General features: G+C 46.2%; 1 protein-coding gene across 1 annotated transcript; it reads right to left on the reverse strand.

The window, feature by feature from the left end:
• Positions 1-20533: 20533 nt before the first annotated feature.
• Positions 20534-113453, reverse strand: LOC141107394 (sodium/hydrogen exchanger 2-like). The gene is made up of 12 exons (XM_073598097.1): positions 113005-113453; positions 97939-98399; positions 92495-92745; positions 86849-87066; positions 79040-79236; positions 54235-54324; positions 47288-47358; positions 44224-44385; positions 34551-34653; positions 33570-33698; positions 27707-27773; positions 20534-20954 (listed from the first exon to the last, which is right to left on the reverse strand). The coding sequence occupies exons 1-12, from the start codon at positions 113237-113239 to the stop codon at positions 20848-20850; spliced, it is 2091 nt and encodes a 696-aa protein (XP_073454198.1). The 5' UTR covers positions 113240-113453; the 3' UTR covers positions 20534-20847.
• Between the last annotated feature and the right edge of the window lie 30339 nt (positions 113454-143792).

The raw sequence follows: 143792 nt of genomic DNA on the forward strand, positions 1-143792 counted from the left end.
GAGAGACAGGGGGGAGAGAGAGAGAGATGGGAGACAGAGAGACGGGGAGAGAGAGAGAGACGGGAGAGAGAGAGACGGGGAGAGAGAGAGAGATGGGAGAGAGAGAGACGGGGAGAGAGAGAGAGAGAGACGGGGAGAGAGAGAGACAGGAGAGAGAGACGGGGGAGAGACAGGGGGGAGAGAGAGAGAGACGGCAGAGAGAGAGACGGGGAGAGAGAGACAGGGGAGAGAGAGAGAGAGAAAGAGACGGGAGAGAGACAGGGAGAGAGAGAGAGAGATGGGAGAGAGAGAGAGACGGGGAGAGAGAGAGAGACGGGGAGAGAGAGACGGGAGAGAGAGAGAGACAGGGAGAGAGAGAGAGAGAGAGACGGGGAGAGAGAGACGGGGGAGAGAGAGAGAGAGATGGGGAGAGAGAGAGACAGGAGAGAGAGACGGGGGAGAGAGAGACAAGGAGAGACAGGGAGGGAGAGAGATGGGGAGAGAGAGAGACGGGGAGAGAGAGAGACGGGGAGAGAGAGACGGGGGAGAGAGAGAGATGGGGAGAGAGACGGGGAGAGAGAGACAGGGGAGAGATAGAGGAGACGGGGGAAGAAGAGAGACGGGAGAGAGAGACGAGGAGAGAGAGAGAGACAGGGAGAGATACAGGGAGAGATGGGGAGAGAGAGAGACGGGGAGAGAGAGACGGGGGAGAGAGAGACGGGGGAGAGAGAGATGGGGAAGAGATATGGGGGAGAGACAGGGGAGAGAGAGAGACAAGGAGAGACGGGGGAGAGAGAGAGACGGGGGGAGAGAGAGACAAGGAGAGACGGGGGAGAGAGAGAGATGGGGGGGAGAGAGAGGGACGGGGGAGAGAGAGATGGGGAAGAGATATGGGGAGAGACGGGGAGAGAGAGACGAGGAGAGACGAGGGAGAGAGAGAGAGACGGGGGAGAGAGAGACGGGGAGAGAGGGAGACGGGGAGAGAGAGAGGGACGGGGGAGAGAGAGATGGGGGAGAAATGTGGAGGAGAGATGGGGGAGAGAGAAAGACGGGGAGAGAGACGGGGAGAGATACAGGGGAGAGACGGGGAGAGAGAGAGAGAGACGGGGGAGAGACATGGAGAGAGAGAGACGGAGGAGAGAGAGAGAGAAGGGGGAGAGACGGAGGAGACGGGGAGAGAGAGACGGGGAGAAAGAGAGACCGGGAGAGAGACGGGAAGAGAGAGAGATGGGGGAGAGACAGGGGAAAGAGACGGGGGAGAGAGAGAGGGACGGGGGAGAGAGAGATGGGGCAGAGATGTGGGGGAGAGATGGGGGAGAGAGAGAGACGAGGAGAGACGGAGGAGACGGGGAGAGAGAGACAGGAGAGAGAGAGACGGAGAGAGAGAGAAAGACGGGGAGAGAGACGGGGAGAGAGAGAGACGGGGAGAGATACAGGGGAGAGACGGGGAGAGAGAGAGACGGGGAGAGAGAGAGACGGGGAGAGAGAGAGAGACGGGGGAGAGATATGGAGAGAGAGAGACGGAGGAGAGAGAGAGAGACGGGGGAGAGACGGAGGAGACGGGGAGAGAGAGACGGGGAGAAAAAGAGACCGGGAGAGAGATGGGAAGAGAGAGAGATGGGGGAGAGACAGGGGAGAGAGAGAGACGGGGGAGAGACGGGGAGAGAGAGAGACGGGGAGAGACGGGGAGACGGGGGAGAGAGAGATGGGAGAGAGAGAGACAAGGAGAGGGAGAGACGGGGAGAGAGAGAGATGGGGAGAGACGGGGAGAGAGAGAGATGGGGAGAGAGAGATGGGGGAGAGAGAGAGATGGTTAGAGAGACGGAGGAGAGAGAGATAAGGGAAAGATACGGGGGAGAGAGAGAGAGAGACGGAGGAGACGGGGAGAGAGACACGGGAGAGATACGGGGGAGAGATGGGGAGAGAGAGAGATGGGGAGAGAGAGAGATGGGGAGAGATACGGAGGAGAGACAGAGGAGAGAGAGACGGGGAGAAAGAGAGATGGGGAGAGAGACGGGGAGAGATGGGAAGAGAGCGGGACGGAGAGAGACGGGGAGAGAGAGATGGGGAGAGGGAGAGACGGAGAGAGACGGGAAGAGAGAGAGACGGGAAGAGAGAGAGACGGGGAGAGAGAGATGGGGAGAGATATGGGGAGAGACGGGGAGAGACGAGGGAGAGATGGGGGAGAGAGAGGGAGACGGGGAGAGAGACAGGAGAGAGATGCGGGGGGAGACGGGGAGAGACAGGGGAGAGACAGGGAGAGAGAGAGACGGGGGAGAGAGAGACGGGGAGAGACACGGGGGAGAGACACGGGGAGAGAGAGAGACACGGGGAGAGAGAGACGGGGGAGAGAGACGGGGAGAGATACGGGGGGGAGACGGGGAGAGAGAGATGGGGAGAGATGGGGAGAGAGAGACGGGGGAGACGAGGAGAGACGGGGGAGAGACGGGGATAAAGAGAGACAGGGAGAGAGACGGGAAGAGAGAGAGATGGGGGAGAGACGGGGGAGAGAGAGGGAGACGGGGAGAGAGAGAGACGAGGAGAGATGGGGGAGACGGGAAAGAGAGAGAGACAGGGGAGAGAGAGAGACGGGGAGAGAAAGACAGGGGAGAGAGACACGGGGGAGAGAGACACGGGGGAGAGAGACGAGGAGAGAGAGACGGGGGAGACGAGGAAAGACGGGGGAGAGATGGGGAGAGAGAGAGACGGGGGAGAGAGAGACGGGGAGAGAAAGACGGGGGAGAGAGAGGGAGACGGGGAGAGAAAGGCGGGGGAGAGAGAGAGAGAGACGGGGAGAGACGGGAAGAGAGAGAGAGAGAGACGGGGGACAGATGGGGGAGAGAGACGGGGAGATAGATGGGGGAGACAGGGAGAGAGACGGGGAGAGAGAGACGGGGAGAGGGACAGAGAACGGAGAGGGAGAGATGAAGAGAGGGAGAGATGGGGAGAAGGAGAGAGATGGGGAGAGGGAAAGAGATGGGGAGAGAGAGAGAGATGGGGAGAGGGAAAGAGATGGGGAGAGGGAGAGAGATGGGGAGAGGGAGAGAGATGGGGAGAGGGAAAGAGATGGGGAGAGGGAGAGAGATGGGGAGAGGGAAAGAGATGGGGAGAGGGAGAGAGATGGGGAGAGGGAAAGAGATGGGGAGAGGGAGAGAGACGAAGAGAGGGAGAGAGAGAGAAAGAGAATGTGAGTTTCGGCTCTCAGGCTGGACTTCAATTTTAAGAAGAAAAGAGGAAACTCCGAGGGGAGAATAAATGACGGTGTGTCACATACTGAGAAGGACTGTGTGTATACGGAGGGAGTGATCGATGTCTTCTATCATCTCTCTGTATACAGAGATCACATTTCCTGCATCTCTCTATTATTATTGGAGGAGATTTCTTTACAAACGTTTGTACTATTTTTTAAGGCTCGGTTCACACGTGCGTTTTTATTGCGTTTTTATTGCTTTTTGCAGAAACGCACTACAGTCCATTCATCATGGTTTCCTATGGGGCGCGCTCACATCTTTGCTTTTCTCAGCTGCCGCGTTTTTGGAAGGGGTCGGGGACTTTTTTTAAAGTATAATGTGTGTTTTTGGTTCAATAGACTTCAGTGGAGAAACTGCAGAAAAGCATGCAGTGCATTTTTTCCATGATTTTGCCATTGATTTTGCCGTGATTCGCAGTTTGCGTATTTGAATCCACCCAACAACAAGTTGGCCAAAAAAAAAGCATAATGTCGCGTACACACGGTCGGACTTTACGGCAGACTTTGCCCGGCGGACTTTTCGATGGACTTTACGACGGACTTTGCGAATGAACGGACTTGCCTACACACGATCAACCAAAGTCCGACGGATTCGTACGTGATGACGTACACCGGACTAAAGTAAGGAAGTTCATAGCCAGTAGCCAATAGCTGCCCTAGCCTCGGTTTTTGTCCGTCTAACTAGCATACAGATGAGCAGACTTTTCGATCGGACTCGAGTCCACCGGATAGATTTGAAACATGTTTCAAATCTAAGTCCGTCAAACTTTTGATAAAACAAAGTCCGCTGGAGCCCACACACGATCGAATTGTCCGACGAAATCCGGTACGCCGGACCAAGTCTGCCGTAAAGTCCGGTCGTGTGTACGCGGCATAAGGCTCCGTTCACACCTGTGTCTTATAGACCCCCCGATCCCGCCATAAAGAGGACCTGTCACTGCCTATTGCTGTCACATGGGATGTTTACATTTCTTGTGACAGCAATAAAAGTGATAAAAAAAATAAATACATAAAGCAACAGTGTAAAAATATAAAACATAAAATAATTAATAATTAAAATAAATAAATAAAGCAACAGTATGAAAATATAAAAAATAAAAATAAATAGTCATTAAAATAAATAAATAAAGCAACAGTGTAAAAATATAAAAAATAAAATAAATAGTAATTAAAATAAATAAATAAAGCAACAGTGTAAAAATATAAAACATAAAATAAATACTAATTAAAATAAATAAATAAAGCAACAGTGTAAAAATAGAAAAAAATAAAATAAATAATAATGAAAATACATAAATAAATAAAGCAACAGTGTAAAAATAGAAAAAAAAATAAAATAAATAATAATTTAAATAATTTAAAAAATAAAGCAACAGTGTAAAAATTCAACTCAGCACAGGGATGGTGGGAACCTCTCATAATGGGCACAGCGGGTGTACAGACCTGAGAACTCAGCACAGGGATGGTGGGAACCCCTCATAATGGGCACAGCGGGTGTACAGACCCGGGAACTCAGCACAGGGATGGTGGGAACCCCTCATAATGGGCACAGCGGGTGTACAGACCCGGGAACTCAGCACAGGGATGGTGGGAACCCCTCATAATGGGCACAGCGGGTGTACAGACCCGGGAACTCAGCACAGGGATGGTGGGAACCCCTCATAATGGGCACAGCGGGTGTACAGACCCGGGAACTCAGCACAGGGATGGTGGGAACCCCTCATAATGGGCACAGCGGGTGTACAGACCCGGGAACTCAGCACAGGGATGGTGGGAACCCCTCATAATGGGCACAGCGGGTGTACAGACCCGGGAACTCAGCACAGGGATGGTGGGAACCCCTCATAATGGGCACAGCGGGTGTACAGACCCGGGAACTCAGCACAGGGATGGTGGGAACCTCTCATAATGGGCACAGCGGGTGTACAGACCCGGGAACTCAGCACAGGGATGGTGGGAACCCCTCATAATGGGCACAGCGGGTGTACAGACCCGGGAACTCAGCACAGGGATGGTGGGAACCCCTCATAATGGGCACAGCGGGTGTACAGACCCGGGAACTCAGCACAGGGATGGTGGGAACCCTCATAATGGGCACAGTGGGTGAACTCAGAGCAGAGATCTCACCGATAGTGTCCCTGGGAAATAACAGAGACTGACGGCCACACACCTTGCAATCTCATTGTACAATCTACTATCGACTGGTCTGCATACAGATTGTAGTGATTGTTTTAGGTAAAGTTTCTATGTAATTTTGGTATATCTAGACAAGCAGTCCTTAACTTGGGTCAGATCTGGTCTCCCTCCCCTGGCCATCCAATCACGATGTCCCTGTTGCTTGTCCATTTCATCTGATTTCCCTCTGATCTTCAGGCCTATCTCCCGATGTTCCGGGCTCCTCCACTTTCCAGTCTTCATCCTTCTTTTTATGGCTCTCAGAATTTGTTGTTCTCTGAAGTCTGGGGACGGTACAGATAAAGGAAATAAATAAAGTCCCGTTGGACCTGTAGGGGCCGGAGCATTAAATATAGGAGGGTGAACGCTCATTAATTGGGCCCCTGGTGGACCGTTCGGAGCCCAGTTGCGGTGAGTTATGTTCTCATTAAACTCGTACTTGTCCCGGGATGGAAGTCTTCCCCCAGAAAACATTTCTCCCCATAAAATTTATAGCAAAAATCATCGGCATTGTGCGCCCGACACACTGCCAGCCGCGGTCACCTCTCCACCATGTAGAGACGGATGTCACACGAGGGGGGAGAGTTGTTTATTCCCCGGACAGCGAATGACCCGGAATGTTCTCTGGAATCATCTCCTATCGGTTTTCAGATCCTTATTGTCTCTGTGTGTCCAATTCTTCTAGATTATAAATTGTTTCCGAAGACTCTGAAATGAATATTTTGTTGGAGACTTTCTTTATATCTAAATTCAGTCAGTGACTTACCAATACATTCCAGTAAATACTGCAGCTGTGCTAAAATCAGAAACTCCGCTCAGTCCGATTTCTCTGTAATCTCCTGGAATGTATGTGACGGAGGCACTGGAACTCAGCAGTGAGCCATAACTGGACAAAAGCAAGCAAGTTCATATGGGGCACAGAGGTTCCAGTGAGGTTCCTTGTCAGGATGCCATCCAGAACAGAGGTGAGTGTTGCCCAATATGCAGCCTAGGAACGTCTGCTAGTATCCTGCGTGGGCACACTCGTTTGCACAAAGACACGTACAGGCATGTTGTGTGGATATCTGAATATACAGGCACACATATGAGCAACCAATCCCAGAACTGGAAGGAGAAAGAGTAGTGGCAGATGGTTGCCAGGTGACCTTCAGCTAGTCCGTGATCCATGCTCCTGTGTATCCTGATCTTGTGTTTATTCTGATTTTCTGGCCTGCCCCTGGATTTCTCTGATCTCTGATTCCTGGTTGTGACCTCAGCTCAGTTAATGACTTTGTTTCTACTGATCAATCATATATGACTCTAGGTTTGGCTCCTGATGACTGCGTTATCAGCCAACCTATAGTCCACCCCCCTACGACCTTGGCTTGGCACCAGGCCTCACCTCTCTCATCTACATCCTACAGACCACCCCTCTACAACCTTGGCTTGGCGCCAGGCCTTGACTCTCTCATCTACATCCTATGGACCACCCCTCTACGACCTTGGCTTGGCGCCAAGCCTCGACCCTCTCATCTACATCTTACGGACCACCCCTCTACAACCTTGGCTTGGCTCCAGACCTCGACTCTCTCATCTGCATCCTACTGACCACTCCTCTATGACCTTGGCTTGGCTCCGGGCCTCGACTCTCTCATCTACATCCTACTGACCACCCATCTATGACCTTGGCTTGGCTCCAGGCCTCGACTCTTTCATTTACATTCTACTGACCACCCCTCTACAACCTTGGCTTGGCTCCAGGCTTTGACTCTTTCATCTACATCCCACTGACCACCCATCTATGATCTTGACTTGGCTCCAGGCCTCAACTCCTACTGACCATTCCTCTATGACTTTGACTTGGCTCCAGACCTCGACTCTCTCATCTACATCCTACTGACCACCTCTCTAGGACCTTGACTTGGCTCCAGGCCTCAACTCCCTCATCAACAACCTACTGACCACCCGTCTACAACCTTGGCTTGGCTCCTGGCCTCGACTATTTCATTTACATTCTACTGTGCACCCCTCTACAACCTTGGCTTGGCTCTAGGCCTTGACTCTTTCATCTACATCCTACTGACTACCCATCTATGATCTTGGCTTGGCTCCAGGCCTCGACTCCTACTGACCATTCCTCTATGACCTTGACATGGCTCCAGACCTCGACTCTCTCATCTACATCCTACTGATCACCCCTCTAGGACCTTGACTTGGCTCCAGGCCTCAACTCTCTCATCAACATCCTACTGACCACCTGTCTACGACCTTGGCTTGGCTCCAGGCCTCGACTCTTTTATTTACATTCTACTGAGCACCCCTCTACAACCTTGGCTTGGCTCCAGGCCTCGACTCCCACTGACCACCCCTCTATGACCTTGGCTTGGCCCCAGGCCTCGACTTTCTCATCTAAATTCTACTGACCACCCCTCTACGACCTTGGCTTGGCTCCAGGCCTCCACTCTCCTTATCTACTGACCAACCCATCTACAATCTTGGCTTGGCTCCAGGCTTTGACTTTCTCATCTACACATACCTCCCAACTTTTTGAGATGGGAACATGGGACACCTTTTATCAAAACTATGTAGGTATAGAAAATACCCCTGTCATGCCCCCTTAAAGGAGAATTATACAAAAAAATTATTAGTTAAGTCCACAAGTGCTTTATTTTACCACTACTAGTGCTTTATGCTGGCTTTTGAAATTTACAAATACAGCAATTTAGAAATTAGATCAAAGGTTTAGCACCGGGAAATCCTACGGACCACCCCTCTACGACCTTGGCTTGGCGCCAGGGCTCGACTCTCTCATCTACACCCTACAGACCACCCCTCTACATTCTTGGCTTGGCTCCAGACCTCGACTCCTTCATCTACATCCTACTGACCACCTCTCTATGACCTTGGCTTGGCTCTGGGCCTCGACTCTCTCATCTACATCCTACTGACCACCCATCTACGACCTTGGCTTGGCTCCAGGCCTCGACTCTTTCATCTACATTCTACTGACCACCCTTCTATGATCTTGGCTTGGCTCCAGGCCTCAACTCCTACTGACCATTCCTCTATGACTTTGACTTGGCATCCACCACCTCACAACCAATGACCCCTTCTCATGGGTCTACATCCAGAGCCTCACAACCAATGACTCCTTGACATGGGACTACATCCACCACCTCACAACCAATGACTCCTTCTCCTGTGTCTACATCTACCGCCTCACAACCAATGACCCTTTCTCATGGGTCTGCATCCACCAGCTCACAACCAATGACCCCTTATCATGGGTCTACATCCAGCTCCTCACAACCAATGATTCCTTGTCATGGGTCTATGTCCACCACCTCACTCCTTGTCACAAGTTTGCATCCACCACCTCACCTCATCTTTTCTCAATAATCCTTAATACAAAACGGTCTCTTCTTTTACAATCTCAGAAGATCAGGAAGTGTACAAATATATCCTGAATCTTATTTATTTGTTTCCAAGTGGAATTATCCCTATAAATGTATATATAACATATTATGGGTTTGGGAGCCGAACGGACATGAAACGGTTGGCGTCCTCCTCTGCTCTTCGCCGCATCCTGCTGTACACATGTACTTCATCATCAGTGGAAAAATCCTCCATACCAGCCAATCAGCTGAGGAATTTCACACGTTGTCCCCATCCGTATGTAGCTGGGAAGTGAGCGCTCCTCTTTGCGTGATTCATTTCCTCCCCGGCTGATCCTACGCCAGCTCCGTGTCTTCGCCACTTGTGACCTCACATCATGATCCAATTTCCCCAACATCTCAGGCCTGAGAATCTTACATACTTCGCATATTTCCTTCCATCATTCGCCTTCGCTGCCATGATGGTGCTGAACACGCCCTGCCGGATGCGTCGCACACGTGCAGACGGTCTATTTTCAGAACAGATTCACCAAAACTTTCACTGGCAGAGGACAGAAAATAAAATAAGACTTGTAAGCCTATCAACATTTCAGATGAATGGAAAATTCTTCTCCAGATGAAAGGCCGGAGGAATGTCAGCGCCCTTTGTGTCTGCTTCACGAATCCCGCGCCTTGTCGGCAAAGCCAAGTGTGGTGCACCATGGGAGCCAATGGCATTTATTTCCTGTGCTTTAAGCAGTCTGTGATAATACAGATCCATTAAAGGGGTCCTCTGCTTTAATTCTTACTAATTGTAAGCTGCAGACAAACAATTTTGCCACCATATTAGCACTGCCACTTTATATACTCACATTTTATAGTTTCATCCCTCGTTTTTTTCCTGTAAAAAAAAAAATAGCAAAATCCAAAAACTTTTTACTAGATGTAGAACCCTCCTAGTGTAGAGTAGACTGTTAGGTAGATCTAGTTTAGCTCCTCTGTAATTAATGGAGCAGGGGTTGATTGTTTAGGCCTGCTCAGTGTCCCACAGGCTGCTGCTCTGATTACTTCCCCCTGTCTTGTAGAGGGTTCTAGAATTATAGTGGGTGGGAGACCAGAGAAAGCAGCCTAAATATTTATGGATCTCAAGCCAACCCCTGGGGAGTTGTGCCCAGGAGGTGGTGGAAGAGACTATAAATAGATTGGGGCCTGAGGCAGAGCAGCAGAGTTCCTCTGGCCAGTCCTGCTGGAGGGAGGAGACACCCCTGCAGTGGCACTGCCCCAGGGGGCGGGACTTCTGAAGGTGCCATCTAGAAGACATCGAGGTCCCAGCTGAGATTTCAGCTGGGGAGGGGGGGGGGTACCTAATCGCAATTGCTTAGTCCACAAGTTCATTTGGGTCTGGACATAGGTGTGCGCACAGGGTGTGGGGGTATCACCGCTCCAGGTAGATCAGATTGGAATGAACCTCTCCTCTAAATTAGAAGCCACAGGTGCTGGCAATGCATATAGCAATGAGGATGAGACTGATGCGTGTCACACTATCAAACAGTGCTCAATCATAGCTTTGCTTAAGCACTGTTTGATAGTGTGAAACGCGTCAGTTCTTCTGTCCGTTCTGCTGTGGCATGTATTTTTGATCATATTTTCTACGAATAAAGGCAAATTTTTGGAGTGCGGCTGTCCAGAATCTTTTCTCATCCTCAGTGCACACAGTTTGTGCCGGAGGTGTCTGGGCACACCCTAATCACCCTGTGCGACGCAGATTGCCCCTGTTAAACGCCCCTACCCCCGTGGCAGCTGAGGTAACAGAGAAAGGGACTAGGGAATCTCTGTCCTCAGTCCCTTTCTCTGCAATTTTACCAATTTTACCTCAATGGGGCTCCTAACATTGTAAAAAAAAAATAATAATAATAATAATAATAATAATAATAATAATAATAATTAAAAAATAATATTAAAAAAAAAATTGGACAAAATAACAAAATGAAATAATTTTTTTAAAAACTACTGACACCAATCTCTTCCCTACTGACACTGTCTACTGCGCATTTGTGTGTTTGAGCTTTGGGGTGCACGCCCTAATGCAATAATACACCTATGGGTCTGGAGAAGCTCACTGGAGAGTGTCCCAGGAGGAAGCTGGAGGAGACATGTCCAGCTGTCCTATGGTTCTGTGAGTTTGTGTCTCCTTCACTGGAGAGTGCCCGGTGGATATCGGAAGGAGGCCACTGATGATCCTGTGGCCGTGTGAGTAAAAGACCCTGGCGCTGGAAGTTAGTGACTGTTTGCAGCCCTGTCCATTGGGAAAAAGTCGTAGTCTCCTGCCAGAAATAGGTTCTGTGGGACATTTTAGCATAGCTCAGCAAGTTTGAGAAGGGTCCTCAAAGCATTCAGTTCTGGGGTGTCCCAAGCTCCCTCAATGCAAACCAAGTACTGACCAAACAAGTACCAAGTTTCAAAAAAACCTAAAATAAAGATACCCTCAGACTGTTTCTTTGAACCATTGAAAAAAATGCTATGTGCCTGTGTGTCTCCTAACTAGGGCAATAAGGCCAACTTCACCAGCAGCTCTTTCATGTTGACTGATTGGTTGATTTGATACACATCCATGTCCAATTCACAGTTCTGGTACAAGTGGAGCACCAAAGAAGAAACCACAAAGTACTTCAGCCCAGTCGACTCCACCAGTAAATGAAGTACCCCTTTATGGTGGTCGGACCCCCTTTTAGTGAGTATTGATATCATAAATGATTGGTTGGTTGCTGTGGGTTGATGCACTCTTCCCATTGCCGTTTTCTTGTCTGTTTGGTCTTTGTACCAAGCTGCTTCTCCGATAGGCTGCTGAGCTCTTCCGACATTAAGCCTAGGTTCACATTGCTGTGGCCGAACTCGCACGATTTTAACCCAGCAATGCAGTCCGACTTCGGGGGGGGGGGTGGTACGGAGGATTTGACAGACATCTGTGCGGGTTCCTGTCTATACAAATCGCCTCCTAAAGTCACCAAAAGTAGTACAGGGACTACTTTTGGAAATCGGTGCGGTGCCGCTTCAGACGGTGCCATTGCCGGTAATAGCCGCCGATTTGGTTTGCGATGACATGTCAAATCGTACCAATGTGAACCTAGGCTGAGTGTCAGCAACATCTTCCCGTCATCATTAGTACCCTCAGGATAGACTCCACTCTCTCTAAAGTAGAACATACACTCACCGGCCACCTTATTATGTACACCTGTTCAGTTGCTTGGTAACACAGATTGTTAATCAGCCAATTACATGGCAGCAACTCAATGCATTTAGGCATCTAGAAGTAGTGAAGACGACTTGCTGAAGTTTACACTGAGCATCAGAATGTTGAAGAAAGGGGACTGAAGGGACTTTGAATGTGGCGTTGTTGGTGCCAGACGAGCTGGTCTGAGTATTTCTGGGATTTTCACACACAGCCATCTCTCGGGATTACAGAGAATGGTGGGAAAAAGAGAAAATATCCAGTGAGCGGCAGTTGTGTGGAGGAAAACGCCTTGTTGAGGTCAGAGGAGAATGGGCAGACTGGTTCCAGATGATAGAAAGACTACAGTAACTCAAATAACCTCTCGTTACACCCAAGGTATAGAATATCATCTCTGAACGCACAACACACCCAACCTTGAAGCAGATGGGCTACAGCAGCCTTCTCATCCAACATCAGTGCCTGACCTCACAAATGCTCTTCTGGAAGAATGGTCAAACATTCCCATAGACACCCTCCTAAACCTTGTGGACGGCCTTCCCAGAAGAGTTGAAGCTGTTATAGCTGCAAAGGGCGGAGCCAACTCAATATTGAACCCTCCGGACTAAGACTGGGATACCATTAAAGTTCATGTGTGTGTAAAGGCAGGCGTCCCAATACTTTTGGTAGCATAGTGTGTATAATTGTCACATCGGGGGGTCTGGACGATATTCGTTGGTCGAGCCAGCCAGACCGGTAAACCTGCAACCAGATCCGTGTCCCGGCTCGGCTTTGCCCTTTCCTCAGAACTCGGCGGAGAAACCGCAAGGAAATGATCAGATTTGTCGCCGCTCGCTGCAGATTAACGATAAAATAAATCAGACTTATAGGCCGTCTTTCCGCTGCGTCCGCTTCCCTCATAAACAAAACAAACGAGGCTTCTGCTAATTAGGTGTTAATAAGCAATACGCTTTATTTTACAGTCTTGCTGTGTTTACAGTTCGCTCGGATCTTCCTGACGCTCGTTACTCTCTGATCATTTATGGCGTTGTTAGAGAGATACGCCATTAACAAGCCCGCCGCGGCGGCTGACATCACAGACGCAACGCGCCGATGAGTCATTTTTATTTATTTCACATTTGCTGGTGATGTCGCCCGTATTTCATTAATGACGGCGGGAAGTGTATTCTGTGAGCGAGCGATTCGCGGGGCGAGTCCTGAGATAGAAGTTTACAGAACTTTTCATGACTGCGGCAGTCTTCAGCTGGGTGCGTCCACCAATCACTGGAGGAGATCTGTACTGAAAGGGAAGGAGGCGGCCATGTTGACCTCACTCTGACTGATGGCCTGGCTATTGAGTTAAAGTGTACCTGTCATCATATATATCAGGGCTCAAAAGTTCAAGTCCTGAGCTACTAGTCAGGCCTTAAGAGTTACCGCCAGTTGCCCCACCCAACCCCTACCCTGCCCCGCCCCTAATTCCATCCCTATACACACCCTCGTAAATGATCTCATAAAATTACATTGTTAAATGTTTTATGCAGAATTAAGTTACCCGTTAAGTTACCCAGTGCCCATCAATGCAGCCACATCAGTGCCCGTCAGTGCTGCCTCATCAGTACCCGTCAGTGCCGCCTTATCAATGCAGCCTCCTCGGTGCCCATCAGTGCGGCATATCAGTGCAGCCTCATCAGTGCCCATCAATGCAGCCTCATCAGTGCTGCCCCATTAGTGCCCATCAGTGCTGAACAATACAGCCTCATCAGTGCCCATCAGCGCAGCCTATCAATGCCGCCTCATCAGTACCCATCAACGCAGCCTCATCAGTGCAGCATATCAATGCAGCCTCATCAGTGCCTGTCAGTGCTGCCTCATCAGTACCCGTCAGTGCTGCCTCATCAGTGCAGCCTCATCAGTTCCCATCAGTGCAGCCTCATCAGTGCCCATCAATGCAGCCTCATCAGTGCCGCCACATTAGTGCCCATCAGTGCTGAACAATACAGCCTCATCAGTGCCCATCAATGAAGCCTATTAGTGCCCATCAGCACAGACTATCAGTGCCCATTAGTGCAGCCTCATCAGTGTCCATCAATGCAACCTATTAGTGCCCATCAGTGCAGCCTCATCAGTGTCCATCAATGCAGCCTATCAGTGCCCACCAATGCAGCCTCATCAGTGCCCATCAATGAAGCCTATCAATGCCACCTCATCAGTACCCATCAATGCAGCCTCATCAATGCAGCATATCAGTGCCCATCAATGCAGCCTATCAGTGCCCATCAATGAAGCCTATCAATGCCACCTCATCAGTACCCATCAATGCAGCCTCATCAATGCAGCATATCAGTGCCCATCAATGCAGCCTATCAGTGCCCATCAATGAAGCCTATCAATGCCACCTCATCAGTACCCATCAGTGCAGCCTCATCAGTGCACCATATCAGTGCCCATCAATGCAGCCTATCAGTGCCCATCAGTGCAGCCTCAGCAGTGCCCATCAATGCAGCCTATCAATGCCAACTCATCAGTACCCATCAGTGCAGCCTCATCAGTGCACCATATCAGTGCCCATCAATTCAGCCTAACAGTGCCCATCGATGCAGCCTCATCAGTGCCCATCAGCGCAGCCTATCAGGGTCATTGGAGACACAGGAGCCAGTGGGGGCCACTAGAGATGTAGGAGTCACTGAGACACAGGGTCACTGGTGCAGCTGGAACACAGGAGTCAGCAGGGTCACTAGAGACACAGAAGTACATAGGATAAGAGTCACTGGAAGCACAGGAGTCACTGGGGTAGCTAGAGACACAGGAGTCATTGGAGGTACAGGAACACACAGGAGTCACCAGGGTAGACGGACACACAGATATCACTGGAGATACAAGAGTCAAAGGGGTCACTAGAGACAAGAGAGTCACTGGAGGCACAGAGGTGCACGAGGCTCCCCAAAGACAAAGGAGCCACTGAGGCACGAGGGTACTGGGGTAGCTGAAGACACAGATGTCACTGGAAATACAGGAGTCACTGGGGTTACTACAGACAAAGAAGTCATGGTCAACGGGTACATTAGAGACACAGAAGCACACAAGGGTCACCAAAGACACAGGAATCACAGATGCTTAGGGGGGGATTATAGTCAATAGGGTCACTAGACACGCAGGAGTCAGTGAGGCACAGCACCACACAGGGTCACTGGGGTAGCTAGAGACACAGGAGTCAGCAGGGTCACTAGAGACACAGGAGTCACTGGAAACACAGGGGTCACAGGCAGCTGGAGACACAGGAGTCAGTGGGGTCACCAGAGACACAGGAGTCACTGGAAACACAGGGGTCACTGGGGTAGCTTGAGACACAGAAGTCAGTGGGGTCACCAGAGACACAGGAGGACACAGAAGTCACTGGAAACACAGGGGTCACTGGGGTAGCTGGAGACACAGAAGTCACTGGAAACACAGGGGTCACTGGGGTAGCTGGAGACACAGAAGTCACTGGAAACACAGGGGTCACTGGGGTAGCTGGAGACACAGAAGTCACTGGAAACACAGGGGTCACTGGGGTAGCTGGAGACACAGAAGTCACTGGAAACACAGGGGTCACTGGGGTAGCTGGAGACACAGAAGTCACTGGAAACACAGGGGTCACTGGGGTAGCTGGAGACACAGAAGTCACTGGAGATACAAGAGTCAAAGGGGTCACTAGAGACAAGAGAGTCACTGGAGGCACAGAAGTGCACGAGGCTCCCCAAAGACAAAGGAGCCACTGAGGCACGAGGGTACTGGGGTAGCTGGAGACTCAGATGTCACTGGAAACCCAGGAGTCACTGGGGTTACTACAGACAAAGAATATGTCTGTATGGTAATATACTGTATATACTATGCTCAAAACTTGGACAGTTTGGTCTAGAACCCAAAGATAGGATGCAGAACTAACCCCCTCCCCCACCCCTCCGTACTAACTCAACATGTGGAATTGGTGTCCTGCCCTGCACCTGTTCTTCTCCGAGTTGCTCTGACTGCTAATGATTGGCATTTAGTGTACACTGCACATGTGTGGCCAATCGCTTTCCTTCTAACAGCTGGGAGATGGTTGTGCAAGCGCGGTGTGTGGAGAGTGGGCGTGTTGGAGCGCAGTGTTAATGGCAGTAGTTGTCTGAGCAGGTTGTGCTGTTTTGACATGTGCATGTGGTGAGCACAGCACAGCTTGCTGCATGGTGCCCCCTTCCAGTGTGATGGTGCCCAGGGCGACTGCCCCTCCTACCCCCCCCCAGTCCCAACCTTGGCTATGCTGTACACAGCAGGCTATAGCTAGGAGTACTGAGGCAGGGTGCTGTGACTGGGTGTCCCATAAGCCGCACATCAAGTCCTGCTCTATGATACTGAATGGCAGTCACAGCCTGAACCCCAGCCAGGCCACGCCCCCGACCGACGCGTTTCACTTTGCCCACCAGAGCTTACTCGTGGACACTTACTTTCTAACATTGCCTGGAACATAGACGAGCTCCCTTCCCGGCCAGCACTCACATCAGTTGATACGGGACTTGATTCCCATACAGCCTGAGCGGCTCACACACATTTCCTTGGTTCACATGTTTTCATGAAGCTATGTACAGCCCCTCCCACCAGCCATGATCCCCCTGCATTGCTCAGAGAAGCACAGAGACACGGTTATGACATCACTAAAACAAGGGATGTAATGTAAATGGGAAAAGCTTTATTAAAAAAAATTCCATTAGCATGTTGGTTGGGGGGATCAGGGAAGGCGAAATATAAGCAAATAAAATTTCAGCAATAACGGATCAAATCGATAGTAAGGATCCTTAAAGGAGCAAATCACAAGCAATGGGGGAGATTTACTGAAACTACAGCTGTGCATGGGAGCCAATCAGCTTCTAACTTCAGTTTGTTCAATTAAGCCTTGACAATAAAACCTGGAAGCTGATTGGCTCCCACGCACAGCTGCACCAGAGCCTATGTGCTCCAATTTTAGTAAATCTCCCCCCAATGTGACTCTGATTTCTGTTGGGGTTAAGTATCAGTAAGCTGAAATCGAGTTGTTCTGGTACTTTGCGGGCAATCGTTGCTCTTCTGCCCCTCAATACGACCCCGGCCTCCCACCTGCCGGGTCATGTTAGAAATAATATCATCACAAAAACGACCAGTCCACCCAATCCTCGCCTCGGTGTTCACACACGGGTCCAGCGCCCAGACTCAGCCACAAATGAGGTGTTCACTTTTATTCCTGAGATCAGAGCTGCTCTAAAAGCATTATGGGAGTTTCCTTTACGGACTTGTTTTTAAAAAGGTGCTGGTTCCGGGGCTGTCATCTTCATCCTCAGATATACAGTGCCTGGAAAAAGTATTCATACCCCTTGAAATCTCCCACATTTTTGTCATGTTACAACCAAAAAACGTAAATGTATTTTATTGGGATTTTCTGTGATAGACCAACACAAAGTGTCACATAATTGTGAAGTGGAAGGAAAATGATAAATGATACAAATAAATATGTGAAAAGTGTGGGGGGGGGGAGGGGCATTTGTATTCAGCCCCCTTTTACTCTGATACCCCTAACTAAAATCTAGAGGAACCAATTGCCTTCAAAAGTCAACTAATTAGTAAATAGAGTCCACCTGTGTGTAATGTAATCTCAGTATAAATACAGCTGTTCTGTGAAGCCCTCAGAGGTTTGTTAGAGAACCTTAGTGAACAAACAGCATCATGAAGGCCAAGGAACACACCAGACAGGTCAGGGATAAAGTTGTGGAGAAGTATAAAGCAGGGTTAGGTTATAAATAAATCTCCCAAGCTTTGAACATCTCACGGAGCTCTGTTCAATCCATCATCGGAAAATGGAAAGAGTATGGCACAACTGCAAACCTACCAAGACATGGCCGTCCACCTAAACTGACCGGCCGGGCAAGGAGAGCATTCATCAGAGAAGAGCCAAGCGGTCCATGGTAACTCTGGAGGAGCTGCAGAGATCCACAGCTCAGGTGGGAGAATCTGTCCACAGGACAACTATTAGTCGTGTTCTCCACAAATCTGCCCTTTATGGAAGAGTGACAAGAAGAAAGACATTGGTGAAAGAAAGTCATAAGAAGTCCTGTTTGTAGTTTGTGAGAAGCCATGTGGAGGACACAGCAAACATGTGGAAGAAGGTGATCTGGTCAGAGGAGACCAAAATTTAACTTTGTGGCCTAAAAGTAAAACTCGATGTGTGGGGAAAACTAACACTGCACATCACCCTGAACACACCATCCCCACCGTGAAACATGGTGGTGGCAGCATCATGTGGTGGGGATGGTTTTCTTCAGCAGGGACAGGGAAGCTGGTCAGAGTTGATGGGAAGATGGATGGAGACAAATACAGGACAATCTTAGAAGAAAACCTGTTAGAGTCTACAAAAGACTTGAGACTGGGGCGGAGGTTCACCTTCCAGCAGGACAACGACCCGAAACATCCAGCCAGAGCTACAATGGAATGGTTTAGATCAAAGCATATTCATGTGTTAGAATGGCCCAGTCACAGTCCAGACCTAAATCACATTGAGAATCTGTGACAAGACTTGAAAATTGCTGTTCACAGACGCTCTCCATCCAATCTGACAGAGCTTGAGATATTTTACAAAGAAGAATGGGCAGAAATGTCCCTCTCTAGATGTGCAAAGCTGGTAGAGACACCCCCAAAAAGACTTGTAGAGAAAGGGGGTTCTACAAAGTATTGACTCCGGGGGGCGCCATACAAATGCCCCTCCCCCCACACTTTTCACATATTTATTTGTATCATTTATCATTTTCCTTCCACTTCACAATTATGTGACACTTTGTGTTGGTCTATCACATAAAATCCCAATAAAATACATTTACGTTTTTGGTTGTAACATGACAAAATGTGGGGAATTTCAAGGGGTATGAATACTTTTTCAAGGCACTGCACTACTGGAGCGAGTCACTGGGAAGCACATGCAAATTAAATGTCTTTACATTTCACTGGCTGCATGCTTGTCCGAAGCCCCTAACTCACCAAGGAATAAGGATGACAGCCGGGACTCCTCCACCTGTAAAACCAAGTTGATAATGACAGCTTCTTTCAGGCTACATGCACACAGGTGTTCTGCCACGGTGAAAATGGCAGCGGGAGAAATCTGCTGATTCCAGCTGATGTTTTTGACAGGTGTGAGTGGCTAGCTGCGGCCTCTGAGCCCAGACACTTCAATGACAGGCTGGCGGTGGACGCAGCTATTTGTGGCTGTTTGTAGAGCCAGCGATTATCTGCACTTTTCTGTGTGTCCAGCAGTGATGACCACATGTAATCACCGGATGTGCGAACTGCCACAAATAACTGCAGGTGCCAGCAACCTGTCATTGAAGTGGACGGGCTCAGTGGTCATGGCTAGCCGCTCCCACCTGTACAGCCAGCCTGTACATTAAAGAGGACAGGTCTGAGTGTGTATAGGACAGACCCTCTTTACAGGATGAGTGTGTATAGGACAGGTCCTCTTTAATGGACAGGATGAGTGTGTATAGGACAGGTCCTCTTTAATGGACAGGATGAGTGTGTATAGGACCGGTCCTCTTTAATGTACAGGATGAGTGTGGATAGGACAGGTCCTCTTTAATGGACAGGATGAGTGTGTATAGGACAGGTCCTCTTTACAGGATGAGTGTGTATAGGACAGGTCCTCTTTAATGGACAGGATGAGTGTGTATAGGACAGGTCCTCTTTAATGGACAGGATGAGTGTGTATAGGACCGGTCCTCTTTAATGTACAGGATGAGTGTGGATAGGACAGGTCCTCTTTAATGGACAGGATGAGTGTGTATAGGACAGGTCCTCTTTAATGTACAGGATGAGTGTGTATAGGACAGGTCCTCTTTAATGTACAGGCTAAGTTTGTATAGGACAGGTCCTCTTTACAGGATGAGTGTGTATAGGACAGGTCCTCTTTACAGGCTGAGTGTGTATAGGACAGGTCCTCTTTACAGGCTGAGTGTGTATAGGACAGGTCCTCTTTAATGGACAGGATGAGTGTGGATAGGACAGGTCCTCTTTACAGGATGAGTGTGTATAGGACAGGTCCTCTTTAATGAACAGGCTGAGTGTTTACAGGACAGGTCCTCTTTAATGTACAGGCTAAGTTTGTATAGGACAGGTCCTCTTTACAAGCTGAGTGTGTATAGGACAGGTCCTCTTTACAGGCTGAGTGTGTATAGGACAGGTCCTCTTAAATGTACAGGCTGAGTGTGTATAGGACAGGTCCTCTTAAATGTACAGGATGAGTGTGGATAGGACAGGTCCTCTTTAATGTACAGGATGAGTGTGTATAGGACAGGTCCTCTTTAATGTACAGGCTAAGTTTGTATAGGACAGGTCCTCTTTACAGGCTGAGTGTGTATAGGACAGGTCCTCTTTACAGGCTGAGTGTGTATAGGACAGGTCCTCTTTAATGTACAGGCTGAGTGTGTATAGGACAGGTCCTCTTTACAGGCTGAGTGTGTATAGGACAGGTCCTCTTTAATGTACAGGATGAGTGTGTATAGGACAGGTCCTCTTTAATGAACAGGCTGAGTGTTTACAGGACAGGTCCTCTTTAATGTACAGGCTAAGTTTGTATAGGACAGGTCCTCTTTACAGGCTGAGTTTGTACAGGACAGGTCCTCTTTCATGTACATGCTGTGATTGCGCTCTTCAGGTTGGGGGATGGGTGGAGGGTCTCCTAAGGTCCCTGGGGCCCCTGCAGGGGATATCCCTCCATGTGGCAGACGTTGTGCTGTGATTATCCACCATTTGGACTTCGGCATCTACAAGCCTCTCTACAGGTCTGGGAGTCGGCGGCTAAGCTTCAGGATATTGCTGGGATTTCTGCAGATGATCTGCCAGGAGCTTCAATCCTCCTCCTCGATCGTCTCCTCCGACTTCTCACAAGGCAAAGTCACACCGCCACCGTCTAGGTTCCTTCTGGAGTATTTCACCGGAGTGTCCGGAGCGCCAACTGCCAATCAGAAGATACAATGTCAGCTCCTCTATGATCTGATCCTCCCTTCATACACCTCTATGATCTGATCCTCCCGTCATCCTCCTCTATGATCTGATCCTCCCGTCATCCTCCTCTATGATCTGATCCTCCCTTCATACACCTCTGTGATCTGATCCTCCCGTCATCCTCCTCTATGATCTGATCCTCCCGTCATCCTTCTCTATGATCTGATCCTCCCGTCATACACCTCTATGATCTGATCCTCCCGTCATACACCTCTATGATCTGATCCTCCCTTCATACACCTCTGTGATCTGATCCTCCCGTCATCCTCCTCTATGATCTGATCCTCCCGTCATCCTCCTCTATGATCTGATCCTCCCGTCATCCTCCTCTATGATCTGATCCTCCCGTCATCCTCTATGATCTGATCCTCCCGTCATCCTCCTCTATGATCTGATCCTCCCGTCATCCTCTATGATCTGATCCTCCCGTCATTCTCCTCTATGATCTGATCCTCCGGTCATCCTCCTCTATGATCTGATCCTCCCTTCATACACCTCTATGATCTGATCCTCCCGTCATCCTCCTCTATGATCTGATCCTCCCGTCATCCTCTATGATCTGATCCTCCCGTCATCCTCCTCTATGATCTGATCCTCCCGTCATCCTCCTCTATGATCTGATCCTCCGGTCATCCTCCTCTATGATCTGATCCTCCCTTCATACACCTCTGTGATCTGATCCTCCCGTCATCCTCCTCTATGATCTGATCCTCCCGTCATCCTTCTCTATGATCTGATCCTCCCGTCATACACCTCTATGATCTGATCCTCCCGTCACACACCTCTATGATCTGATCCTCCCGTCATCCTCCTCTATGATCTGATCCTCCCGTCATCCTCCTCTATGATCTGATCCTCCCGTCATACACCTCTATGATCTGATCCTCCCGTCATCCTCCTCTATGATCTGATCCTCCCGTCATACACCTCTATGATCTGATCCTCCCGTCATCCTCCTCTATGATCTGATCCTCCCTTCATACACCTCTGTGATCTGATCCTCCCGTCATCCTCCTCCATGATATGATCCTCCCGTCATCCTCTATGATCTGATCCTCCCGTCATCCTCCTCTATGATCTGATCCTCCCGTCATCCTCTATGATCTGATCCTCCCGTCATTCTCCTCTATGATCTGATCCTCCGGTCATCCTCCTCTATGATCTGATCCTCCCTTCATACACCTCTATGATCTGATCCTCCCGTCATCCTCCTCTATGATCTGATCCTCCCGTCATCCTCTATGATCTGATCCTCCCGTCATCCTCCTCTATGATCTGATCCTCCCGTCATCCTCCTCTATGATCTGATCCTCCGGTCATCCTCCTCTATGATCTGATCCTCCCTTCATACACCTCTGTGATCTGATCCTCCCGTCATCCTCCTCTATGATCTGATCCTCCCGTCATCCTTCTCTATGATCTGATCCTCCCGTCATACACCTCTATGATCTGATCCTCCCGTCACACACCTCTATGATCTGATCCTCCCGTCATCCTCCTCTATGATCTGATCCTCCCGTCATCCTCCTCTATGATCTGATCCTCCCGTCATACACCTCTATGATCTGATCCTCCCGTCATCCTCCTCTATGATCTGATCCTCCCGTCATACACCTCTATGATCTGATCCTCCCGTCATCCTCCTCTATGATCTGATCCTCCCTTCATACACCTCTGTGATCTGATCCTCCCGTCATCCTCCTCCATGATATGATCCTCCCGTCATCCTCTATGATCTGATCCTCCCGTCATCCTCCTCTATGATCTGATCCTCCCGTCATCCTCTATGATCTGATCCTCCCGTCATTCTCCTCTATGATCTGATCCTCCGGTCATCCTCCTCTATGATCTGATCCTCCCTTCATACACCTCTATGATCTGATCCTCCCGTCATCCTCCTCTATGATCTGATCCTCCCGTCATCCTCTATGATCTGATCCTCCCGTCATCCTCCTCTATGATCTGATCCTCCCGTCATCCTCCTCTATGATCTGATCCTCCGGTCATCCTCCTCTATGATCTGATCCTCCCTTCATACACCTCTGTGATCTGATCCTCCCGTCATCCTCCTCTATGATCTGATCCTCCCGTCATCCTTCTCTATGATCTGATCCTCCCGTCATACACCTCTATGATCTGATCCTCCCGTCACACACCTCTATGATCTGATCCTCCCGTCATCCTCCTCTATGATCTGATCCTCCCGTCATACACCTCTATGATCTGATCCTCCCGTCATCCTCCTCTATGATCTGATCCTCCCGTCATACACCTCTATGATCTGATCCTCCCGTCATCCTCCTCTATGATCTGATCCTCTCGTCATCCTCCTCTATGATCTGATCCTCCCGTCATACACCTCTATGATCTGATCCTCCCGTCATACACCTCTATGATCTTATCCTCCCGTCATACACCTCTATGATCTTATCCTCCCATCATACACCTCTATGATCTTATCCTCCCGTCATACACCTCTGTGATATGATCCTCCCTTCATACACCTCTGTGATCTGATCCTCCCATCATACACCTCTATGATCTGTTCCTCCTTTCATACACCTATATGATCTGATCCTCCCGTCATCCTCCTCTATGATCTGATCCTCCCGTCATCCTCCTCTATGATCTGATCCTCCCGTCATACATCTCTATGATCTGATCCTCCCTTCATACACCTCTATTATCTGATCCTCCCGACATCCTCCTCTATGATCTGATCCTCCCATCATCCTCCTCTATGATCTGATCCTCCCATCATCCTCCTCTATGATCTGATCCTCCTGTCATACACCTCTATGATCTGATCCTCCCATCATCCTCCTCTATGATCTGATCCTCCCATCATCCTCCTCTATGATCTGATCCTCCCATCATACACCTCTACGATCTGATCCTCCCGTCATCCTCCTCTATGATATGATCCTCCTGTGTCCTCCTCTATGATCTGATCATCCCGTCATCCTCCTCTACGATCTGATCCTCCTGTCATACACCTCTATGATCTGATCCTCCCATCATACACCTCTATGATCTGATCCTCCTGTCATGCACCTCTATGATCTGATCCTCCCGTCATCCTCCTCTATGATCTGATCCTCCCGTCATCCTCCTCTATGCTCTGATCCTCCCATCATACACCTCTATTATCTGATCCTCCCGTCATCCTCCTCTATGATCTGATCCTCCCGTCATTCTCCTCTATGATCTGATCCTCCTGTGTCCTCCTCTATGATCTGATCCTCCCGTCATACATCTCTATGATCTGATCCTCCCGTCATCCTCCTCTATGATCTGATCCTCCGGTCATCCTCCTCTATGATCTGATCCTCCCTTCATACACCTCTGTGATCTGATCCTCCCGTCATCCTCCTCTATGATCTGATCCTCCCGTCATCCTTCTCTATGATCTGATCCTCCCGTCATACACCTCTATGATCTGATCCTCCCGTCACACACCTCTATGATCTGATCCTCCCGTCATCCTCCTCTATGATCTGATCCTCCCGTCATACACCTCTATGATCTGATCCTCCCGTCATCCTCCTCTATGATCTGATCCTCCCGTCATACACCTCTATGATCTGATCCTCCCGTCATCCTCCTCTATGATCTGATCCTCCCTTCATACACCTCTGTGATCTGATCCTCCCATCATCCTCCTCTATGATCTGATCCTCCCGTCATCCTCTATGATCTGATCCTCCCGTCATCCTCCTCTATGATCTGATCCTCCCGTCATCCTCTATGATCTGATCCTCCCGTCATTCTCCTCTATGATCTGATCCTCCGGTCATCCTCCTCTATGATCTGATCCTCCCTTCATACACCTCTATGATCTGATCCTCCCGTCATCCTCCTCTATGATCTGATCCTCCCGTCATCCTCCTCTATGATCTGATCCTCCGGTCATCCTCCTCTATGATCTGATCCTCCCTTCATACACCTCTGTGATCTGATCCTCCCGTCATCCTCCTCTATGATCTGATCCTCCCGTCATCCTTCTCTATGATCTGATCCTCCCGTCATACACCTCTATGATCTGATCCTCCCGTCACACACCTCTATGATCTGATCCTCCCGTCATCCTCCTCTATGATCTGATCCTCCCGTCATACACCTCTATGATCTGATCCTCCCGTCATCCTCCTCTATGATCTGATCCTCCCGTCATACACCTATATGATCTGATCCTCCCGTCATCCTCCTCTATGATCTGATCCTCTCGTCATCCTCCTCTATGATCTGATCCTCCCGTCATACACCTCTATGATCTGATCCTCCCGTCATACACCTCTATGATCTTATCCTCCCGTCATACACCTCTATGATCTTATCCTCCCATCATACACCTCTATGATCTTATCCTCCCGTCATACACCTCTGTGATATGATCCTCCCTTCATACACCTCTGTGATCTGATCCTCCCATCATACACCTCTATGATCTGTTCCTCCTTTCATACACCTATATGATCTGATCCTCCCGTCATCCTCCTCTATGATCTGATCCTCCCGTCATCCTCCTCTATGATCTGATCCTCCCGTCATACATCTCTATGATCTGATCTTCCCTTCATACACCTCTATTATCTGATCCTCCCGACATCCTCCTCTATGATCTGATCCTCCCATCATCCTCCTCTATGATCTGATCCTCCCATCATCCTCCTCTATGATCTGATCCTCCTGTCATACACCTCTATGATCTGATCCTCCCATCATCCTCCTCTATGATCTGATCCTCCCATCATCCTCCTCTATGATCTGATCCTCCCATCATACACCTCTACGATCTGATCCTCCCGTCATCCTCCTCTATGATCTGATCCTCCTGTGTCCTCCTCTATGATCTGATCATCCCGTCATCCTCCTCTACGATTTGATCCTCCTGTCATACACCTCTATGATCTGATCCTCCCATCATACACCTCTATGATCTGATCCTCCTGTCATGCACCTCTATGATCTGATCCTCCCGTCATCCTCCTCTATGATCTGATCCTCCCGTCATCCTCCTCTATGATCTGATCCTCCCGTCATACATCTCTATGATCTGATCCTCCCTTCATACACCTCTATTATCTGATCCTCCCGACATCCTCCTCTATGATCTGATCCTCCCATCATCCTCCTCTATGATCTGATCCTCCTGTCATACACCTCTATGATCTGATCCTCCCATCATCCTCCTCTATGATCTGATCCTCCCATCATCCTCCTCTATGATCTGATCCTCCCATCATACACCTCTACGATCTGATCCTCCTGTCATACACCTCTATGATCTGATCCTCCCATCATACACCTCTATGATCTGATCCTCCTGTCATGCACCTCTATGATCTGATCCTCCCGTCATCCTCCTCTATGATCTGATCCTCCCGTCATCCTCCTCTATGCTCTGATCCTCCCATCATACACCTCTATTATCTGATCCTCCCGTCATCCTCCTCTATGATCTGATCCTCCCGTCATTCTCCTCTATGATCTGATCCTCCTGTGTCCTCCTCTATGATCTGATCCTCCCGTCATACATCTCTATGATCTGATCCTCCCGTCATCCTCCTCTATGATCTGATCCTCCCGTCATCCTCCTCTACGATCTGATCCTCCTGTCATACACCTCTATGATCTGATCCTCCCGTCATTCTCCTCTATGATCTGATCCTCCTGTGTCTTCCTCTATGATCTGATCCTCCCGTCATCCTCCTCTATGATCTGATCCTCCCGTCATCCTCCTCTACGATCTGATCCTCCTGTCATACACCTCTATGATCTGATCCTCCTGTCATGCACCTCTATGATCTGATCCTCCCGTCATCCTCCTCTATGATCTGATCCTCCCGTCATCCTCCTCTATGCTCTGATCCTCCCATCATACACCTCTATTATCTGATCCTCCCGTCATCCTCCTCTATGATCTGATCCTCCCGTCATTCTCCTCTATGATCTGATCCTCCTGTGTCCTCCTCTATGATCTGATCCTCCCGTCATACATCTCTATTATCTGATCCTCCCGTCATCCTCCTCTATGATCTGATCCTCCCGTCATCCTCCTCTACGATCTGATCCTCCTGTCATACACCTCTATGATCTGATCCTCCCGTCACACACCTCTATGATCTGATCCTCCCGTCATACATCTCTATGATCTGATCCTCCTGTGTCCTCCTCTATGATCTGATCCTCCCGTCACACACCTCTATGATCTGATCCTCCCATCATCCTCCTCTATGATCTGATCCTCCTGTGTCCTCCTCTATGATCTGATCCTCCTGTCATGCACCTCTATGATCTGATCCTCCCATCATACACCTCTATGATCTGATCCTCCCGTCACACACCTCTATGATCTGATCCTCCCGTCATACATCTCTATGATCTGATCCTCCTGTGTCCTCCTCTATGATCTGATCCTCCTGTCATGCACCTCTATGATCTGATCCTCCTGTGTCCTCCTCTATGATCTGAACCTCCTGTGTCCTCCTCTATGATCTGATCCTCCTGTGTCCTCCTCTATGATCTGAACCTCCTGTGTCCTCCTCTATGATCTGATCCTCCTGTGTCCTCCTCTATGATCTGATCCTCCTGTGTCCTCCTCTATGATCTGATCCTCCTGTGTCCTCCTAGCTACTTCTCACTGATTTCATTAAAAAGGAACTCCACTGCTTGCAGCCCTCTGCAGATCTCTGGACTCACCAGATAATGAACGGAATAGTTTTGTTTTTTTCCGTGGCACACCGAGCAGCAAAGCCGAGTCAACACTCTAAAAATTACAAAAAAAAGAACAAAAAAAAAAAAAAAAACTTGTATTAAATAAAAAAGCAGAAAGAGTTCTTCTTGGTGATCACATTGCCACAAACATCGAGGTGTAATTAAAAAAAAAATAATAATAATAATTAGCAAAGCAATTCGGCCAGTGATAGTGAATGAGCAATCGTTCTGCATAAATGGGCAAAAAAACGAATGTTATTAGGTGATTTCCTTTGATGTTCGAGTATTTTTTATTGATTTAAAATGGAAAATAACGCATTTGGCCACAGCATGGCGGTCAGTATCACGGGTTTTAGTGCCACCTGGTGGCCAAAAAGTATTTTGCATTTTAAATCAATGGGAGGCATTCAACCGTCACAGCACACGGCCTAATAACTTTCACTGGGCCAATTGCTATGCAGTTATTTTTTAAATTACACCCCGATGGGTCTGATTTACAAAAAGACGAGATCCCGGATAGGTGGTACTTTTGGATCCTGGGATGGCAATCACTGGAACTTTGTATTCAGATGGTGGATGATGTGGACAGCGCGGTCACAGTCTGCCATGTGCTACAAATATCCAAATAATACAACTTGTGTGTCTTTTCTTCCTCTAGGGGGCACTAAGAAGCAGGAATGTCAGTATCTTCCTGCAAAATAAACCTCACGCTCTGCAGTTGGATATCACATGTCTAATATTTATCATCCGGACCTCAACTCCGAGGACCGTGTGTGGGCGCGGCTCGAACCCGGCCATACTCACACACCAACATCTGCACATGCTCAGTATACCCCGCCCCCACCCCCAGGTTACAGGTCACACTAAGGCTGTTTTTGCATTCTTATTTTATGAAAGAGAAGAACATTTAATTCACTTTTCTTCCTACATGGGCGGGGCATTTAAAAAGACCTTTAAAAGCCCTCAGATCTCTGCTGCCTAAGCTGAAGTCAGGGGGACCTTAACCCCCTTTTCTCCTGTACTATGTCTGCAGTCTCTGATCATCTCCTGTACTATGTCTGCAGTCTCTGACCCTCTCCTGTACTATGTCTGCAGTCTCTGACCATCTCCTGTACTATGTCTGCAGTCTCTGATCATCTCCTGTACTATGTCTGCAGTCTCTGACCATCTCCTGTACTATGTCTGCAGTCTCTGAACATCTCCTGTACTATGTCTGCAGTCTCTGACCATCTCCTGTACTATGTCTGCAGTCTCTGATCATCTCCTGTACTATGTCTGCAGTCTCTGACCATCTCCTGTACTATGTCTGCAGTCTCTGATCATCTCCTGTACAATGTCTGCAGTCTCTGACCATCTCCTGTACTATGTCTGCAGTCTCTGATCATCTCCTGTACTATGTCTGCAGTCTCTGACCATCTCCTGTACTATGTCTGCAGTCTCTGACCATCTCCTGTACTATGTCTGCAGTCCCTGATCATCTCCTGTACTATGTCTGCAGTCTCTGATCATCTCCTGTATTATGTCTGCAGTCTCTGATCATCTCCTGTACTATGTCTGCAGTCTCTGATCATCTCCTGTACTATGTCTGCAGTCTCTGATCATCTCCTGTATTATGTCTGCAGTCTCTGACCCTCTCCTGTATTATGTCTGCAGTCTCTGATCATCTCCTGTACTATGTCTGCAGTCTCTGATCATCTCCTGTACTATGTCTGCAGTCTCTGATCATCTCCTGTACTATGTCTGCAGTCTCTGATCATCTCCTGTACTATGTCTGCAGTCTCTGATCATCTCCTGTATTATGTCTGCAGTCTCTGATCATCTTCTGTACTATGTCTGCAGTCTCTGATCATCTCCTGTATTATGTCTGCAGTCTCTGATCATCTCCTGTACTAAGTCTGCAGTCTCTGATCATCTCCTGTACTATGTCTGCAGTCTCTGATCATCTCCTGTACTATGTCTGCAGTCTCTGATCATCTCCTGTATCATGTCTGCAGTCTCTGATCATCTCCTGTACTATGTCTGCAGTCTCTGACCATCTGTACTATGTCTGCAGTCTCTGATCATCTCCTGTATTATGTCTGCAGTCTCTGATCATCTCCTGTACTATGTCTGCAGTCTCCGATCATCTCCTGCATTATGACTGCAGTCTCTGACCATCTGTACTTTGTCTGTAGTCTCTGATCATCTCCTGTACTATGTGTGCAGTCTCTGATCATCTCCTGTATCATGTCTGCAGTCTCTGATCATCTTCTGTAATATGTCTGCAGTCTCTGATCATCTCCTGTATTATGTCTGCAGTCTCTGATCATCTCCTGTACTAAGTCTGCAGTCTCTGATCATCTCCTGTATTATGTCTGCAGTCTCTGATCATCTCCTGTACTATGTCTGCAGTCTCCGATCATCTCCTGCATTATGACTGCAGTCTCTGACCATCTGTACTTTGTCTGTAGTCTCTGATCATCTCCTGTACTATGTGTGCAGTCTCTGATCATCTCCTGTATCATGTCTGCAGTCTCTGATCATCTTCTGTAATATGTCTGCAGTCTCTGATCATCTCCTGTATTATGTCTGCAGTCTCTGATCATCTCCTGTACTAAGTCTGCAGTCTCTGATCATCTCCTGTATCATGTCTGCAGTCTCTGATCATCTTCTGTAATATGTCTGCAGTCTCTGATCATCTCCTGTATTATGTCTGCAGTCTCTGACCATCTCCTGTACTATGTCTGCAGTCTCTGACCATCTCCTGTACTATGTCTGCAGTCTCTGACCATCTCCTGTACTATGTCTGCAGTCTCTGACCATCTCCTGTATTATGTCTGCAGTCTCTGATCATCTGGCGTGTTAACTGACTTCTAACCAAAGTGCCCCATCCAGTGCCTGGATTACATTGATGGTGACAGGGGATGTGTGAGGTCCTTGGTGCACCGGCACTGGTGGAAGCTGTACTCTGTAGGATCCGTACCTCCAATAGGTAGATGAAAAATAAAAATAAAAGAACGTTCATATAAATATATAAACCCAAATCTGCGCCATGTGAACACAAAATCAAATGAAATTGGAAAGACTGCAGCACCCTTCCACCAATCCGGGCATCAGGTGTGTTTTAAAAAAGTAAAAAGCAATTAATTGCACTCCTAATTACTTTTTTACATTCGTAGAAATATGGTGTTGTGTCACCATCTAGTGGAGAAAAGATAAAACACATGTGAGAAAACATTCTTTTTATTATTCATTTGTTACTAATAGCTGAAGTGTACAATGTAATGTCCAATCTCCCCTAAACACCCTCCCCCCTCACGTCATTTTGTAAATTTTCTGTCCCCTCAAAATAACTCAACACACAGCCATTAATGTCTAAACCGCTGGCAACAAAAGTCAGTACACCCCTAAGTGAAAATCTCCAAATTGGGCCCAATTAACCATTTTCCCTCCCCGGTGTCATGTGATTAGTTAGTGTTACAAGGTCTCAGGTGTGAATGTGGAGCAGGTGTGTTAAATGTGGTGTTATCACTCTCACTCTCTCATACTGGTCACTGGAAGTACAACATGGCACCTCATGGCAAAGAACTCTCTGAGGATCTGAAAAAAAGAATTGTTGCTCTACATAAAGATGGTCTAGGCTATAAGAAGATTGCCAAGACCCTGAAACTGATCTGCAGCACGGTGGCCAAGACCATACAGCGGTTTAACAGGACAGGTTTACCTCAGAACAGGCCTCGCCATGGTCCACCAAAGAAGTTGAGGTCACGTGCTCAGCGTCATATCCAGAGGTTGTCTTTGGGAAATAGACGTATGAGTGCTGCCAGCATTGCTGCAGAGGTTGTACGGGTGGGGGGTCAGCCTGTCAGTGATCAGACCATACGCCGCACACTGCATCAAATTGGTCTGCATGGCTGTCATCCCAGAAGGAAGCCTCTTCTAAAGATGATACACAAGAAAGTCCACAAACAGTTTGCTGAAGACAAGCAGACTAAGGACATGGATTACTGGAACCATGTCCTGTGGTCTGATGAGACCAAGATAAACGTATTTGGTTCAGATGGTGACAAGCGTGTGTGGGGGCAACCAGGTGAGGAGGACAAAGACAAGTGTGTCTTGTCTACAGTCAAGCATGGTGGTGGGAGTGTCATGGTCTGGGGCTGCATGAGTGCTGCCGGCACTGGGGGGCTACAGATCATTGAGGGGACCATGAATGCCAACATGTACTGTGACATACTGAAGAAGAGCATGATCCCCTGCCTTCAGAGACTGGACCGCAGGGCAGTATTCCAACATGATAACCACCCCAAACACACCTCCAAGATGACCACTGCCTTGCTAAAGAAGCTGAGGGTAAAGGTGATGGACTGGCCAAGCATGTCTCCAGACCTAAACCCTATTGATCATCTGTGGGACATCCTCAAACGGAAGGTGGAGGAGCGCAAGGTCTCTAACATCCACCAGCTCTGTGATGTCATCATGGAGGAGGGGAAGAGGACTCCAGTGACAACCTGTGAAGCTCTGGTGACCTCCATGCCCAAGAGGGTTAAAGCAGTGCTGGAAAATAATGGTGGCCACACAAAATATTGACACTTTGGGCCCAATTTGGAGATTTTCACTTAGGGGTGTACTGACTTTTGTTGCCAGCGGTTTAGACATTGATGGCTGTGTGTTGAGTTATTTTGAGGGGACAGTAAATTTACACTGTTATACAAGCTGTACACTCACTACTTTACATTGTAGACAAGTGTCATTTCTTCAGTGTTGTCACATGAAAAGATAGAAGAAAAGATTTACACAAATGTGACTGAGGGGTGTACTTACTTTTGTCAGATACTGTATGTGGCGGAGGGATTGGTATATAAGTGGGGGTGGGATTGGTATAAGTGGGGGTGGGATTGGTATATAAGAAGGGGGAGGGATTGGTATATATGTGGGTGTGGGATTCCTTTAGAATGTAAGCTCTACGAGCCGGGCCCTCCTGTACCTTTTGTATTGAACTGTAATTGTGTTGTCCCCCTTATACATTGTAAAGCGCTGCGTAAACTGTTGGCTCTATATAAATCTCGTATAATAATAATAATAAAAGTGTGGGGTTGGTATATATGTGGAGGTGGGATTGGTATATAAGTAGGGGGAGGGATTGGTATATAAGTAGGGGGAGGGATTGGTATATATGTGGTGGTGGGATTGGTATATATGTGGGGGGAGGGATTGGTATATATGTGGAGGTGGGGTTGGTATATATTTGGGGATGGGATTGGTATATAAGTAGGGGGGGATTGGTATATAAGTAGGGGGAGGGATTGGTATATATGTGGGGGTCGGATTGGTATATAAGTAAGGGGGATTGGTATATATTTGGGGGTGGGATTGGTATATAAGTAGGGAGGGATTGGTATATATGTGGAGGTGGGGTTGGTATATATTTGGGGGTGGAATTGGTATATAAGTAGGGGGAGGGATTGGTATATATGTGGGGGTTGGATTGGTATATAAATAGGGGGAGGGATTGGTATATATGTGGGGGTGGAATTGGTATATATGTGGAGGTGGGATTGGTATATAAATAGGGGGAGGGATTGGTATATAAGTAGGGGGAGGGATTGGTATATATGTGGAGGTGAGGTTGGTATATATTTGGGGGTGGGATTGGTATATAAGTAGGGGGAGGGATTGGTATATAAGTAGGGGGAGGGATTGGTATATATGTGGGGTTGGGGGTGGTATATAAGTAGGGGGTGGGATTGGTATATATGTGGGGTTGGGGTTGGTATATATTTGGGGGTGGGTTTAGTGAGTTTGAAGGGACCCTCCCCTGAGGTCCTGTTTCTGATTGGTAGAGATACAGTAAGCGGGGGCGGAGTACCTGCTTCCTGTACGTTTGCTCGTACTTGCTGAGAGTGACTCGCAGGCTCTGATGTCTCCGGATCAGGATCTCTTTAGCTTGTTGGGCCCCGGGGTCCGCAGTCAGAGTGTGTCTGCTGTACGATGGAGTCTGTTCAGAGGATAAATGACAGGAGAAGATAAAACTTCAAGAAATGATGTTATAAAACTCCACCCAAACCTTTGATTTCAGTCACATACAATATGGTGTTATCACAAACTTGAGTCTTGTACTTATCTCCCTGCAGGAATTCCCAGCTTTGGGCAACCACTGGGGGAAATCTCCCCATTGTGGGAGGGGCAGAGACACAAACTACAGGGGGAAATCTCCCCATTGTGGGAGGGGCAGAGACACAAACTACAGGGGGGAAATCTCCCCATTTTGGGAGGGGCAGAGACACAATATACTGCAGGAAAATCTCACCATTGTGGGAGGGGCAGAGACACAAACTACTGGGGGAAATCTCTCCATTGTGGGAGGGGCAGAGACACAAACTACTGCAGGAAATCTCACCATTGTGGGAGGGGCAGAGACACAAACTACTACAGGGAAATCTCTCCATTGTGGGAGGGGCAGAGACACAAACTACTGCAGGAAATCTCTCCATTGTGGGAGGGGCTGAGACACAAACTACTACAAGGAACAAAAAAGCCCAGGATGTCCACAAAGCCTCCTCAATGTTACAAGCAGTGTTTAATTCCATGTGAAGTAACACAAATGCTTCTCTTAAATGCAAACATGTACAATCCATTCACTGATTACTGTAACATCTTTTAAAGCGCCCATGTAGATGGGCTTGGGATTGAAAAACCTGCTTGGCGCCAGTCAAATGCTCCTGTCATTGAATTCTGAATGATCTCCACACCGGGACCAACATCCCCCCCGGGAACAGTGTGATCCGGGCTTGTTACCTTCAGGTAAGTTTTCTTCTCCCTGAAGATAATGACATTCAGACTCGCTCACCGTTTTCCTGATCCGGTACAAGTTCCTGGATAATATTTCCTTGATGTTCTCCAGTTGCTGGGCAGACAGGTTCTCTTTTCCGGATGATGACTTCTGATATTTACTGAAAAAGTACAGAAACAAAATAAATACCGGCTCTATGAGAAGAATACAGATTGTGTTTGTTGCCATGAAGTCTGCAGATCTTTATACCTGTCTATGAAACATTCATAGAGACTCGGCATTCCATGTACCAGGGCTGTACTAAAAGTAATGCAGAAGTGGGTGTAACTTTTTTTTTTTTAACTCCCATAGGTCATACAAATGTCACATGTTGGTGGAGTACCCCCTCCCTATAGTGACTCTTCCCCTATAGCAGTGATGGCGAACCTTGGCACCCCAGATGTTTTGGAACTACATTTCCCATGAAGCTCATGCACTCTGCAGTGTAGTTGAGCATTATGGGTAGTTCCAAAACATCTGGGGTGCCAAGGTTCACCATCACTGCCCTATAGTAACTCTTCCCCTATAGTAACTCTTCCTCTATAGTAACTCATCCCCTATAGTAACCCTTCCTCTATAGTAACCCTTCCCCCATAGTAATCCTTCCCCTATAGTAACTCTTCCTCCATAGTAATCCTTCCCCTATAGTAACTCTTCCTCTATAGTAACCCTTCCCCCATAGTAACCCTTCCTCTATGGTAACTCTTCCTCTATAGTGACCCTTCCTTTATAGTAACTCAAAAAAAAAAAAAAAAAAAAAGAGGCCAAGTGTCACCAGTAACACACCAGTAACACACCTCCATCCCTAATACAATAGAAACATGGATGTCGCCCTTGGGACTTTGAATGAGGTGTGAGGTACAATTGGCCGATAAAATTGACAAATGTAAATACAGTAAAGTATTTATTACAGAAATAGTCCCACATAAAAAAGTAACATACAAAAAGCAAAGCCGATACAATATTGCACATAGTTAAAGAATGCATTCAAATTACATGAGTAATTTGAGTATCCATGCCTCTATAGTGACTCTTCATCTATAGTGACTCTTCCTCTATAGTAACTCTTCCTCTATAGTGACTCTTCCTCTATAGTAACTCTTCTTCTATAGTAACCCTTCCTCTATAGTAACTCTTCCTCTATAGTAACCCTTCCTCTATAGTGACTCTTTCTCTATAGTGACTCTTCCTCTATAGTGACTCTTCCTCTATAGTAACTCTTCTTCTATAGTAACCCTTCCTCTATAGTAACCCTTCCTCTATAGTAACTCTTCCTCTATAGTAACCCTTCCTCTATAGTAACCCTTCCTCTATAGTAACTCTTCCTCTATAGTAACCCTTCCTCTATAGTAACCCTTCCTCTATAGTAACTCTTCCTCTGTAGTAACCCTTCCTCTGTAGTAACCCTTCCTCTGTAGTAACTCTTCCTCTAGAGTGACTCTTCCTCTATAGTAACCCTTCCTCTATAGTGACTCTTTCTCTATAGTAACCCTTCCTCTATAGTGACTCTTTCTCTATAGTAACCCTTCCTCTATAGTAACCCTTCCTCTATAGTAACCCTTCCTCTATAGTAACCCTTCCTCTATAGTAACTCTTCCTCTATAGTAACTCTTCCTCTATAGTAACCCTTCCTCTATAGTAACCCTTCCTCTATAGTAACTCCTCCCTTAGAGTAACTCTTCTTCTATAGTGACTCTTCCTCTATAGTGACCCTTCCTCTATAGTAACCCTTCCTCTATAGTGACTCTTTCTCTATAGTAACCCTTCCTCTATAGTGACTCTTCCTCTATAGTGACTCTTCTTCTATAGTAACCCTTCTTCTATAGTAACCCTTCCTCTATAGTAACTCCTCCCTTATAGTAACTCTTCCTCTATAGTAACCCTTCCTCTATAGTAACCCTTCCTCTATAGTAACTCTTCCTCTATAGTGACTCTTCCTCTACAGTGACCCTTCCTCTACAGTAACCCTTCCTCTACAGTAACCCTTCCTCTACAGTAACCCTTCCTCTATAGTAACTCTTCCTCTATAGTGACTCTTCTTCTATAGTAACCCTTCCTCTATAGTAACTCCTCCCTAATAGTAACTCTTCCTCTATAGTGACTCTTTCTCTATAGTAACCCTTCCTCTATAGTGACTCTTTCTCTATAGTAATCCTTCCTCTATAGTAACCCTTCCTCTATAGTAACCCTTCCTCTATAGTAACTCTTCCTCTATAGTAACCCTTCCTCTATAGTGACTCTTCCTCTATAGTAACCCTTCCTCTATAGTAACCCTTCCTCTATAGTAACTCTTCCTCTATAGTAACCCTTCCTCTATAGTGACTCTTTCTCTATAGTAACCCTTCCTCTATAGTAACTCTTCCTCTATAGTGACTCTTCCTCTATAGTGACCCTTCCTCTATAGTAACTCTTCCTCTATAGTAACCCTTCCTCTATAGTAACCCTTCCTCTATAGTGACTCTTTCTCTATAGTAACCCTTCCTCTATAGTAACTCTTCCTCTATAGTGACTCTTCCTCTACAGTGACCCTTCCTCTATAGTAACCCTTCCTCTATAGTAACTCTTCCTCTATAGTAATTCTTCCTCTATAGTAACCCTTCCTCTATAGTAACCCTTCCTCTATAGTAACTCCTCCCTTATAGTAACTCTTCCTCTATAGTAACCCTTCCTCTATAGTAACCCTTCCTCTATAGTGACTCTTTCTCTATAATAACCCTTCCTCTATAGTAACTCTTCCTCTATAGTGACTCTTCCTCTATAGTGACTCTTCCTCTACAGTGACCCTTCCTCTATAGTAACCCTTCCTCTATAGTAACCCTTCCTCTATAGTAACTCTTCCTCTATAGTAACCCTTCCTCTATAGTAACCCTTCCTCTATAGTGACTCTTCCTCTATAGCAACCCTTCCTCTATAGTGACTCTTCCTCTATAGCAACCCTTCCTCTATAGTGACTCTTCCTCTATAGTGACTCTTCCTCTATAGTAACCCTTCCTCTATAGTAAGTCTTATTATTATTATTTTTCATTGCAGGTAAATAATGGATTCCACACAGAAGCAATGTGCCGTCATTGAGTTCTTGATGAAGGAGGGGTGCAGGATGTCCGACATCCACAGAAGGCTACAAAATGTTTATGGAGATGACACCATTGATAAGAGTCACCAATAACAAGACATTGCTTTTGTCAATGTTGTTATCTCCGTAAACAAGGTGTAGTCATGTCCAATATATATGGATAGCGTACGGGAGGGAGGGTCTTGTCATCTCCGTAAACATTCTGTATCCTTCTGTGGATGTCGGACATCCTGCACCCCTCCTTCATCAAGAACTCAATGACAGCATGATGCTTCTGCTTGGAATCCATTATTCACCTGCAAAGGAAAAAGCCGAAGAGTTACTATAGAGGAAGAGTTACTCTACCAAGCAGAAGCATTGTCCGGTCATTGGTGACTCTTATCAATGGTGTCTTCTCTATTAACATTTTGTAGCCTTCTATGGATGTCAGACAGCCTGCACCCCTCCTTCATCAAGAACTTAATGACAGCACATTGCTTCTGCTTGGAATCCATTGTTTCCTGCAAAGAAAAAGAATAAGAGATACTATAGAGCACATGTGTCAAACACAAGGCCTGCGCGCCGAATCCAGCCCACCAGCCCATTTCATGTGACCCTCGCATTTCTCATGCAACTGTGACACCCCCCCCCCCCAACCCCATCTTCGCCACTTTCTCATCTCTGCCTCCCCTAGTCTCAGCATTCAACAGACATTAGCAGATGACTAAAGTCCTCCTCTAGACCCTGCACTTTTGGATTCCCAGCTCTGCCCCCAGCTCTTCTGCCCGGCAGCAGCACAAGTTGAGGCAGGTGGACTGTGATGTAAGGGAAGGTAGGGGGCTCTTGACTAGGGATGAGCTTGATGTTCGGGTCGAACATCGGGTGTTCATCCGTTCGCCCAAGAGCGAACATTATGGGGCAATCGCAGCAAATCGGAGCGTTGCGGAACGCCCCATAATGCACTGCGAGATGGCAGTGCATTGCTGTATGATGATTGGCCAAAGCATGCACCTGACCTGCATGCTTTGGCCAATCCCAGCACCCTCTGCTAAGAGAGCCATAATTGGCCAAAGGCAGGGTGCCATTGGCCAATCATGGCTCAGGGGGACTAAGTCCATGCCCCACACTATATAAGAGGTTGCCTACACGGCGGCCCTGTGTAGTGTTGTTGGCGTGGATGGAGAGAGAGTGTGATTTAGATTAAGCAGGCAGGATATTCAGTTAGTGGCAGTGTATTTGTTATATATATATATACAGTCAGTCTAGTATATATATATATATATATATATATATATATATATATATATATATATATATATATATACTCTGCATCCAGTGTAGCCTATATATACCTACAGTGCAACCGTAGTTCAGTTGCTAATACAGTGCAGGCGGTGTGCACAGTATCTAATACAGTGCGTACAGCTTCTAATACACTTCTGGTGGTGTACATAGTACACAATACAGTGTAGTGTGGTGTTACAAAACAAAATATACATCATGTCTGGAAGGCCACCAAGGAGAGGCAGACGCTCACAGGCCAATAAAAGAGGGCAAGCTGCCTCTGTGTCTACAGTCAACAGTGCTGGTCATGGACATGGTGCATCCTCTGCAGGTGGCCGCGGGGCACGCTTGTCCTTTTTTTCTGCTGCTGACCGTGTTATTGAGCCACAACATGCAGAAGAGTTGGTGGAGTGGATAACAAAGCCATCCTCATCCTCCTCATCCTCTGTATCCTCTGTCACCAAGGCTCAGAGTAGTTTTCCTTCCAACGCAGCTGCCAAAGTGGCCTATTCCACTGGCTCCTTGTCCACAGTCACTCCTTCCGTAGCCCCACCATCATGCACGGAGGAGTCCCCCGAATTATTCGACCACAGTGTCGGGTACATGCTGCTGGAAGATGCGCAGCGATTTGAAGGCTCCGATGATGGTACCCAGGTTGAGGAAGGGAGTAACGTGAGCCGTGAGTAACGTGAGCCTAGAGAGAGGGAGTGCCCAAGAAGGACAATAAACTGGCAGTCATGTTCCCCCAGCTGCAGCATACTGCCAGGTTTGCTCCAGTGACGAGGAGGGAGGGGATGATGAGGTCACTGACTGTACTTGGGTGCCTGATAGAAGAGAGGAGGAGGAGAAGGCACATCTCCAATGAGGCAGGATGTCCTCTGGGGGGCAGCTTAAGGGCAGCCACCCTATTGCATCACACAGCAGAGCTCTGTAGGTGCAGGGCGCTGCTGACTCCCCGCTGACTTTTAAAATGTCCTTGGTGTGGGCCTTTTTCAACACGTGTGGAGCAGATCGCACCATTGCTGTTTGCAACCTATGTCTGAAGCGGATCAAGCGTGGCCAGAACAGCAGCCGCTTGGGCACCACATGCTTGACCAGACACATGACAACCTCCCATGCAGTCCGTTGGCAACACTTGAAAAACCCACATCAAAGAAAAAGGCGGACTTCTCCTTGCTCCTCACCTGGGATCTCCAACCCTACTATACCTCAAGTCCTCTCAAAGTCCTGCACTGAGAAGAATGAAGATATAGCAATATGTGTCCCAAGTATTTGCAGCCAATCTGCTAGCAGTACACCACCATCTGATTTTAGCAGGCAAATTTCCCTACCCCAGTTGCTGAACCATAAAAAGAAATTTGGTCCCAGCCATCCACATGCTCAGCGTCTAAATGCTAGCTTGGCCAAATTGTTAGCACTGCAACTGCTGCCTTTTCAACTGTAGACTCTGCCCCCTTTTGTGAATTTGTGGAATGTGCGGTACCTCAGTGGCAGGTTCCCAAACGCCATTTCTTTTCACGGAAAGCCATTCTGGCTCTCTACCGGCACGTGGAAGGCAATGTTTTGGCCTCGTTGGACAGGGCGGTCAGCATTATTACCGTTGACTCATGGTTCAGCAGGCATGAGCAGGGACATAACCCTTCACAGGAAAGTTCCTCCACCCCAAACTCGCTCATCAATGTCGGGAGCGTGCCCGCAGGTCCCAGGAACTCGCTGTTCGCCAGCGGCCCGCGATTGCGGTGAGGAGAGGAAGAACGGGGAGATGCCTTTGTAAACAAGACATTTCCCTGTTCTGCCTAGTGACATGACAGAGATCCACTGCTCCCTGTCATCGGAAGCAGTGATCGCTGTCATGTCAGTGGTAGCCCATCCCCCACAGTTAGAATCACTCCCTAGGACACACTTAACCCCTTGATCGCCCCCTAGTGTTTAACCGCTTCCCTGCCAGTGTCATTTACACAGTAATCAGTGCATTTTTATAGCACTGATCGCTGTATAAATGACAATGGCCCCAAAATAGTGTCAAAAGTGTCCAATGTGTCCGCCATATAGTTGCAGTCCGGATTAAAAAAAAAATCGCAGATCGCCACCATTACTAACAAAAAAATTAATAAGAAGAATGTCATAAATCTATCCCCTATTTTGTAGACGCTTTAAATTTTGCGCAAACCAATCAATATACGCTTATTTATTTATATATTACCAAAAATATGTAGAAGAATACGTATCGGCCTAAACTGAGAAAGAAATTTGTTTTTCATATATATTTTGTTGTATATAACATATATATATTTTGTTATTGTAGATCTTCACTCAGCTGACCTCCCAGTCTATCACTTAGACTTACTGATCCACTGCCATTGGATCCCCTGAGCTCCTTCAATCTTCTCACTCAGTATCTTCCTCAAGCGTCACCCCCACCTCTCTGCTGGGTCCCGAGCTTGGCACTCACAGATACTTCTCAAGCTTCACCCCACTGGCATGCTCCACCCCTGGATTGGCACACAAGGCTGCTCTGCAAGCGTCACCTCCGTTGGTTGGGTCCCTGGCTTGGCACCGCCTGAAGAGTCCCAATTCTTCACCGTCCCTGGTTGGTGAGAATGTTGCTCCGGTACTTGCTTCAGCTACTCACAGTGGTCTCCGCTAATAAGGTGGATGGTCCCTTAGTGGGGACAGCTTCCCCTCTACCTCCAACCACAGCAGGTTCTCCGGCCAGCAGAACCATCACTTCTGGTTGGACTGCAAGCCGCAATCCCAACCCTACGCTGCTCTCTTGCTTCTGGATAGGCCTTCAGACAGCCTAGCAGCCAGATGTCCCCAGGATAGGCCTCAGGCTCTGGCCTAGCAGCCCGGGGAAATACAACACACGTCCACTCAGGCAGCCGTCCAGGTGGCACAGAACCCCGATCACCTGACCTCACCCAAACATATAGGCTCTCCCAGCAGGCCAAGGGACCCAAGAAAATCCCTGCCCATTGGCGGAGACACCCCATCCATTCATAATCTGTCCTTGCAATGCCCTTGTCTTATCTATTGTCACCAGATACCCGGCCATCTAGTGACAGATAAGAGAAGTGCAGCAATTCCAGAATTAGAACGAAGTCAATTGACCTCCTAACAATTGGCCAAGGCAACTATCGCTTCGCAAATAAATTTAATAGCCACCCTGCCTGAACATCCGGGTGCTACATTACTTTTTCTAAATGCTGTTTTTTTGTTTTTTTTTTTGTTTTGTTTTATTTTTAACATGTGACTAGAAGCTCCTCCTGCTTTTTTTTCCTGCAGACAGGCTGGGAGAGAGCCAGGTCATGTGACAGATGGATATCCAATAGGAAAAAAGGTACTTCGATTTTTTGTTTTAAATTAAAATAATTACAGCGCCGTCACCCCCATAGACAGAAATAAAAGGGAGAATGTACATTATACAGCGTGTGTTTAGTATCACTTTAAGCGCAATGACCTTAAGCCGGCATTATACTGCTCAGAACTATGGGTAGACATGTGCACTGACAAAAAATGTGTTTGTTTTCGTTTCATTCGTTTTTTTTGCTTTTTTCGGAAATTTGAAAATTCGGATTTTTGAATTTCCGAATTTTCAAATTTCCGAATTTCAAATTTCCGAATTTTCAAATTCCGAATTTTCAAATTCCGAATTTCCAAATTTTCAGAATTTGAAAATTCGGAAATTCGAAAATCCGAAAATTTGAAAAAAAAGAAAATCAGTAAAATTCGAAATAATAACTAACTAATAATAACTAACTATTAAATTACAGGTATTGGAATTTCCTTTCAAATTTGGCTGTTAGTGAACGTAACGAATACGAATTTATCCGAAATAACGAATGCCGCATCTAAAGAAATGGAATGGAACAAATTAATAATAAAAAAGGTTTTATTATTATTATTATTATTGTTGTTTATTATTATTAGATCGGTACATTCCATTCCTTTAGATGCGGCATTCATTATTTCAGATAATTCGTGACTTTGGATAAATTTGCACTCATTGCATTCACTAACAGCCAAACTTGAAGGGGAATTCCAATGCCTATAATTTAATAGTTATTATTAGTTAGTTATTTCAGATTTTCGAGTTGTCAAAGTTTTGGATTTTCATTCTTTTGAATTTTCAGATTTACTTCTTATTTTCGGATTTTCAAATTTTCAAATTTCCGAAATTCCGAATTTCCAAATTTTTGAATTTCCTCATTTCGAATTTTCGAAATTTCGAACCTCCGAACTCCCGAATTTCTGAATTTGAATTTTTGAATTCCTGAATTTCCGAAATGTTCAAATTTTCCAATTTCCGAAATTCCGAATTTTCAAAGTTCCGAAATTTTGAATTTCCGGATTTCCGAAATTTCTAATTTTCGTAAATTTGGAAATTTCGGAATTAACTAATTTGTCAAAATTTGTTAAAAAACAAATCTGGAACTAAACGAATTGCACATGTCTAACTATGGGTAAGATACTTATGGCGAGCCCTGAATGTATTGATAATGTGTCCTTCAGCCCGGCACCAAAATATCATATGTGATGAATTATACTGGGGGAGGGGATGATGGGAGATGCGGGGACTGGCAGTGCGGGGGGAGGGCGGCTCACCTCTGGGGACAGACAGCAGACAATGTCACATTGGAGGTAGGTGGCCGATGGACAGACAGCAGACAATGTCACATTGGGGGTAGGTGGCCGATGGACAGACAGCAGACAATCTCACATTGGAGGTAGGTGGCCGATGGACAGACAGCAGACAATGTCACATTGGGGGTAGGTGGCCGATGGACAGACAGCAGACAATGTCACATTGGAGGTAGGTGGCCGATGGACAGACAGCAGACAATGTCACATTGGAGGTAGGTGGCCGATGGACAGACAGCAGACAATGTCACATTGGGGGTAGGTGGCCGATGGACAGACAGCAGACAATGTCACATTGGAGGTAGGTGGCCGATGGACAGACAGCAGACAATGTCACATTGGGGGTAGGTGGCCGATGGACAGACAGCAGACAATGTCACATTGGAGGTAGGTGGCCGATGGACAGACAGCAGACAATGTCACATTGGAGGTAGGTGGCCGATGGACGGACAGCAGACAATGTCACATTGGAGGTAGGTGGCCGATGGACAGACAGCAGACAATGTCACATTGGGGGTAGGTGGCCGATGGACAGACAGCAGACAATGTCACATTGGAGGTAGGTGGCCGATGGACAGACAGCAGACAATGTCACATTGGAGGTAGGTGGCCGATGGACAGACAGCAGACAATGTCACATTGGAGGTAGGTGGCCGATGGACGGACAGCAGACTATGTCACATTGGAGGTAGGTGGCCGATGGACGGTACTCACCGCTGGGCAGAGAGGGCGGAGAGTTCCGCCAGTTGTCCGGCTTCGGCCAGCTCGATGGCGTGCTTCTTCTCCAGCTTCTCGTAGAGGAGGACGATGCTGGACTTGGGCTGGTTCTCTCGCAGCAGAATCCTCCCCAGATATTTATTGTTGAAATATTCGAACCTGGGCGGAGCATAAGACAGAGCGTTAGGGGGGGAGGGGTCACATAGCCGGGAACACCACCTGGGGCACAAACTGTACCCGACATCGCAAGTAATGGAGGGGGATGGTGTCAATGGGTGGGATTCACACCTTTGGGCATGTTTTGTGCTGCACTTTGGCATCCCCTGAAACATTCCCTAATGCATGATTAAACTGACCAGTTAGACTCAATGCACATCTTCAGGTCATCCAAATCCACCCCCTTTTCTATTTTTCTTTCTCTCTTTCCCTCCTGAGGCGCACTAGTCTGCCCCATTCCCAGAATCCCAACAGTGACCGCAGTCCAATCACTTTGCTGGGATGTCGCCAGGCTCCCAATCACCAGATGCCGTTGTTCTGCAAACTGGAATTCCTGAGACTGGGGGAGGAGAAGGGGTGGAGCTAAGAATGGTGCACCAAGCATTGGGTGTGGACCAATTGGGAGGGGCTTAAAAGACAGGTCTGCAGAGTCTACACACCATTCCAGTGATATATACAGTGCACCTGGCTCCCACCCATCTACCATTCCAGTGATATATACAGTGCACCTGGCTCCCACCTACAGGTAACAATATTAGTGTCACTGAATTGAGCTGGATAGGTGCACAGTGTGTACATCATTCCAGTGACACCTACAGGGCACCTGACTGACATCAACCTACCCCCCACCATGTTGGATTTTGGTAACATTTCTGGTGTATCTGGCTGTCACCATTTCTCTGGGTCCCTTGTTGGCTGCTCCAGATAAACAACGTCACACACATTGCCTGTCCATATACTACCATAGCCCACCCCTATACTGCCCTAGCCCAACCCCATACTGTCCTAGCCTGTCTATATACTGCCCTAGCCCACCCCTATACTGCCCTAGCCTGTCTATATACTGCCCTAGCCTGTCTATATACTACCCTAGCATGTCCATATACTGCCCTAGCCCACTCCTATACTGCCCTAGTCCAACCTCATAATGTCCTAGTCTGTCCATATACTACCCTAGCCTGTCCATATACTACACTAGCCTATCCGTATACTACCCTAGCCTGTCCATATACTACACTAGCCTATCCGTATACTACCCTAGCCTGTCTATGTACTAGACATGTGCATTCGTTTTCGTCCGAATGCATTTTCGTCCAAATTTCAGGTATTTTCGTTATTGTTTTAACAAACGATAACGAAATTGCAGAATCCGAAAAACGAAAGATCCAACATAAACAAATGCTTTATTTTCCTTTTCGTTGCTACAACAGTTGGATATAAATAGGAGATTCGACATGATGATGACAATAACAATCTGTGTCCATCAAACCTGTGGTCGAATGTGCCTAACCTTAACTCTATTAGTCCAAGATTATTATACATAGAGAGAAAAGATTTGACATAGAGAGAAAAGATTCGACGTAGGGGAGAAAAGATAAATAAAAATAATGATGATGATGAATGTTATTGGCTGATTGTAACCAAAGAGGAGGAGCAGTAAAATAGCTAGAACTAAGTACACACGTACTTTGGCTTATGTTGTGTGTTGAAAGTTCTAAGAAGATTCGACGGAGCAGGTAAACTATACGGCGTCGTACAGTTTAGCTGCTCCGTCGAATCTTTGAACATTCGGCAGAAACCATAAGCCTTCAATGACAGATTCGACCTTAATTTGGATTTTCGGACGAATGCAATTTTTAACGAAAAACTAAATAAATAAAAACGAATTTCGGTAGTAACTAAATAAATTTATTTTTCGGATGAAAACGAAATTCCGAAACGAAATATTTCAGTGTGCACATGTCTACTATATACTACCCTAGCCTGTCTAAATACCGCCCTAGTCCGTCCCTATACTGCCCTAGCCTTTCCATATACTACCCTAGCCTGTCTATATACTGCCCTAGTCTGTCCATATACTACCCTAGCCTACCCCTATACTGTCCTAGCCCAACCCCATACTGTCCTAGCCTGTCTATATACTGCCCTAACCTGTCTATATACTGCCCTAGCCTGTCTATATACTGCCCTAACCTGTCTATATACTGCCCTAGCCTGTCTATATACTGCCCTAACCTGTCTATATACTGCCCTAGCCTGTCTATATACTGCCCTAGCCTGTCTATAAACTACCCTAGCCTGTCTATATACTGCCCTAACCTGTCCATATACTACCCTAGCCTGTCTATATACTGCCCTAGCCTGTCTATATACTGCCCTAACCTGTCTATATACTGTCCTAGCCTGTCTATATACTGCCCTAACCTGTCTATATACTGCCCTAGCCTGTCTATATACTGCCCTAGCCTGTCTATAAACTACCCTAGCCTGTCTATATACTGCCCTAGCCTGTCTATATACTGCCCTAGCCTGTCTATATACTGCCCTAGCCTGTCCATATACTACCCCAGCCTGTCCATATACTGCCCTAGCCTGTCCCTATACTGCCCTAGCCTGTCCATATACTGCCCTAGCCTGTCCATATACTGCCCTAGCCTGTCTATATACTACCCTAGCCTGTCCCTATACTACCCCAGCCTGTCTATATACTGCCCTAGCCTGTCCCTATACTGCCCTAGCCCACCCCTTAGAATTGAACATAATGGTTTGTCATATAATTTTGCATGTAGACAGGGTGCTGTTGCATGTAAATCAGACCTCCTGATAAATGTAATTTTAGTTTTATTTATCATGATATAAAATAATGGATGTGGGGGCCTTTTGGTGGGCGTGATTTTTTTTTTTTTTTTGGGGGGGCACTTTATTCTTGGACCCGGCAGCACAGTGTCTTAGGTCAGAACTGCAGACACACTGAGCATTTCTTACATGAATACATAAAAAAATTAGTCTTGATGGACTTTTCATGGACAAATGTTAGACATTTATTCTAAAAGTGGATAAATACTTGTCCTTCCAGTAGAACTGTCCCCAGTGCCCACAAACGTCCTCCATCCCGGCCACCACATGGTCCAGAAGCTGAAGTACAAATATAAAGGAGAAGAGGAATCATCAGTCAGAGCAGAGAATTATTTGAGATGATTGCTCTCAGCTAACACCAGCATCAGAGTCTCTTCTTAAATAAAATCTTATTTAGTTTGTTCTCAGGTCTGTACACCCGCTGTGCCCATTATGAGGGGTTCCCACCATCCCTGTGCTGAGTTCCCGGGTCTGTACACCCGCTGTGCCCATTATGAGGGGTTCCCATCATCCCTGTGCTGAGTTCCCGGGTCTGTACACCCGCTGTGCCCATTATGAGGGGTTCCCATCATCCCTGTGCTGAGTTCCCGGGTCTGTACACCCGCTGTGCCCATTATGAGGGGTTCCCACCATCCCTGTGCTGAGTTCCCGGGTCTGTACACCTGCTGTGCCCATTATGAGGGGTTCTCACCATCCCTGTGCTGAGTTCCTGGGTCTGTACACCCGCTGTGCCCATTATGAGGGGTTCCCACCATCCCTGTGCTGAATTCCCGGGTCTGTACACCCGCTGTGCCCATTAGGAGGGGTTCCCACCATCCCTGTGCTGAGTTCCCGGGTCTGTACTCCCGCTGTGCCCATTATGAGGGGTTCCCACCATCCCTGTACTGAGTTCCCGGGTCTGTACACCCGCTGTGCCCATTATGAGGGGTTCCCACCATCCCTGTGCTGAGTTCCCGGGTCTGTACACCCGCTGTGCCCATTATGAGGGGTTCCCACCATCCCTGTGCTGAGTTCCCGGGTCTGTACTCCCGCTGTGCCCATTATGAGGGGTTCCCACCATCCCTGTGCTGAGTTCCCGGGTCTGTACACCCGCTGTGCCCATTATGAGGGGTTCCCACCATCCCTGTGCTGAGTTCCCGGGTCTGTACACCCGCTGTGCCCATTATGAGGGGTTCCCACCATCCCTGTGCTGAGTTCCCGGGTCTGTACACCCGCTGTGCCCATTATGAGGGGTTCCCATCATCCCTGTGCTGAGTTCCCGGGTCTGTACACCCGCTGTGCCCATTAGGAGGGGTTCCCACCATCCCTGTGCTGAGTTCCCGGGTCTGTACACCCGCTGTGCCCATTATGAGGGGTTCCCACCATCCCTGTGCTGAGTTCCCGGGTCTGTACACCCGCTGTGCCCATTATGAGGGGTTCCCACCATCCCTGTGCTGAGTTCCCGGGTCTGTACACCCGCTGTGCCCATTATGAGGGGTTCCCATCATCCCTGTGCTGAGTTCCCGGGTCTGTACACCCGCTGTGCCCATTATGAAAGGTTCCCACCATCCCTGTGCTGAGTTCCCGGGTCTGTACACCCGCTGTGCCCATTATGAGGGGTTCCCACCATCCCTGTGCTGAGTTCCCGGGTCTGTACACCCGCTGTGCCCATTATGAGGGGTTCCCACCATCCCTGTGCTGAGTTCCCGGGTCTGTACACCCGCTGTGCCCATTATGAGGGGTTCCCACCATCCCTGTGCTGAGTTCCCGGGTCTGTACACCCGCTGTGCCCATTATGAGGGGTTCCCACCATCCCTGTGCTGAGTTCCTGGGTCTGTACACCCGCTGTGCCCATTATGAGGGGTTCTCACCATCCCTGTGCTGAGTTCCCGGGTCTGTACTCCCGCTGTGCCCATTATGAGGGGTTCCCACCATCTCTGTGCTGAGTTCCCGGGTCTGTACACCCGCTGTGCCCATTATGAGGGGTTCCCACCATCCCTGTGCTGAGTTCCCGGGTCTGTACACCCGCTGTGCCCATTATGAGGGGTTCCCACCATCCCTGTGCTGAGTTCCCGGGTCTGTACACCCGCTGTGCCCATTATGAGGGGTTCCCATCATCCCTGTGCTGAGTTCCCGGGTCTGTACACCCGCTGTGCCCATTATGAGGGGTTCCCACCATCCCTGTGCTGAGTTCCCGGGTCTGTACACCCGCTGTGCCCATTATGAGGGGTTCCCATCATCCCTGTGCTGAGTTCCCGGGTCTGTACACCCGCTGTGCCCATTATGAAAGGTTCCCACCATCCCTGTGCTGAGTTCCTGGGTCTGTACACCCACTGTGCCCATTATGAGGGGTTCCCACCATCCCTGTGCTGAGTTCCCGGGTCTGTACACCTGCTGTGCCCATTATGAGGGGTTCCCACCATCCCTGTGCTGAGTTCTCGGGTCTGTACACCCGCTGTGCCCATTATGAGGGGTTCTCACCATCCCTGTGCTGAGTTCCCGGGTCTGTACACCTTTCAAATTAGGGGGATAGTTTTTTATCCATAGCTCTGTTCCATCAGGAAGAACAGGACTGAAGTTGGGGGGACACTACATACTATGGGGGTGATCAGAAAAGGATGAGGAGGCGTCACTGCTGCAGAGACATAAGAAGTATCTGGACTCCGGACTCCACCTAAAACTGGAGCACCCCATGCTGGGTGGAGCTCTTCCTATATAGATTTGTGTGGGATCCAGAGGTGGGTTCCTTCCTATATACAGATCGGGATCAGGGTTCCCATGGCCGGTATTTGCGTCATAACCGATTAGTTACTAAACACACCCCGGCGAGGCTCTGGAGTGGTTCCCCGCGGCCGTTGATGACACGATATATATAATGCCCCCTCATCCTGATTGATTATTTTGATCTCCCTCATTGGATTTTCTCATTCTGGGAGGGAGGTGACCAGAGTCCGGGGAAGTTATGGGTCGGCCATTTAATAGCGTAAATTCCATTTCGCTTCGATAAGAATGAAGATTTAATCCGCTCGCCCAGACAGAGAGAAATGATTCCCTGCCGGGTGGATTGCGATACGGAATGAGAAACTCCCTGAAACGTAGTGCTGGCCTCTCTCTGCAGATGAGCAGATATTGGGAGGGGGAAGGGTGGTGATCGGCTACAAAAAAAACATGAAATGGAGGCTTTATTTGGTGATGAATTTTAAAATTAAAAGTTCACACTGGTGGTGGAGGGGCAGTAAAAGCAGGCGGCTGATCCTCATTTTTGCAAATATGGTGGCCAGAGGGGTGAGTTCACATAGCCGCAGATGTCTTCATGAGGTGTTTGACAGGCAGCACCTTCCTTCAAATTGACCCACTGAAATAAATGGACCACGCCACAACCGCGTGCCAGGGGTGTTCAATACGTGAATACAGGTGTGTGGGCGCGTCCACCTTCTCACATCCCAGCTCCGCCCGGCGCTCAGACCTGCAGGCTGCCGAAGCCTCAGATAACACGGATCACAAGAGGAGAGGCCGGCACTTGGAATGTCATCTAACAATAGTTATCCTTTATTGTGAAGACATGTACAGTATCTCACAAAAGTAAGTACACCCCTCAGTCACATTTGTGTAAATCTTTTCTTCTATCTTTTCATGTGACAACACTGAAGAAATGACACTTGTCTACAATGTAAAGTAGTGAGTGTACAGCTTGTATAACAGTGTAAATTTGCTGTCCCCTCAAAATAACTCAACACACAGCCATTAATGTCTAAACCGCTGGCAACAAAAGTCAGTACACCCCTAAGTGAAAATCTCCAAATTTGCCCCAATCAGCCATTTTCCCTCCCCCGGTGTCATGTGACTCGTTAGTGTTACAAGGTCTCAGGTGTGAATGGGGAGCAGGTGTGTTAAATTTGGTGTTATCGCTCTCACTCTCTCATACTGGTCACTGGAAGTACAACATGGCACCTCATGGCAAAGAACTCTCTGAGGATCTGGAAAAAAGAATTGTTGCTCTACATAAAGATGGCCTAGGATATAAGAAGATTGCCAAGACCCTGAGACTGAGCTGCAGCACGGTGGCCAAGACCATACAGCGGTATAACAGGACAGGTTCCACTCAGAACAGGCCTCGCCATGGTCCACCACAGAAGTTGAGGTCACGTGATCAGCGTCATATCCAGAGGTTGTCTTTGGGAAATAGACGTATGAGTGCTGCCAGCATTGCTGCAGAGGTTGTAGGGGTGGGGGGGGTCAGCCTGTCAGTGCTCAGACCATACGCCGCACACTGCATCAAATTGGTCTGCATGGCTGTCAGCCCAGAAGGAAGCCTCTTCTAAAGATGATACACAAGAAAGTCCACAAACAGTTTGCTGAAGACAAGCAACAAGTTTTCTCCCTATTGTAGGGTCACCAGTACGGTATTTGAAATCATATCCCCTCTCAAGCGTCTCTTCTCCAGAGAGAATAAGTTCAGAGCTCACAACCTTTCCTCATAACTAAGATCCTCCAGACCCTTTATTAGCTTGTTGCCCTTCTTTGTACTCGCTCCATTTCCAGTACATCCTTCCTGAGGACTGGTGCCCAGAACTGGACAGCATACTCCAGGTGCGGCCGGACCAGAGTCTTGTAGAGCGGGAGAATTATCGTTTTATCTCTGGAGTTGATCCCCTTTTAATGCCAATATTCTGTTTGCTTTGTTAGCAGTAGCTTGGCATTGCATGCCATTGCTGAGCCTATCATCTACTAGGACCCCCAGGTCCTTTTCCATCCTAGATTCCCCCAGAGGTTCTCCCCCCAGTCTATAGATTGCATTCATATTTTTGCCACCCAAATGCATTATTTTACATTTTTCTACATTGAACCTCATTTGCCATGTAGTCGCCCCTCCCCCATTCATTTGTTCAGATCTTTTTGCAAGATTTCCACATCCTGCGGAGAAGTTATTGCCCTGCTTAGCTTAGTATCATCTGCAAATACAGAGATTGAACTGTTTATCCCATCCTCCAGGTCGTTTATGAACAAATTAAATAGGATTGGTCCCAGCACAGAACCCTGGGGGACCCCACTACCCACCCCTGACCATTCCGAGTACTGCCCATTTATCACCACCCTCTGAACTCGCCCTTGTAGCCAGTTTTCAATCCATGCACTCACCCTATGGTCCATGCCAACGGAACTTATTTTGTACAGTAAACGTTTATGGGGAACTGTGTCAAATGCTTTTGTAAAATCCAGATACACCACGTCTACGGGCCTTCCTTTATCTAGATGGCAACTCAACTCCTCATAGAAGGTTAATAGATTGGTTTGGCAAGAGCGATTCTTCATGAATCCATGCTGATTACTGCTAATGATATCATTCTTATTACTAAAATCTTGTATATAGTCCCTTATCATCCCCTCCAAGAGTTTACATACTATTGATGTTAGGCTAACTGATCTGTAATTCCCAGGGATGTATTTTGGGCCCTTTTTAAATATTGGTGCTACATTGGCTTTTCTCCAATCAGCTGGTACCGCATCTTTTTGATGTGACTGAACTGATGAAATGAATGTGTGAAAGGGGCCTAATGCTTTTTTCCTGGCACACCTCCCATGCAGGGGAAATTGGTGCAATCTCTTTCTGACTGTAAATGTGGGCACTTTTACCTCAACTGTTACCTGAACACCCAGCAATTAAATATTGCTTGGAGATGTCTTTTAGCATCAGATGGTCAACTCTTGGGCTGAAATTGCTGGGCTGGCCAGTACTGGACAGAGTAGCAGTTGTTTGAAATCTACACCACTTGTAGATTACTTTTCCTACAATGGAATGAATCATTTAAAATCATTAGGTGGTGTTTTTAAGTCCCTGGCCGGACTCATAGGTGTCTACAACTATCTTTCTGGGGCCTTAGAGAGTTGCGTTGATCTTGGTATGATGACCCCACACGTCATTAGCAAGGACACCAGACTGTACTGTACATATCTGAGATATGAATGTGTTCTACCTGTATACTCCCCAAGGAGGTTCTAATCATTGGCTCCTAATCTAGAACACCAGATTCTGATTCCATGGATAGGAATTGGTGGCAAATGTCCCTACATTTGCCACCAATTAACCATTTGCTAACTGCCCTAACCATTTGTTTTACTGCAACAGGGCGGCAGCTGTGCATTGGATCACATATACAGTACCTCACATAAGTGAGTACACCCCTCAGTGACATTTGTGTAAATCTTTTCTTCTATCTTTTCATGTGACAACACTGAAGAAATGACACTTGTCTACAATGTAAAGTAGTGAGTGTACAGCTTGTATAACAGTGTAAATTTGCTGTCCCCTCAAAATAACTCAACACACAGCCATTAATGTCTAAACCGCTGGCAACAAAAGTGAGTACACCCCTAAGTGAAAATGTCCAAATTGGGCTCAAAGTGTTAATATTCTGCGTGGCCACCATTATTTTCCAGCACTGCCTTAACCCTCTTGGGCATGGAGGTCACCAGAGCTTCACAGGTTGTCACTGGAGTCCTCTTCCCCTCCTCCATGATGACATCACGGATGTTAGAGACCTTGCGCTCCTCCACCTTCCGTTTGAGGATGTCCCACAGATGATCAATAGGGTTTAGGTCTGGAGACATGCTTCAGTGGGGAGCAGCTCTTTGAGAAAGCTTAAAATTGTCCCATTCAAAATATAAAATCCCTTTAAATAAACTGCTTGAAGGTGTTTTCATTCTGTGTCGGGGGGCCCAGATCTGAACCTGCGACTTCTGCTGTCTCTTCTTGATGAGCTCCCTGGACGGTCCCTTTAATGATCCTACCTTGAACCTTTTTTCTGGTGAGCCTTGTACCCTTTTCTCCTCCCATGAACTTCCTATTTAAGCCATGCCTTTGCACTTCCCATTTTGTAGATGATTGTACTCTCTCTCTCTCCAGCCAATGCCTCGCTCTTGTCACTGTTGCTGCCATCTGTATCTTCGCTACCACTTGTTACCGACCTTTCACTTGTTTCTCTACTACGCTTCTGCTTGATCCCAATCTGCTGTATCTGCTATTGGACCCAGGCTTGCTCACCTCCTGGTTGGGGGGGGGGGGTTCCTGAGGACCATGATCTGGTACTAATATGCAGCAAAACCCGTCCCCAGCATATTAAATTAAAAAATACAAACATTACAGAAACAAGTGTTAGAAATGTCCGCATTCCTTACCCGAATGTTCACCTGTTCACTGACGGTGGAGAGGTGTTCGTTCTTCCTCTTCACATCCAGTAACTCCACCAGAGGTCGGATGGTCATTCCCTACACAAGGCACAGAAAGAGAAGATGTTGGAGATGGAGTCAAGATCTCTGTTACACTATAGACACATTGCTCCATCCCACAGAGTCATTGCTTTTAAACTCCCCATTTCTGCACCAGCTTCATGGAACCCGAGGCACAATGATGAGGGGCCCATAGACTCTTGTGAGTATGCAAAGGTGTCCAGAGGTTTAAAGCCTTTTAGCCATGGAGATAGAGGCCCATATATCTGTGTTCCTCAAAAAATACTTGTCTGCTCAAATATATAATCTCTCTCTCTCTTCTCTCTCTCTATATATATGTAATATATATATATATAGTCAGGTCCATAAATATTGGGACATGGTCAAAATTCTAATTCTTTTTGGCTCTATACACCCTCACAATAGATTTGAAATGAAACAAACACGATGTGCTTTTACTGCAGACTTTCAGCTTTAATTTGAGGATATTTACATCCAAATCAGGTGAACGGTGTAGGAATTACAACAGTTTGTATATGTGCCTCCCACTTTTTAAGGGACCAAAAGTAATGGGACAATTGGCTGCTCAGCTGTTCCATGGCAAGCTGTGTGTTATTCCCTCATTATCCCATTTACAAGGAGCAGATAAAAGGTCCAGAGTTCATTTCAAGTGTGCTATTGGCATTTGGAATCTGTGGCTGTCAGCTCTCAATATGAGATCCAAAGAGTTGTCACTATCAGTGAAGCAAGCCATCATTAGGCTGAAAAAACAAAACAAACCCATCAGAGAGATAGCAAAAACATTAGGTGTGGCCAAATCAACTGTTTGGAACATCCTTAAAAAGAAAGAACGCACCGGTGAGCTCAGCAACACCAAAAGACCCGGAAGACCACGGAAAAGAACTGTGGTGGATGACCGAAGAATTCTTTCCCTGGTGAAGAAAACACCCTTCACAACAGTTGTCCAGATCAAGAACACTCTCCAGGAGGTAGGTGTATGTGTGTCAAAGTCAACAATCAAGAGAAGACTTCACCAGAGTGAATACAGAGGGTTCACCACAAGATGTAAACCATTGGTGAGCCTCAAAAACAGGAAGGCCAGATTAGAGTTTGCCAAACAACATCTAAAAAAGCCTTCACAGTTCTGGAACAACATCCTATGGACAGATGAGACCAAGATCAACTTGTACCAGAGTGATGGGAAGAGAAGAGTATGGAGAAGGAAAGGAACTGCTCATGATTCAAAGCCTACCACCTCATCAGTGAAGCATGGTGGTGGTAGTGTCATGGCGTGGGCATGTATGGCTGCCAATGGAACTGGTTCTCTTGTATTTATTGATGATGTGACTGATGATAAAAGCAGCAGGATGAATTCTGAAGTGTTTCGGGCAATATTATCTGCTCATATTCAGCAAAATGCTTCAGAACTCATTGGACGGAGCTTCACAGTGCAGATGGACAATGACCTGAAGCATACTGCGAAAGCAACCAAAGAGTTTTTTAAGGGAAAGAAGTGGAATGTTATGCAATGGCCAAGTCAATCACCTGACCTGAATCCGATTGAGCATGCATTTCACTTGCTGAAGACAAAACTGAAGGGAAAATGCCCCAAGAACAAGCAGGAACTGAAGACAGTTGCAGTAGAGGCCTGGCAGAGCATCACCAGGGATGAAACCCAACGTCTGGTGAGGTCTATGTGATTTGCAACCAAGTATTAAAAAGTATTGTTTGTTTCATTTCAAATCCATTGTGGTGGTGTATAGAGCCAAAAAGATTAGAATTGTGTCGATGTCCCAATATTTATGGACCTGACTGTGTATTTATATATATATATATTTATATTCTCTCTGGACTGAACTTATTCTCTCTGGAGAAGAGACGCTTGAGAGGGGATATGATTTCAATTTACAAATACCGTACTGGTGACCCCACAATAGGGGTAGAACTTTTTTACGGAAGGGAATTTAACAAGACTCGTGGCCACTCATTACAATTAGAAGAAAAGAGGTTTAACCTTAAACTATGTAGACAGTTCTTTACTATAAGAGCAGTTAGGATGTGGAATTCCCTTCCACAGGCGGTGGTCTCAGCGGGGGGCATCGATAGTTTCAAGAAACTATTAGATAATCACCTGAATGACCGCAACATACAGGGATATACAATGTAATACTGACATATAATCACACACATAGGGTGGACTTGATGGACTTGTGTCTTTTTTCAACCTCACCTACTACATACAGTATCTCACAAAAGTGAGTACACTCCTTACATTTGTGTAAATCTTTTCTTCTATCTTTTCATGTGACAACACTGAAGAAATGACACTTGTCTACAATGTAAAGTAGTGAGTGTACAGCTTGTATAACAGTGTAAATTTGCTGTCCCCTCAAAATAACTCAACACACAGCCATTAATGTCTAAACCGCTGGCAACAAAAGTCAGTACACCCCTAAGTGAAAATCTCCAAATTGGGCCCAATTAGCCCCCGTGTCATGTGACTCTTTAGTGTTACAATCTCTCAGGTGTGAATGGGGAGCAGGTGTGTTAAATTTGGTGTTATCGCTCTCACTCTCTCATACTGGTCACTGGAAGTCCAACATGGCACCTCATGGCAAAGAACTCTCTGAGGATCTGAAAAAAAGAATTGTTGCTCTACATAAAGATGGCCTAGGTTATAATAAGATTGCCAAGACCCTGAAGTTGAGCAGCAGGTGATGGACTGGCCAAGCATGTCTCCAGACCTAAACCCTATTGAGCATCTGTGGGGCATCCTCAAACGGAAGGTGGAGGAGCACAAGGTCTCTAACATCCACCAGCTCCGTGATGTCATCATGGAGGAGGGGAAGAGGACTCCAGTGACAACCTGTGAAGCTCTGGTGAACTCCATGCCCGAGAAGGTTAAGGAGTGCTGGAAAATAATGGTGGCCATTTAGCTAGCACTGAAATGCAGGCCTGACACTAGCTCAGCCAGGCCCAAAGCAATTTCCCTTTACAGGCAGGGACGGCGGCCCCTATGGTGTAGCAAAAGAATGAAGGTAGTCCCAAAGCTAGCTGTCCCATGTGGCTACTGATCCCAGCACCACCTCTTCAGGCCCTGCCAGCCCTCCTGGCTGCAGCTGCCTCTCTCCACTTGCTGTGCCACCACAGTCCACTCCACTGGCTCTGCATCCATCCCAGACTGCAATCTCCCAGTCCTCTCAGGTGTACCTCCCAGTCCTCCTGACTGTGTATCACTTACCAGCCCTCCTGGCTGCGACCTGTTGTCCTTCCTGTAGACTTTGCCTGTGCTCTCCTTCTATCCTCTCCTTGCTCCCGTGCCTCCTGTCCAGGATGCCTTCACGTGTTCTCAGAGGGCCCTGTCCGCACCCGAGCCCATGCCCAAGGTCACCCCCCCCACAATGGGGAGCTCCCTCAAAGGCCACGACAGCCTAGCACTCCATCTCCAGCTTCCACCCCAAACAACTCCTCCCCAGCTGGGCTGACCGTGAGTATTTGAGGAGGCCTGCCTCCTGCCAACCCATCTGTTGGGGATTGGTGAGGGCTCCTCAGGATACTCCCGGCAGCTCTACCTCTCCTATTCTCCTTTCTTTCCAGAAGATTCCAGCATGTTCTGCAAAGCAGTGGGAGGTCTCAGAGATGCTGCCTGTGAGTCACCCAGCTCTGCCTGAGTCACTCCCAACCCAGATCAAAACAAACAGGCTTGGCCTGAAATTTACCTACACCACAGAAAACCTAAATGCTGTAGCAACCTAGCAACACTAGAGGGCGCTACAATACACCGTTGGTATAATGTGCATATAACATTGGTGCATGGGCAGGCGAGGGAGTTGAATTTGACAAAGGTTTACCTCCAGGATACATAGAGGTGGCTCCAATCTAGCAAGGATCAACATACAAATGTTCAGGCCTGGTCTGCGTATACAAATTCAGGTGTGGTCTGCACAGTCGGAGTTCGCAAAAAGGATACATCTGAGAAGCATTACAGTTCCCCTCACCTGGTGTGATAATTTAGGGCCAGACAGTACTATCATGAAAACCTGGTTTAAGACTACACTCCAAGATATCAATTTATTTTCGAATATCTAATTTTAAACCAGAGCCTATGATGCAGCTGGTTCTAACAGGCGAAACCGGTCAGGCTTTCTTTCTTTGAAAGCCCGCTCCCCTCTTGGACATGGACGACCCAGACCTAGGACTATTAAGTATATATTTATCAGATTTCGGATGCCGGTTCTTTATTGCCGTTGCTTGGACATGCGTAATGGACTTGGCTATTGTACATCACCCAAGCTTTCTTCTACATAGGACTCCTGCACCATTTCTTACTAACGCCTAATGAGAGTGTGAGAGAGAATTGAATGATTCCACCATTTGGTTATTTGAATTTCTACAAGCCTTGTTTGGATGAAGATCCAAGATTAACCTTGGTGATGTTTGGCGGCACCTAAATTCCTCCTCCTTTGGACACACTTGTCTGTTATGATACCCGACAGTCTAAATGGCGGTGTTGTCAGTATATATCATTCATCTAATAATGAATCTTATACAAGTGTGGTTGAGATCATTTGATTTATTGTGTCGTCTTTCTTCAATGTATCAACTACAGAACACTTGGAGTTATCACAATATAAATCCATATCCTATATGGGATTATGAGGGAGTTCCTCCATTTTACTTAATGGGGTTTGGTCTGAGGTCTACACTGAGGTCCATTCATATACTACTTGTTTACTGTGCTTCAAATGTAGAGGTTTATAGTACATATACACAAAATAAGAAGGAGAAATTGAGAGAGTGAGGAGGGCTTGTCATCATTGTTTTTTTTTTTTTATACAGCGTGTATAGAAAAGAATCCCCCCACATTCCCCGCCTCCTCCTCCAACCACTGTGTGCTCATTGGTGGACATTCCACACCTTCTCCTCCAACCACTCTGTACTCATTAATGGACATTCCCCGCCTTCTCCTCAAACCACTGTGTGCTCATTGGTGGACATTTCCCGCCTTCTCCTACAACCACTGTGTGCTCATTGGTGGACATTCCCCGCCTTCTCCTCCAACCACTTTTGTGCTCATTGGTGGACATTCCCCGCCTTCTCCTCCAACCACTTTTGTGCTCATTAGTGGACATTCCCCGCCTTCTCCTCCAACCACTTTGGTGCTCATTGGTGGACATTCCCTGCCTTCTCCTCCAACCACTTTTGTGTTCATTGTTGGACATTCCCCTCCTTCTCCTCCCACCACTGTGTGCTCATTGGTGGAGATTCCCTTCCTCCTCCTCCTACCACTGTGTGCTCATTGGTGGAGATTCCCCGCCTCCTCCTCCAATCACTGTGTGTTCATTGGTGGACATTCCCTGCCTTCTCCTCCAACCACTTTTGTGCTCATTGTTGGACATTCCCCAACTTCTCCTCCAACCACTGTGTGCTCATTGGTGGACATTCCCCGCCTCCTCCTCCAACCACTGTATCCTCATAGGTGGACATTCCCTGCCTTCTCCTCCAACCACTGTGTGCTCATTGGTGGACATTCCCCGCCTTCTCCTCCAACCACTGTGTGCTCATTGTTGCTGTGTGCTTTGGAAGGGAAACCTTCTTCCCATTGAAAACTTTCTGCCAGCAGAGGGCAGCAGATTTTTCTCAAGAATTTGACGGTATTTTGTCCCATCCATTTTTCCATCTTTCCTGACAAGTGCTCCAGTCCCAGCTGCAGAGAAACACCCCCCTAACAGGATATTACCCCCCCCCCATAACAGGATATTACCAACCCCCCTAACAGGATATTTCCCCCCCTATAACAGGATATTACCACCCCCATAACAGGATATTACCGCCCCCATACCAGGATATTACCATCCCCATAACAGGATATTATCCCCTCCATACCAGGATATTACAACCCCCTAAATATGTAGTAGAATACATACATTATAAAGACATTAGATTTTTAAAAAACATTTTTATTGGATATATTTTATAGCAGAAACTAAAAAATATATATATATATATTTTTTTAATTTCAGTCTTTTCGTTTATAGCACAAAATATAAAAACTGCTGTGGTGAAAAATACTACCAAAAGAAAGCTCTATTTGTGGGGAAAAAAAATTGCACAAATTTCACTAGAGTACACCGTTGCATGACAATTCACTTTGGTATGAAAAACTTGGAGTCCCAGTCATGTCAGAGCCTGAAGCTGGAGATTTATGCAATTATTGGGATCCATTGTGGGGAGACTGGCTGGAAGATGGTGCTGAAGAAGATTTAAAAGGAGCTGGAGGTCAAGCTCCTTAAAACAAGCATGGAGGTCTTCAGATGTTTGAAACTGGAAATCTTTGCCATTATCTGATAACTGAAGCTTGATGAGGTCCCTCAGAAGTACATTGTCCCTGCAGATCATAAGATTAGTTGGCATTTCTGCAATGTTGATTAAAGGAGATCTGTGCACAGGCTGTAAGTGTGGTCTTTGGACTGTAAGGTAGATACGTTTTAGGGCCTCCTGTAGAAAAGATGGTCTTGGTGTGGAAAGAATATAGTGTCATGATAACGTCCCACAGCAGACCTCTTGTTGCTTTGGGAGCAAGGGCCCTATGGACCCTGTGTATTTTTAAGACACTCCACTTGAAGTTCACGAGCTAGTTCCAAAAATATGGTCAAAACTGAGCCCTGAAGATCTTCAATGCCAGGCTCTGTTCTCTAAATTCTCCAGTTGGTCTCACATGGGGGGCTAAGTCTTCCTAATCAATTCTCGGATCTTGCTCATGGTCCTCAAGAACTGTTGTGCCATTATCCATCCTCCTCTCCAGCAAGGGGGTATGATGGGCTATCTCGGATCTCCTGACAGAGCTTAGACATGATAGAGGCCTTAGCTAGTTCCTTTTGCCCAATGTTCCTTGTGTTAATAAGTTGGCTGATTATGCCCAATTGCCTGGGAGATGGTCAGTGGAGAGGTCCTGACTGTCCGTGGAATTTTCTGAATGTCTGGAGGCAGAATCCTCCACTGTGGTACTGAGCGCTATCTTGGCAAGCGAGTGTAGGCTATGCAGCATTTGTGAATTCTGTGTCCGCCACTTGTCTTTGGGCTGCGGGCTAATCAATGGCAGGTGCTAGACTGCACAGCAGGAAGATCGCCATTGGAGCAGTGTGCGGGCTACTGAATGGCTATTAAGAGGTAATTTGTGCCCTGTGCATGGGCAGTGGCATTAGGAAGCAACCATCTCATGCCAATTAGCATCAGTGTCCAATTCATCCCAAAGGAGTTCAGAAGGGTTGAGGTCAGGGTTCTGTGCAGGACACTTAAGTTCCTCAACACCAAACTGGTCAAACCATGTCTTTATGAAGCTGGCTTTGTACACAGGGCCACAGTCGTAGTGGAACAGAAAGGGGTCTACACCAAACTGTTACCACAAGGTTGGAAGAGAACAATTGTCTACAATGTCTTTGTATGATGGAGTATTACCAGTACTCTTTACTAGAGACACCTAGACTTGTTGGACGTTCATGTAGGCAGACGTGCTTCACTTCAGCTCCTGCATCCTGGACTACAAATCCTGTAAAGAGCCGCATATACCGCCGAAATAGACCGCATACTTCGCTCCCGGAGTGGAGCTACCCCCTCTAAGACACCCGGTCAACAGAAAGGTAAAGCAGGGATGCCTAAAAATAAACCGGAGAGCGAACCCGCCGGCGGAGCGGCCCAACATGGCGGACCTCCGCTCCAGCAACGTGGGGGGAAGGGATCCTATGCCGCCGCAGCAGCTAAACTGGGTCAATATGCCCACGACAGCAGCGCAAAAACCGGACATTATCTACAGTCATCCAGCGCTGGAAACTCTGCTAAGCATGGCTCTCCTGAGAAATCCACCCCTGCTAAACAACATGTACCTGACAAGATGGCGCCGGCGGCCCAGGGGGACACAGTGAGTACACCAAGCTCTCCTATTGCCACATCTGACCTAGCTAGACACTCTGATATGGACTCCTCAGAACCCTCCTTGCAGGACATTCTTACAGCAGTGCATTCATATGGCTCTTCTATTACTGAACTGTCAGCAGATATTAAAAGTGTGAAAGAGGGCCTGTTGCATATAAGGCAGGATATGCAGAAGCTCAGGGAGAGAACCACTGCTTTGGAGGGAAGAGTAAGCTCTTTGGAGGATGAATTACCCCCCATAGCACATGATTTGCATAAAATATCTACAAAACATAAGGAAACAGCAGAAAGAGTGGAAGATATGGAGAATAGGCTGCGAAGATCAAACATACGCATAGTTGGCATGCCTGAAAAAGCTGAGGGGAAAAATCCCACTGATTTCATTGAAGCATGGCTGGCTGATACCTTTGGGAAAAATAACCTAACTCCATTCTTCTCAGTGGAAAGAGCTCACAGGGTGCCATCTAGACCACCGCCACCAGGGGGCCAAGACAGACCATTCCTGTTGAAACTCCTACATTATAAGGACAGGGACATTATACTTCGTCTAGCCAGACAAAAAGTAGATATGGAAATACAAGGAGCTAAGATCTCTATTTACCCGGACTTTTCAGCTGCTGTACAAAAACAGAGAGCAAAATTTACGGAAGTTAAAAGAAGAATGAGAGCCATACCATTGGTGTACTCGATGTTGTACCCTGCTAAGCTGAGGGTGGTGGCGGATGGAGCAGTTCATTTCTTTGATAGCCCAAATATGGCTGTGAACTGGCTAGATCGACACGAAAGACGCCTAAGAGGAGAACCTCGAGGTCAATCACCCCCCTGATGATTTTCGGGAGGGAGAAAATACTTACCTTCAATCCTTGGCTCACGACTGTTTTCATATAGGAGCATTAAGAAGAGGAGTATCTGAGTTTAATTGTTAACTTTTACTTTACGCCGACTACATCTTGTGCCTTAAAATAAGATCACATGGCCCTGGCCCTCACTACTACCCCCTCCGCAGCCCTGCGGGGCAATTACAAAAGTTCGCATTTCTTAAGAATGCCTAAGTTCACGGGCAACATGTTTTTTGGTTTTTATGGTTTTTACGTTTGGCTTTTTTGTATTGATTACACTGTTTTTCAATCTGGATTACTCGGATCGCACCTCTGCAAGTGCCCAAGCTGCATGCTTCCGTCTCACTCCGACATAGCTGGAAATAACACATCTCTACACACGGATGATTTCTGTCCACCACCAAGTAATGACTCAAGTAACCTTTGGTCATGGTCGAGGAGGTATTTTGTCTGGGCGGTGAACACCTATAGGCATGACCAACCGGTATTGTACTCCCCAGGATTCAATGAGTAACAAGAGAGACACAATTCTTTCGTGGAACATTAGAGGTTTACATGATCCTACCAAAAGAACTGCGTTACTTACTTACCTATCTCAACAGAATCCCACTATAATCTTTTTGCAGGAATCACATCTTACCAGTGACAGTATACATTTATTACGTATGTCTAAATTTCAGCAGCAATACCACTCTACCCATACTAGATACTCTAGGGGAGTGAGTATTCTTTTTTCTAGGTCCACAGCATTTAATAAGCAGGATGTAGAAATAGATGCTGAGGGCAGATATATCTTCTTGATGGGTGTATGGGAATCTCAAAAATGTATTTTTGCCAATATATATATACCTCCACCTTTTACACTAACAGTACTGCAATGTTTTGCTAGATTTTTGTCTAAATACCCCCAGTTGCCGGTGTACGTTTTGGGGGATTTTAACAGTGCAATGGATTTATCTTTAGATGTACGTAAAAAATACTGTCCCCAGGGACCTAGAATGTACACCCCGCTGGCTAAGTTTCTAGGAGAACTTGGACTGATAGATATATGGCGACGCTCATTTCCACTGCAGGCCCAGTTCTCCTGTCACTCGCTGACACATTCAACTCTATCTAGAATAGACTACGCTTTTGGGAATGAGTTAATTTGTCGATATGATCCAAAAGTGATATATTTGGCTAGGGGGTTGTCTGACCATTCTCCGGTGCAGCTTAGTCTAAACCTCCAAAAAACTAGTATGCCTGTACACTGGAAACTAAATCCATTTTGGCTCCAATTGTTCACAAACACTGATTATATGCAAATGAGCATTGGCAATTTTCTGGAGGATAATAAACACTCGGCTGCACCTGGGATGGTCTGGGACGCCCTGAAGGCATTTATCAGAGGGATGTGTATAAGGGAAATTAGTACAATCAAGACCAGGAGCAAACAATGGGCTGAGGATGTGGCTAAGGGGGTAGAAAGAGCAGAGGAGGTATTTCTGAAGGATCCTAACTCTGATAATGAACGGCAGTGGATAAATGCGCAGAAATTATCCCGCTCTGTACACCTGCAACAAGCTAATAATAAAAGATTTTTTACAACCCAAACATATTTTGAGGAAGGAGAGAAAACTGGGCACATGCTGGCAGTGATAGCCAGATCACAAAACCCCTCTCAAATTATACATAACATAAAAACTAAATCGGCATTGCTAGTGTCTGATACACCATCCATACTGCAAGAATTTTCATCCTTTTATCAGGATTTATATTCCTCAAAGGTTTCTTACTTAGAGGAAGAGCTGACACAGTTTTTGGAATCCATTACACTACCCAAACTCCAGAGTTTAGATAAAAAACTTCTAAATGCACCTCTCTCCCTAGAAGAAATACAACTTGCTATGGCCACGTTCCCCAATTCAAAAGCTCCAGGTAGCGACGGTATACCGATCGAACTATATAAAAAGTTTGGAGGAATACTCTTGCCAGAATTACTACACACACTCACAGAAGCAATTAAAGCTGATTCTTTGCCGGGATCTATGTATGAGGCGGTGGTAGTGGTAATTTTAAAACCGGGGAAAGAACCGGATCAACCAGAATCATACAGACCCATTTCACTTTTGAATACGGATCTGAAACTTTTTACAAAAATTATTGCCATGAGGATTTCCAAAGTGGTGTCTAAACTGGTGCACCCGGACCAGGCCGGTTTCATACCAAATAGGTCCACGGCAAATAATCTAAGACGTCTCTTTCTTAACATGCAAATCCCCACAGATAATCAGGGGCAAAGAGCTATACTATCGTTAGACGCCGCTAAGGCATTTGATAGTGTGGAGTGGGAGTACCTATGGAAAGTATTGGCGAAGTTCGATTTTGGGGACACCATAATCTCTTGGATCAAGCTGCTATATAAATCACCTAGGGCCTGTATCAGAATCAATAACACCTTATCTTCATCATTTGATTTATACAGGGGAACCCGACAGGGCTGCCCTCTGTCGCCTCTACTTTTCGCTCTGGCTGTTGAACCACTGGCGGCGGCTATAAGGGGAAACACAGAAATAGTAGGCTTTAAGCGGGGAGAAACGGAAGAAAAAATTGCATTATATGCAGATGATGCCCTCTTATTCTTAGGTGACACGTCCACTTCTCTAATTAAACTTATGGAATTGATTGGGATGTTCGGAAAATTTTCCGGATTTAAAATAAATTGGGATAAATCGACAATACTGCCCTTAGACCCATTAGTAGGATCCCTTCCTCAAATAGCCGAACAAATTAAAGTGGTGGATAAATTTAAATATTTAGGCATAATCATACACCCTAATTTGAATCAATATATAAAACTAAATATAGACCCACTCCTCAAAAAATTCAAAGAAAAGCTTGTCAGCTGGACCCGGCTTCCTCTCTCTGTAGTTGGTAGGTGCAATCTAATCAAGATGATTTGGAATCCACAACTGCTTTATGCACTGCACAATGCCCCTATTTGGATACCTATCCATGTGTTCCGCAGATGTAATACTCTATTCCGAGCACTGATTTGGAGGGGACAAGTCCCAAGAATTAAACTAGAAACATTACAGGAGATGAGGGACTCGGGTGGATTGGCTGTCCCAAACCCATTTTATTATTTTATAGCGGCTCATTTGCAACATTTAACGGGCTGGCTCCACCCTGAGTCTTCTGATCCTATTCGGAACATTGTGAGTACACAACTATCTTGTGATGGTCTTGTGGAGTGCATTGAGGCAGGCGAGTTGGGAGCGATGATACAGCTCCCCACGCTAATGCTCATTGACAAAGTTTGGAACAAAACAAAGCAACATCTCCAATATGACGGATATACAAACTGGTCACGAATATGGAATAATCGTAATTACCCGGAACTTGGCAAGTTGGAGAATTTCTCTAACTGGGGGAAAAAGGGAGTTCAATACATTCCACAATTGTATTATAGGGGGGTTTTACGAGATTTCCAATCAATACGCTCAGAATTTAATTTGCCAAATACCTCATTTTATCAGTATTTACAACTTAGACATGCCATAACAGCACAAAGCAAAACATCCAAATGGGAACTGGTTAAAACTGGGGTGCTTACACAACTAGTTACGTCATCATCCCGGAAGGGACAAATCTCCGCTATATATGGTTCCCTTATTGACCATGTATCTAGGGCAATGACTTTGGGCTGTAGAGGGGGCTGGAGAGAGGATATAGGGGAAATCTCAGATGAGAAATGGAGTAACATTCTAGAGAATGTACTTAAAGTGTCCCTGTCCCCCTCTCAAAAGCTCACTCAATTATTTATTATTCACCGTACATATCACACACCTGAAAAACTACATAAATGGCACAGGAGAGATGATCCACTATGTCCTCGCTGTCTTATTGACAACGGTACACTTATTCATATGCTGTGGAAATGTCCGAAGTTGCAGAGGTATTGGGCCTCAGTGATAAACACTATTAACAGTATATGGAATATCAAACTTATAAATGACCCTAAACTTTGTTTACTAGGATGGTTAGATGAAGAACAGTACACTCCTCATACGTACACTGCCATTTTGAGGACACTATTCATAGCTAGGAAGCTTATTGCCAGAAAATGGCTATCCACAATGAGCCCTACTGTAACGGAATGGACTGTGGCAGTAAATGATGCTCTAATCAGAGAACAACTCACATATAAGCAGAGGCTGTCCAAACAAATTTGAAAATATATGGGATCCCTGGCTAGACACACCTGGACTAGCACCATTGAGCTTGGTCCATAATAGAATTTTGGGTGGCAGAGTCCATACAGTAGGAACACCAACATAGATAATAATATGAAACAGGATACAATGATATTGATCTAGAGATGGAAAATCTTATATTGTATATGTGATGTCTGTAACTGAAACAAATGTGGGGTGGCAGATGGGTAATGCAGAGGCCAATATGTACATAGTTTGCCTAATCTAATAATAGGTATTGTTGACCCCGTTGGGTCCAGCGGAAAGTAAAAGAAGGAAAGGGAACAAAACAAAAAGTAATTGGAAAATGACTAATAGAAGTTATATAGAATAAATAATGATCTGCAAAAATCATAATTATAACAAATGCATCGCACAAATGTATCTAATTCAGAGATAACGATTGATAAGTGCCTTATGTGGAATGTCATGATGTATTTAGTCTTGTAACATTAATATTGGTTGTTCCCATGTACTATGACATTGAATTTAAACTATGTGCTGAAATGTAACAATTTGATTTACTGTATTCAATGGAATCTTATTTTTAATAAAAAAAAAAGATCTGATTTAAAAAAAAAAGAGACACCTAGACTTATTCTGAAGAGAAGTTCACAGCCTTTGGGCCATATAGTGTGTCATTTTGAAGATGCATGACCCTATTACCCTTAAGGGTAGAGTTATTTAATCATAAATCTGCAAGGGCAGGACTGATATTGGAAGAGAAGACCACAATCAGTGTTTCAATCCAGTCCAAAGGTGTTCAGTAGGGATGAGGTCAGGGCTCTGTGAAAGACACTCGATTTCCTCCCCACTAAATTGGGCAAACCATGTCTTTAAGGAGCTGGTCCAAACTGATCAACCTATGTCATAAGGGAGCTGGTCCAAACTGGTCAACCCATGTCTTTATGGAGCTGGTCCAAACTGGCCAATCCATGTCTTTATGGAGCTGGTCCATACTGGTCAAGCCATGTCTTTATGGAGCTGGTCAAACCATGTCTTTACAGAGCAAGTCAAAACTGGTCAACCTATGTCTTTATAGAGCTGGTCCACACTGGTCAAACCATGTCTTTATGGAGCTGGCTTTGTACACAGGGGCACACTCATGGTGGAACAGAAAAGGGTTTTCACCAAACTGTTACTACAAAGTTGGAAGAGCACAATTGTCTACAATGTCTTTGTATGATGGAGTATTACCAGCCCTCTTCACTAGAGACACCTGAACTCCATCATTGAGAGGAGTGTGCACAAACTTCTGCTCATATAATGTAAACATACACATTATATACAGTATATAAAATGCCCATCAGTATTATTTGCTGGCAGATGAGTGGATTAGATCACTGAACGGGTGAACGCTCGTTCCTAATCAAAGATAACAAGTAGGCTTTGTGACTTTTTTTCATTGCAGCATTTCTTCCTGGAGAGCAAGATCAGTTCAGTGATTGTTTTTCTTACTTCCTAGAGTGGCTCTTTGATTAATTTTTTTTTTTTTTCATTAAAAAGTCATTAACATGTATGATGCAGCTGGGGACCAGTAAAACATACTCACACTTCTGAAGGATTCTCTGTGTAATCTCTTCTCTGTGATCTCTGAGCAGAAAACAAGAGCTCCCCCCAGGCCGAATCACTAAATTACTTACTAAATTCACAGCCTTAATTTCACAATTCTCAGCCACTCAGGTCCTACGGTGCAATAAAAATGTGTTTGAGCGCAGCAGCTGGGGGGGGGAGGTGCCCCCTAGAGATGGCCTGGATCTACTGTACGCCAAGCTCAGAAGTGACACCGGCGGCAATCTGCACCACAGTACAAAGAGCCATGACATCATCCTGGAAGGTTCCTTTAAGGAGAGGGTTTTGAGGGTGGCATTCCCTCCCAGAATCCTTTGCCACGTTCGCACTGGATTGGAACAACTGCTTGGAACAACTGCACCTGCTGCGCTCACCATCTCTATTATTGATCGACTCCTATTTGCCTTTTGAAATATTTTCAACCAAGTTTTTCCAAACTACAAGAAAAGATTTTGGCTGCAGTACCTAGTGACCTGCTAAATGAAGAACTTAAGAAATCATGGAACAGAGACATAAAAAGTGTAGCGCTCACCCCTGCAAGGGCCGTGTCAGAGAACTCGTACAGCAAGTGCTCCTTCCTATGCAGCAGCTGCTAATTCCCGTTTCTCTAATGTCTGTGTGCTTGTGCAGAGCCACAGACTGAGACGGGCGAGCGCAATGGCGCACCCAAACGAGCGCATGCGCGTGTGCGTTAGTATGCGCGCGCACGCGCCCACGAATCCTGGCGCATGGCGCCCTATTTAAACGGAGAAGCTGCCTAGCTTCAGTGCTGGATTGTCTTCAGCTCGTTCCTGTGTTCCTGATTGCTATTCCTTATCTGCTGACCTTGTTCCTGAAAACCCGGTTTCCCTCTTGGATCATCCCTGCCTGTTTATCTGCCTGTTGCCTATACTACTCACCTCGGTTTGGACTTGTGACTACAGCTCTGCCTTCTGATTAGGATACCACACTACCAGCCCAGGACCGACCTCGGCCTGTTCCTGACTTCGCAACTTATCCTGAATCTGCACCTGCCTGTCTAGTTTCCGCTGAACAAATCTTGTGACCAGCTTCCACGTCACCACAACGAGAGTGCCGGTGTGACCAAGCTTCAGCCCGCCTCCACTGCCAGCAGGCACCTGCACCCTTCCGCTGCCCCAGCAGTCCCTGTCTCCACCACCAGGGGTGCTCGGACAGGAACCGTGCAAGAGGCCACCCTCATCATCTCGGGCTCCACTGTAAGGTACGTGACAGGCCGCTAAATATGTCCCAGGTTCTTCTCTCAAATAGGTGCCAATGGCAGCCAGGCACACAGCAACAGTCACTCTTCTGGCTCAGTGAACCATCTCGAAGGGGTTGCTTTCTAAAAAACATATTTCTGATTAACTTGGAGAGGGCAGAAGGAGCTGTAGGATACTCCAGAACGCTGAACTGTAATAGGAGGACACTTCACAATCGGCAGCTACTTCTGAGAACAGTCCTTTCGGAAATAGCTTAGGGCAGTGGTCTCCAAACTATGGCCCTTTGCTTGCTTTTATCCAGCCCTTGAAGCACTATTTTTTCCACCAATACAAGACACAATTCTGCCAACTGACATCAACTATGAGGTACCATTTCTCCCACTGACACCAACAATGAGGCACTTCCAAATGAAAACAACGATGTGGGCAATGTTTACTCCCACTGATGCAAAGAAAAAGTTCCACCCCCACTGGCCACAGTTCAGCCCCCCCCCCCAAGTCTGAAGGACAAAAAAAATGGCCCTTTGTTTTCTAAAGTTTGGAGACCCCTGGCTTAGGGTATGGCCAGCACTGGGGACACTCAAGCAATGATCCAGGCTGGGCAAGCCTTAGTTGTAATGCACCAGACTGGTAAAGGCAACAACAGTCACCCAGATCCTTCACTCAGGTCTGTACTCACAAGTCTTGGGTATGTGGATGCCTCCCTTCAGTTGCAGGCAGACATTTCTGTAGTGGACTCTCCAGACCAGATCACAGGTGAAATCCCCCCTTCGTTTGCTTCCAAGTTTCTTAGCAAATATACTCCCCAGCTTAGCATAGCTGGGACCTCAATGAGTTCTCTGTAAAAGTCAACTCGGCTGCATAAGAGGTTAGGAGACCTCCAGGCTGGGAACAGGGCAACTCCTGACTTCAGACTATTTATGCTCACGCCCAACCACCATCTGGGCGCTCTCCTCCAGGGATTGGCTGAGACAACATTAATATTCAGCTGATGGTTGGACAGTTTGTAAATGTACGGACAGTTTGTAAATAGTGGCCAATTTACAAACTGTCCATAAATGTCCATTACGGACAGAGGCTGCGGAGGCAGGCTGTGGGCCTGCTTCGGAACTGCACACGCGCAGTTCCGAAGCCAGCTAGGCTTGGAAGGGGGTGGTGGCGGTGTGGGGGAGCGGTGATGTCGTGGCACCGCTTGGCACCTTTTTTTGAACTCCTGGGAGTGGAACCGGGGGTGGGACTTGGGAGCGCCACCCCTGGGGGTTGTGATCAAAACAACAATGCTTGGGGAAGCACGTTGGAGCAAGCATGGCACTATTATAAGAGGCAGGTGGACGAAAAAGGACAGGGGGCGTGGCATTTCTGTCTGGCTCGCAGTAAGTAACACATGAGGTTAGTTTACTTAATGGTCCATGTATGTCGTTCAACTGGATGGTTACTGTTTTGCTACAGTTCCACTTAAATATGTGTATGTACATACCGCGAGATGTGTCTTTTTCTATATTTCAGGCAGGCCCCGCCTCCAGCGGCCACACAAAGTCTGGGGGGGCGGAGGGGTCACTGGTATAAGGTGGAATGAATACACGAAGGTAAAGGGGGGCACTGATATAAAGGTTCGCCCTTTTATCAGTAACCCCCCCTTACCTTAGTGAATTCACTCTGCAAAAGGTGGTCTGCCTGTTCCCAGCGTTCTCCCTTAAATTAGTGTCCACAGTGTTCCTCCTTCTTCCTTACATCAGAGTCTGCAGGATTCCCTCTTACAGTGCAAGGGGGAACTCTGATGTAAAGGGCAAAGCTGCAGACCCTGATGTGAGGGGGGGGCCTCTGGTGACCAGGGACCACCTTACATCGGAGTTCCCCTTTTACGCCAGAGTTCCCACCCAGCATTCCCCCTTACATCATGGTCCACAGCATTCCCCTTTTCGTCAGAGTTCCCCTTTACATCAGGGTCTGCAGAGTTCCCCTTTGCACTGTAAGGGGGAATTCTTCAAGCTCTGATGTAAGGGGGGGGGGGGGACTCTCTGGACTTTTGTGCAGGGGGGGGTGGGGGCTCTGGTGACCAAAGATCCCCCTACATCAGAGTTCTCCTTTACATCACAGTCTGTAGCATTACCCCAGGAAGAAAAATGCTGACTATGACCCTAAGGACGTCATCCCTACACTCAAGTACGGAGGTGGAAACATGATGCTTTGGGGCTGTTTCTCTTCTAAAGGTACAGGCCGACTTTGCCGCATTGAGGGGCCAATGGACGGGGCCATGTATTGTAAGATCTTGGATGGGAACCTTCTTCCCTCATCCAGAACACTGAAGATGGGTCATGGATGGGTCTTCCAGCATGAAAATGACCCAAAACATACTGCCAAGGCAACAAAGGAGTGGCTCAGGAAGAAGCACATTAAGGTCATGGAGTGGCCTAGCCAGTCTCCAGACCTTAATCCTATAGAAAATGTATGGCGGGAGCTGAAACTTCGAGTTGCCAAGAAACAGCCAAGAAAGAAGGTCTGTAAAGAAGAGTGGACCAAAAGTGATTGGACACAGCGGGAGCCAATCAGCGGGTCCGGCAGATGCAATGTCCGCCGGGACCCGCTGATCGTTTTCAGTAGAGGCAGAACGACGGTCTGTCAAAGGGGAAAATGGAGATCTTGTGCTTCTGCTAAGCAGGAACACGGATCTCTGTTTTCCCCCCCAGTCAAAGCACCTCCCCTCATAGTTAGCAAGCACCCCCTAGGGACAAATTTAACCCTTTGATCGCCCATGATGTAAACCCCTTCCCTGCCAGTGTCATTTGTACAGTGACAGTGCTTTTTTTTTTATTTAGTACTGATCACTGTATTGGTGTCACTGTTCCCGAAAAAGTGTCAAAAGTGTCTGATTTGTCCACCACAATGTCACAGCCCCGCTAAAAATCGCTGCTCACTACCATTACTATTAAAAAAAATTTTAAAATTACATAAATCTATCCCATAGTTGGTAAACGTGATCTGGAAGGACATCATATGGGCAGAGGAGAGGTACCCTTGTTATAGGCTGGGCGGGAACCAGTTAACATTCTAGTTACATAGTTACATAGTAGGTGAGGTTGAAAAAAGACACAAGTCCATCAAGTCCAACCTATGTGTGTGATTATATGTCAGTATTACATTGTATATCCCTGTATATTGCGGTCATTCAGGTAATTATCTAATAGTTTCTTGAAGCTATCAATGCTCCCCGCTGAGACCACTGCCTGTGGAAGGGAATTCCACATCCTTACCGCTCTTACAGTAAAGAACCCTCTACGTAGTTTAAGGTTAAACCTCTTTTCTTCTAATTTTAATGAGTGGTCACGAGTCTTGTTAAACTCCCTTCCGTGGAAAAGTTTTCTCCCTATTGTGGGGTCACCAGTCTGGTATTTGTATATTGTGGGGTCACCAGTCCGGTATTTATAATTTGAAATCATATCCCCTCTCAAGCGTCTCTTCTCCAGAGAGAATAAGTTCAGAGCTCACAACCTTTCCTCATAACTAAGATCCTCCAGACCCTTTATTAGCTTTGTTGCCCTTCTTTGTACTCGCTCCATTTCCAGTACATCCCTCCTGAGGACTGGTGCCCAGAACTGGACAGCATACTCCAGGTGCGGCCGGACCAGAGTCTTGTAGAGCGGGAGAATTATCGTTTTATCTCTGCAGTTGATCCCCTTTTTAATGCCAATATTCTGTTGGCTTTGTTAGCAGTAGCTTGGCATTGCATGTCATTGCTGAGCCTATCATCTACTAGGACCCCCAGGTCCTTTTCCATCCTAGATTCCCCCAGAGGTTCTCCCCCCAGTCTATAGATTGCATTCAGATTTTTGCCACCCAAATGCATTATTTTACATTTTTCTACATTGAACCTCATTTGCCATGTAGTTGCCCCTCCCCCATTAATTTGTTCAGATCTTCTTGTAAGGTTTCCACATCCTGCGGAGAAGTTATTGCCCTGCTTAGCTTAGTATCGTCTGCAAATACAGAGATGGAACTGTTTATCCCATCCTCCAGATCGTTTATGAACAAATTAAATAGGATTGGTCCCAGCACAGAACCCTGGGGAACCCCACTACCCACCCCTGACCATTCTGAGTACTCCCCATTTATCACCACCCTCTGAACACGCCCTTGTAGCCAGTTTTCAATCCATGTACTCACCCTATGGTCCATGCCAACGGACCTTATTTTGTACAGTAAACGTTTATGGGGAACTGTGTCAAATGCTTTTGCAAAATCCAGATACACCACGTCTACGGGCCTTCCTTTATCTAGATGGCAACTCACCTCCTCATAGAAGGTTAACCGGTTCCGTACCAGCCGCTGCAGTTATACTGCGGCAGGTTGGCCCGGCTGCGCGAAGCATCATAGCTATACTTCGTGCGTGTGGCCGCCGGGGCCGTCGGATTTAGTGCAGAACCGATCAATCCCCAGGCCAATGTGGTCCCTGCCAAGGTCAGGCATACCAGACTCCGATTTTCTTCTGCTGTTGTTGAGGTGCAAGAACCGCAGGGCTCTCATCTGGAGCAGAGAAGTACTAGCGCCGCTCATCCTTCTGGTGAACTGGCAAGCACCAGCGGCCTAGTACACCCTGGTCGTACATCCAGCACTGCAGTAACACTTAGTGACGTGGCGAGTCCCATAAGTGCAGTTCAAGATGGCAAGGTGGCAAGCACAAGTAGTGTCCCGCTACCACCATGAAAAAGACAAACACAGGCCCGTCGTGCCCATAGTGCCCTTCATGCTGCATTTGCCAATCCGAATTGGGAACCCACCACTTCTGCAGCGCCCGTACTTCCCCCATACACTGGCCAACCCGGCATTCAGGTGGAAACAGTTGATTTTATGTCACTTGATTTTTATTCGCTGTTTTTAATGGAAGATCTCTATAGATCTGTTGTGGACCAAAGAATTTATATGCTGGTCAATTCATTGCCGCTAATCCCCAGTCCTCCCTTGCCAGAGATTGGAGACCAATTACGGTCTCTGAATTTAAGACCTTTCTGGGCCTTTCCCTCCTCATGGGCATAACCAAAAAGAGTGAGTTGCGGTCATATTGATCCACTGACCCAATTCACTATATGCCCGTGTTCTTTGCCTCCATGACCAGGACACGATACGAGCAGATCTTGTGGTTCATGCACTTCAATGATAATGAACTCTGTCGTCCTCGGGGAGACCCTGGATTTGATCGGCTCCACAAAATTCGGCCCCTCGTAAACCACTTCAACCAACCGTTTGCAGCCTTGTTTACTCCCCATCAAGTTGTCTGCTTTGATAAGTCCTTGATTAAGTTTTCTGTCCGCTTGTCATTCAAACAGTATCTTCCCAGCAAGCGTGCCAGATACGGGGTCAAAATGTAACAGCTCTGTGACAGGGCCACAGGCTATACATGTAGTTTTATGGTTTATGAGGGAAGAGATAGTCACATGGAGCCCGAGAACTGCCCAGACTATATAGGGAGCGCTGGCAAGATTGTGTGGGACTTGGTGTCACCCTTATTCGGAAAGGGATACCACTTGTATGTGGACAATTGTTACACGAGCGTGCCACTTTTTAGTCACCTTTTTGATTGTTGAATTGCGCGTGTGGCACCATGCGATCTAAACATCTGGGGGCTTCCCCCAACGGCTTGTAGAGTCCCGATTTAGATGGGGGGAGAGAGCCTGCTTGAAATATAATAATTTCTTCATTGTGAAGTGGAGGGATTCACGGAATGTTTTCGTTCTTTCCAACCTTCATGCAGACACGACTGTCCAAATTCCTACGGCGACTGGTGTTGTGGAGAAACCCCTCTGTGTCCACGAATACAACCTTAACATGGGAGGGGTGGACCTCAACGACCAGTTGTTGGCGCCGTACCTAATTGGCCGTAAGGCCAGACGCTGGTACAAAAAAGTGTCTGTATATTTATTACAATTGGCTCTGCTGAACGCTCATGTGCTATACAGAGCTTCAGGACAGACTGGATCCTTCCTTAAATTCCAGGAAGAGATCGTCAGAGCCCTTCTGTTTCCAGATGGTGCTCTGGCCCAACTTCCCCAACCAAATGCAGTGAGCCGGCTGCATGAGAGGCATTTTCCGTATGTCCTCCCGAGTACCCTTACCCAAAGAAATCAACAAAGAAGACGTCGTGTCTGCAGAAAACGTGGATTTAGGCGTGACACCTGCTATTATTGTCCCTCCTGTCCTGACCAACCTGGTCTCTGCATCGGTGACTGTTTCAAACACTACCGCACACTAGTGGAGTATTAGCGTAGGGTACAGCATTGCACAGTCCTAGGGCACACGTACACAGGGTCTCGAATGATGAGATGGCCATCACATTTTGAGAGACCCTAAACTGGAACGTTTACAGTTTATATAAGTGCAAAAAAAATAAAAAACACACAAAAAAAATTAAAAAGCCAAAAATAGTTGTGATTTTGGTTTTCTTCTCTCTCTATTGTTGTCTCTCTTATATTCGCTCTCTATTGTCCTCTCTATTGTTCTATATCTATTGTCCTCTCTCTATTGTTACTGTATTTTAGAACTGTAATGTTTTATTTTTACTATGTTTCATTGTATTTGCTTTGCAGGTATGGTATGTCTTACTGTTATACTGTAATGTTACTTTTTTTTATTGTTAGCCATCATTTGCTTAGCAGGTACGCCATTCAGCTGCAGCACGGGTTTATTTATTCTGACAGCAACAGCGTTTGCTCCCACAATACGTAAAGCCGTGACTCCAGCACTGTAGGAGGCGATTTCACCACCACAGTTAAAAAAAAGAGCATATATGCCAAAGCATGGGGGCAGGGGTGGAGGAGCGATTTGCTCCTAACATAAGATTCCCCCTATGCTTCGGCATATATTTTTTTAGGCACAGATTGCGTTAAAAAATCAAGTTGTTTTTTTGAGTTAATGTTTTATCGTTACCATTGTTTGCTTTTCAGGTACGCCATTCAGCTGCAGCACTGATTTATTTATCTTGACAGCAACAGCCATACGTAAATCAGTGACTCCAGCGCCGTAGGAGGCGATTTCACCACCACAGTTAAAAAATGTATGCCCATCATTAGAAGTGGGTGGATGAAGGGCGGTATTCTAATGGTGGGCATACCCACCGATCAATCTCTTTTTTTCGTTCAGCCCACAGGCTGCATGAAAAAAAGAACATTACAATATATGCCCAACAAGGACCGGCAATGTACTGGTATGTTGCTGGACTTTGAGTGGTTATACCAGAATGATGCCTGCAGGTTTAGGTATCATCTTGGTATCATTCTTTTCAGTCAGCTTAAAAGTAATCCTAGCTGCTAATTAGCCTCCAGACCGCTTTTACAAGCAGTTGGAGGAAAAGCTCCCCCCCCCCACCGTCTTTCATGTTTTTCTCTGGCTCTCCTGTCCCAACAGGGAACCCAAGAATACAGCCGGTGGTTCCGCCAGCTGACCATAGAGCTGATCGGAGACCAGAACGGCTCCAATCATCTCTATGGCATAAGAAACCGGAAGCTACGAGCATTTCATGACTTGGGTTTTGCCGGATATAAACAGCGCCATTGGGAAATTGGGAAAGCATTTTATCACACCGATCTTGGTGTGGTCAGATGCTTTGAGGGCAGAGGAGAGATCTAAGGTCTAATAGACCCCAATTTTTTCAAAAAAAAGAGTACCTGTCACTACCTATTGCTATCATAGGGGATATTTACATTCCCTGAGATAACAATGAAAATGCTAAAAAAAAAATAAAAATGAAAGGAACAGTTTAAAATAAAATTAAAAAAAGAATACCTGTCACTACCTATTGCTATCATAGGGGATATTTACATTCCCTGAGATAACAATGATAAAAAAAAAATAAAAAATTAATGGAACAGTTTAAAAAAGCGGCTAGGCTCCCAAAAAGTCTCACACATGTGGTATCCCCGTACTCAGGAGAAGCAGCAGAATGTATTTTGTGGTGTAATTTCACATATAACCATGGAATGTGTGAGCAATATATCATTTAGTGACAACTTTTTTTTTTTTTTTTCATTTTTCAATCACTTGTTACAAGAGAATATAATATTCAATGGGCTCAACGTGCCTCTCAGCAATTTCCTTGGGGTGTGTACTTTCCAAAATGGGGTCATTTGGGGGGGGGGTTGTACTGCCCTGCCATTTTTGCACCTCAAGAAATGAGATAGGCTGTCATAAACTAAAAGCTGCGTAAATTCCAGAAAATGTACCCTAGTTTGTAGGCGCTATAACTAGCGCAAACCAATAAATATACGCTTATTGACATTTTATTTTACCAAAGACATGTGGCTGAATACATTTTGGCCTAAATGTATGACTAAAATTGAGTTTACTGGATTTTTTTTATAACAAAAAGTAGAAAATATCATTATTTTTCAAAATTTTCGGTCTTTTTTCCAGTTATATCGCAAAAAATAAAAATCGCAGAGGCAATCAAATACCATCAAAAGAAAGCTCTATTTGTGGGAAAAAAAGGACGCAAATTTGGTTTGGGCACAGCATGGCATGACCGCGTAAATTACCAGTTAAAGCAGCGCAGTGCCAAATTGTAAAAAGTGCTCTGGTCATTGAGGGGCCAATTCTTCCGGGGCTGAAGTGGTTAATATCACTTTAACTACTTGACCAGTTTCATGCAGCCATTTTCCTCTTGACACGTAGAAGAAGTTCCCATCACAGCTCCAGGATACTGGGGTTGGATCCATAGCTTGCTGGATTCATAGTAAGGATGACATTGCAGTCATATCAGCACCTATGACATCATTAGCTCTGCCATCGAGTCCACCAATCCACATGAAGAATCTTTGGAGGCCATCAGTGGCTCCTTCTTTTCTCGGCACTATGACTATGAACTCCCTATGACTGTCAGCTTTTAGTGAAGCAGAACAATAACAGACAAGGGACCTACAAACTGTCCTTTTATTTCATCAAATCACCAATCTGAATATACTGACTATACCTGGACAAAGACGGTGAAGAGGATGACCACAGTGGTGGCTGCAATAAAAAGCCTTTTCTCCGGAAAGTCTGGAAGAAGGAAGACCAAGGAGAAGCAGATGGCGCCACGGAGACCACCGTAGGAGATGATGAACTGATCCTTCACGGTGATGGAGGTCAGGGAGATCTTATTCAAAATGCTGGTCAACACCACCACACCTAAAAACACACAAAATACACCGTTATGGCTAAAATTACCACCACCAGGCCCGTTTATAGAGACACACAAAGTCATTGTTTTTTGGTTTCAGGGAACTTCACCTATTTGGCTGCTACATTTTAATACAGGCTTGGCACAGAAAGTTGTGATGTGATAGTGGAGATCTGACAGGCTGGGAAAAAAGTGAAACATTTAAACTGTTAAAAGCTGAGAAAATTAAATAAATAAACCAATAAATAATTAATCATGGCACCTGGAGGAAAATGACTGCTCTAGTTCCATATCTGGTTGTTACAGAAATTCTGCCCTAAAAAAGAAGGAGTTGACAATCTTTATATTTTAGTTTAAACTCTTCACAAATTGGGAAATACGCAACTGTTTTCACCTAGGACAAATCATGGTGGAAATGATGACTGACTCTATAAATTGGTGAATTTGCTGCAATTTATAAGCCAGTTCTCATTTCCCATGTTTGGTGCTGACACTGCATCAACCAATGACATCACAATTGAGACCACACAGACCAATGACATGAGAACTGAGACTGTACCAACCAATCACATGAGAACTGAGATTATACCAACCAATTACGTGACAACTGAGACTGTACCAACCAATGAATGACATTTGAACTGAGATTATACCAATCAATGACACGAGAACTGAGACTGTACCAATTAATGACATGAGAACTGAGATTGTACCCACCAATGACATGAGAACTGAGATTGTACCCACCAATGACATGAGAGCTGAGATTGTACCCACCAATGACATGAGAGCTGAGATTGTACCCACCAATGACATGAGAGCTAAGATTGTACCCACCAATGACATGAAAACTGAGATTGTACCCACCAATGACATGAGAACTGAGATTATACCAACCAATGACATGAGAACTGAGATTGTACCCACCAGTGAAATGAAAACTGAGATTGTACCCACCAATGACATGAGAACTGAGAATGTACCCAACAATGACATGAGAACTGAGATTATACCAACCAATGACATGAGAACTGAGATTGTACCCACCAGTGAAATGAAAACTGAGATTGTACCCACCAATGACATGAGAACTGAAAATGTACCCAACAATGACATGAGAGTTGAGACTGTACCAACCAATGACATGAGAACTGAGACCACACCAACCAATGACACAAGGACAAAGAGCACATTAACCACTAACATGATAAGAACTGAGACCAACCACACTAATTACAGGAGAACTGAGGCAACATCAACCAATGATACAAGGACTCTTGAGAACAGTGTTACAGCAGAACTTCCTAAACTCATAAAACAAACATGGTGAATGTTGGAAACACATTGGCTAATGGACTGCTAAGTACTAACCTCAACATACGAAACAGGACCAAGCTTCCACTCTGTTGAACTGATGACCTGAGAACTGAGGCCACACCAACCTGTGACATGAGAACTGAGGTACTAACCAATAGGGCGAGAACTGAGATCACATACACAAACACGAGGACCAAGACCTCACTAACCAATGACACAAGTACTGATATTGTACCAACTAATGACATGAGAACCGAGATGGTACCAGCCAATGACATGGGAACCAAGATAGTACCAACCAATGACGTGAGAACTAAGAGCACATCAATCAATGACACAAGGACTAAGATCATGTCAAACACTAACATGAAACCTGAGACCACATTAATTACAGGAGAACTGAGGCAACATCAACCAATGGTACAAGGACTCTTGAGAACAGTGTTAAAGCAGAACTTCCTAAACTCATAAAACAAGCATGGTGAATGTTGGCAAAACATTTGCTACTGCACTGTTAGGTACTAACCTCAATATATAAAAAAGGACCAAGCTTCCACTCTGTTGAACTGATGACCTGAGAACTGAGGCCACATCAACCAGTGATATGAGAACTGAGGTACTAACCAATGGGGCAAGAACTGAGATCACATACAAAAATACGAGGACCAAGATCTCACTAACCAATGGCACGAGAACTGAGACCACACCAACCATTAACACAAAAACTGAGATGACATCAACTAATTACTAAGTACTAAGACCACACTAAACAATGATAGGAGAACTGAGATCACACCAACCAATGACATGAAATCGGAGACTGTACCAACCAATGACATGAGAACTGAGATTATACCAAACAATGACTTGAAAACATACCAACCAATGACCTGAGAACTGAGACTGTTCCAACTAATGACATGTGAACTGAGACTGTACCAACTAAATCGCATGAGAACTGAGACTGTACCAACTAAATCGCATGAGAACTGAGACTGTACCAACTAAATCGCATGAGAACTGAGACTGTACCAACTAATGACATAAGAACTGAGATTGTACAAACTAATGACATGAAAACTGAGATTGTAGCAACCAATGACGTGAGAACTGAGATTGTACCCACCAATGACATGAGAACTGAGATGGTACCAACCAATGATTTGAGAACTGAGACTATATCAACCAAACACTAACATAAGAACTGAGACTACACTAGTTACAGGAGAACTGAAAAAATATCCTAGACCGCACCAACTAATGACCTGAGAAAAGATCCTAGACCACACCAATTGGTGACCTGAGAAAAGATCTTAGACAGCACCAATTGGTGACGTGAAAAAATATCCTAGACTGCACAAACTGGTGACCTGAGAAAATATCTTAGACAGTACCAACTTGTGATCTAAGAAAAGATCCTAGACTGCACCAAGTAATGACCCAAGAAAAGATCCTAGATCACACCAACTGGTGACCTGAGAAAAGATCTTAGACCGCATAAATTGGTGATGTGAAAAAATATCCTAGACCACACCAACTGGTGACCTGCATATTCATCTAAGAAATCAGATACATTGATACTACATTATGAGACGTTACGATATTTCCATAGATTAATAACTCATCATTGATGACATTAAAATTCTAATACTTTACATGCAGCTGATTTCCTGTCATCCCATAGAAAAATGTTATCAATTCAGTTCAGCTTAAAAAGAATCAGTCATGACTTCTCCTGGAAGAATCCTAATGTCCAACCTTAAATTATTATAATTGTGCAGAATTATTAATTGAATACTTGTATTTCCACCTTATTTAGCTTTGGTTGCTTGAGAATCAGGGGTCAGAGATGTCACCTGAGATCTGAAAATGGTTGTCTGACCTCCCGGGCTCCAGATGTCCAGTGTGAGAGGTCGATATAACTTTTGTTTGTTTTAGGAACACCGATCGTCTCAAAAAGTATTATAGTTGTTATTTTCTAGAAGAGTCTATTTATCTGGTGAAACATCTTCCCGTATGGTTGCGGTGTATTTATTGCCGTATGCAAATCAAATATTTTAAATATTTATGAACCCCATAACTCGGCTGCCACTGACTATTGTCACCCGCCCGCCCACCCTCTGCTACCTAGCGTCCTTTGGGGGAGGTGGGCGGTATTTTCCAGGGCAGAGCGTGACGCTGAGACGTTGCGGTTCTAAATTGGAGACTGGAGAGCTCTTTAGCATTGATGCATCTTTCAAAAACATATTATTAGGGCCCTTAATTTTGTATCGCCTCATTACTGCCACGTTTATAAATTGTAAATGATGCTTCGTGGGGTAATTTATTCCAAAAAAAAATGTGATACTTGGTGGTAACTCCGGCCCCGGGGGGCCGCTCTCTGCAATCAGACAAATTTTATGAAGACAAATCAAACTATTAAATAATGCGCTTGATGTGTTTTAATCTGCATTGTCTTGTTCGGTTACAATTTATTCATCAGCTCGTCTGTTTCTCCGTACGCTCCCCGTCGGACGCATTTTTTTAAAAGAGGCGTATTGGAAAAACACAGTATAAGAGCTCGCTGCTTGAGACTGATTGAAATGGAGATTTATAGGCAGCTAAGAAGTCATTGAAATGTTTTTGGTGGTGGAGGGGACTTCGGTGGCAACTTGCAGCACTTCACTGCCAACTAAAACTTCTCCAAAAACTCTGCCGGTGTATGGAGGCCTTTATCAGATTACTGGATCTCAGATTCCAAATTGTCAGTGTTATGTGGTTGGATTACAGATGAGGGAGGTGGAGAGTTTGCAAGGTGCAATGGGCACTTGAGGGTCTTAGAAACATCCTTCAGATATCCAGGATTTGTTCTTATGGCCCTCGTTAACAGGGAGCTTTAGATTGAGGAACACTTAGGCCTTGTTCAGGCAGCCTTGTGGCCGCGTCAGGTTTACAGCTGTTTTTAGGCCGTTGGGGGGGGTGGTAAAAACAGGGCCGGTCTGCCTGTGTTCTCTGCCACCTGACCACTTCCCAACAGCCTAACAAGGCAGCCAGAGGAGATCGTACACATGTCACAGTAGCGGCAAATTCGGCTTGGCTTGCTGAGTGGAAAGATGGCACCACCTGTTAAACTCATCTACTGGAGTCAATGGGAATGTGCTGTAATTGCTCCAGCCAATGAAATGAGAAGTGAGACCACATGAACCAATGACACAAGGACTGAGAAAACACCAACCAATAACACAAGAACTAGGACCACACCAACTAATGACACAAGACTGAGATGACTCTTCAACTGAGACCGTACCAACCGAAGACTTGAGAACTGAGATAACTCCAACCAAAGACACAAGGTATAAGACCGCACTAACCACCAATGACACGAAGCCCGAGACGGCACCAAACAATAACGTGAAAACTTTGACCACACCAATCGATGAGAACTGAGATCACAAAGATGTTATGACCGGGAGTCCTCATATTAAAAGATGTCATGACCAGAAGTCATCATATTAAAAGATGTCATGATCGAGAGTCCTCATATTAAAAGATGTCATGACCGGAAGTCCTCATAATATAAAGATGTCATGACTGGAAGTCCTCATATTATAAAGTTGTCATGACTGGGAGTCCTCATATTATAAAGATGTCATGATCGGGAGTCATCATTTTATAAAGATGTCATGACTGGGAGTCCTCATATTAACAGATGTCATGATCGGGAGACCTCATATTATACAGATGTCATGATCAGGAGTCATCATATTAAAAGATGTCATGATCAGGAGTCCTCATTTAATAAAGATGTCATGACTGGGAGTCCTCATATTAAAAGATGTTATGATCGGGAGTCATCATATTATAAAGATGTCATGACCAGAAGTCCTCATAATATATAGATGTCATTACTGGGAGTCCTCATATTATAAAGTTGTCATGACTGGGAGTCCTCATTTTATAAAGATGTCATGACTGGAAGTCCTCATTTTATAAAGTTGTCATGACTGGGAGTCCTCATTTTATAAAGATGTCATGACTGGAAGTCCTCATTTTATAAAGATGTCATGACTGGAAGTCCTCATATTATAAAGTTGTCATGACTGGGAGTCCTCATTTTATAAAGATGTCATGATCGGGAGTCCTCATATTAAAAGATGTCATGATCGGGAGTCCTCATATTATATAGATATCATGACCGTGAGTCCTCATATTATAAAGATGTCATGACTGGGAGTCATCATATTATAAAGTTGGGACCCGGGATCAATGTATGGATATGCAGCAGAGTTCTATAATCGTCCTGGAATTGGTATAGTGTGGTTGGGGGCCAATCAAGTAACAGAATTTAGGCTGCAGATACAAGTCTCTGGATGTTCCTTTCTGGTGCCTTCAAGGACTGTCAGCCCGTCATTCCTGTTATTTATTGGACTAGATGTTGTAATAAAGGTCTACTGTGGCCATTTAACTCCACTCCGCTTGTGTGGTCTATGTTTGTTCTGGGTGATGAGGGTGGGTAGTGGTGGCAGTGGCGGGCTTCATTTGAAATGCCCTGACCATGTGTGGTCTGTATTGTGTGGTCTATGTTTGTTCTGGGTAATGAGGGTGGATAGTGGTGGGCTCCATCTGAAATGCCCTGGTAATGTGTGGTCTGTATTGTGTGGTCTATGTTTGTTCTGGGTGATGAGGGTGGGTAGTGGGGGCAGTGGCGGGCTTCATTTGAAATGCCCTGACCATGTGTGGTCTGTATTGTGTGGTCTATGTTTGTTCTGGGTAATGAGGGTGGATAGTGGTGGGCTTCATCTGAAATGCCCTGGTCATGTGTGGTCTGTATTGTGTGGTCTATGTTTGTTCTGGGTGATGAGAGTGGATATGGTCTAGTGGTGGCAGTGGTGGGCTTCATCTGAAATGCCCTGGTCATGTGTGGTCTGTATTGTGTGGTCTATGTCTGTTCTGGGTGATGAGAGTGGATATGGTCTAGTGGTGGTAATGGTGGGCTCCATCTGAAATGCTTTGGTCATGTGTGGTCTGTATTGTGTAGTCTATGTTTCATCTGGGTGATGAGGGTAGATGAGGGTGGATAGTGGTGGACTCCAACTGAAATGTGCTGGTCATGTGTTGTCTGTGTTTGTTCTGGCTGATGAGAGTGGATAATAGTGAGAGTGGTGGGCTTCATCTGAAATGCCCTGGTCATGTGTCGTCTGTATTGTGTGGTCTATGTTTGTTCTGGGTGATGAGGTTTGGTAGTGGTGGTAGTGGCAGGCTCCATCTGAAATGCCCTGCTCATATGTGGTCTGTATTGTGTGGTCTATTTTTGTTCTGGGTGATGAGGGTGGATAGTGGCTGTAGTGGTGGGCTCAATCTGAAATGCCCTGGTCATGTGTGGTCTGTGTTGTGTGGTCTATGTTTGTTCTGGGTGATGAGGGCGGATAGTGGTGGTAGAGGTGGGCTTCATCTGAAGTGCCCTGGTCATGTTTGGTCTGTGTTGTGTGGTCAATGTTTGTTCTGGGTTATGAGGGTGGATTATGGTGGGCTTCACCTGAAGTGCCCTGGTCATGTGTGGTCTGTATTGTGTGGTCTGTTTGTTCTGGGTGATGAGGGCGGATAGTTGTGGTAGTGGTGGGCTTCATCTGAAGTGCCCTGGTCATTGTGGTCTGTGTTGTGTGGTCTATGTTTGTTCTGGGTGATGAGGGTGGATTGTGGTGGGCTCCATCTGAAACGCCCTGATCATGTGTGGTTTGTATTGTTAGGTCTATGTTTGTTCTGGGTGATGAGGGTGGATTATGGTGGGCTTCATCTGAAGTACCCTGGTAATGTGTGGTCTGTATTGTGTAGTCTGTTTGTTCTGGGTGATGAGGGTGGATAGTGATGGTAGTGGTGGTCTTCATCTCAAGTGCCCTGGTCATGTGTGGTCTGTATTGTGTGGTCTGTTCTGGGTGATAAGGGTGGATAGTGGTTGTAGTGGTGAGCTCCATCTGAAATGCCCTGGTCATGTGTGGTCTGTATTGGTGTGGTCTATGTTTGTTCTGGGTGATGAGGGTGGACAGTGATGGTAGTGGTGGGCTTCACCTGAAGTGCCCTGGTCATGTGTGGTCTGTATTGTGTAGTCTGTTTGTTCTGGGTGATGAGGGTGGATAGTGATGGTAGTGGTGGGCTTCATCTGAAGTGCCCTGGTCATGTGTTGTCTGTATTGGTGTGGTCTATGTTTGTTCTGGGTGATGAGGGCGGATAGTGGTGGTAATGGTGGACTTCATCTGAAATGCCCTGATCATGTAATGGTTAGTAAACTGAAGCTAGCCCTAGATAGGCTGGTTGTGGTCGGCTTACCTAAGGCCCTCCAGAAGAGGCAGAAGAAGAGGGTGAGGATGATGAAGGCCCAGTTCCAATCATGGTTGTTCCCCACCGTGTAGAGGCCGAGGAAGAAGAAGATAAGGGTCTCGCTGACACTGCTCCACATCTTCATGAAGTATTTCACCGTCGTGTACGACTTCTGGGATATATTGGCCTCCACATAGCGCTTCATAGTCATGGCGCAGGTGACAATTCTGGAAAGATCAACACAAAATTGTCAAAGGAGACATCCTGAGTACAGAGGAGCCAAATCGGGAGATTTTAATTCAACACAAGACAAGTAAAAACCTGGCTGAGACTCTAACCCCACCCACTACACTACATAACCATATCTTTCCACACACCAGAGTGTACGGGCTAATAATAAAAAATACCAGTCCTTTTGTAGAATATGTACAGTATGTGTTGCAGATAGATGTGTGAGGACCTGGAGGGTGGGAACGGGAAGTAGGGAGGGCCGTCCACACACATATTTTAGGATTGCTATTGTGTATCATTGTGTTGTGTGCGGACTTTACCTTGCTTTTACAATTTGCTCCAATTCACAGTGAACATGGAGTATCGTCCTGGTGAAGAGCCAGTCCTGATCCTATGACAGTGTTCTGACCCGTACTCCGGAGGTTACATCTGAAGATGGATGGGATGGATGGTCCCCGGGATTATTACTTTTAACCCTCTGTTTACATTTAATTGCAGCGGGCACTATTTAACCGCTTGCTGCTGAATCATTGGCTTTGTTTAGTTATAACAGGATGATGGTGGTTGTAGCTGTCAGCCACTAGATTGCTTCCATAGGTGGCGGGGGGGAGGGGCGGTTCCTCTTCTCCCATCACCTGCCGGTGTCTCTCTGGGCTAAGGTCATCACCTTTTCTTAAAGCCAAAACCAAACACTTTAGCGGCATGCAACTATTTTTTTGTAGTATGCAGAACAAATGAAAAACAAAGGTGCCAACCCTCGGTATCCCTATCAGAGTCCCTCTTACATCAGGTGCCCCTATCAGAGTCCCTCTTTATATCATTTGACCCTATCAGAGTCCCCCTTACATCAAGGGCCCCTATCAGAGTCCCCCTTACATCAGGGGCTTCTAACAGAGTCCCTCCTTATATCATAGGACCCTATCAAAGTCCCTCTTACATCAAGGGCCCCTATCAGAGTCCCCTTTACATCAGGGGCCCCTATCAGAGTCCCTCTTACATCAGGTGCCTCTATTAGAGTCTCTCCTTATATCATAGGACCCTATCAAAGTCCCTCTTATATCAGGGGCCCCTATCAGAGTCCTTCTTACATCAGGTGCCCCTATCAGAGTCCCTCCTGATATCATTTGACCCTATCAAAGTCCCTCTTACATCAGCAGCCCCTACCAGAGTCCCTCTTACATCAGAGGCCCCTATCAGAGTCCCCCTTACATCAGGGGCCTCTAACAGAGTCCCTCCTTATATCATAGGACCCTATCAAAGTCCCTCTTACATCAGGGGCCCCTATCAGAGTCCTTCTTACATCATGTGCCCCATCAGAGTCCCTCTTTATATCATATGACCCTATCAAAGTTCCTCTGACATCAGGGGCCCCTATCACAGTCCCCTTTACATCAGGGGCCCCTATCAGAGTCCCTCTTACATCAGGTGCCTCTATTAGAGTCCCTCCTTATATCATAGGACCCTATCAAAGTCCCTCTTATATCAGGGGCCACTATCAGAGTCCCTCTTACATCAGCAGCCCCTACCAGAGTCCCTCTTACATCAGAGGCCCCTATCAGAGTCCCCCTTACATCAGGGGCCTCTAACAGAGTCCCTCCTTATATCATAGGACCCTATCAAAGTCCCTCTTACATCAGGGGCCCCTATCAGAGTCCTTCTTACATCAGGTGCCCCTATCAGAGTCCCTCTTTATATCATATGACCCTATCAAAGTTCCTCTGACATCAGGGGCCCCTATCACAGTCCCCTTTACATCAGGGGCCCCTATCAGAGTCCCTCTTACATCAGGTGCCTCTATTAGAGTCCCTCCTTATATCATAGGACCCTATCAAAGTCCCTCTTATATCAGGGGCCACTATCAGAGTCCTTCTTACATCAGGGGCCCCTATCAGAGTCCCCCTTACATCAAGGGCCCCTATCAGAGTCTCCCTTACATCAGGGGCCTCGAACAGAGTCCCTCCTTATATCATAGGACCCTATCAAAGTCCCTCTTACATCAGGGGCCCCTATCAGAGTCCCCTTTACATCAGGTTCCCCTATCAGAGTCCCTCCTTATATCATAGGACCCTATCAAAGTCCCTCTTATATCAAGGGCCACTATCAGAGTCCTTCTTACATCAGGGGCCCCTATCAGAGTCCCCCTTACATCAAGGGCCCCTATCAGAGTCCCCTTTACATCAGGTGCCTCTATCAGAGTCACTCCTTATATCATATGACCCTATCAAAGTCCCTCTTACATCAGGCGTCCCTATCAGAGTCCCTCTTACATCAGGGGCCCCATCAGAGTCCCTCTTACATCAGGAGCCCCTATCAGAGTCCCTCTTACATCACATACCCCCGGGTGTCCCTCCACACATCAAAGTTGTCCTCCTCCCCCCTTCCCCCTGTACTCACAGATCAAAACTGAAAACAATATAGCTCCTCCTCCTTCCCTCCAGTCTTCACTCCCCTGCAGTACCTTCGTGCTGACACGGAGCTGTACTGGCTCTCTATCACCTCCCGCAGGCTGGAGGGAGGAGAACACCCATTTCTCTCTCCAGCTATCTTAGGGAGCCACAGTCCGGTCTGAATAACTTGTCCGGTTTTCAGGCAGACTGATGATTTAAAACCCGGACTGTCCCCGTGAATCCCGGACAGCTGGCAACCAGTCTGGGGTCCCCCGTGTGATCGAGGAGCTCGGTATCCGATCTGGCAGTGTTGCTGAGTTGTGATAGAGCTGGCCTGAGGAACGGAAGGTCCCTGGGCCATCTCTATGGTCTAGGAAACTGGAAGCGACGTCATGACGTCACTTCCGGTTAGGGCAGATGACATTTGTTTTTGCTTTTGGAAAGCATGAGATCAAAATGTTGTGTTTTTTTTTTTTGTTTTTTATGTGATCTCATGTTCTCCAGGGTAGAGGAGAGATTTGGGGTCTTATAGATCCCCCCAGATGTCTCCATAAAGAGGACCTGTCATCCCTTATTTCTATCACAAGGGATGTGTACATTTCTTGTGATGCAAATAAAAGTGCTAAAAAAAAAAAATTAAAGGGACTGTGTAAAAATAAAAATAAAATAAATACAATAAATAATAATGAAAACATTTCTAAAGCGCCCCCTATCCCTCCATGCTTGCGCGCAGAAGCGAACGCATATGTAGGTCACACATGCCTATGTAAACGGTGTTCGCACCACGCATTTATATATTTTATATAATACAACTATTGTAAATATTCATAAGTGTTTGTCTTTTTCACTTATAGTATCATCTTCATGCAGCACCCTTAAGCCTCCTGAGGAAGCTCTTCTGGACGAAACATGTAAAGCGGAAGTGGCTGCATTGTTGTATGAATTGCATGTCAATGTGAGCATTGTTAAGATTTTTTTAAACATGATATTAAATAAAATATGAATATTTTTTTTACTCTGTGTGACAAAGTTGTAAACTTATTTTGGCACCTTTAAAGTCCCGCTTTTTGTGTCCCTATTTTTGCTTACAATTGGGATGTGGTGCCTATTTCAACCTCTCATTGACCAAAACCTGGAACCTTTCGCACCACACATGTGAGGTATCACCGCGAACGTTAGCGCAAGAGCAATAATTCTAGTACTAAACCACTTCTGTATTGCTAAACCTGTAAACATTTTTAAAGCGTTGCCTGTGGAGATTTTTATGTGTCGCAGTCTGTTGCCATTCTATGGGCATGTGAAATTTTAAAGCATGACATGTTGGGTATCTACAGTATCTCACAAAAGTAAGTACACCCCTCAGTCACATTTGTGCAAATCTTTTCTTCTATCTTTTCATGTGACAACACTGAAGAAATGACACTTGTCTACAATGTAAAGTAGTGAGTGTACAGCTTGTATAACAGTGTAAATTTGCTGTCCCCACAAAATTACTCAACACACAGCCATTAATGTCTAAACCGCTGGCAACAAAAGTCAGTACACCCCTAAGTGAAAATGTCCAAATTGGGCCCAAAGTGACAATATTTTGTGTGGCCACCATTATTTTCCAGCACTGCCTTAACCCTCTTGGGCATGGAGGTCACCAGATCTTCACAGGTTGTCACTGGAGTCCTCTTCCCCTCCTCCATGATGACATCACAGAGCTGGTGGATGTTAGAGACCTTGTGCTCCTCCACCTTCCATTTGTGGATGTCCCACAGATGATCAATAGGGTTTAGGTCTGCAGACATGCTTGGCCAGTCCATCACCTTTACCCTCAGCTTCTTTAGCAAGGCAGTGGTGGTCTTGGAGGTGTGTTTGGGGTGGTTATCATGTTGGAATACTGCCCTGCGGTCCAGTCTCTGAAGGGAGGGGATCATGCTCTGCTTCAGTATGTCACAGTACATGTTGGCATTCATGGTCCCCTCAATGATCTGTAGCCCCCCAGTGCCGGCAGCACTCATGCAGCCCCAGACCATGACACCCCCACCACCATGCTTGACTGTAGACAAGACACACTTGTCTTTGTCCTCACCTGGTTGCCGCCACACACGCTTGTCACCATCTGAACCAAATAAGTTTATCTTGGTCTCATCAGACCACAGGACATGGTTCCAGTAATCCATGTCCTTAGTCTGCTTGTCTTCAGTAAACTGTTTGTGGACTTTCTTGACCATCTTCTTTAGAAGAGGCTTCCTTCTGGGACGACAGCCATGCAGACCAATTTGATGCAGTGTGCGGCGTATGGTCTGAGCACTGACAGGCTGACCCTCCACCCCTACAACCTCTGCAGCAATGCTGGCAGCACTCATACGTCTATTTCCCAAAGACAACCTCTGGATATGACGCTGATCACGTGACCTCAACTTCTTTGGTGGACCATGGCGAGGCCTGTTCTGAGTGGAACCTGTCCTGTTATACCTCTGTATGGTCTTGGCCACCGTGCTGCAGCTCAGTTTCAGGGTCTTGGCAATCTTCTTATAGCCTAGGCCATCTTTAAGTGGAGCAACAATTCTTTATTTCAGATCCTCAGAGAGTTCTTTGCCATGAGGTTTCCATGTTGTACTTCCAGTGACCAGTATGAGAGAGTGAGACCAATAACACCCAATTTAACACACCCGCTCCCCATTCACACCTGAGACCTTGTAACACTAACGAGTCACATGACACTGGGGAGGGAAAAATGGCTAATTGGCCCCAATTTGGACATTTTCACTTAGGGGTGTACTGACTTTTGTTGCCAGCGGTTTAGACATTAATGGCTGTGTGTTGAGTTATTTTGAGGGGACAGCAAATTTACACTGTTATACAAGCTGTACACTCACTACTTTACATTGTAGACAAGTGTCATTTCTTCAGTGTTGTCACATGAAAAGATAGAAGAAAAGATTTACACAAATGTCACTGAGGGGTGTACTTACTTTTGTGAGATACTGTATAAACGTCTGGAAGTGATGGGTGCTCTTTCACGGATGTAGTGGGGGATCTCACTTACGCCATGATGCCGGAAAGGTGGAAGATCTCGGCGGTCAGGTACGCCAGGTAACTGTACAGGAAGACGAAGAGCGGCTCGATGACACGGATGTGCTCTGTGAATTTTGTTGTCAGCGCTGCCACAAAGCCAAACACGAGTCCAATCAGAACTCCTCCGATCCCCACCAGGAAGATCGTCCCAACGCCGATGAAGACATCCGATGGCAGAATGTCCGACATTTTACTGAACGCTTCACACAGCTTATATAGAACCTGCCGGGAAGACATCCCTGTCATTATATTTATCATACATGAGATCACATGATATTACATTGTGTTATATTATATCATATTATGTTATATTACAGGGAAGGAAACATTGTAAATAACCCCATAAAAGTTTAAAGGTCGGCTGCTGACTTTTTGGGACCACGGTACGGAGAATGGACAATGATATTTTGGGTCAGGTGTCCTCTAGTGACATGTGAGGTGCCATTGTGCCGGGACCAATAGAAGCCTTCAGAAAGAAGATTGTAGATGTCTAGGAGTCTGGGAAGGATTTTAAAGGATCACCAAATTATTTAAAATCACTCATTTCACTGTAAGAAAAATAATCTACAAAAACCAGAAAGAGATTGCCCCAATCTGCATGGGAGGTGTGCCTGGAATACGTCTCTGCTGTCCAAAAAGAACATCACAGAAAGATTACAGATTACCATTCACCATAAAGACCAGAGAACGCCAAACTGTGACCCTTTACTTGTTGTTATCCAGCCCTTGGGGAATTATTCCCCCACTGACACCAACAATGGGACACTATTCCTCCACCAACACCAAGGATGGGTCACTGTTCCTCCCACTGATACCAATGATGGGACACTATTCCTCCCATTGACACCAAGGATGGGTCACTATTCCTCCCACTGATACCAATGATGAGGCACTATTTCTCCCACTGACACCAAGGATGGTTCACTATTCCTCCCACTGATACCAGTGATGGGGCACTATTCCTCCCACTGACACCAAGGATGGGGCACTATTCCTTCCACTGATACCAATGATGGGACACTATTCCTCCCACTGACACCAAGGATGGTTCACTATTCCTCCCACTGATACCAGTGATGGGGCACTATTCCTCCCACTGACACCAAGGATGGGGCACTATTCCTTCCACTGATACCAATGATGGGACACTATTCCTCCCACTGATACCAATGATGGGGCACTATTCCTCCCACTGACACCAAGGATGGGATACTGTTCCTCCTACTGATACCAATGATGGGACACTATTCCTTCCACTGATACCAATGATGGGGCACTATTTATCCCATTGATACCAACAATGGGACACTATTCCTCCACCAACACCAAGGATGGGTCACTGTTCCTCCCACTGATACCAATGATGGGGCACTATTCCTCCCATTGACACCAAGGATGGGTCACTATTCCTCCCACTGATACCAATGATGGGGCACTATTCCTCCCACTGACACCAAGGATGGGATACTGTTCCTCCTACTGATACCAATGATGGGACACTATTCCTTCCACTGATACCAATGATGGGACACTATTCCTTCCACTGATACCAATGATGGGGCACTATTCCTCCTACTGATACCAATGATGGGACACTATTCCTCCCACTGACACCAATGATGGGGCACTATTCCTCCCACTGACACCAATGATGGGGCACTATTACCCCCCAATACCAATCATGGGGTATTGTTTAATCCTACTGATGCTAGAATATTTGCCACAGTCTGCCCCCCTAAAAAATTTTAAGGAGAGAAAAACTGGCCCTTTGTTTAGAAAGTTTGGAGAGGCCTGATACAAAGACCAGACCTTCTGGAACAATGTGCAGATGACTGATCCATCAAAGATAGAGTTGTTTGATCACAGTAGACATGTTTGCTGTTAACAGACAACAGTATTTCAGAAGAAGAACCAGCTGTGAAGCATGGTGGTGGAAATGTTAGGGGTCAGAGTTGCTTTGTGTGCCCGATGAGAATGTCACGCCATCTCTCCAAAAGTTGAAAATAGAAATGAGTCTTTCAATGCAATAAAACACACTAACAAATCCACCAAAGAATGACCCAATAAGAAGAAATGGAGGGTTATGAACTATCCTAGTCAAACTCTGGTTTGATTCCCATTAAAATGTTGGAGTTGGGGGTTGAGTTGAAATGGGCAGATCATGTAAGGAAACCCAAATAATCTTTAGGTGAAGGAGTTCTGCATGGATCAGAGGTCAAACACTTTGCTGAGTCAATGTCAGGGGCTGCTGGGCAGTTATACAAAGTGCCTACACGGAGCAATACCAGATTCTGAGTCCAGCGGTGCTCGGCTTATACTGGCCTTTCTCAGGCTTTTATCCCCACAGGAACCCCCTGCAATCATTATATCTACAACTCCCACTACAACTCTGGTATGGCTTTTGGTCCCTCCAAAAGCCATACCAGACCCTTATCCGGACATGCAACCTGGCAGATCAGGAAAGGTGGGGGAACAAGCGAGCCCCCCCCCCTCCGCTTCTGAACCATACCAGGCCACATGCCCTCAACATGGGGGGGATAGGTGCTTTGGGGCGGAAGGGCTCTCTTCCCCCCTGCCCCACTGCACTTTGTCCCCATGTTGATGGGGACAAGGGCCTCATCCCCACAGCCGTGGTCCGGTGGTTGTGGGGGTCTGCGGGCGAGGGGCTCATCAGAATCTGGAAGCCCCCTTTGACAAGATCCCAGCCCCCTCCCATGTGAATGAGTATTGGGTACCCCTACTCATTCACCAAAAAAGTGTACAAAAAAATATAAAAACAGGAGACAAGTTTTTGACAATTCCTGTATTAAAAAATAAAAAAAATATTGTCCCTCGATTTAAATCCATCGTCAATCATGCCGCTTGCCGACCCGAAAAAACCCCCCAAAACGCTCCGCCTTCTGAGACGGCCTCCCGCCGAATGCCTCCTCTGTGCTTTGACAGTTCTTATATAGGTAAGGGCGGAGCAACCTGGCAATGCCACCTGGTGGCCCCGTTCCCTTGTAAGTCATGGATCGGTGTTTGCTGGGTGACCAGGTGACGTTGCCAGGTGGCCCCGCCCTTACCTATATAAGAACTGTCAAAGCGCAGAGGAGGCATTCGGCGGCCAATCATCCCAAAAAGCGGAGTGCTGGTTCACCCAATACTCATTCACATGGGGGGGGGCGGGATCTGATCAGATTCTGATAAGCCCCCCACAACCACCGGCCATGGCTGTGGGGATGAGGACCTTGTCTCCATCAACATATCAACATGAGGACAAGGTGCTTTGGGGTGGCGGGGCAGAGCCCCAAAGCATGTGGCCTGGTATGGTTCAGGAGGTGGGGGAGGCGCTCGCTCGTCCCCCCCTTTCCTGACCTGCTAGGCTGCATGCCCGTATAAGGGTCTGGTATGGATTCTGGGGGGGACCCAACGCTGTTTTTTTTTTTTTAAATTGGCGTGACGTTCCCCTTAAAGTCCATACCAGACCCGTGCCGGCAATTGTAACCACGAGTCATTTTAAATGGGATTTGACTTGTTGTTTTTTTCTTTAGAAATGTCAGTTTTGCTGCAGCAGGTTCTATACATGCTACAGATGTGCCACTTTACAGGACCCCCAGGCACTATATTTAAAGGATTAAAGGAATTTTTCATTTTTCAGTCACTGCTCCTGAAAAAACGACTGTTTTTAAAAAGAAAATTAGCATTGATACATGTCCCCCAGTGCAGTACCCGGACCCCCGTACCACTTTTATTTCCAATTACTTGCATATAAGCTTTCAAAATGAGCACTTTTGTTTTTTCCTGTTCGGCTCCCATAGACTTCAATGGGGTTCGGGTTAGAACATGTCCCCTGTTCGTGAGTTCTGCTCCGAACGGGGGGGGGGGGGGGTGCTCGGCCCATGTCTACCTCCTACATTGGTGGTCAGTGCAGAAGGGCCCTTTGATTTTGACTTCACTTACATTGGTGGTCAGTGGGAAGCAGGTCTGGACTGGGACAAAAACAAGCCTGGGCATTTTAGACTGAGCGGGGAGGTTGGTGACAGGATATTCGCGGAGTTGGTCTTCCGCACTGTAATGTACAGGGGCACTGTGATATAAAGGGGAATGCACCTTTACTTTACAGTGCCCCTAGCAATCACAGCCCCCCATCAAAGTTCCCCTTGCAGTCATGCCCCCTCCACTTTTCTCTCTAATCACAGTGCCCCCCTTTTACTCTCTGCCTCCCCTGCACAGTCCTACCTTTGGCAGGGCAGAGGCAGGATTCAGCCTATGTCCTCTCCAGGGTGGCCCGCCCCACCATCAACGTCATCCTATCAGCAAGGCAGGGGACGGGAGGAGCTGCTCCATATATTCAGCAAAGAGATGGTCAAATTCAGCAAAGAGACAGCCCCATATAGCATCCATCGGTGTCCCCCTCATTAGAGGCCCCTCCATCAGTATCCACCTCATTAGAGGTCCCTCCATCAGTATCCCCCTCATTAGAGGTCCCTCCATCATCGTCCCCATCATTAGAGGTCCCTCCATCATTGTCCCCATCATTAGAGGTCCCTCCATCATTGTCCCCATCATTAGAGGTCCCTCCATCAGTGTCCTCCTCATTATCCCCATCATTAGAGGTCCCTCCATCAGAGTCCCCCTCATTAGAGGTCCCTCCATCAGTGTCTCCATCACCAAAGGTCCCTCCATCAGTGCCCCCCTCATTAGAGGTCACTTCATCAGTTTCCTCATCATTAGAGGTCCCTCCATCAGTATCACTATGGCAAGTAAAAGCCTGGTGGAAGGAATGTCCCTTACATTGGTGATCAGTGGGAAGAATGTTCCTTACATTGGTGATTAGTGGGAAGAATGTTCCTTACATTGGTGATCAGTGAGAAGAATGTCCCTTACATTGGTGATCAGTGGGAAGAATGTTCCTTACATTGGTGATCAGTGAGAAGAATGATCCTTACATTGGTGATCAGTGGGAAGAATGTCCCTTACATTGGTGATCAGTGAGAAGAATGTCCCTTACATTGGTGATCAGTGAGAAGAATGTTCCTTACATTGGTGATCAGTGAGAAGAATGCTCCTTACATTGGTGATCAGTGGGAAGAATGTTCCTTACATTGGTGATCAGTGGGAAGAATGTCCCTTACATTGGTGGTCAGTGGGAACTATGCCCCCCCCCTTACCATAGTAAAAAAAAAATATTGCCAGTGGTTGGTTATGTAGATCAGTTGAGTTGAGATCAGTGGCTCCACTGGTCACATGTTGTTGGCTCTGCGAAGGTAAGCAGGGACCATCACGAGAGGTCAGCCTGGCACTACTCAAGGAAGCCCTCACAACCTCTGAAGGAACCCTGATTTCGAAAGGCTGGTATATACAAAGACAGTATGGCCCTCCCCGGAGTCCCCGGTATCTGGGTGGGTTTTGGCCGATATCTCGGAGGCTCACCACAGTCACGGCGTCATTCAGCAGAGATTCCCCGAACACCAGGATGTAGAGCTTCTCATTGACGTGTATCTCCTCAAACACGGACAGGACGGCCACGGGGTCGACGGCGGAGATGAGGCTCCCGAACCAGAGATTATGGAGGAGGGAGACGTTCTGCAGACCCAGCGCCTCCACCTGGCCCGCACCGTACAGAGAGAGGCCGACACCACACACGTTCCAGAGGGTCCCCAGCACCGCGTAACACAGGATGGGGCCTATGTTCTCGAAGAAGGGACGGATGGGCAGGAAATAACCGGCATCCAGGACGATGGGAGGCAGCAAGTAGAGGAAGAAGATATCGCTGTTCATGACCGGAGCCTGCTTATCCACCGCTATGATAATACCGCCCATGACCAAGCCCACGATGACCAGGACACAGCTCTCAGGCACCACCGTGGTGACCCAGCGTGACAAATGGAAGCCTACAATAACAAGAACATATTATTAAAGCATCAGCTTTCTGAGGTTGAACGTTTGCCAGGTTACCCACCCACCTAGAAATTCCTACTCACAATACAAACTACAAAAGTTACAATGTTATTGGTATAGAATTGTAAATTTAGTGACAGGTTCACTTTAACCACTTCCTTCGCTTAGGACCTGCCTGTATGTCCTTGGGTTGAAGTGGTTCTACCGGGGTGATGCCTGCAGCTACAAGCGTCATCTCAGTATTTTTTTTTTTTTTTTTCAGCCAGCGATTCCCTTAATGTAAAAGCCATCCTAATGGCTAATTAGCCACTGGATTGCTTATACAGGCAGTGGGAGGGGGTTGTCCTACCTTTTCCGCTGCTGCATCTCCAGGCCCCTCCTCTCCTGTGCGATCGGGGAGCCCAACACTGAAACCGGTGGTGCTGCCAGTTGACCATAGAGGTTTTAGGAGACCAGATCGTCTCTGATCATCTCTATGGTATTAGGAACTGGAGATGACCTGGGTTTTGTCACTTCTGGTTTCCGGTTTCCTGTTTACAAGCTGGTACTGGCTTGTACAATCATCCGATCACACCGATCTTTGTCTGATCCGATGCACCTAAAGGCAGAGGAGATAAGTGATCCAAACATTTGTAGCCATGCCCCCCGTAGGGGTTGCTGAATGTTGTGGTTCACCTGTCACCCTGCCCAGCCCCGCATCCATCTCTCAGACACTCTGAGACACAGAACAGTCCATAAGTTTTGTTTTTTTATTTATTTTTTTTTATTTGAGGGGATGGAACTTGGATGGGAATAGAAAATTATGGGATGTCCAGAAGATTCAGTGTAACTTGCTTGGGACGTCTACAGTACACTCCAGTCTTCTCTCCAGCACAACACTTGCTGCAGACTGTTACTCCTCCAGACTAGCTAGCAAGGTTAGGCCTGACACTAACTCAACCAGGCCTCAGTGGATTGCCTTTTGCAGGCAGGGACCTCGGGCCCCTGTGGAGAAGAAATAGTTCAGGTGCAAACTGTCCTCTGCTCAGCTACCGCTCCCAGATAAGTCTCTTCAAGGGGAAGTAAACGAAATTATTTATTATTTATTAATTATTTTTTATTATTTTTTAAAATTATTTTTTATTATTTTTTATATAATATAGAATCATTTTTGATTCTTTATTATTATGAAACTTTTCCCAGGGCTTGTTCATAACTCTGTTTGGGATTAGTGCACATGTCCTCTTTAGGATTGATGCGTTTTCTTTTTATTGATGTTTGCGAGTGAAACTTCCGTTCACTGATTATTCCTCTATAAGGGGTACATCCGGATCGACTTCCGGGTGAGCTTGAGGTCCATTACGTTTAGTGTACTGTTGCCATGGCTACGTACCTAGCATATAGCGCGGGTGCCCACGACGTTCCTCATCTGCTGATGAAGTCCCCGCTCACTGGGACGCAACACGTCCAGAACGAGGAACGTCGTGACGTCACCCGCGGCCACTGCGCATCTGCTATGCTGTTCGGAAGATCGGAGGATCTTCATTTTCGCTTGTCTGCCTGTATCAAGTACTACATATGTGAGTGTTTCTATTTTATACATTGAATAAGGAGTTTACCAAACGGAGAGCACTATCCTTTTGCCACTTTTATTTTATATGGCCGTATTGGAGTGTCCTGTACCTGGTCCTTGACTGATATGCTGCATACCTATTGGTTTATGAAAAAGGCGTTTTCTGACCCTCTATAATCAAAGGGTCCACTACATCAGGTGAGAGGCCATTTGTTACCGTGGTGGTGGGCTCCTGGAATCACCGTTTTTGCAAGCATGCAGTTTTCCACACTTTGAAGATTTATGCGGACCGGATATATGGACTGATTATTCACACACTGTGGTGGATTGTATTGTGCTTTATCCTGTTTTTTAGTCCTTTCTTATCATTCATTTACTAGCGCTGCACTTTCTGTTTTGTTATGTCTGCTGAGGGATTTGAATTTTGACCCAGGTGTTCAGCTGCTGCTCTTGTTATATACTATTTCGCGCTGATTCATTTTTTATTCTTATCAAGGGGAAGTAAACCCTGATGGGTTTTACTTCCTCTTTATTTCCCTGCAAAGGTAAAGCATAATGGGCTACTTTTTATGCATCGCATCGCATAGTAGCCCATTATGTGTCACTTACCTGAAACCGAAGCCTGCGATGTCACCACTGTTCCCACTAGCAGTGAGCGTCCATCTTCACCCCTCTTCCTTCCGGGGCCGTGAACTCCGGCTCTGTGACTGTCCGGAGTCGTGTGACGTCACTCCCGCGCATGCGTGCGGGAGCCGTCAGTCACGGCATGACCCCCTTTAGAAACGGCACAATCTGCCCTTTCTAAAGTGCGCATGTGCCCTAGACATTGGCGCGCGGCTTTATTGTAAATATCTCCTAAACCATGGGGGTTTACGAGATATTTCCAGAACCTACAGGTAAGCCTTAATATAGGCTTACCTGTAGGTAAAAGTGGTTGTACAGGGTGTACAACAACTTTAAGACCCTGCCAACCAGCCTGGCTGCAATGATCTCTCTCCACTGCCCTTCCCACAGTCCTCCCGACTGTATTCACTCACCAGTCCTCCCGACTGTACTCACTCACCAGTCCTCCCGACTGTGCTCACTCACCAGTCCTCCCGACTGTACTCACTCACCAGTCCTCCCGACTGTACTCACTCACCAGTCCTCCCGACTGTACTCACTCACCAGTCCTCCCGACTGTACTCACTCACCAGTCCTCCCGACTGTACTCACTCACCAGTCCTCCCGACTGTACTCACTCACCAGTCCTCCCGACTGTGCTCACTCACCAGTCCTCCCGACTGTGCTCACTCACCAGTCCTCCCGACTGTACTCACTCACCAGTCCTCCCGACTGTGCTCACTCACCAGTCCTCCCGACTGTACTCACTCACCAGTCCTCCCGACTGTACTCACTCACCAGTCCTCCCGACTGTACTCACTCACCAGTCTTCCCGACTGTACTCACTCACCAGTCTTCCCGACTGTACTCACTCACCAGTCCTCCCGACTGTACTCACTCACCAGTCCTCCCGACTGTACTCACTCACCAGTCCTCCCGACTGTGCTCACTCACCAGTCCTCCCGACTGTGCTCACTCACCAGTCCTCCCGACTGTGCTCACTCACCAGTCCTCCCGACTGTACTCACTCACCAGTCTTCCCGACTGTACTCACTCACCAGTCCTCCCGACTGTACTCACTCACCAGTCCTCCCGACTGTACTCACTCACCAGTCTTCCCGACTGTACTCACTCACCAGTCCTCCCAACTGTACTCACTCACCAGTGCTCACTCACCAGTCCTCCCGACTGTACTCACTCACCAGTCCTCCCGACTGTACTCACTCACCAGTCCTCCCGACTGTACTCACTCACCAGTCCTCCCGACTGTACTCACTCACCAGTCCTCCCGACTGTACTCACTCACCAGTCCTCCCGACTGTACTCACTCACCAGTCCTCCCGACTGTGCTCACTCACCAGTCCTCCCGACTGTACTCACTCACCAGTCCTCCCGACTGTACTCACTCACCAGTCTTCCCGACTGTACTCACTCACCAGTCCTCCCGACTGTGCTCACTCACCAGTCTTCCCGACTGTACTCACTCACCAGTCTTCCCGACTGTACTCACTCACCAGTCCTCCCGACTGTACTCACTCACCAGTCCTCCCGACTGTGCTCACTCACCAGTCCTCCCGACTGTACTCACTCACCAGTCCTCCCGACTGTACTCACTCACCAGTCTTCCCGACTGTACTCACTCACCAGTCTTCCCGACTGTACTCACTCACCAGTCCTCCCGACTGTACTCACTCACCAATCCTCCCGACTGTACTCACTCACCAGTCCTCCCGACTGTACTCACTCACCAGTCCTCCCGACTGTACTCACTCACCAGTCCTCCCGACTGTACTCACTCACCAGTCCTCCCGACTGTGCTCACTCACCAGTCCTCCCGACTGTACTCACTCACCAGTCCTCCCGACTGTGCTCACTCACCAGTCCTCCCGACTGTACTCACTCACCAGTCCTCCCGACTGTACTCACTCACCAGTCCTCCCAACTGTACTCACTCACCAGTGCTCACTCACCAGTCCTCCCGACTGTGCTCACTCACCAGTCCTCCCGACTGTACTCACTCACCAGTCCTCCCGACTGTACTCACTCACCAGTCTTCCCGACTGTACTCACTCACCAGTCCTCCCGACTGTACTCACTCACCAGTCCTCCCGACTGTACTCACTCACCAGTCCTCCCGACTGTACTCACTCACCAGTCCTCCCGACTGTACTCACTCACCAGTCCTCCCGACTGTACTCACTCACCAGTCCTCCCGACTGTACTCACTCACCAGTCCTCCCGACTGTACTCACTCACCAGTCTTCCCGACTGTACTCACTCACCAGTCCTCCCGACTGTACTCACTCACCAGTCCTCCCGACTGTACTCACTCACCAGTCCTCCCGACTGTACTCACTCACCAGTCCTCCCGACTGTACTCACTCACCAGTCCTCCCGACTGTGCTCACTCACCAGTCCTCCCGACTGTGCTCACTCACCAGTCCTCCCGACTGTACTCACTCACCAGTCCTCCCGACTGTGCTCACTCACCAGTCCTCCCGACTGTGCTCACTCACCAGTCCTCCCGACTGTACTCACTCACCAGTCCTCCCGACTGTACTCACTCACCAGTCCTCCCGACTGTGCTCACTCACCAGTCCTCCCGACTGTACTCACTCACCAGTCCTCCCGACTGTACTCACTCACCAGTCCTCCCGACTGTACTCACTCACCAGTCTTCCCGACTGTACTCACTCACCAGTCCTCCCAACTGTACTCACTCACCAGTGCTCACTCACCAGTCCTCCCGACTGTACTCACTCACCAGTCCTCCCGACTGTACTCACTCACCAGTCCTCCCGACTGTATTCACTCACCAGTCCTCCCGACTGTACTCACTCACCAGTCTTCCCGACTGTACTCACTCACCAGTCCTCCCAACTGTACTCACTCACCAGTGCTCACTCACCAGTCCTCCCGACTGTACTCACTCACCAGTCCTCCCGACTGTACTCACTCACCAGTCCTCCCGACTGTACTCACTCACCAGTCCTCCCGACTGTATTCACTCACCAGTCCTCCCGACTGTACTCACTCACCAGTCCTCCCAACTGTACTCACTCACCAGTCCTCCCGACTGTATTCACTCACCAGTCCTCCCGACTGTACTCACTCACCAGTCCTCCCGACTGTGCTCACTCACCAGTCCTCCCGACTGTACTCACTCACCAGTCCTCCCAACTGTACTCACTCACCAGCTCTCTCGGCTGCGACCAGTTGTCCTCCCTGCAGACTCTTAGCAGTGTTCTCTCCCGCTATCCTCTCCTTGCTCTCTCATGTGCCTCTCCTTCCAAAATCTCTTCTCTCCTCCTGGATGCACCCGAGCCCTGGCCCAGGGTCACAACTCCCCCCCCCCCACAGACTAGGGAGCTCCCCTTGGGCCCCGACAGCCTCCACATTCTCCCACTACAGCTTTTCCACCCGACAACTCCTCCCCAGCTAAACTGACCCCAAGTATTTAAGGAGGCCTGCCCCCTGCCAATCCAAGTTGGTCAAGGCTCCTCAGAATACCCCAGGCAGCTCCACCTCTCCTCTCCTCCTTCCTTTCTAGCACCTTCTAGAAAGAAGAGGGAGGGGACAGTGAGAATGAAAACAAACAGGCCTAGTCACCAGCTAGGCCTGCCTAAATTTCCCTACTCTGCTAGAAACAGAAACCTAACTAGAGGGTGCCTCACATTTTTTAAAGAGACAGTGTAAAAATATATATATTTTTAAAAAATAAAATAAACAAATAAAACATGTGAAGCATCCTCTAGTTAGGTAGGTGCTAGAAAGAGGATTTTTCTAGCAGAGTATGAAAATTTAGGCAGGCCTAGCTGGTGACTAGGCCTGTTTGTTTTCATTCTGGGCTGGGAGTGGCTCAGGGTAGGGCTGGGTGACTCACAGGTAGCATCACTGTCCCCTCCCTCATTTTTCTGTTCCGTCCCACCCTCCTATGCTTATGCACAAAGGCAAACGCATACCTAATTTGCGTCCACCACATGTGAGTTATCATGGCGATCCTTAGAGCGAGAGTAATAATTCTAGCGCTAGACCTCCTCTGTAACTCTAAACTGGTAACCTGTAAAGGCGTTTAAAATGTGGCCTATAGAGATTTTTAGATACTGTATTTTTGCGCCGTTTCACGGACGCTTCAATTTTAAAGCGTGACATGTGTGGTATCTATTTACTCGACGTAAACATCCTCTTTTATATTTTACCAAAAATGCACACCAGCTCAGAGTCTGACATTAGGCTTTCAGTGGGAGTGTCTCCTTCCTAAGATGATGGGTAGGAGGGGGAGGTTCTTTGGTGTTCTCACAGGAGGGGAGGAGGTGTGGGATTTATATCCTGTTTGTCTCACTGCAGAAAGTACAAACTACAAAAAAGAAAGAAAATATCCGGTTTAGGTTTTCTATAAAAAATGTATACAATCAGTGGTGGGACTGGTGTTTCCCCTACTGTGGGGAAGCCTCATGATGGCCGGAAGAGGGCTTTCTGCAGAACATGTAAAAAGGCCTCACTGCAAGACCGTAATAATGGGCCACTGGGTCAGTGGTAAGGGCCCCAGGATCAGTGGAAAGGGCCCCAGGATCAGTGGAAAGGGCCCTTGAACCAGTGGTAAGAGCCCCCGGGACTGCTGGAAAGGGACCTAGGACTGGTGGCAAGGGCCCCAAGACCAATGACAAGGGCCCCAAGACCAATGACAAGGGCCCCAGGACTGGTGGAAAGGGCCCCAGAACCAGTAGTTAGGGCACCAGGACTGCTTGAAAGAGCCCCATGACTGATGGCAAGGACCCTGGGACCAGTGGGAAGGGCCCCCGGAACCAATGGAAAGGGCCTAGAGACCAACAGAAAGGGCCCCAGGACAAGTAGGAAGAAACCTGGGATCAGTGGCAAGGGTCCTGGGACCGATGGAAAGAGCCCTGGGACGGGTTCAGGGGGCCCTTCATGGCTGTTTGCATCAGGGCCCTGAAGTTTTTAATTATGCCTCTGTATACAATGCCCAAACTTTTTTTTTTGGATAGAGTAGGGAATGTTTGGATCCTCTGTCAGGCTTTTCTTTGCTGTGTCTAGATTGGGTGGAATCTTCCTCACTTCCTGCCCCGGTGACAAAACAGGAAGTGAGAGAAGAGAATACTTAGTGAGAGATTTCCCCTCCTTCAGTTGTCATCAGAAAAGGTGTCCCCCCTTGTAAGATTTCCCTGCTATTCTTGTTCTCAAGATAACTCAAAATTTGGATTTCCCATCATTTTCTATACCAGTGATAATGGTCAGCAGGACAAAAAGAGAGAATGAAAAAAAAAAAAAATCAAAAAAGTTGAAACAATAGAAAAAAAAAAAAAACCGCCATTACAAAGTAAACATGTGGACTGCTGAAAAATGTGTTGGTTTTTTTTTTTTTTGTTTCAGGTCATTAGTTATGATCGAAATTCGTAAAATTGGAAAAATTCATAAATTCGAAAAATTTGTAAATTAAAAAATTCGAAAATTTGAAAGAATAACTAACTAACTAACCAATAACTAACTAATAAATGATAGGTATTGGAATTTCCTTTCAAATTTGTCTGTTAGTGAACGTAATGAACAAATTTATCCGAAGTTATGAATTATCCAAAATAACGAATGCCGCATCTAAACAAATGGTACGGAACAAATGAATAATAAATAATAATATTAATAAAACATTTTTATTATTATTTATTATCATTAATTTGTTACATTCCATTCATTTAGATGCGGCATTCGTTATTTCGGATAGTTCGTAACTTCAGATAAATTTGTTCATTATGTTCACTAACAGCCAAATTTGAAAGGAAATTCCAATACCTATAATTTAATTGTTAGTAATAGTTAAGTTATTATTAGTTCGTTATTATTTCAGATTTTCACATTTTTGGGTTTTCGGATTTTCGAATTTCCAAATATTTGTCGAAATTCTTGAAAAAAAAACAAATTTGTAACAAAACAAATTGCTCATGCCTATTACACAGACGCTGATGGTTTGTATATCTGACAGAGGACACAATGGTTACATCTCTCTGGAAGTTGTTACAAAGTGTCGGATTCTGGAAACTGAGATTGTTGTCTCGGGTTATTCGGGGGGGGGGGGGCACCATGAATAATAAATCAGATCTATTAGCGTTCCCCACAGACTGCGCCCGGTAATGGATGAAAAAGCCGTTTTCCAGCTGTTTCCGTAATTGGCCATTAGAAGAGCGACGCGGCGCCCGATTTTATATCACTACGGCTTCAACTACAATAAATCAAATCTCTTTTACCCGATCAGATAAGAAATGACCCCGCCCCTCCTCGAGTGGTGAACTGTGAGGTGTGCGCACCTTGCCGGACGCTCCTCACTGAGTGCGGACAGTTCCACTCTGAGATTTAAAGGGCAACTCCGCTTTCACTTTAAACACTTGAAGACCGGGCATTTTCCGACACTTTTTTGTTTCCATGTGAAAATCTTTTTTTTTTTTTGCTAGAAAATATATATATATATATATATTATTTTTGTAATCTATAAAAGATGATACATTCTTAACCATGGACAAACCACTGAAATTAGCACCACATCCCTAAATTAAATAGATATAGGAGAAGTTGTGGGATTTTTAAGGTGCATGTACTGATAAAATTGATCCAGGAAGGTATATAAATAAAACGTTTATTTAAAAAAAAAAATGGTTAAAAAAATTGTCTAAAAACAATTTCACAACAAGTACGTAAAGTGCAGTCCTTATGGATACAGCAAGTTAGATGGAGTTCTAAACATGTTTCGCCCTCAATCTGGGCTTCCTCAGGGGGATGCAGTCCACTTGGAGCATAAGCCTTCTAATAAAGAAAAACATATACAGGTGGTTGACGTTCCCACCGGAGGGGGGGGGGTGATTGAACTTGATACTATCGATGCCTGCCTCAATAGATTTTTGGAGTCCACATGGATGTATTTAACTTCAATAGCTGGAGGATAGGCCAGTGATCCCGCTCCTAAAGGGACATATGTTTGTGCATGTGGATGAACATCTAGGTCCTTGATATTGTGGATAGAACACAGTTGAAGAGGCTTTGTTTCCACCAAACCCCCCTTTCTTCTCCCAATGATCCTGGTTTTCACGGTTGATCCCCGGTGAACAATAAACAGCAAAGAGAGAGTTATATTCATATCTTTATGCTACATAATACATGGATACTAACACTGGCAGAGGCTAGATTTCCCTTTTACACGGCTAATACTTTGATGTTCATTTGGGAGACTTCCTTGTGGGGATAGCTTTGAGCTAACAAGATAGTGAGACCTTTTCCTTTCATCAACCCCTGAGTGTGTCCTGAGGAAGCAAAACAGCGAAACGCGTTGATGCACAGGGGCTCACTGCTGTCTATTTGGTGTCAACCTTTTGTGCATGCCTTTTACACGGCTAATACTCTGATGTTCATTTGGGAGACTTCCTTGTGGGGATAGCTTTGAGCTGACAAGAGAGTGAACCCTTTTCCTTTCAACAACCCCCGAGTGTGTCCTGAGGAAGCAAAACAGCGAAACGTGTAGACGCACAGGGGCTCACTGTTGTCTATTTGGTGTCAACCTTTTGTTCACGCCATATATTTACGATCATTATGTGTGAATTGTATGTTTTTTTTTTAAAAATGTTTTACTTTACTCGTTTGTAATTATTTTTGAATAAAATACAATTTTACTATATCCTCTTCCATTTTGCCTGGAAAGTCCGATTTAGAGCCGTTTGGCTCTTCATTTTTTCTCTAAATTCAACCTCATACTGATTTGTGGCCTTAGGAGTGTTGTTCCAATGTTTTGAAAAATATATACAATAATATCAATACAGAGAATTTTTAGAATTTGTAGAAAAATGCTCTGTATTGATATTATTGTATATATTTTTCTTTATTAGAAGGCTTGTGCTCCAACTGGACAGCAACCCCCTGAGGAAGCCCAGATTGAGGGCGAAACATGTTGGGAACTCCGTCTAAGTTGCTGTATCCATAAGGACTGTACTTTATGTACTTGTTGTGAAATTGTTTTTAGACAATTTTTTTAACCATTGTTTAAATAAAATGTTTTTATTTTTTAAATATACCTTCCTGGATCGATTTATCAGTACATGAACCTTAAAACTCCCACAACTTCTCCTATATCTATAAAAGATGATGTTACACCGAATAAGTAGATACCAAAAAATGTCAGGCTTTAAAATTGCGCATGCTCCGGCGCTACGGCGAAAAACAACATAAATATTACTATCTACAGGCAACGCTTTAAAAGATTTTACGGTTTACCATTTTATATCTACAGAGGAGGTCTGGTGCGAGAATTACCGCCCATGATCCGACGTTTGCGGCGATACCTCACATGCGCGGGGCGGTCGCTGTTTGTGTGTATGCTGGACCGACCGTCTGCTCTAAAGACCCGATACCGGGGTGATGCCGGCAGCTGCAGATCATCCCGATACAACCACTTGAAGACCACCGATGTACCGGGGATGTGATTGGGTGGCAAGTCAGTAAATATGATGAAACACAAAGTGTATTATAAATGCTACAAAGAAACATTTGTATCATTTCCTATCAGCTGACGGCTTGTCTGATTACAATGAGGGGCGAGCCGAACATTTCCACTGCAAATCCACAGAGAGAAACACCCAATTCTGAGCTTCCTAAATGACATTTATTCCCCCCCCAAAAAAAATATTTACTTCTTTATTTAAAGGGTTTCTGGGTGTTTTTCGGGTAATTTATATCAGAGTCCCCAAACAGTTTAGTAAGAGGACCACTCCCCCCCCCCCCACTATACATCAGCATCAGTCTTAAATCAGAGTCTCCCTCACATCAGAGTCCCCATCAGAGTCCCTCTTACATCAATGTCCCCCCTTTTCATTAGTATCCCCATTATGCCAGTGTCCTCATAAGAGTCCCCTTACATAAGTATTCGCAGGGGCCCCCCTTGCTTCAGGATGCCCATCAGTCTCCTTTAAATCAGAGCTCCCCCTTATATCAGGGTCCCCACCAGAGTCCCCCCTTACATCAGGGTCCCCACCAGAGTCCCCCCTTACATCAGTGTCCCCACCAGAGTCCCCCCTTACATCAGGGTCCCCACCAGAGTCCCCCTTACATCAGGGTCCCCACCAGAGTCCCCCCTTACATCAGTGTCCCCACCAGAGTCCCCCCTTACATCAGGGTCCCCACCAGAGCCCCCCCTTAGATCAGGGTCCCCACCAGAGTCCCCCCTTACATCACAGTCCCCACCAGAGTCCCCCCTTACATCAAGATGCTCACCAGAGTCCCCCCTTACATCAGAGCGCTCATCAGAGTCCCCCCTTACATAAGAGCGCTCATCAGAGTCCCCCATTACATAAGAGCACTCATCAGAGTCCCCCCTTACATAACAGCACTCATCAGAGTCCCCTCTTACATCAGAGCACTCATCAGAGTCCCCCCTTACATAAGAGCGCTTATCAGAGTCCCCCCTTACATCAGAGCACTCATCAGAGTCCCCCTTACATAAGAGCACTCATCAGAGTCCCCCCTTACATCAGAGCACTCATCAGAGTCCCCCCTTACATCAGAGCACTCATCAGAGTCCCCCCATACATCAGAGCACTCATAAGAGTCCACCCATACATCAGAGCACTTATCAGAGTCCCCACATACATCAGAGCACTCATCAGAGTCCCCCCTTACATCAGAGCGCTCATCAGAGTCCCCCCTTACATAAGAGCACTCATCAGAGTCCCCTCTTACATCAGAGCGCTCATCAGAGTCCCCCCATACATCAGAGCACTCATCAGAGTCCCCCCTTACATAAGAGCACTCATCAGAGTCCCCTCTTACATCAGAGCGCTCATCAGAGTCCCCCCTTACATAAGAGCACTCATCAGAGTCCCCTCTTACATCAGAGCACTCATCAGAGTCCCCCCTTACATCAGAGCGCTCATCAGAGTCCCCCCTTACATCAGAGCGCTTATCAGAGCCTGAAGCACCCGATTGGTCCCCTAGTGTAAAAGGGTCCTAAGGGAAAGAGAGTCCCCTTATTTTTTTAACACCTTCCCGCCCTGACTGGACGTCATATGACGTAGCGGGATGATCTGTCACCGGCTGAGTGCCGTGAACCACAATGTGACCACCGTGACCAATCACAGCAGGTCGCATGATAACTGTAAGCAACGCAGAGCTTCCTTTCATTCCATCCATTGTGTACAATTGTCTTGTTAGCTGTGATTGGTCAATTTGGTCACATAGTACCCAATGGTGCACATAGCTCCCAACTGTCCCTGATTTGGAACAATGTCCCTCTTCCCTCCTCAGTTGTCCCTCATTTTGGTCTGATTTATATAGATGTATATAAAACGCACTTCTTATCTTTCAAAAAGTGTTTTCCCAGCGCTAAACCTTTCATCCGATTTCTAAATGGCTGCATTTGTCAATGTCCAAAGCCAATATATGCCTATGTCCTATGCCTACATACTTTTGCTAATAAGTGTCCCTCGTTTCCATCTCAAAAAGTTGGGAGGTGTGGGTACAGACAGGGACAACCACAGCCCATCTGTACCATGTGATTAGCTTTGGCCAATCACAGCTAATCACAACAAAAGAAACTGAATGAATCTTTCAGTATAATACATCGCTATATAAGCAAACAAAATGTGTAAAAAAAAAAAAAAAAAAAAAAATCCTGATCACATCCCCAGAGTAGTACTATTGTAACATTATATTGCTCTGGTCACAGTGTGCTAAAAAAAAAAAAAAAAAAACTAGAAAAGAGAAAAAAATGTAATAAAAAAAAAAAAAAAAAAAAAAAGAAATGACAGCATAACATTTTTTTTTTCTTTTTTTCGTACTGTCACCAGTCAGTGTCCCTGATCACCACCACACTTGTTATATGATGACAAAAAAAATATATATATGTTTTTCTACTTTCTTAATTTTTCAAAAAATTGTAAAAAAAATTATAACTTCAAAAAACTCACAATGCCCCCTACTAAATACCTCGGACTGTCTACTTTCCAAAAAAAGGGGGCGATTTTGGGGGGTATTTCTACTTTCCTGCCGTTTTCGGGGCTCAAGAAATGAGATCGGGCCGTCAATAAATCAGGATTGATCGATTTTCGGATATAATCTCCCATAATTTGTGGACTCTGTAACTTTCCTACAGACTAAATAATAATACACTGATTTGGGTTGTTTTCACCAAAAAAATGTAGCAAAATACAATTTTGGTCTAAATTTATGAAGAATAATTATTTGCTAAATTCTATAACAGAAATGAAGAAAAACGCCTTTTTTTTATTTTCAAAATTTTCTGTCTTTTTTTTGTTTATTTAGCAAAATAAAATAAATAAATAAATAAAACCCCAGTGGTGATTAAATACCACCTATTTGTCTAAAAAAAAAAAAAAATGATAAAAATGTCATTTGTGTACAGTGTTGTATGACCGTGTAATTGTCATTCAAAGTGTAACAGCGCTGAAAGCTGAAAATTTGTCCTGGGCAGGAAGAAGGGGGGAAGTGCCCGGTATTGAAGGGGTTAATGTTCTCCAACTTTTTCCAGGCTATAATCCGACCGGATCCATTGATTGTCCAACTGAATAAAAGTCCACCAGAGTTCACATCAGTCCCATTGAAATTCCTATTGCAGGTCACGACCGCGTCCAAGCAAAGCAACTGCTAAAGCCAGGAACAGCGGGTGACTAGAAACAAGATGACCCAAGCCAAGATGCAGGCCAAGGTACAGGCCAAGATGCAGGCCAAGGTACAGGCCAAGATACAGGCCAAGATGCAGGCCAAGGTACAGGCCAAGGTACAGGCCAAGGTACAGACCAAGGTACAAGCCAAGGTACAGGCCAAGGTGCAGGCCAAGGTACAGGCCAAGATGCAGGCCAAGGTACAGGCCAAGATGCAGGCCAAGGTACAGGCCAAGATGCAGGCCAAGGTACAGGCCAAGATGCAGGCCAAGGTACAGGCCAAGGTACAGGCCAAGGTGCAGGCCAAGGTACAAGCCAAGGTACAGGCCAAAGTACAGGCCAAGGTACAGGCCAAGATGCAGGCCAAGGTGCAGGCCAAGGTACAGGCCAAGGTACAGGCCGAGATCGAGGCTATCCTACAGGTTATAAATTCCTAAATATGCAAAACTTGGCAACCATGGGAGATCACTTTCTCCCACCAAACTTTAATGTTTCTGTGCTGGAATCCTAACTAGGACCTAGCACACCTGTCAAACCATACAGTACCTCCACTCTAGACATTCTAAGCTTGGTGACCACCGGAATACCTGTCCTCACCCTCTCTTCTCTGTATCTCCTCTCTTTTCTGCACTCTAATCTTACTCACCCGCATTGCCCTCTCAATCACCACCCAGTTTAGTCACGGTGCCTAAACTCTTCAACAACAATTTTGAATATGAAAAAAAAAATGAAAAGGTTGGGTTAACTTTGTGCCCATTCTGGTTCTCTCACCTATCTTAGCGAGTGATGCCAACATAATCCATAGCGTTATCTCCAGTGGGATTTTGACATGTTCGTAGTCCATAGAGATGATCCTCAACCTGGAGGTAGCGTTTTGCTGGAGGACGATGGGGTCCTCCTGTGCCGGGTCGGTGTGCATCCCCTGAGGAAGGGTCTGCCCCACAATAGACGAGGTGATGAGGAGGGAGATGAGGAAGATGGAGACAATATTCGGAATGTTCTTCATCCTGTCCGCCCGTCACTGATCGCTGCACAGTGCACAGTGTGATCTGCAGACTCTACACTGGAGACACTTCTCATTGTTCAGGGAATTGAGATGAAGAATTACAGGCGGCTGCCAAAAACACAAAGCTGTCCTGACATTCCACCTCCCGATGGAAAATTCCACTTTTATCCTATCCCTGAAATTATAAATATTCACATAAATTATAGTTTACCTTACAGAGCGTATATAATTCTGTGAGATCATTAATTCCTTCATTGGATATTATATTCAGGGGTTAGAAGGTTCATCCACAGTGCTGACACTGACATTAGGGTTAGTGTTAGCATTAAGGGTAGGGTTATAATTATCGTTAGTGTTAACAGTAGGGTTATAATTAGTGTTACTGTTAGTGGTAGGGTTACCATTATAGTAAGTGTTGGTGGTAGGGTTATCATTAGTGTTAGTGGTAGGGTTACCAATAGGGTTGCGGTTAGTGGTAGGGTTACCATTAGTGTTAGGGTTACCATTAGGGTTAGTGTTAGTGGTAGGGTTACCATTAGTGCTAGCGGCAGGGTTATCATTAGGGTTAGTTTTAGTGGTAGGGTTATCATTAGGGTTAGTTTAAGTGGTAGGGTTATCATTAGGGTTAGTGGTAGGGATACCATTAGTGCTAGCGGTAGGGTGATCATTAGGGATAGTGTTAGGGTTACCAATAGGGTTTGTGGTTAGTGGTAGGGTTATCATTAGGGTTAGTGTTAGCGGTAAGGTTACCATTAGGTTAAGTGTTAGTGGTAGGGTTACCATTAGGGTTGGTGTTAGCAGTAGGGTTACCATTATGGTTAGTTTCAGTGGTAGGGTTACCATTCGTTTTAGTGTTAGTGGTAGGGTTACCATTAGGGTTAGTGTTAGCAGTAGGGTTACCATTTTGATAAGTGTTAGTGTTACCATTAGGGTTAGTGTTAGTGGTAGGGTTACTATTAGTGATAGAGACAGTGTTAGGGTTATGATTAGGGTTAGCATTAGGGGTAGGATTATGATTGGGAAAAGCGTTAGCACTAGGATAGCCATTAGGGTGGGTGTTTTAGCACTAGGGGGAAGGTTAACATTAGGATTAGCATTAAGAGTAAGGTTACCATTAGGGTGAGTGTTTCAGCACTAGGGCTAAGGTTACAATTATGGTTAGCTTTAGGGGTAAGGTTACCATTAAAGTTAGCACTAGGGGAAGGTTATCATTATGGTTAGAACTAGGGGGAAGGTTATCATTAGGGTTAGAACTAGGGGTAAGGTCACCATTAGGGTTAGCACTAGAAGTAAGGTTACCATTAGGGTTTGCACTAGAAGTAAGGTTACCATTAGGGTTTGCACTAGGGGGAAGGTTATCATTAGGGTTGGCACTAGAAGTAAGGTTACCATTAGGGTTTGCACTAGGGGTAAGGTTACCATTAGGGTTGGCACTAGGGGGAAGGTTATCATTAGGGTTGGCACTAGAAGTAAGGTTACCATTAGGGTTTGCACTAGGGGTAAGGTTACCATTAGGGTTGGCACTAGGGGGAAGGTTATCATTAGGGTTGGCACTAGAAGTAAGGTTACCATTAGGGTTTGCACTAGAAGTAAGGTTACCATTAGGGTTGGCACTAGGAGGAAGGTTATCATTAGGGTTAGCACTAGGGGGAAGGTTACCATTAGGGTTGGCACTAGGGGTAAGGTTACCATTAGGGTTGGCACTAGGGGAAGGTTATCATTAGGGTTAGCACTAGGGGAAGGTTATCATTAGGGTTAGCACTAGGGGAAGGTTACCATTAGGGTTAGCACTAGGGGGAAGGTTATCATTAGGGTTGGCACTAGAAGTAAGGTTACCATTAGGGTTTGCACTAGGGGTAAGGTTACCATTAGGGTTAGCACTAGGGGTAAGGTTGGGGTTAAGGGTAAATTGTGGTGAGTGTTTTAGCACTAGTGGTTACCATCAGGGATATGGTTACCATTCAGGTTAGTACTGGGAGTAGTAGGGTCACCAGTAGGGTTGGTGCTTTAGCGTTAGGGATAAGGCTTCTTTAGGGTTTGCATTTATGTAGCACAAGAACAGGCCCGGGATAAGCCTCCTCTGTAACCTTCACAACATGTTTTTTTTTTAAACAACCACTTTGAAAGACATCTAAATGCAAAAACAGAAATAAGACCTAGTGCAGACTTCCAGGTTTTAGATGTGGTGGCTGCATTCCTTTTCTTTTTCTTTTTTCTTTTTTTTTAGGCAAAGAATATTTTTAAGAAATTAGCTGTTGATCCTGCCAGAAATCCAGTGTCCTTGTAGCTTCCTGTGAACAGAACTGATATCTCAAACAAAGTTATTAGCTTTCCCGGCTATTGTCTGTGAACTACAAATCCCCTACACATGTAAGGAGAGGGGGAGGTGTTTGTAGTCCATACTTGGAGAACAACCTAGGGTGACAACCCTTCCCCTCCTAAGATATTGTACATACCAACATCAAGGATCTCTAAAACACAGAGATAAATGGGCCATATGTAAAAGACAATTAGCAAGATGTCCACTAGAGGGCACAGGTGTACCCAGGCACAGCAGACATCTAGTGTGTGTCCATACATCTAAACATCGAGAACAGCGATCTCCAAACTACGGCCCATGGGCCAGATCCGGCCCGCTACAAGATTTTGGGGTCTGTGGCGTATCTTCAATGTACACAGACCGAGGATTCAGGTCAGCAGAGGTTGCCTATTGTCTCTGCTTTTACCTGATGTAAGGGGGGACTCTGATGGGGACAATGATGTAAGGTGTGGGGGGGGGGCTCTTATGGTGATCCTGATATAGACCTTAGTGCAAAGGGGGGACTTTGATGTAAAGGAGGACTCTATGATGGGGACCTTGATGTAAGGTAGGAATCTGATGGGGACCTTAATGCAAAGGGGGACTCTGATAGGGACCCTGTTGTAAGGGAATACTCTGATGGGGACCCTAAAGTAAGGGTGGGGGACTCTGATGGGCACCCTTATGTAAAGGAAGACTCTGAAAGGGACCCTGATGTAAGGGAGGACTCGTCAGGATAGAAGGAAAATGGATGGGGCAAAATACCATTGATAATTTGAGGAAAATCTGCTGCCCTCTGCTGGCAGAAAGTTGTCAATGGGAAGAAGGTTTCCCATTGGTTGGAGGAGAAGGTGGGGAATGTCCACCAATGAGCACACAGTGGTTGGAGGAGAAGACGGGGAATTTCCACCAATGAGCACACTGTGGTTGGAGGAGAAGGTGGGGAATGTCCACCAATGAGCACACAGTGGTTGGAGAAGGTGGGGAATGTCCACCAATGAGCACACAGTGGTTGGAGGAGAAGGCGGGGAATGTCCACCAATGAGCACACTGTGGTTGGAGGAGAAGGCAAAGAATGTCCACCAATGAGCACACAGTGGTTGGAGGAGAAGGCAAGGAATGTCCACCAATGAGCACACAGTGGTTGGAGGAGAAGGCGGGGAATTTCCACCAATGAGCACACAGTGGTTGGAGGAGAAGGCGGGGAATGTCCACCAATGAGCACACAGTGGTGGGAGGAGAAGGCAAAGAATGTCCACCAATGAGCACACAGTGGTTGGAGGAGAAGGCAGGGAATGTCCACCAATGAGCACACAGTGGTTGGAGGAGAAGGTGGGAAATGTCCACCAATGAGCACACAGTGGTTGGAGGAGATGGCAGGAACGTCCACCAATGAGCACACATTGGTTGCAGAAGGCGGGGAATTTCCACCAATGAGCACACAGTGGTTGGAGGAGAAAGCGGGGAATGTCCACCAATGAGCACACAGTGGTTGGAGAAGCCACTTCCTTACCCCCCATCCATACTGTCGCTATTGCTGTGGTATCCACCCTCTGGCTGGTACTGGCACAGGCACTTTCCTTCATCTGTTGGAATCTCTCCTCATTCTCACACTTTTCTCTGAACACACCGCTGCTCTCCTTCAGAGGGGCGACCGACTTCTCCTGCTTTTTCAATGCCTCTTCCAGAGACTTCAGCTTGGAGACTTCCCTCTTACTGTTTCCAGACTTACTGTGCAGGGATTTCTTTTTCCCGAGATCTTCTTTCATGACAGAAAGTTTCTGTTCCTCCTTAGCAATGTGGCGAAGTCTGTTCACCACTTTATCTTGGAGGACTGGTAAGGACTCCTCTTGCACAGGGACAGGCCCAGGATCCATTGCAGCTTGAGCACATGGAGTAGGCCTCTGGAGAGCCTCCACCTTCGTCAACCCCTACCCACTGCATCGTGGTTGGGGGAGATGCCTGCAGGACAGGCCCAGGCTTGATGTTTCCTCCAAAGCAGAGTGAGCCAACAGCACCTTGCAAAACAGCACCACCTGGTGGAGAAGCTCCTCTGGTGCAGAGACTGATGTGATTGGCTGAGTGTTCTCTGTACAGCGCTGCGGTATATGTCAGAGCTATATAAATGTATAATAATTATAGTGTGTGACTGCGGGGGGGAGGAGACATTAGCATGTAAGCCCCTTTGGTGCAGGGGATGTGATTGGTTGGGAGATCTCTGGTAAATATCACACAATAAAGTAATAATCACATGAACTGTACACACTCCGGATCTGGCAGACACAGCAGAAAAATGAGGAAATATTTTTATTTTTTAATCATTTAATCAGAAGTGGAAGGTTCAGGTGAATTGATCTGGGCTCGGTAATCTCGGTGTATTTTATGGGTACAATCAGAAGTCACACGGGGAGATAATAAACATTCTGAAGACGATTATAATAATGATGATTGTGCAATCGCTGACTGCATTCTATACCTCCAGCAATGTCAGATTAGGACGGAGGAAGAGAAGTTATAGAATTATAAAATACAAATGATAAGACGATGCCCTTTCTCTCTCTCTCTATCAGTTGTACTTTGCAGGCCGCTTCTGGAGAGTTCAGAGACCAAACCCGTCCGTCTCCTTTTGTTGTGCCTATCAGTGCCCACCAGTGCCGCCTATTAGTGCCCATCATTGCCACCCATCAGTGCCACCTATCAGTGCCCATAAGTGCCACCTCATCAATGCCCACCAGTTAAGCCTATCAGTGCCCATCAGTGCCACCTCATCAATGCCCACCAGTTAAGCCTATCAGTGCCCATCAGTGCCGCCTCATCAGCGCACATTAGTGAAGGTGAAAAATAACATTTTTTTTTCAAAATTTTTGGTCTTTTTTTTTTTTTGTAAAAAATAAAAAACCCAGCAGTGATTAAATACAACCAAAAGAAAGCTCTATTTGTGTGAAGAAAATGATAAAAAAATGTGTTTGGGTACAGTGTAGCATGACCGCGTAATTGTCATTCAAAGTGTGACAGCACTGAATGCTGAAAAATGGCCTGGGCAGGAAGGGGGAGGTGTAAGTGCCCGGTAGGCAAGTGGTTAAAGTCTGACCTTGGGGCAGTTTTCTGCCCTTTTTTCTCTCTTAGTAAATTTACACTGTTATACAAGCTGTACACTCACTACTTTACATTGTAGACAAGTGTCATTTCTTCAGTGTTGTCACATGAAAAGAGAGAAGAAAAGATTTACACAAATGTCACTGAGGGGTGTACTGACTTTTGTTGCCAGCGGTTTAGACATTAATGGCTGTGTGTTGAGTTATTTTGAGGGGACAGCAAATTTACACTGTTATACAAGCTGTACACTCACTACTTTACATTGTAGACAAGTGTCATTTCTTCAGTGTTGTCACATGAAAAGATGAAAAGATAGAAGAAAAGATTTACACAAATGTGAGGGGCGTTCCTACTTTTGTGAGATATTGTATATATATATATATATATATATATATATATATATATATATATATATATATATATATATATATATATATATATAAATCACATTTATTTGAATACACATTTAAAATCCAAATATAACACGTAAAAGACTAATGTGGAGGAATTCATCACAAACTTGTGTCCTTGGAAAAAGGGTCTACGCGTTTCATGGATACGCTGCTTCTTCAAGATCCACAAGGATTTTTTTTCATACACAAGAATACATTAAGTGATCGTAAAAATACTTCCTCAGACACCACTGGGAAAAGAAAAAAGCTTCCACAATTATAAAGATGGTTTAAGTCGGTCACATATGCCTACTAGCCCACCGGAGATGACCCAAGGGCACCCAGCACCCAAAAGATATCTACAATTGTGCTCATAAGTTTACATACCCTGGCAGAATTTATTTTATTTTTTTATTTATTTTCTTGGCCATTTTTCAGAGAATATGAATGATAACACAAACCTTTTCTCTCACTCATGGTTAGTGTTTGGCTGAAGCCATTTATTATCAATCATCTGTGTTTACTCTTTTTATATCATAATCACAACAGAAACTACCCAAATGACCTTGATCAAAAGTTTACATACCCCAGTTCTTAATAGCGTGTATTGCCCCCTGTAACATCAATGACAGCTTGAAGTCTTTTGTGGTATTTGTGGATGAGGCTCTTTATCTTCTCAGATGGTAAAGCTGCCGATTCCTCTTGGCAAAAAGCCTCCAGTTCCTGTAAATTCTTGGGTTGTCTTGGATGAACTTCACGTTTGAGATCTCCCCAGAGGGGCTCAATGATATTGAGGTCAGGAGACTGAGATGGCCACTCCAGAACCTTCACTTTATTCTGCTGTAGCCAATGACAGGTGGACTTGGCCTTGTGTTTTGGATCATTGTCATGTTGGAATGTCCAAGTACATCCCATGCTCAGCTTCCTGGCTGATGAATGCAAATGTTCCTCCAGTATTTGTTGATAACATACTGCATTCATCTTGTCATCAATTGTGACCAAATTTACCTCACACATCCCCAAAACATCAGCGATCCACCTCCGTGTTTCACAGTAGGGATGGTGGACCTTTCATCATAGGCCTTGTTGACTTCTCTCCAAATGTAGTGTTTATGGTTGTGGACAAAAAGCTCAATTTTGGTCTCATTACTCCAAATGACTTTGTAGCAGAAGGTTTGAGGCTTGTCTCTGTGCTGTTTGGCGTATTGTAAGTGGGATACTTTGTGGCATTTGCGTAGTAATGGCTTTCTTCTGGAGACTCGACCATGCAGCCCATCTTTCTTCAAGTGCCTCCTTATTGTGAATCTTGAAACAGCCACACCACATGTTTTCAGAGAGTCCTGTATTTCACCTGAAGTTATTTGTGGGGTTTTCTTTGCATTCTGAACAATTTTCCTGGCAGTTGTGGCTGAAATTTTAGTTGGTCTACCTGACCGTGGTTTGGTTTCATCAGAACCCCTCATTTTCCACTTCTTGATTAGAGTTTGAACACTGCTGATTGGCATTCTCAATTCCTTGGATATCTTTTTATATCCCTTTCCTGTTTTATACAGTTCAACTACCTTTTCCTGCAGATCCTTTGACAGTTCTTTGCTTTCCCCATGACTCAGAATCCAGAAACGTCAGTGTAGCACTGGATGAAAGATGCAAGGGTCTGTCAGGAGTCCAGAAACTCATTGACCTTTTATACACACACTAATTACAAACAGATCACAGGTGAGGATGGTTACCTTTAATAGCCATTCAAACCTCTTTGTGTCACCTTGTGTGCATGTTATCAGGCCAAAATCACCAGGGTATGTAAACTTTTGATCAAGGTCATTTGGGTAGTTTCTGTTGTGATTATGATATAAAAAGAGTAAACACAGATGATTGATAATAAATGGCTTCAGTCAAACACTAACCATGAGTGAGAGAAAAGTTTTTGTGTGATCATTCATATTCTCTGAAAAATAAATAAATTCTGCCAGGGTATGTAAACTTATGAGCACAACTGTATATTTGTATAATGACCTGGCACAATGTTATGCAGTATGTGTGGCCCCTGTATGGGAGTCTGTCTGACCCTGCACAGATATGTCAATGGCCAAGTCCTATAGGGAACTCACACATAATTGACTTGATAGTGGAACTGAAGACTTAGAGCATACAGTATATACACCCGCAGTCCAACCTCATATATAACCATACAGTATACCCACAAAGTGTTCTCAATACAGCGAGCGGTGATAATACTATACACTGTCACTGTACTAATGACACTGGCTGGGAAGGGGTTAACATCTAGGGGTAATCAAGGGGTCAGCTATGTGCCTAACAACGTGTAAATTTGATCTGGGTGTTTTTTCTCCCTGCTTTGCATGGACAAGAAACAGCCAGATCCCTGTTCCTAATGACATAGAGTTCTGTGTTTTTGTGAACACAGAACTCTGCCTGTGATTGGCCACAGAGGATCAGCTGACTCCAGCCAAAATCATTGCCTGAAATTAGCTGCTAAAACTTGTGCCAAAGGTGCCGATCTGGTTAATATGTTGCTTATTATATTATCCAGTATAAACCATCAGTGATTTCAGAGACATTAACAGGAAAAGGATAATCCTATTACTATTTACTTTGTTGCATTTTATACCTGTGTGTAATCTTTTATTCTTCATCCATTCTCTGGAAAAAAATAAGTAATAAAAAAATGACACACAAACCACTTGACTTTGCCCTTCATGTCAGATGACAGATCTGTGTATGTTGTGTTCCTCTTCAATGAAAACAATGACAATCCGCTGATATTTATTGTGTATGGCACCGCCGGAGGATCCAAATTTGCCGTGATTTTTCAGAGAATGTGCGTGTTATAGATCCAATCTTTTCAGTACGAGGGTCACATTTTACAACTTAATATAAAATAGCTTCACTTCAGAATCCTCCCATCATATCAGATGTCCTTCCCATCGCATCAGAGGTCTCCCCATCATATCAGAGGTCTCCCCGTCATATCAGAGGTCTCCCCATCATATCAGAGGTCTCCCCATCACATCAGAGGTCTCCTCATCATATCAGAGGTCTCCTCATCACATCAGAGGTCTCCTCATCACATCAGAGGTCTCCCCATCACATCAGAGGTCCCCCCATCATATCAGAGGTCCCCCCATCACATCAGAAGTCCTCCAATCACATCAGAGGTCCCCATCACATCAGAGGTCACCCCATCACATCAGAGTCCTCCCATCACATCAGAGGTCCTCCCATCACATCAGAGGTCCTCCCATCACATCAGAGGTCCTCCCATCGCATCAGAGGTCTCCCCATCACATCAGAGGTTTCCCCATCACATCTGAGGTCTCCCCATCACATCAGAGATCCCCCATCACATCAGAGGTCCTCCATCATATCAGAGGTCTCCCATCATATCAGAGGTCTCCCCATCATATCAGAGGTCCCCCCATCATATCAGAGGTCTCCCATCATATCAGAGATCCCCCATCACATCAGAGGTCCCCCCATCATATCAGAGGTCTCCCATCATATCAGAGGTCTCCCCATCATATCAGAGGTCCCCCCATCATATCAGAGGACTCCCCATCATATCAGAGGTCTCCCCATCATATCAGAGGTCTCCCCATCACATCAGAGGTCCCCCCATCACATCAGAGGTCCCCCATCACATCAGAGGTCCCCCCATCATATCAGAGGTCTCCCCATCACATCAGAGGTCCCCCATCATATCAGAGGTCCCCATCACATCAGAGGTCCCCCATCACAGGTCCCCCATCACATCAGAGGTTACCCCATCACATCAGAGGTCCCCCATCACATCAGAGATCCCCCCATTACATCAGAGGTTCCCCCATCACATCAGAGGTCCTCCCATCGTATCAGAGGTCCCCCATCACATCACAGGTCCCCCCATCGTATCAGAGGTCCCCCATCACATCACAGGTCCCCCCATCATATCAGAGGTCCTTGCTATCACATCAGAAGTCCTCCCATCACATCAGAGGCCCCCCTATCACATCAGAAGTCCTCCACATCACATCAGCAGTCCCCCCATCACATCAGAAGTCCTCCAATCACATCAGAGGTCTCCCCATCACATCAGAGGCCCCCCTATCACTTCAGAGGTTCACCCATCACATCAGAGGTCCTCCCATCGTATCAGAGGTCCCCTATCACATCAGAGGCCCCCCTATCACATCAGAGGTCCCCCATCACATCAGAGGTCCCCCATCACATCAGAGGTCCTCCACATCACCACATCAGAGGCCCCCCCATCACATCAGAAGTCCTCCCCATCACATCAGCAGTCCCCCATCACATCAGAGGTCCTTCCCATCACATCAGAGGTCTCCCCATTACATCAGAGGTCTCCCCATCACATCAGAGGTCTCCCCTTTACATCAGAGACCCCCCAGCACATGAGAAGTCCTCCCCATCACATCAGCAGTCCCCTTCATCACATAAGAGGTTCCCCATCACATCAGAGTTCCCCCATCACATCAGAAGTCCTCCCCATCATATCAGAGGTCTCCCCAACACATCAGAGGTCCCCCATCATACCATAGATCTCAGCCATCACATCAGAAGTCCTCCCATTACATCAAAGGTCCCCCCATCAAATCTGAGGTCCCCACCATCATATCAGAAGTCCTCCCCGTCACATCAGAGGTTCCCCATCACATCAGAGGTCCCCCATCACATCAGATGTCTTCTCCATCACATCAGATGTCTTCCCCATCACATCAGAGGTCCCCCTATCACATTAGAGTTCTCCCCCCCCATTACATCAGAGGTCCAGGCCATCACATAAGAGGTCCCCCTATCATATCAGAGAGCCCTCATAACATCAGAGCCCCCTTCCATAAGAGTCCTCCCCTTTCACATCAGAGCTTCCCCATCACATCAGAGCCCCCTGCCATAAGAGTCCTCCCCTTTCACATCAGAGGTTCCCCATCAAATCAGAGCCCCCATTAGATCAAAAGTTCCCTCATCATATCAGAGCCCCATCACATCAGAGATCCCCCATCACATCAGAAGTTCCCCCATCACATCAGAGATCCCCCATCACATCAGAAGTTCCCTCATCACATCAGGGTCTCCTTCCATAAGAGTCCTCCCCTTTTACATCCGAGGTTCCCCCCCTCCCCATCACATTAGAGTTACTATGGCCTGGGTAAACTTCTTTAGTGGGCCTGGTGTGGCTCTTTGGCCATAATTTGGAGACCCCTGTTATAGGGAATGGTTGGTATGGTGGGAAGACGGCCTACTCCCAGCAGTGTGTAATATGAGAAGGACATGAGGAAGATATGAGGAAAGATTAGAGGAAATGAATTTATTCCCTCTTGAGAAGTGGAGATTAAGGGGGATATGATCTCCATGTATAAATACATAAGGGGGGATATGATCTCCATGTATAAATACATAAGGTGGGATATGATCTCCATGTATAAATACATAAGGGGGGATATGATCTCCATGTATAAATACATAAGGGGGGATATGATCTCCATATATAAATACATAAGGGGGGGATATGATCTCCATGTATAAATACATAAGGGGGGATATGATCTCCATGTATAAATACATAAGGGGGGATATGATCTCCATGTATAAATACATAAGGGGGGATATGATCTCCATATATAAATACATAAGGGGGGGATATGATCTCCATGTATAAATACATAAGGGGGGATATGATCTCCATGTATAAATACATAAGGGGGGATATGATCTCCATGTATAAATACATAAGGGGGAATATGATCTCCATGTATAAATACATAAGGGGGGGATATGATCTCCATGTATAAATACATAAGGGGGGATATGATCTCCATGTATAAATACATAAGGGGGGATATGATCTCCATGTATAAATACATAAGGGGGGATATGATCTCCATGTATAAATACATAAGGGGGGATATGATCTCCATGTATAAATACATAAGGGGGAATATGATCTCCATGTATAAATACATAAGGGGGGGATATGATCTCCATGTATAAATACATAAGGGGGGATATGATCTCCATGTATAAATACATAAGGGGGATATGATCTCCATGTATAAATACATAAGGGGGGATATGATCTCCATGTATAATACATAAGGGGGGATATGATCTCCATGTATAATATATAAGGGGGGATATGATCTCCATGTATAAATACATAAGGGGGGATATGATCTCCATATATAAATACATAAGGGGGGGGATATGATCTCCATGTATAAATACATAAGGGGGGATATGATCTCCATGTATAAATATATAAGGGGGGATATGATCTCCATGTATAAATATATAAGGGGGGATATGATCTCCATGTATAAATACATAAGGGGGGATATACTCTCCATGTATAAATACATAAGGGGGATATGATCTCCATGTATAATACATAAGGGGGGATATGATCTCCATGTATAAATATATAAGGGGGATATGATCTCCATGTATAATACATAAGGGGGGATATGATCTCCATGTATAAATATATAAGGGGGATATGATCACCATGTATAATACATAAGGGGGGATATGATCTCCATGTATAAATATATAAGGGGGATATGATCTCCATGTATAAATACATAAGGGGGATATGATCTCCATGTATAAATACATAAGGGGGGATATGATCTCCATGTATAAATACATAAGGGGGGATATGATCTCCATGTATAAATACATAAGGGGGGATATGATCTCCATGTATAAATATATAAGGGGGGATATGATCTCCATGTATAAATACATAAGGGGGATATGATCTCCATGTATAAATACATAAGGGGGGATATGATCTCCATATATAAATACATAAGGGGGGATATGATCACCATGTATAAATATATAAGGGGGGATATGATCTCCATGTATAAATACATAAGGGGGGATATGATCTCCATGTATAAATACATAAGGGGGATATGATCTCCATGTATAAATACATAAGGGGGGATTTGATCTCCATGTATAAATACATAAGGGGGATATGATTTCCATGTATAAATACATAAGGAGGGATATGATCTCCATGTATAATACATAAGGGGGGATATGATCTCCATGTATAAATATATAAGGGGGGATATGATCTCCATGTATAAATACATAAGGGGGGATATGATCTCCATGTATAAATACATAAGGGGGGATATGATCTCCATGTATAAATACATAAGGGGGGATATGATCTCCATATATAAATACATAAGGGGGGATATGATCTCCATGTATAAATACATAAGGGGGATATGATCTCCATGTATAAATACATAAGGGGGGATATGATCTCCATGTATAAATACATAAGGGGGGATATGATCTCCATGTATAAATACATAAGGGGGGATATGATCTCCATATATAAATACATAAGGGGGGATATGATCTCCATGTATAAATACATAGGGGGGGATATGCAGCAAATTTGGTTCATGCCTTGCTGGGGGTCATTGCCTTCCTCTGGATGAACTGCGGGTATAGGACTGTGTATATGGCGTATGATTTTTTTCCCCTTTTATTGGTTGAACTCGATGGACTTGTGTCTTTTTTCAACCTGACTACATACAATGAGGAAAATAACGATCGTCTCCCCTGCAGATTGTGTAAGTTTTGCCCACTTACAAAGAAATGAAGGGTCTATAATTTTTATCATAGGTGTATTTTATATGATAGAGACAGAATATCAACCAAAAATCCAGAAAAAAAACACGGGATAGAAATGTTATAAATGGAGTTGCAGTTCAGTAAGTAAAATAAGTATTTGATCTCCTACCAACCAACAATAATTCTGCCCCCCACAGACTGGCTACAGTAGGTCCTCATGTGGTACACAGATTAGTCCTGTCAATGTAAGAAGGTTCTCCTAATGACAACTCGTTATGTGTATAAAAGACACCTGTCCACAGAATCTCCATTCCAACCTCACCATCATGGGGAAGACCAAAGATCTGTCAGAGGACGTCAGGGAGAAGATTGTAGACCTGCACAAGGCTGGAATGGGCTACAAGACCATCAACAAGAAGCTCGGTGAGAAGGAGACAACTGTTGGAGCGATTATTCACAAATGGAAGAAATACAAAATAATCATCAATCATCCTCGGCCTGGAGCTCCATGGAAGATTTCTCCTCATGGGGTGAGGATGATGATGAGAAAAGTGAGGGATCAGCCCAGAATTACACAGGAGGAGCTTGTGAAGGATCTCAAGGCAGTTGGGACCACAGTCACCAAACAAACCATTGGTGACACAATACACCACCATGGATTGAAATCCTGCAAGGTCCCCCTCCCCAAGAAGACACATGGACAGGTCCGTCTGAAGTCGGCCAATGGACATCTAAATGATTCAGAGAAGGATTGGGAGAAAGTTCTGTGGTCAGATGAGACCAAAATTGAGCTCTTTGGCATTAACTTGACTTGGTGTATTTGGAGGAAGAGGAATGCTGACTATGACCCTAAGAACACCACCCCTACAGTCACACATCATCCCTACAGTCACACGGAGGTGGAAACATGATGATTTGGGGCTGTTTCTCTGCTAAAGGTACAGGCCGACTTTGCCACATTGAGGGGCCAATGGATAGGGCCATATATTGTAAAATCTTGGAGGAGAACCTTCTTCCCTCGGCCAGAACACTGAAGATGGGTCATGGATGGGTCTTCTAGCGTGATAATGACCCAAAACATACCGCCAAGGCAACAGAGGAGCGGCTCAAGAAGAAGCACATTAAGGTCATGGAGTGGCCTAGCCAGTGTCCAGACGTTATTCCTATGGAAAATTTATGGAGGGAGCTGAGACTTCGAGTTGCCAAGAGACAGCCAAGAAACCTTAAGGATTTAGAGAAGATCTGTAAAGAAGAGTGGACCAAAATCCCTCCTGAGATGTGTGCAAACCTGATCACCACCTACAAGAAACGTCTGACCTCTGTGATCGCCAACAAGGGTTTCTCCACCAACTACTAAGTCATGTTTTGCTTGGAGATCAAATACTTATTTTACTCACTAAACTGCAACTCCATTTATAACATTTGTATCATGTGTTTTGGTTGATATTCTGTCTCTATCATATAAAATACACCTATGATAAAAATTATAGACCCTTCATTTCTTTGTAAATGGGCAAAACTTCCACAATCTGCAGGGGAGACGACCATTACCCCCCCCCCCCCCACTGTATGTAACTATGTAATGTAATAAAGTGTGTAAGTGTAATGTCAGCCAACTCCTGCTGACACACCCGGGAGCCAATTACACATAGAATTATCAGGTTTGGAAGAAATGACAATAAAACAGAAGAAGGAAGAAGAAAATAATCCAGATTGTGACGGGTCCAAGGTTCAGGAATAGCGATAAAGGACAAAGTCCTGGAGATAGGAAAGTCCTCTAATCTGGGATTCCACTGGATATTTGGCTACTTCACGTTACCTATTTTTAAAGAAAGGTGAGGGCAACGGGGTCAGAGTGGACACCACATCCCAATTTTTTTATGAGGAATACATAGAAAAAGGAAAACTGCGGGACTTTAAAGGTGTAAAAAAAAAAAAAAAGAAAGAAAAGGTTGAATTTTTATATAAAAATATACTTTATTTGTAACAATTAAAAAAAAAATTATAATAAAAATTCCTTGTTATATTTCTAATTCAATTCATATACAAATACAGACATGTTTCGCTTCGAATGAGCTTCTTCAGGAGGTTCTAGGGTACTGTATGAATTGATTGATAAAAAAAAAAAAAAAAAAAAACAAAGAAAACAACAAGATAGGAATTAGAGTGGGTGTGGCCTGGCACAGCCGAACGGCAGACCTCCACCGCTATTGAAGGTTACAGGAAAGGAGAGGAAATTGGGAATTTAAATGAGGCCCGCCATAACAAATATTAGGAACAGAGAAGGTACATGTATGTATATAAGTAAATTGTTTGTTATCGCAATCTAAAATGGATACCAGACTTTTGAAAAAACATTTGTATCGAATAAAATTGGTAGTCACATGACTTACACTTGAAATATGATGCTCATTGCATGCAATACAATCAATGAGTTGACATGATTGACATTATTAACCACTTGCCGACGGCTGGACGTCCAAGGACGTCTGGGCTTTGTGGTGGGATATCTGAATGATGCCTGAAGCTACAGGCATCACTCAGATATCGGCGTTTTCAGCCGGCGATTTCCCTACACCATAAGGATCATAGCGGCGGGTCAGCCACTAGACAGTTCTTACGGGCGGCCGCCCTCCGGTGCTTCTACCGACTCACCCGTGCGATCGGTGAGTCAGAGAACGGATCCGCCGGCCCCCGGATGTTCACCAGAGATTTCCGGCGGACCAGATGGTCGCCGGAGTCTCTATGATCGTCGGAGGCCGGGCGCGATGTTATGACGTCACGCCCCTGCCTCTGCATTTAAAAAAACGGCGCCGCCTCGGCTCGGAAGCCGTGATCGTTTATTTTTTTATTTCAGGCTTCCCAGCCTAGAGGTGAGATGTGGGGTCAAGGGACGTTCCTTGTAATAGGAATAACAGTGATCAAAACATTTTTTTTTTAAAAGTGTCAAATTAGAAAATTTTAAGTAACAATAGCATTTTTTTTTTTTAAAGCGCCCCTGTCCCCGTGAGCTCGCACACAGAAGCGAACGCATACGTAAGTCCCGCCCTCATATGAAAACGGTGTTGAAACTGCACATGTGAGGTGTCGCCGCGATCGGTAGAGCGAGAGAAATAATTCCAGCCCTAGACCTCCTCTGTAACTCAAAACATGTAACCAGTAAAAAATTTTAAAGCGTCGCCTATGGGGATTTTTTTAAGTACCGAAGTTTGGCGCCATTCCACGAGCGTGCACAATTTTGAAGCGTGACATGTTCGGTATCTATTTACTCGGCGCAACTTCATATTTTACATTATGCAAAAAAAAAAAATTGGGCTAACTTTACTGTTTTTTTTTTAAAGTTTTTTCCAAAAATGCGTTTGAAAAATTGCTGCGCAAATACCAGGTGCGATAAAAAGTTGCAATGACCGCCATTGTATTCTCTAGGGTCTCTGCTGAAAAAAACATATAGAATGTTTGGGGGTTTCTCTATAATTTTCTAGCAAAAAAAAAGGTGATTTTTACATGTAGGAGAGAAATGTCAGAATTGGCCCGGGTGGGCAAGTGGTTAATAAATACAATACATGAAAATGATAAACATAATGGAACCAGATGTATCTTGGCATGGAATAGCACTCGACGCATTTCGTGGTGTTACAGCCTCTTATCAGGAGTGTATTACGACCATATACTGTAAAAATGGATACATATCAATTATTAATAATGCCCTCTAAAAAAGGGGAAGAAGAGTTATTTTCCCAAAAAGAGTGGCGACAGGTCAGTTACTTACCTCTCCGCCCCAAGGCTGGGCCCAACCTCTGCACGGGAACTCATAGGGATCTCGGGTAAGATGTCTCCCCCTGGGGGTTGAGATGGGAAAACCCTCTAAGGACCAAGGAGAAGAAGGTCGGATGGCCACAGCACAGTCCACTGGTGATAGGTGAGCACATAGTGTCCTACAAAAAATGTATAAGAAAAGGGTGATTGAATGAGTGGAGATGTGAGAAGATGAAGGGTCATCTAAGTGGTCCCTCGAGGGGACTACATATAGGGGGTGACAGTACGGGTCATTCACCCTGCGCTGCTCTCTTACTTCTGGATTGGCCCTCACACAGCCCGGCAGTCAGATGCCCCCCCCCTCCCCCCGGGATTGGCCCAATCTCCGGCCTAGCAGCCCGGGGCAGTACAACACACGTCCACCCAGACAGCCGTCCAGGTGGTACAGAACCCCCGATCACCTGACTCCACCCCAATATATAGGTTCTCCCAGCAGGCCAAGAGATCCAAGAAAACCCCGGCCCATTGGCTGAGACACCCCACATACCCATAACCTGACCTTCCATTGCCCTTCTCATATCTAGTACCACCAAGTGTCCGGCCACCTAGTGGTAGAAGAGAGAAGTACAACAAGGCCAAACTTAGGGAGAAATCAATGGATGTCTATCGATCAACCAGGAGAATTACTCCTGGCAAGTAAATTTGTGAGGAGCTCCCTGACTACAACCCAGGGTGAGATACACCTACTGCAAACTATACTGAATACACCGTATACCACAAAGTGTATTGATTGGTTTGTGTGAAAGTTATAATATCTACAAACTATGGGATATATACTAAAGATTTTTATATTTTTTATACTGGTAATGGCGGTGATCAGTGACTTATAATGGGACTGTGATAGTGCGATGGACAATCTGACACTAACTGACGTTGGAGGGGGAAATGACTAACTTTGTAGAAGGAGGAGGAGTCATTTCCTCAGTCTCCCCTCCCCAGTGATCAGACTGTACATTGTAACTTTGTAGAAGGGGAGGAGTCATTTCCTCAGTCTCCCCTCCCCCAGTGATCAGACTGTACATTGTAACTTTGTAGAAGGGGAGGAGTCATTTCCTCAGTCTCCTCCCCCAGTGATCAGACTGTACATTGTAACTTTGTAGAAGGGGAGGAGTCATTTCCTCAGTCTCCTCCCCCAGTGATCAGACTGTACATTGTAACTTTGTAGAAGGAGGAGGAGTCATTTCCTCAGTCTCCCCTCCCCCAGTGATCAGACTGTACATTGTAACTTTGTAGAAGGGGAGGAGTCATTTCCTCAGTCTCCTCCCCCAGTGATCAGACTGTACATTGTAACTTTGTAGAACGGGAGGAGTCATTTCCTCAGTCTCCCCTCCCCAGTGATCAGACTGTACATTGTAACTTTGTAGAAGGGGAGGAGTCATTTCCTCAGTCTCCTCCCCCAGTGATCAGACTGTACATTGTAACTTTGTAGAAGGGGAGGAGTCATTTCCTCAGTCTCCCCTCCCCCGGTGATCAGACTGTACATTGTAACTTTGTAGAAGGGGAGGAGTCATTTCCTCAGTCTCCTCCCCCAGTGATCAGACTGTACATTGTAACTTTGTAGAAGGGGAGGAGTCATTTCCTCAGTCTCCCCTCCCCAGTGATCAGACTGTACATTGTAACTTTGTAGAAGGGGAGGAGTCATTTCCTCAGTCTCCTCCCCCAGTGATCAGACTGTACATTGTAACTTTGTAGAAGGAGGAGTCATTTCCTCAGTCTCCCCTCCCTCAGTGATCAGACTGTACATTGTAACTTTGTAGAAGGGGAGGAGTCATTTCCTCAGTCTCCTCCCCCAGTGATCAGACTGTACATTGTAACTTTGTAGAAGGAGGAGTCATTTCCTCAGTCTCCCCTCCCCCCAGTGATCAGACTGTACATTGTAACTTTGTAGAAGGGGAGGAGTCATTTCCTCAGTCTCCTCCCCCAGTGATCAGACTGTACATTGTAACTTTGTAGAAGGGGAGGAGTCATTTCCTCAGTCTCCTCCCCCCAGTGATCAGACTGTACATTGCAACTTTGTAGAAGGAGGAGGAGTCATTTCCTCAGTCTCCTCCCCCAGTGATCAGACTGTACATTGTAACTTTGTAGAAGGAGGAGGAGTCATTTCCTCAGTCTCCCCTCCCCCAGTGATCAGACTGTACATTGTAACTTTGTAGAAGGAGGAGTCATTTCCTCAGTCTCCCCTCCCCCAGTGATCAGACTGTACATTGTAACTTTGTAGAAAGGGGAGGAGTCATTTCCTCAGTCTCTCCTCCCCCAGTGATCAGACTGTACATTGTAACTTTGTAGAAGGAGGAGGAGTCATTTCCTCAGTCTCCCCTCCCCCAGTGATCAGACTGTACATTGTAACTTTGTAGAAGGAGGAGGAGTCATTTCCTCAGTCTCCCCTCCCCCAGTGATCAGACTGTACATTGTAACTTTGTAGAAGGAGGAGGAGTCATCCCTGGTGATCCTAGTTCAGGCACCTCCTGCTGTCACCCGTCGTGTCTACATGGGTCTACCCTCAGCACACATCAGACAGAGATGATCCATTGTTGTCACCATCAGGGAACCCGTCCTGAGAAGTGCCATGGAGACAGGAAGTGGCTGCAAAGAGTTTGTAGGAGATCAGCAGCACTGAGGTGTAGAAAAAGGGTAAAAGTAATGAACCCTGCGGCCCTTCAGCTGTTGCTGAACTACAAGTCCCATCATGCCTCTGCCTTGTAACTGTCAGTCCCCTGCAATGCCTCCTGGGACTTGTAGTTCCGCAGCACACCGGGGGGGGGAGCGCAGAGAGTCGCACTCCTGTTGGGTTTTATGTCTGGAAGAGATCTGAGCTCCGTTGTCACATCAGGTGTGGGTGGAGTCAGACTTCCCTGGACACCGGCAGACTCCTCCCACGGCGGGGTGATGGCGGAGGAGGAAGGATCGATTGTCTTGCTATCACAGAGGGTTAATCAGTAATCGGGGATAGAAGGACGATTGTTATCAGGAAGGGCGAGGAGGGAAGGTGATCAGCGCAGAGCAGAGATGAGCTTCTCCCGGAGACTTTGTCTCGTCTTCTCGGCGATTTGTTACTTTGTGGCGGCGACTTCCACGGAACGTAAGAAATGATTTCCTTTATAACATTTCTATTATATTACACAGAACTTCCCGTCCAATCAGAGGCCAAGGAAGGATGTTTTGGGTCTTCTTTGCTGAATGTGAAAGTGGGATGTATTAGGCAGCAGGTGAACATGTTGTCCCTGAAGTTGATGGGTTGAAAGCAGGAAAAATTGGCAACACAAGGATCTGAGTGACTTTGACAAGGACCAAATTGTAATGTCAAGAGAAGGGGTCTCCAAACTTTCTAGATTGGGAGGAATAGTGCCCCATCATTGGAGTCAGTGGGAGGAATAGTGTCCCATCATTGGTATCAGTGGAAGGAATAGTGCCCCATCATTGGTGTCAGTGGGGGGAATAGTGCCCCATCATTGGTATCAGTGGGAGGAATAGTGTCCCATCATTGGTATCAGTGGAAGGAATAGTGCCCCATCATTGGTATCAGTGGGAGGAATAGTGTCCCATCATTGGTATCAGTGGAAGGAATAGTGCCCCATCATTGGTATCAGTGGGAGGAATAGTGTCCCATCATTGATATCAGTGGGAGGAATAGTGCCCCATCATTGGTGTCAGTGGGAGGAATAGTGCCCCATCATTGGTGTCAGTGGGAGGAATAGTGCCCCATCATTGGTGTCAGTGGGAGGAATAGTGCCCCATCATTAGTATCAGTGGGAGGAATAGTGTCCCATCATTGGTATCAGTGGGAGGAATAGTGCCCCATCATTGGAGTCAGTGGGAGGAATAGTGCCCCATCATTGGTATCAGTGGGAGGAATAGTGCCCCATCATTGGAGTCAGTGGGAGGAATAGTGCCCCATCATTAGTATCAGTGGGAGGAATAGTGCCCCATCATTGGTATCAGTGGGAGGAATAGTGCCCCATCATTGGTATCAGTGGGAGGAATTGTGCCCCATCATTGGTGTCAGTGAGAGGAATAGTGCCCCATCATTAGTATCAGTGGGAGGAATAGTGTCCCATCATTGGAGTCAGTGGGAGGAATAGTGCCCCATCATTGGTATCAGTGGGAGGAATAGTGCCCCATCATTAGTATCAGTGGGAGGAATAGTGCCCCATCATTCGAGTCAGTGGGAGGAATAGTGTCCCATCATTGGTATCAGTGGGAGGAATAGTGCCCCATCATTGGAGTCAGTGGGAGGAATAGTGCCCCATCATTGGTATCAGTGGGAGGAATAGTGCCCCATCATTAGTATCAGTGGGAGGAATAGTGTCCCATCATTCGAGTCAGTGGGAGGAATAGTGTCCCATCATTGGTGTCAGTGGGAGGAATAGTGCCCCATCATTGGTATCAGTGGGAGGAATAGTGCCCCATCATTAGTATCAGTGGGAGGAATAGTGCCCCATCATTCGAGTCAGTGGGAGGAATAGTGCCCCATCATTGGTGTCAGTGGGAGGAATAGTGCCCCATCATTGGTATCAGTGGGAGGAATAGTGCCCCATCATTGGTATCAGTGGAAGGAATAGTGCCCCATCATTGGTGTCAGTGGGAGGAATAGTGCCCCATCATTAGTATCAGTGGGAGGAATAGTGCCCCATCATTGGTATCAGTGGAAGGAATAGTGCCCCATCATTGGTGTCAGTGGGGGGAATAGTGCCCCATCATTGGTGTCAGTGGGGGGAATAGTGTCCCATCATTGGTGTCAGTGGGGGGAATAGTGCCCCATCATTGGTATCAGTGGGAGGAATAGTGCCCCATCATTGGTATCAGTGGGAGGAATAGTGTCCCATCATTGGTATCAGTGGGAGGAATAGTGCCCCATCATTGGTATCAGTGGGAGGAATAGTGCCCCATCATTGGTATCAGTGGGAGGAATAGTGCCCCATCATTGGTATCAGTGGGAGGAATAGTGCCCCATCATTCGAGTCAGTGGGAGGAATAGTGTCCCATCATTGGTGTCAGTGGGGGGAATAGTGCCCCATCATTGGTGTCAGTGGGAGGAATAGTGTCCCATCATTGGTGTCAGTGGGGGGAATAGTGCCCCATCATTGGTATCAGTGGGAGGAATAGTGCCCCATCATTGGTATCAGTGGAAGGAATAGTGCCCCATCATTGGTGTCAGTGGGGGGAATAGTGCCCCATCATTGGTGTCAGTGGGGGGAATAGTGCCCCATCATTGGTATCAGTGGAAGGAATAGTGCCCCATCATTGGTGTCAGTGGGAGGAATAGTGCCCCATCATTGGTGTCAGTGGGGGGAATAGTGTCCCATCATTGGTGTCAGTGGGGGGAATAGTGCCCCATCATTGGTATCAGTGGGAGGAATAGTGCCCCATCATTGGTATCAGTGGGAGGAATAGTGTCCCATCATTGGTATCAGTGGGAGGAATAGTGCCCCATCATTGGTATCAGTGGGAGGAATAGTGCCCCATCATTGGTATCAGTGGGAGGAATAGTGCCCCATCATTGGTATCAGTGGGAGGAATAGTGCCCCATCATTCGAGTCAGTGGGAGGAATAGTGTCCCATCATTGGTGTCAGTGGGGGGAATAGTGCCCCATCATTGGTATCAGTGGGAGGAATAGTGTCCCATCATTGGTGTCAGTGGGGGGAATAGTGCCCCATCATTGGTGTCAGTGGGGGGAATAGTGCCCCATCATTGGTATCAGTGGGAGGAATAGTGTCCCATCATTGGTGTCAGTGGGGGGAATAGTGTCCCATCATTGGTGTCAGTGGGAGGAATAGTGCCCCATCATTGGTGTCAGTGGGGGGAATAGTGCCCCATCATTGGTGTCAGTGGGGGGAATAGTGCCCCATCATTGGTGTCAGTGATCGATCAGAGATTTATAGCGGGACTGTGACATTGCGGCGGACAGATCGGACACCTAACTGACACTTTCTGGGGACCAGTGACATCAATACAGCGATTAGTGCTAAAAAAAAATGCACTGTCACTGTACTAATGACACTGGCTTGGAAGGGGTTAACATCAGGGGACGATCAAAGCGTTAAGTGTGCCCTAGGAAGTGAATTCTAAGTGTGTGGGGGATGTTCCTGCTCACAAGTAACAGAAGATCTCTGTACTTCCTACGCCAGAACGGGGATCTGCTTTGTTTACATAGGGAGATCCTCGTTCTGGTTCTCTGTGGAACGATCGTGGGTGGCCGGAGGACGTCAGGTCCATCGGACCCGCTGATTGGCTCCCCCCTCCATGCAGTGGGCGTGTCTCCGGTGGTATGTTCACGCCCTCAGTATCTATTACACAGGATGATGTACGGGGACGTTGTAGAGTATATATGTGGTGGGCCGTCTTTAGGTGGTAACAAAATCTATGTAACAGAAATGATATTTGCTATGGATGATGGGAGTGGAGGTGTCATTTTTAACCCATGACACAAAGTCACTACAATTTACTCGTTATTAGACATTGAGCAGAAATGATTGACTCAAAACTGATTTTGCTGCAAAATTATTTATTTACGGTGCCTTGAAAAAGTATTCATACCCCTGGATATTGTCATCTTACAACCAAAAACATAAATGTATTTTATTGGGATTTCATGTGATAGACCAACACAAAGTGTCACATAATTGTGAAGTGGAAGGAAAATGATAAATGATACAAATAAATATGTGAAAAGTGTGGGGGGGGGGGGGCATTTGTATTTTATTTTTATTTTATTTTTATTTTTTTATGGTTGAACTAGATGGACTTGTGTCTTTTTTCAACCTGATTAACTATGTAACTTTGTATTCAGCCCTCTTTACTCTGATACCCCTAACTAAAATCTAGGGGAACCAATTGTCTTCAGAAGTCACCTAATTAGTAAATAGAGTCCACCTGTGTGTAATGTGATCTCAGTATAAATACAGCTGTTCTGTGAAGCCCTCAGAGGTTTGTTAGAGAACCTAAGTGAACAAACAGCATCATGAAGGCCAAGGAACACACCAGACAGGTCAGGGATAAAGTTGTGGAGAAGTATAAAGCAGGGTTAGGTTATAAAAAAATATCCCAAGCTTTGAACATCTCACGGAGCTCTGTTCAATCCATCATCGGAAAATGGAAAGAGTATGGCACAACTGCAAACCTACCAAGACATGGCCGTCCACCTAAACTGACCGGCCGGGCAAGGAGAGCATTCATCAGAGAAGAGCCAAGAGGTCCATGGTAACTCTGGAGGAGCTGCAGAGATCCACAGCTCAGGTGGGAGAATCTGTCCACAGGACAACTATTAGTCGTGTTCTCCACAAATCTGCCCTTTATGGAAGAGTGACAAGAAGAAAGACATTGGTGAAAGAAAGTCATAAGAAGTCCTGTTTGTAGTTTGTGAGAAGCCATGTGGAGGGCACAGCAAACATGTGGAAGAAGGTGCTCTAGTCAGATGAGACCAAAATTCAACTTTATGGCCTAAAAGTAAAACGCTATGTGTGGGGAAAACTAACACTGCACATCACCCTGAACACACCATCCCCACCGTGAAACATGGTGGTGGCAGCATCATGTGGTGGGGATGGTTTTCTTCAGCAGGGACAGGGAAGCTGGTCAGAGTTGATGGGAAGATGGATGGAGACAAATACAGGACAATCTTAGAAGAAAACCTGTTAGAGTCTACAAAAGACTTGAGACTGGGGAGGAGGTTCACCTTCCAGCAGGACAACGACCCAAAACATCCCTTGTGACAGTAATAGGCGGTGACAGGTACTCTTTATGGAGGGATAAAAAGACCCCCGGTCCCTCCTTTGCACATCAAAGTATTCAGATCGCCAAAAACGGCGATTCTGAATACTGTGTATTTTTTTTAAAAACCGGCGCCATTGGCAGCCGAGCAAACGGGAAGTGACGTCATGACGTCGCTTCCGCGTTTACATTGAGGAGGCTGGAACGAAGCCGCCCACAGCTTCGTTCCAGCCCACCCCCAGCCGCCGGAGGCAGCCGATTGGACACCGGGCCTCCCGATCGCACGGGAGGCCCGGTAAGTGCAGCGGGAGGTGGCGGGAGGGGGGGGGGGATGTCCCCTCCCGCTCCTCCGGTATAACAGCCGAGCGGCTTTTAGCCGCATCGGTTGTTATACTCAGGTAGCCGATCGCCCGCTGTAAAAAACGGTACCGGGATGATGCCTGCAGTTGCGGGCATCATCCCGGTATAACCCCGGAAAGCCGAGGACGCATATCTGCGTACGGTCAGCGGGAAGGGGTTTTAAAGCCAATGTCGCCCTAAGAACCATCAAAAACACCTCAACTTCCCCTTCTCTATCGAGTCCAATGAATTTGAGTAAAATAGCAAAATTTCAATGAATTCTCCAAGTTTTCACTAAAATCTCGGACATGAAGACTTTCAATTAACAAAGATTGTACTTTTTGATTTACTCCCTGAGGGTTTAGTGACAAACCCAACCGGGACAGGGTTTTTGGAGGGCACTAGGGGGCTAGCCTTCTACCCACTGATGATGGCCTATGGAGGAGGCTGGGGAATTTGTCTGCTTCTCCTGGTCAGAGCATGGAAAAGAGCCAAGTTCAGCCTCTGATCCCATGGAGAGAGCAGATCATCCTCTATCGATGGACAACTATGTGATGAACGCTGAGAACGAGGCTTGGATTAATCCTCTGAAAGGGGACAATAAAGCTTCCCTTCTGGAGTGGGTGGAAAGGGTGTAATATTAGTCCTGTACAGGGAATATGGTGGCCCTCCTGCAGACTGGGCTGGAGAGGCTCCTTCACTTGGGACATAAATATTTATCAACAATATCCCTCAAGAAATCTATGAAGATACATGAATTCCACTTTTTCAGACTGCTGGAACATGTTATGAGTTTTGTCCTAAGATGACTTGTCTAGTGGACAGATTACACAAGTGAAAGGGAGGCCCGGAGTCAAAAAGGAAAACAGCCTAGACAAGAGGGCCAACATGACTGGGTTAGAAGGGGTTTGAGCATAGTAGGCACTCACCAGATTGGTGGAAACATTGGAGCAGGTAGGGCTTCAGGAGTTGGTACGTTGGAAGGGTTTGGGAGGAGTTTAGTCGGAAAAGAGCGTGGACGGGACAACTTCCCACCCTCCCTCCCTCACAACGTCCTACGTCATTGCTTAGATGGTTGCCGTATAGCCAAGCCCCTAAGCATGACGTAGGACGTTGTGACGTGACGCGCTGCATCGGGAAGTGGAGGCTTGGGACGAGGAGTGGGCGAGGCTAGTTACAGCTACCGCACACCCTGGGTCCGCCGGCGCGACCGCTTCAGATCGTTTTATCAGTGCATGGAACCCCTTGTTGTGGGATGCAATGGTGTGGGATTGCTGATTTTTTTGATAAATTGGTTTGTACTATATCACACTATTGGAGTGTTTTTTTCATCTGTATGTGGAGCAATCACTTCTTGAGAAAAAAGGAACCTTGTCATATACGTTTGGAGATCAATTTTAACTCCTATATGTGTGGGTTGAGGTGAGTTGAGCCAAACACGAGTGTGGGAGGCAAATGCAGCTGGTGAGTGCGAGTCTTTGCGGGGAGTGGAAGCACCGAGGTGTGGTGGATGGTCACAAGAACAACATTCAGAACATTTGTTTTCACACTATTCATCGGATTTATTCAGTTTATCTGGACTTTATATTATTACTCTAGCAATAGAGACTGGATTATTTCACACTTATCACAGGGTGATTTTTTTGTAATGTGATATGAAATATAAGTGATCATTCATATATAGTTTGTCACTGATCACCAGGTGTCACTATTATTTGTTGATATCACTTGTATATTTATAGTTCACTTATTGTTTATCATTCATTCACACGTTTGTTTATTCGTTTTTTATTCAGCGCTGTTATTTACTCCACTATTTTTTTTTTTAGAGGTTTAAGTACTGTTTACACATTTGCTTTATTTAAGTGGCAGCTGTAGGAATTTCTATTTTCATTTGGCACTTATCCAGGAGCGCAGTGGTGGTAACACGGGTGTGGGTGAGGTGTACTTGTGTACCATCAGCTTTGTGTTTAATTAGATGACTGTCTATGTTTATGTTGGCTGTTCCTTAGATGTGCTGATGATGTTACTGTTTACAGTTTGCATTGTTTAGGATAATGTGATCAGGTTTCTTTCCTGACTTTGCGTGGTATATATTCTGTGTGAATTTACAGTAAAGTGAGTTCCTGTTTACACCTACGCTAGTGTCGTCTAGTTCTTGGGTGCAATGCTCAGCTATAATATCTGATACCTGTTCCTGAGTGGAGGTAGCTTTATCTTAGCGGAAGCACCCAGGCGGGATGCCAGGCGGTCCATCGCAGGTTTTACTCCTTATACCTGTTCTTTATTAGTATTATAATTTAAGAATATTAATATATATTATATTGAATAATATTCTTATTAATATTAATAATATTAATAGCACAATGGTTAAAGAGGGTGTGCAACCCAGGCATGTTAGTGGTCTATTTCTTGTTGGGATTAAAAATATATATATATACTGTATATATACTGTGTATGTGTGTGTGTATATATATATATATATATATATATATATAATGTGTATAATTTTTTATTGATTCATTTCTTTGTTGTTTTTTTCTTTGTTATAAAGAAACCAATCATCGTTAGACCACAGAAGCAGGATTGATTTGCAAAATGTTTTTCCCCCCAAAATAACCCACAATTGACTGTTCCTAGTCTATAAACCTGAGGCTCTGGTGGACAGTTGGATAAATGGCTCTATATTAGGATGTATCCGGTCTATAAACCAGAGGCTCTGGATGGACAGTTGGATAAATGGTTCTATATTTAGGATGTATCCGGTCTATAAACCAGAGGCTCTGGATGGACAGTTGGATAAATGGTTCTATATTTAGGATGTATCCGGTCTATAAACCAGAGGCTCTGGGTGGACAGTTGGATAAATGGCTCTATATTTAGGATGTATCCGGTCTATAAACCAGAGGCTCTGGGATGGACAGTTGGATAAATGGTTCTATATTTAGGATGTATCCGGTCTATAAACCAGAGGCTCTGGATGAACAGTTGGATAGACGTCTCTATATTTAGGAGGTATCAGATCTATAAACCAGAGGCTCTGGATGCGAGTTGGTCAGCTTGGGGGGGTATAGAGGAATTATTTTTCTGGCTCCATAATTATAATAAATCTATACAGTGTACTGTGACCAATACGATCCTTAATACAATGTGTTGATTTTTTTTCCAGCAAGCTGTGGGGGTGTCGCTGACTTTGGATCCTGCAATGGAGACACGCGGGGCTTCTGTCCCAGCGGTATTGAATGCAGCTGCAAAGGTGGATATGCGTTCTGAGGTAAAGCCTCACACTATACGGAGCAGTGAATAGAAATGGCACTTTAAGGGCCCTTTCACACTCGGGGGCGGTTTGCAGGCGCTATTGCGCTAATAACAGCGCCTGCAAACCGACCCGAATCAGCCACTGCTTTGATTCCAGTGTGAAAGCCCCCGAGGGCTCCCACACTGGATCGGTGCGCTGGCAGGACGGGAAAAAAAGTCCTGCTAGCAGCATCTTCGGAGCGGTGAAAGGAGCGGAGTGTATACCGCTCCTTCCACGCTCCTGCCCATTGAAATCAATGGGACAGCGCGGCTATACCGCCGGCAAAGCGCCTCTGCAGAGGCGCTTTGCGGTGGCTTTTAACCTTTTCTCGGCCGCTAGCGGGGGGTAAAACTGCCCCCCTAGCGGCCGAATACAGACGGTAAAGCGCCGCTTACAATAGCGGCGCTTTACCGCCGACGCCGCCGCCCCCGCCCCAGTGTGAAAGGGCCCTTAGGGAATGTTTGTAAAATCCCTCTGAGGGTTCTTCGGGGAAGAATTTAGACGATCGCTATTGATCACTCTCAACTCTGGGGATATTTGCTGAGCACCCCCCCCCCCTTCCTCTCCCTCTAGGCTGTCGTAGGAGGTGATCAGGTATGAAAACTCAATCCAACCGTCCTCAGAAATTTGCATCTACCACTTGTAGGCTCCAGGAAATCTGCCTGAATTTACTGAGGATTTAAAAACTTCAGATCTCTGGGGCTGTTTCTTTAAAAGTGGTTCTAAAGTCAGAAGGTGCATTCTATGCAGAGAGTAATAAACCCCCCCCTCCCCCCAATACTTACCTGATCTCCCCTTCATTCGGCAATGTGCAGGAGATTGGCTCTCTGGGGACTCTCCCTCCTCATTGGCTGCCACTGCTCTCAATCACAGCCAAATGGGAGAGAGAGAGGGGGCGGAGCCAAGCCACGCCTCCGGTCTGAATAGACACACAGAGCAGCAGCTCAGGAGTGCGCCTGCTTGGGTGCCTTCCCCAATGTAAGTGGCTTGCTTGCAGGAGGGGAGGGGCCAGGAGGGCTGGCGGGGGGGGGGGGGACCCCAGAAGAGGATCAGATATTTGGCCGCATTGAGGGACCAATGGACGGGCCATGTATTGTAAGATCTTGGAGGAGAACCTCTTCCCTCAGCCAGAACACTGAGAGATGGGTCATGGATGGGTCTTCCAGCATGACAATGACCCAAAACATACCGCCAAGGCAACTAAGGAGGTGCACATTAGGGTCATGGAGTGGCCTAGCCAGTCTCCAGACCTTAATCCTATAGAAAATGTATGGAGGGAGCTGAGACTTCGAGTTGCCAAGTGACAGCCAAGAACCCTTCAGGATTTAGAGAAGATCTTGTAGAGAAGAGTGGACCAAAATCACCTATGATAAAAAATGATAGACCCTTCATTTCAATGTAAGGGGGCAAACTTACAAATTCTGCAGGGGATACGATCATTATTTTACCCCCCACTGTATTTCCACACATATATATATATATACTCCTCCTATTGCATGTCCTTGCATTAAGGCGCCAACCCGGCTCACCACAGAAATACCAGGATATGAAAAGGGGATGGCCGCACACTCAGCCTGGACGTTTCCAAATCTTTACTGTAGCGCTACAGAGGTGAAAAAACATCACAGAGAGATAAAGACTACAATAAAGATTTGGAACATCCAGGCTGAGCGTGCGGGCATCCACTTTTTCCTATCCCATGTGTCCATGGCGGCCTGAGAGCGCACTCCCAGCACACCAATCGGGGCGCTCACTGCTTCTGACCTGGAGCCAGCATGACAGGCCTCCAGGCTCATGTGACCACAGTGAGAGCCAATCACAGAGGTCACATGATAGAGAAGCCACGCTGCCACCTCCTGGGGCACTTAAGAAAATGAAAAGGGCCGGAGAGAAGGGGTTAATCAGCGTGTGGACACTGGGCATGCTACACAGGGCCAAAAAAAAAACGTCATTGAAGTACACACGGTGTTGGGTAGTACGCTACCAGG

Source organism: Aquarana catesbeiana, linkage group LG09, assembly GCF_042186555.1.
Source record: "Aquarana catesbeiana isolate 2022-GZ linkage group LG09, ASM4218655v1, whole genome shotgun sequence".
Taxonomy (NCBI): domain Eukaryota; kingdom Metazoa; phylum Chordata; class Amphibia; order Anura; family Ranidae; genus Aquarana; species Aquarana catesbeiana.

What these genes read in the sequence shown, in the direction of transcription:
- LOC141107394 (XM_073598097.1), bottom strand. Translation starts at nt 113,239, where the DNA reads ATGAAGAACATTCCGAATATTGTCTCCATCTTCCTCATCTCCCTCCTC. An exon ending in CCTCTTCTGGAGGGCCTTAG is followed by an intron (nt 79,237 to 86,848) that starts GTAAGCCGACCA and finishes GTGTGTTTTTAG; the next exon opens with GTGTGGTGGTGTTGACCAGC. An exon ending in AGCAAACGTACAGGAAGCAG is followed by an intron (nt 27,774 to 33,569) that starts GTACTCCGCCCC and finishes TGTAATTTTTAG; the next exon opens with AGTGTTGACTCGGCTTTGCT.